The sequence below is a fragment of the Lathyrus oleraceus genome, chromosome 4, assembly GCF_024323335.1.
Source record: "Lathyrus oleraceus cultivar Zhongwan6 chromosome 4, CAAS_Psat_ZW6_1.0, whole genome shotgun sequence".
Taxonomy (NCBI): domain Eukaryota; kingdom Viridiplantae; phylum Streptophyta; class Magnoliopsida; order Fabales; family Fabaceae; genus Lathyrus; species Lathyrus oleraceus.
In genome coordinates this window covers 51,000,880-51,145,058 of record NC_066582.1, presented here as the reverse complement: position 1 = coordinate 51,145,058, position 144,179 = coordinate 51,000,880, and the positions used below count along the sequence as shown (strand labels likewise).

The window sequence follows — 144,179 nt, the reverse complement described above, 5'->3', positions numbered from 1 at the left end:
AAGAACAAAAATAGTTCTACAATAGATTCCATGATTTTGATGATAACAAAGGATGAAACCAAAAGTGGTACCCTAACGAAAAGTTTCTAAGTGTGCAGGGTTCTAAAGAAAGAAGAAATAAATCTGATGATGTCATCAGATGCAAAACAAGATCAGATGCAAAATCTCAAGTATCAGAAGCATCTAAAGTGGAATCTCGTTTCAAGAAGCTCTGACTCTGGACAATACTACAAAGTATCAGAAGCATCTGAACATGAAGTAAAGTCTAGAAGCTCTGACTCTGAACAAATGTCTTCTGTAAACTCTGGAAGTTATCAGCGACATCAGAAGCAAGAATTCTCCAGATACACAAAGACTCTAATCAGAATTGTTAATCATGATGAAGTAACGTTTAAGCCAAGTTAAAGTTCTGCAAATGGATTTCCTCAATTAGAAAGAGACGTTAATCTCCACTTCCAAGAGAAAAGATACTAATTGTGGTAAGTAGTCACTTCCAAGTGAAAAAGTCTACTGCAGAAGCTATTAATGGAATGGCGTAATTACATCTCAATATCCAACAGACTCAATGCTACTTCAACTCTACTTCAACTCCTATAAATAGAGAAGAAATCTCATTCAGTATATACGAAGAAATCACTAGCCAAAACTATACTGAAATCATATCACGCTCAAGAAAAACATCTTTGTTCTTCAAAGATTTTCACTAAGCTTTTGCTTATCAAGTGAAAAATTTGTTCTTAAGTTTGTAATATTTGCTTTCTTAGAAGCACTCTAGATTACACATCTTGTATCTATTTTTATTTGATTTCCTCAAGTGACTCTTTGTAGTCTGTAGACTTGAGAGGACTAAGAGATTTTCTTTTCTCTTAGGGGTTGTTTGTAATCTTTCAAGATTAGTGGATTAAGTCCTTGTTGAAGGCGAAATCACCTTGGCTGGGTGGACTGGAGTAGCTTTGTGTTATAAGCGAACCAGTATAAAATCATTGTGTGATTTTCATTTTGCAAAAGCGCTTAATTTTTCAAACAATTCAAACCCCCCTTTCTTGTTTTTCTCACCTTCAATTGGTATCAGAGCCCCGGCTCTGTTATTGATTTTCAAATCAAACACTTAACCGTGTAGAGAGATCCAGTGCGAGAAAAACAAATGGCCCACTCAAATGAGAAAGATTCTTACAATGCCAAGCCTCCTGTTTTTGATGGAGAAAAGTTTGATTACTGGAAAGATAGAATCGAAAGTTTCTTTCTGGGTTATGATGCTGACCTCTGGGACATTGTCACAGATGGATACAAACCTCCAACCTTAAATGGAGCTGAAGTTCCCAGAAGCAAAATGTCAGAAGATCAGAAACGTGAGTTCAAAAATCATCACAAGGCCAGAACAATACTTCTAAATGCTATATCATACAACGAATACGAAAAGATCACCAACAGAGAGACGGCTAAAGATATACTTGACTCTCTGAAGATGACCCATGAAGGAAACTCCCAAGTCAAGGAGACGAAGGCTCTGGCGTTGATCCAGAAATATGAAGCCTTCAAGATGGAAGATGACGAAGCTATAGAAGCTATGTTTTCCAGATTCCAAACCCTTATTGCAGGTCTTAAAGTACTAGACAAGGGATATACGACTGCAGATCATGTTAAGAAGATTGTCAGAAGTCTGCCAAAGAAATGGAGACCAATGGTTACTGCTCTGAAGCTATCAAAGGATCTGAACAACATCAGCCTTGAAGAACTTGTTAGCTCTCTCAGAAGTCATGAGATAGAACTAGAGGAGGATGAGCCTCAGAAAAGGAACAAGTCAGTGGCGCTGAAGTCCAGACCTGAAAGACGGAAGTCAGACAGAACCAAGGCTCTTCAAGCAGAAACTGCAGACACTGACGACTCTGAACCTGAAGACTCTGATGATGAAGAAGAACTGTCCTTACTAACCAGAAGAGTTAAGCAACTCTGGAAAAGAAGGAACAACAACAACTTCAGAAGATCAAGACCCAGAGGGGATAGATCAGAGTCAACTTCAAAAGGTAAACCTAATAAAGATATTACCTGTTTTGAATGTAAAGAAACAGGTCATTATAGAAATGAATGCCCCAAGCTGAAGAAAGATAACTCTAAGAAAGAAAGCTTCAAGAAAAATGCCTTCAGAACAAAGAAGGGATTAATGGCGACCTGGGACGATAGTGAATCAGGATCATCAGAATCTGACTCTGATGAACAAGCCAACGTAGCATTTATGGCCACCACATCCAGCAGCTCAGATGAAGAATCTGAAGAGGTATTTTCTGAACTTTCTAGATCTGACTTAGAATCATGTTTATCAGAAACTCTTACCTCTCTTCAGAAATTAAAACAAAAAGTTAAAAGCATTAAAGGCCTTCTTAAAGCAAAATCTGAAGAATGTAGTGAACTTGAGACAACAATTCTAGCACATGAAGATACAATCAAATCTTTAACGTTAGAAAGAGATGGAGCTAAAACAAAAAGCTTAAAATTAGAAGAAGTGTTGTCTCAAGCACCACAAACTTCAAATGAAATTATTTATAAATATGAAGAAGCCTTTCAACAATTTCTGAAGAATGGGATAAATAGGAGTATTATGGCATCCATGATTTATGGAGTAGGTCAGAATAATAAAAGGGGAATTGGGTATGATTCTGATTCTGATAAAACTTCTACCAGTAACCAAATTAAATCACCTTTTTCATACCACTATACACACACACAAGAACACAAATTTAAAAATGCTAGAAGACCCAAAGTTGTAAGAAACTCTGGGAAAACTAATCTGAAAGGACCCAAGAGATTCTGGGTACCGAAAGATAAGATTATCTATGTTGCAGATATCCTATGCAGCAAAGTTCAGACACCAGTCATGGTACCTGGACTCTGGATGCTCGCGACATATGACGGGAAGAAAGTCTATGTTCCAAAGCCTGGAACTTAAAGACGCTGGCTTTGTAGGCTTCGGAGGAGATCAGAAAGGAAGGATCAGAGGCTCCGGAACTATTGGTAATGGTACTCTTCCCTCTATATCTGATGTTCTTTATGTAGAAGGATTAATGCATAACTTGTTATCCATAAGTCAATTAAGTGATAACGGTTATGATGTAATCTTTAATCAAAAAACGTGTAAAGCCATTAATCAGAACGATGGCTCTGTCCTTTTCACAGGCAAGAGGAAAAACAACATTTATAAAATAAATCTTTCTGATTTAAAAGATCAAAATGTTAAATGTTTAATGTCAGTTCACGAAGAGCAATGGGTATGGCATAGACGCTTAGGCCACATTAGCATGAGGAAACTTTCTCAGCTAACTAAACTTGAGTTAGTCAGAGGCTTACCTAAACTGAAGTTTTCTTCAGATGCTCTGTGTGAAGCTTGTCAGAAAGGAAAGTTTTCAAAAACATCTTTTAAAAAGAAAAATGTTGTTTCTACCTCCAAGCCTCTGGAGCTTCTTCACATTGACTTATTTGGTCCTGTGAAAACAGCATCAGTCAATGGAAAGAAGTATGGACTAGTAATCGTTGATGATTACAGCCGCTGGACATGGGTAAAATTCCTAAAGCACAAGAGTGAGTCCCACTCTGTATTCACCAGTTTCTGTTCTAAAGTGCAAAAAGAATTTGACTCCAAAATTATTAGAGTCAGAAGTGATCATGGTGGAGAATTTGAAAATAAAGATTTTGAAGAACTATTTGATTCAAATGGAATATCCCATGATTTCTCCTGCCCTAGAACTCCACAACAAAATGGAGTTGTAGAGAGGAAGAATAGGACACTCCAAGAAATGGCCAGAACCATGATCAATGAAACAAATGTAGCAAAGCACTTTTGGGCAGAAGCTGTAAATACAGCGTGTTACATTCAAAATAGAATCTCTATTAGACCTATTCTGGATAAGACTCCCTATGAACTGTGTAAGGGAAGAAAACCCAACATTTCATATTTTCATCCTTTTGGATGCTTTTGCTTTATATTAAATACTAAAGAACATCTGAACAAGTTTGATTCCAAAGCACAGAAAGGTATTATGTTAGGATACTCAGAACGCTCTAAAGGCTACAGAGTATACAACACAGAAACCAAAATTGTGGAGGAATCAATTCATGTTAGATTTGATGATAAGCTTGACCCTGATAAGTCAAAGCTAGTTGAAAAGTTTGCAGATTTAGAGATCACTCTGGTAGAATCTGAGAAAACTCCAGAAGCACCTGTCACTCCAGACTCTGAAGAAATTAAATCTCCAGAAATTCCAAGGAAAGTCAAGAGTCGTAGCAACGTATCTGAAGATTTGATTCTGGGAAACAAAGATGAACCTGTTAGAACCAGATCTACCTTCAGAACTTCTGAAGATATTCCTCTGGGACTAGTGTCTCTGATTGAGCCTACGTCCTGTGATGAAGCTCTTCAAGATAACGATTGGGTGGCAGCTATGCAAGAAGAGTTAGATCAATTCTCCAAGAATGATGTCTGGGATCTTGTTCCTAAACCCAGAGGCACTCATGTCATTGGAACCAGATGGGTTTTCAGAAACAAACTGAACGAGAAAGGAGAAGTTGTCAGAAACAAAGCACGACTGGTAGCTCAAGGTTATAGTCAACAAGAAGGTATTGATTATAATGAAACTTTTGCTCCAGTCGCAAGGTTAGAGTCTATTCGACTTCTTGTATCATTCGCTATTAATCACTCTATAAAATTATACCAAATGGATGTCAAGAGTGCATTTCTAAATGGTTATATTTCAGAAGAAGTGTATGTAAATCAACCTCCTGGTTTTGAAAACTCAAATTTTCCAGAACATGTTTTCAAACTTAAGAAATCCTTATATGGACTTAAACAAGCTCCCAGAGCTTGGTATGAACGTTTAAGTAATTTTCTTCTGGAACAAAATTTTATCAGAGGGAAAGTTGATTCTACACTCTTCTGTAAAAATCATAAAAATGATCTCATGATATGCCAAATTTATGTTGATGACATTATTTTTGGTTCTGCTAATATCTCTGTTTGCCAAGAATTTTCTAAGTTAATGCAGGCAAAATTTGAAATGAGTCTAATGCAAGAACTAAAGTTCTTTCTGGGAATTCAAATCAATCAAACTCCAGAAGTCACGTACATTCATCAAAGCAAGTACATTAAAGACGTTCTAAAGAAGTTTGATATGTCTGAATGCAATTCTGCAAAGACTCCCATGCATCCAACTTGCATTCTGGAGAAGGAAGAGGTAAGCAACAAGGTTTGTCAGAAGCTCTATCGAGGTATGATAGGCTCTCTTCTCTATCTGACTGCTACTCGTCCTGATATTCTCTTCAGCGTCTGTCTTTGTGCCAGATTCCAATCAGATCCTAGAGAATCTCATTTAACAGCTGTTAAGAGAATTCTTAAGTATCTGAAAGGAACTCCTAACCTGGGCCTGATGTATGAGAAAACATCAGAGTATAGGCTTTCTGGTTATTGTGATGCAGATTATGCAGGAGATAGAATAGAACGAAAAAGTACATCTGGAAATTGCCAGCTTCTGGGAAACAATCTAATCTCCTGGGCTAGCAAAAGACAGTCAACTATCGCTCTATCAACTGCAGAAGCAGAATATATCTCAGCATCACTGTGCACAACTCAGATGCTCTGGATGAAACATCAGCTAGAAGATCTACAAATCTTTGAGAGTAACATTCCTATCCTTTGTGATAATACTGCTGCTATTTGTTTGAGTAAGAATCCCATTTTGCATTCCAGAGCCAAACACATAGAAATAAAACATCATTTTATTAGAGACTATGTTCAGAAAGGGATAGTAACGCTGAAGTTCATTGATACAGAACATCAATGGGCAGATATCTTTACTAAGCCTCTAGCTGAAGATAGATTTCGTTTCATCTTAGAAAATCTGAACATTAAAAATTGTCCTGAGTAAAATTTGGCTCTGAACATGTAAAATGAGACTCTGATAAAAACAAATATACTTCTGCCTCTGACTCTGATACTTCTACCAAGTTAAGAAGATATCTGAGTTAGAAATCTTCAGAAATCCTTTGGTATTCCTGAAGATCAGAAACATCAACACGTGGGGAACATGCGTCTAACCCTAGAACTTCTAGACAGCTGTCAAAAGAAATCAAAGGTCAGAACGCTTGAAAATCTCCTTGAGCAGTGTGCTTACTGTTGGGATTAGACATTCATTAATGAGCTGTAATCATTTTTTCCCCCAAACGTGCTATTTTGGTTTTTGTGCTAACGCTGGTATGTGTGTCGTTTTGCATGTGTTTTTACCCTTAGTATATAAACACTTTTCTCACATTTCACACACTTATCACTCTCACTCACTCTTAAACCCTAAACCCTCTCTCGAAGTTTTCTCTGCAACCTTCTCAGTTCTTCATTTACTTCTTCAATCTTCGTCATGAATCCTCAAGAACAAGCTGTTTTTAACTTCTCCCAACAAATGGAAGCTGCTTCTAACCCCCAAACTTCAAACACTCAAACACCCATGGTTGTAGATGTTACCACAACCCCAGTTTACAAAGAACCTCACATTTTGGAACGTGAACAACACATTCATCTTTCAACTCCCTTTGAAGGTTTGGATGTTCTATGTGAATCGCTGGTAGATTTTGAAAATTTGAGAAGAAATGGCGTTGATTTAACTGAAGATCTTCGCAAGCAAGGTTGGGAAACCTACTTCAACAGATTGTATGGTCCAATCTATCCTCTTCTGGTGAAAGAATTCTGGAGATGTGCAGATGCTGATGATGAGTTCATCGTTTCTTTTGTTCTGGGTGTGAAGATCATTATCACAGAAGCGTCTATTGCTTCTTTGCTGAATATGGAGAAAGCTGGAGGTAAAAGGATTTACAACATTCCTCCAAGGTCCAAGCGCATCACAGAAGTCATTAACCCTACTATCTTCAAAGCAAACGTTGAAGGAAACCCATCTAAGAACAAGGAGCTTCATCAGAACCTCCGAGTTTGGTTGAAGATTATTCTGGGAACAATCCATCATCGTCCAGCCTCCAACTCTTCAGATTATATAAATGCTGATCAGAAGTGCATTCTCTACTGTATTCAGAAGGGTATTCCAATCAACCTCCCTGTTCTTCTCTTCAGATATCTGAGGGATTCAGTCAGAGAAACAAGGAACAATATGAAGCCCAGATCCTACATTCCTCTGGGAAGATTGCTCTCTGACATCTTCATTGAGCATGGGCTGGTAGATGCTCTGGAGAAGACCAGATGCATGGATGATCTGGCAATTGACGTTGGAAAGCCTCTGAATGCCAGAAATCTGAGGAGTATGGGAATCATCAAGGACATCAGAGTCAAGCCCACTATGAATGTGACCTGGGAAGCTCTGAAGGATCAGAGGAAGATGCCTCATGGCCTTGAAAGGTTCTTCAAGAACGAACCCAGAGATACCATTGCTATCTATCTTCAGGATCGTCTGGATGAAGGCATTGATATCTCTGATTTTCGCCTAGAAGACTGTCTGGACTCTGTAGAAGATCTGGTCAGATACAAAAGAGGCCTTTCTGAAAAGAAGATAGCTGAGGAAGCAAGGAAGGCAAAGAAAGCCAGAATTGGAGAAACCTCTGGCACCAAAGCTTCAGCACCTCTGAATGTCTCCTCTGGTAAGTCCATTCCTCCTGTCTCTTCTGAATCTGTAATGGCTTCCTCTAACCCTCTCTCCTCTCAACCAATATATACCACCTCTGAAATACCACCCTCAATCACCAGAACCTCTCAACCTCCACCTGTTCTAAAAATTGCCCGTAACTTCACAACAACCTCTGACCCTAATCAACTATATCACCACAGCTCTTCATCATCCTCTGAGTATGAATCACCCCCTTACCTTTCCCCTTCTTCTAACCAAGAGTCCTCTGATCATGAGTCCTCTGATCAAGAACACTCTGACCCAAACTCCCCAACAATAGCTGAAATTTATGCTAAAAATTTCGCCCCACAAACTCAAACACAAACTGAAGTAACCTCTCCCCTCCGAACTCCTATTCCACAACAAACAACCACCATTACCTCTGAAAATCAAACTTCCCTTCCACCACAAACAACCACCACACCCTCTGAAACTCAACCATCTGTAATTCGCCCATCTGAACCTTATATCACTCCACCATTAATTCCCGCTGTACCTAGCCCAGACTCTGACCCATTAGATGTAAACCCACTCTATGCTTCATCCCCCAGTCTTCAACCAGACCCAGATTCTGAACTTCAACCAGAAGCAGAATCTGAACCCCAGCCAGAACCAGAAACTGAACCTCAACCTCTAAATCTCAGCCCTCAAAACTCTCCACCTCATTCACCTGAACCTGAACCTAAAATTATCACACCTACCCTTGAGGAGGCCATTATACAGGTTGCAGAAGCTTCAGTCCAGAAGATCAAGTCTCTGGCTAAAAATTCTGAAGTCAGTGATGATCCTAAATCTGTTAGGACACACTGGAACAGAGTTATTAGTTGGATGACCTCTGAGTCTTATAGGCTGAAGAGTATCTCTGAACAAGTCAGAAATGGCTACATCAGAGACTCTGAGGAAAGACTCCAAGAGAGACTGGCTAGAGAAGCTGAGGCCAGAAGGTTAGAGGAAGAGAGACTGGCTAGAGAAGCTGAGGCCAAGAGATTAGAGGAAGAAAGATTGGCTAAGGAAGCTGAAGAAGAAGCTAAGAGATTGGAAGAAGAACGCCTGGCAAAGGAAGCAGAACTTCTGAGAATTCAGGAAGCTGAAGCCAAGGCTAAGGCAGATGCAGAAGCCCAAGCTGCTGCTGAAGCTGAAACTCAGCAGGCTCTGATTCAGGGGGAGTCTTCCTCTGCGATCCCTCTGATTCTTAACACTCTGAAGGAGATCAAGCAAGATCAGAAGGAGATCAAGCAAGATCAGAGTGAGCTCCGGGCAAGGATGGACAAGCAAGACGCTCTGAATGAAAACCTCCAGAATATGTTTGCCATGCTACTACAGAGACTTCCTCCTCCTCCAAACCCTTAGGCACTTAGGATTTCTTTTGTTTGCCTAGTGTTTTTGCTTCTGTCTTTTCTTTTTAGCTCTGATATTTTTTTGAATCTGTTGATTTTGACTGCTGTTTGCCTTTGTGTTTTTTTAATGAAGTGTTTTTCTCTCTATTATTCTTTTTATTTTTATGCCTTTTTGATTATGCCAAAAAGGGGGAGAAATTATTAAATAGCTCTGATGAAAATTATGTCTAAAACCTTAAGCATTCTGCAACAATTATAGAAATAGTTCTGATATAAATAGCTCTGATTAAATAATAGCTCTGATTAAATAACTCTAACTTTAAAGTTAAGCATTTGCAGAAAGTTTTCAGAAACCTAATTACTTGGAAAGCTCTGGTAAGAACTTCTGAACTCCCTAGTACTAACTCAGGGGGAGCTTTTGTCTATCTGATCTAATATTTTTCATGTTTCATCTGATATTTTTTATTTGTTTTGTCATCATCAAAAAGGGGGAGATTGTAAGAACAAAAATAGTTCTACAATAGATTCCATGATTTTGATGATAACAAAGGATGAAACCAAAAGTGGTACCCTAACGAAAAGTTTCTAAGTGTGCAGGGTTCTAAAGAAAGAAGAAATAAATCTGATGATGTCATCAGATGCAAAACAAGATCAGATGCAAAATCTCAAGTATCAGAAGCATCTAAAGTGGAATCTCGTTTCAAGAAGCTCTGACTCTGGACAATACTACAAAGTATCAGAAGCATCTGAACATGAAGTAAAGTCTAGAAGCTCTGACTCTGAACAAATGTCTTCTGTAAACTCTGGAAGTTATCAGCGACATCAGAAGCAAGAATTCTCCAGATACACAAAGACTCTAATCAGAATTGTTAATCATGATGAAGTAACGTTTAAGCCAAGTTAAAGTTCTGCAAATGGATTTCCTCAATTAGAAAGAGACGTTAATCTCCACTTCCAAGAGAAAAGATACTAATTGTGGTAAGTAGTCACTTCCAAGTGAAAAAGTCTACTGCAGAAGCTATTAATGGAATGGCGTAATTACATCTCAATATCCAACAGACTCAATGCTACTTCAACTCTACTTCAACTCCTATAAATAGAGAAGAAATCTCATTCAGTATATACGAAGAAATCACTAGCCAAAACTATACTGAAATCATATCACGCTCAAGAAAAACATCTTTGTTCTTCAAAGATTTTCACTAAGCTTTTGCTTATCAAGTGAAAAATTTGTTCTTAAGTTTGTAATATTTGCTTTCTTAGAAGCACTCTAGATTACACATCTTGTATCTATTTTTATTTGATTTCCTCAAGTGACTCTTTGTAGTCTGTAGACTTGAGAGGACTAAGAGATTTTCTTTTCTCTTAGGGGTTGTTTGTAATCTTTCAAGATTAGTGGATTAAGTCCTTGTTGAAGGCGAAATCACCTTGGCCGGGTGGACTGGAGTAGCTTTGTGTTATAAGCGAACCAGTATAAAATCATTGTGTGATTTTCATTTTGCAAAAGCGCTTAATTTTTCAAACAATTCAAACCCCCCTTTCTTGTTTTTCTCACCTTCAATTGTGTATGAAGAATGCAAGTTCAATTATGCCAAATGGTCATCCATGTTCAATCCATGCTCAAGTCACTTATACTTTGTCCAAATGGGATGAAATTATACTTTTTAGAAAGGCTAGATCAAGAGGAACAACTTTCATGTTTAACACTTGTTCATTTGAAGCTTGTATCATGATGAATTTTAAGGTGAAAGTTGGGAAAATCAAACATGTCAAAAAGTTTTCTAAGTGTCAAGCCATATGTTCACTCATTCCACCTTGGCTAACTTTTTATGTGAGCTTCAAATGAGAAAAGTTCCTTCATCAAAGTTGTAATTATCTCAAAGTGATTCAAAATGGTCACCAATTTGAACTTATTTGGATTTGATATGAAGTCGTTATGCATTTTTGAAGTTGAGGAAAATCACTTGTTCAATGGCATTGGTCCAAAATGACCTATAATGTATCCTCATATCACATGCACATAAAAGTTGAACTTGCTCATCCTACAAACATAAGACATATTGAATTTGATTGCACAACTTGGAAATATTTCATCTCATAAAAATTGAGCAAGTTATGGCCTTGGGAAGTTGACCTCCAAATTAGGGTTTAGACAAAATGACCTATAATCTTTCACCATAAAAAAATCTTTCCAAGCAAAACTAGCTCTAGACCCCAACATGAAAGTTGTTTGGAATATCATTTAGAGTAATTTTTCTATTGAAATCATTTTAATATGACAAATATTGTAGGAGATAGGGTCTAGGGAACCCCAGTTTTGATCAGATGAATTCCTCTGGTCAACCACCATGAACCAACTTGCTAGCTTTTCATTCTCTTAACTTTTACGACTCATGGAGGATCATATATCCATAATATGATGAAATTTGAAGCATCCCTTTAAATATTTGACCAATTGTTGAAGAAACTTGTTGAAGAAGTTACACAAGATACCCAAATGAATTAGGGTTTCCAAGGCAAACCAACTCCAAACTCTTGATGATTTCTTGATCAAAATAACATGTGAAGATCATGGGGATTCATATATGATACTTAGAGCCATATTAAACCAATTCTTGATTGAGCCCCTTGCATTGAGGGTTTTAAACCCTAGATGTGAGCTTGATAAATCAAAGGTGAGCACATGCCCTACCTACAAAAGAGTTAGTTTATACAAAGTTATATTTTTGGTATTTTAGTTAGTAAAAATGATAAAATACAAAGTATGATACAATCATATGGTGCTTGGTGATCTCTCCCAATGCAAACCTAATGAATGAGGGGTAAGGAGGATGCCAACATGTGATCCCAATGCTAATGCATATGATGAGAATAACATGAGGGATATTAGGATCAAAATTGGGGTCTTACACATTGTTTCCATTATTTTTGTTACGGCCCATCAGTCATCATTGATTTTGCTTTCGGTATTTCTCACCATTTGGAAAACAATGAGTTTGTTAAGGGTTTTTGAAGGTGTGGCCTTGGAAAACTATACTGAACCTCACAGTGGACGTCGAATATATTGATAAAATACATCTCTATAACCCAACTGATTGTATAACTAGTCTAACCTCATTGTATATGTTCCATGTCTGACTGTTTCCCCAATTATCTATTATCCTTCATCTTATTATAACCACACTTCTTCTCCTTCTTCTTCTGTTTTCATTATTGCATTAACGTTCATCAATACAATGGCCTTTCATCTGACTATAACATCCAAATAATAGTTGACGATTATTAACTGATATACTTCCATCGCACTTAATGGTTTGTAAATCTAATTTAACTGACCAACTTTCTGTATGCCACTTTTAAAATAACTTCTATTTATGGATGCAGATAAGCCATTCATGTCAGGAATCTATCCCATATATCCGTATATGTAAATCAAGCTTGCCCTATTAGGTTTTTCCCCCATGTTTTATTGACTATCTCGCTTATGTCATTATAACTTTATTCTAACATATATGTATATAATGCTGCACATTTATTATTTTTAATTCTCATAATTTTCCAATCACAACAATTTTTTAATTTCAAACATATCTCTTAGATAAGTTGTTTCTATAAAATTGTGGCAAGGTTCTTGCTAATAGTTTGAAGAAGGTTATTGGTAAAGTCACACTACGCCAAAAACTGGAATAGACAGCGCACCTTAGAGGGCGCTTTCTTAAAGAAGCGCACTCTAAAGTGAAGAGAAAAATAAGGAGGAATAGACAGCGCACTTTAGAGGGCGCTTTTGTAACAAAGCGCCCTCTAAAGTGAAGCGAAAAAATAATGAGGAAATGGAGGGACACCAATAGAGGGCGCGTTTATGAAAGCGCCCTCTAAGGGTACCCTTAGAGGGCGCTTTTAAAAAAGCGCTCTCTAAGTCCATGTACAATTCCAGTTTATAAAGCGCTTTTGGAAAGCCTTAGAGAGCGCTTTTAGAAGCGTCCTCTTAGGCCCCCTTTAGAGGGCGCTTTTTTTACACAAGCGCCCTCTAAGGTCCCCTTTATTAAACATTAAAATTATAACATATATACTACATGTCTCTTTATTTTCCCTCTCTATATGCTATTTCGTTTACGTAACTGGGTTTTCTCTCTACTGCGATTACTCTCTACTGCGATTACTCTCGTCCTCCGTTCGTTCTCCCTCCCTCACCGTCGTCGTCGCCGTCGCCTTTTTCTGCTGCTGCGTTCACGTTCACTGAGTTATCTGCGTCCACTGTCGCTGTTCACTTTCTTCTCCATCGTTACCGTCACCTTGAAGGTATTTCTCTTCTCCATCGTTACCGTTCACTTTCTTCAGGTGTTTGATTAGGGCATTTTCTAAACTGAGTTTTACATTTTGTGCATTATGTTGATTAATGTTGTTTAGGGCAAACGAGCACTATATGGTTTTCATGAGCACCTTGTTGTAAGGTTTTTTATTTCTGATTGAAAACTGATGTCATTTGGAGTGTGTTTGAGCTTGTGCTTGGAAGTTTGATGATTATGGATGCAAGTTTGTTCATGTTCCAAACACCATAAGTTTGCATTGGTCTTTTGTATGCAGTAGGTGTGTGTGAGTTTGTATTCAATAATGATGAAAAAAAGAGAGAGTTTAGATTGTTGTAACATGAGAGAAATGGAAGGTATATGAATGTGTTTTTTGTGTAGCTTCACGAATATGGTCATTGTCTTACTTGGGTCTTATTGAATCATTTCTATATTACAGATAAAATGGCTAACCAAGACGATACCCATGACGCGAGTGGATCACGTAACAATGTTGAAAAAGAAATCAAACGAGGATTGACTGTTATGAAGTCAATCATTCGTGCAAGAGACAAGGGTGAAAAATTCGAAGTACATTGGAGTGCTGAAGACCAACTAATTGAGCCTAACGGTTCAATGTTGGCAAGTTACATTGGTTCCCTTGTTCGACAACATATTCCGATTACATGTGATAATTGGAGAAGTCCGGAATTGAAGGTTGGCAAAGAAAAAATATGGTCCGAGATACAGGTACTTACCATATATTATTATATGTTTTTTTTGTTGACTATTTGTTGACCATATATTGTTATAATATTACTTATAATAACACACTCCATTTGTATGTTTTTTAGAGATCCTTTCACATCGATGAAAGCCGGCAAAAATATTGTATTCAATTGGCCGGAAAAAGACTCCGAGGATTTCGATCCTTTTTGTCCAACAAATTTCTCAAGGATGAGGAAGGAAACTTTGTTGAAGCAGAACGAGATATGCACGGTTACAACAAAGAATTGTGAGTATATTCAAATGCTATGAGCTTATACATTGTCACAATATGTTATAATTGATGATCTTATAATCTGATTCAATTTGTAGCTAGCCGAGGAGAAAAGTGACGCAACATCTCTTCCGGAGCACGTATTGTGGAAGGCTGCTCGGGTTGGGAAGGATGGGGCTGTCGTTGAAGCGGTTCAAAATGTTTATGACGAATGTGTAAGTATATGTAACATTATTTCTTTAATTATATCGAAAATTTTGTTAGACATATAATTCATTTTTAATCTCCTCTAATAATATTTCAGAAGACTTTATCCCAAACCTTACCTTCAACCGAGGTCCAGGATTGCAGGAGCGTACTTAGTCGAGTACTAAATGTTCCTGAGTATTCCGGTCGTGTGAGGGGTAAGGGTTTTGGTGTGACTCCGTCGTCATTTTATAAAAAACCAAAAACAAAAAATCCTACCAACAAAGAGGTGATGGAGACCTTGGCGGAGTTAAGGGCACAAGTACTCGAACTGCGAAAGGAGAATGCAAGGTATAGAGAGAAAAGGTGTGGTTCCGAGGAAAGGTATATATGTTATTATGAAATTAAAATAGCACTTTTTTACTTGACACATATACACGTTAACAATAACATTTATTATTGGTTTAGGGCATTACACCTTGTCAGCTGTATCTATCGTCACCAACTTATCGCATAGTTGGCAAGGGAAAAGTGCACAACACTTCGGGTGAATTACTTCACCATAATCCCCTCCCGGTGGGATATATTAAAGTTTCGGTTGACCTTGTATTAGATACCGATGCGCTTCTACCATTACCTGACGTTGTTTCAGAGACAACGTTGATGCGAGATGCAGTCAGATCCTTTGTTGGATGGCCGTCAGATCTAATTTTCCCAGATGCCGAGGTATATATGTTCTAAATGATTATGAATATTTAGTATTCACATTTCAATTCAGCTACAATTATGATATTTAATCAATCCTTATTACATGGTAATGTTAGACTCCTACAAGACCCACACATAAAGCTGGTAAAGGGATTTCAAGACGCATCGAGTCGGTTGCATCTCAAAAAGAGGTACAAATATATATACCCATTGAATTATATACGCAACGATTCTGTTGCATCACAAAAAGTCATGATTTAATTTATATGAATTTTTAGGTTCCCGATCGAAAGTTGAAAAAAGCTGGTAACGATATTCCAACGACGTCCGGGACAAAATCTCAAATTATGATGCGTCTTGAGAAAATGGTGGAAGAGTCCGATATTATGCACGGCGCCATCCGTAGTGTAGATTTTGATGAAGGTGTTTTCGGAATTGCTCATTCCGAAATAATTGCAAAGGAGGACATGCAACAACTTTTTGAACACGAAGAATTGGGCATCGTTGTCATTCATACATACATATGGTACTCCGATCAATATATTATTTACTCAGTTGAATAATTTATTTACACATTTCAATGAGTAGTCTAATGTTTATTATGTTTCTATTTAAGGTATATGTATGTAACATTGATGCGGGGAACTGAATTGTGTAACCGATTCAATTTTATTGCTGCTTCCCGTATCAACACAACGTTTATAACGAAAAATCCAACATCCGTAAAGAATGAACTAGTCGATAGATTCATGGCGGCCGGCGATAATACTACACCCAGTTTGTATTTTTTACCGTTTAATTCTGGCAACGGGTTAGATTTTCTTTCTAATAATTTCATTCTAATCTATGTATATCTTTTACGTAGAAAATTTTCATGCATCTAAATTTTTGTTTTATTTTACAGTGGTCACTGGGTGTTGGTTGCTATGGATCTTTCGAGACTAATGGTGTATTATCTCGATTCGTTATCGGGTGATTGGAGTAAATATCCGAGTATGAAGAAGACGGTTGACGCGTAAGTGAAATTCCCCTAAATATTCGTGTGTATTTGTATATTTAATTATGTCTGTCAGATTGATCTCAATATACGTTTTTATTTTGTTAGGGCAATACTAAAATTTAGATCGAAAAAGAATTACCGTAATAGGAAGGACATTACCTGGGTCAGAGTTCAGGTATATATTAAGTATCTTATTTTTGCTTATAATAGTGTTTGTTTTTTTTGCTTATAATAGTGTTTGTAAGAAATTAACTATATATATATTGTTTGTTTTTCTGTGCAGTGTCCTCAGCAAAACAATTCGGTCGATTGCGGATTTTTTGTATTGAGATTTATGAGAGATATCATTGCGTTGAATCGTATAGACATACCAAAAATGGTATGGAATAATAACTTAGGGTTTATTTTAATATTATCGGATATTTCATCTAATTTGTTACTAAATCATGAATATGTTTTATTCTCTTAATTGTAGTACTTTGAGGAATACAAATCTTACTCAAGAGCTCATTTGGATGAAATGAAGGATGAATTGTGTCAATTCATTGTTGATCAAAGAATCATATAGCTAGGTTGTATATTGTTGTACATATATGTATGGAATGTTGTTGTTGTATGCTGTTGTTGTATATATGTTGTATATTGTTGTTGTACTTTTACTAAATCATGAATATGTTGTTGTATATTGTTGATCAAAGAATCATATATTAATGTTGTATATATGGAGGATTAATGTTGTATATAAATGGATTCATGTTGTATATATCAATGGATTAATGGTGTATAACATTGGATTAAAGGATGAAATCAATATGAATTTTACACTTTTGCAGCATGCGAACAGGTTACCAATTAAATATCCACTGTTTTTCAAACAATTTTTTTTAAAATAACTAACACTTTAGAGGGCGCTTTCTGTAGGAAGCGCCCTCTAAACACTTTACATTGACAACTTTAGAGGGCGCTTTGTCCAGAAAGCGCCCTCTAAACACTTTACATTGACAACTTTAGAGGGCGCTTTTTCCAGAAAGCGCCCTCTAAGGTGTCCCTTTATGGACCACTCCAGAGGGCGCTTTTTTCTGAAATCGCACTATAATGTGGCCCTTAAAGGACCACTTTAGACAGCGCTTTCTCCAGGAAAACAAAGCGCTGTCTTTACCTATGCCAGCGCCACTTTAGAGGGCGCTTAAAAGCGCGGTTATAGGCCAAAATAAGCGCCCTCTTTTCCCTTATTTGGCGTAGTGTCATCTTAGAGACTTAGTTTGCTTTTATGAAAAGTCGTCAAATTTTAAATGGTATCATTAAAAGATAAAAAAATTAAAGAAAGATCTAATCTTATTTAAATTAGACTTTGAAAAAAGTTATGGTTCAGTCGAATGGGAGTACTTGGATACGATGATGATCAAAATGATGTTTTCATCAAAGTGAATAAAATGTATTTTGCAATTCACTAGTTTGTCTTTTGTATCAATCCTTCTTAATGGGAGTCCAACTGATATGGTTGAAGAAGCTATTAGAAATTGATATTTTTCTAACATATTAATTACTTTACTTGTTGTGTTACTTTACATGTTGTTGTTACTATAATTATTAGATTCTTGCTTGTTAAGATAGTAAAGTAGGCCAAAGCTAACGATGCCTACTTTCTAGAGTATATTTGCTTTGGATTTTATTTCCACTCTAATAGGAAAGCTTATTGCTTGGCTCTATATATTTGTAATGTATTTTTCAGCTTTATGCAACTCAACAACAAAACATTTTCCTCCAAAACTTTATTATTTTGCGGTTTCTATTCATCCCTTCTCCACCACTTTACTATAATTTTTGTTTTTCTTACATGGTATCAAGAGCTTAATTGATCTTACTGGGTTCACGAGGAAAGAAAAACAACAAGAAAACGTTCATAAAAAGCCTTTAAACACCATAAGTGGCTTCCAATAGTAGTTCTTTACCTCCACCTCCTGTGTTTGTAGGAGAAAATTATCATTTGTGGACTGCAAAATTGAAAGCTTATTTGAGAGCTACAAGTTTATGAGATTATATGTAAAATGGAAGCAACCCACCATGTATTCTAAATAACCCAACAATAGCTCAAATAAAAAATCACAATGAGGAAGTGGAAAAAGAAGGAACATCACTTGCCATAATACATGCAACACTATATGATGATATATTTATCAAGATCTTGAATCTTGAGACTGCAAAAGAAGCTTGGGACAAGATAAAGAAGGAGTTTCAAGGGAGTAAAAGAATGAAGAAGATGCAAGTGTTGAACTTGAGAAGAGAGTTTAAAGCATTAAAAAATGAAAGAAACTGAAACTGTTAGAGAATTTTCTGACATAATTTTGAAGGTTGTTTCACAAATCAGATTGCTGGGAGAAGAACTCGGTAATCAAAGAGTTTTGTAAAAAATTATGGTATGTCTTCCAAAGAGGTTTGAAGAAAAAATGTCATCTTTCGAATAAACTAAGGACTTTTCTCAAATCACACTTGCAAAGCTTATTAGTGTTTTGCTAGCTACTGAGTAGAAAAGATCTTAAGGATGGAAGATAATGTTGAAGGTGCTTTTGGGGCCAGCATCAAAAGCAAAAACTAAAGCTATAACAGTTTTAGGAAAAAATATTTTGGTGAGGAGAAATGAAAAGGAAAAGGGGAGGAAGTCAACAACAGAGGAGAGAGTTGGAAAAAGAAGTTTCCACTTTGTCAATATTGCAAAAAGGATACTCATTTAAAGAAGTATTGTTGGCATATGCCACGAGTTAAATGTAAAGCCTACAATCAACTTGTTCACGTGGAAAAGGTTTGCAAAAAACAAAGCTTTCATTTTTGCAGTCCAAGTTGTTGAACACCACCAACAAAAGGAGCAATTATTCATGGCTTCTAATTATTCACTCAATGGTAGCAAAGAAACACGACTAATAGATAATGGGTGTGCTAGTCACATGACTCATAATGTTGACATTTTAAAGGAACTTGATAATCCATTCTAATATAAAGTTACTATACACAATGGAGAACATGCTGATGTCAAAGGAAAAGGTGTTGTAGTTCTTGAAACTCCCTCATGTATCAAATATATTTTAGATGTTTTATTTGTGCGTAAAATAAATCACAGTTTTTAAGTGTCGGGAAAATGATGGAAAAGAACTATTTATTACATTTCAAATACATGAGATGCATTATTCTAGATCCTTCTAGATCTAAGTTAATGATTGTCATACCCCACAATTCACCCTACCCCGAAATAACTTTCATCGGATCTATGATCCTATTACACATACATTTATTCATTGCTCCGTCACCATAATTATATTAACATTCATAACGAAATGCATATTGCATGGACTCAAGGCATGAATTAAAAAAAATATAAAAAAAATAGGGAAATCGATTTACCCAATTAGGTAAATCGATTACCCCTACGTAGACACCAAAACTAAGCCTTTTTTTTGCACAAAGGGTATTTGGTTCTCCCCACTTTCCCAATTGATTTCCCTATAAATAGATGCACCACTCTCCCTCATTTTTCATGCTTTCTAGCCCCCAAAAATTCTGAAAAAATATCATCCAACCCCTCTTCTCCAAACCTAAATCAAAACAAAAAAAAACCTTTCTCTCCCAAAAGTCACCACCACCAACTTTTTTCCATTTTCATATTTTTTTCCTCAAAATTTCTCACTCTCTAACACTCATAACTCAACCCCTTTACTAAGCTTTCACCACAAATATTTTCATCCCAAACCCATTGCTTGACATTCAAGTTCAACACAATTTCTACCTAGCTTTTTTCATATTTTGTGGGTAATGATTTTAACTTAAACTTTTTAACGTTTTGGTTCTTTTTTTGATTAAAAATGGTTGCTTGTTCTTGGTTGGTCTTTTGAGATGATTTAGATTCAAACTTGCAAAAATGATTGACTTTGGTTTACTCACTTTTTTTTTGAGATTTTTTACTCTTACTATCTTTTTGTTCACCTTTTCGTGGTTGCTTTGTGTGTGTTATTATTTTCTTTTATTGTGGACTTGTTGTTGTATTTGTTTGGTTGATGAGGTCTATTAGATCACGACCATGGTTATTTATAGTTGATTAAATCTTCGTTTCAAACTTATTAATGGTTGATCAATAGATCATTCATGATACTTTGAGACATTGATAGATTGTCTCTATTTTAACCATATTTGGGTCATTTGATGCATAGATGAAACCATGTCTTTACATTAATTTGCTAATCCATTTACTTATTGTTACTAACTACTAATTACTAACTCCTAATATTTATATTATTTCACTTTAATTCCTTGCAATTTATTTTATTGTTCATTTTATTTCATTTACTTTATGTTTATGTTCACTAACTACTAACTTCTAACATTTATATTATTGCACTTTATTTTTTTGCAATTTATTTTATTGTTCACTTTATTTCAAGTATTTTATGTTTATGTTTATTTTTATCTAACTATATCATTTACATTATGCTAATTCATTTACTACCTTATTATCTTGTTAAATAAAAGAGGAATAAAAACAAAAGAAAGAGAACAAATCATTTTTTTAAAAATATTAATAGATGGACTTAAGGTTGCATAACTTTCTTTGTTACAAATCTATTGTTAGTTGATTTTTTTAATCATCTTCAATACTTTGCATCAATGATAAGCTATCCCTTAATATGTCATATTTTAAATCTTTTTGGCCTAAGAAAATAGTCTTAAAAAATATTCATTTTTGTACATGTTACTAACCACTAATTATACTTCATTAATTTTGTCTATCATTAACCTTTGTTATTGTGATTTTGGTATTATTGATTTATATTTGTTTTATATCATTTATATTCACTAACCATTATTATTGTGATATTGTTTCTTTATCTTGTAATTTACTTTTATGCCATTACCTTGTAATTTACATTAAAGTACTCATCATCATCATCATTGTACAAATTCATCATGCATGTTTATTTACTTGTTATTTATTTTATTGTCATCAAACATTAAAAACAACAAAAACATAATAAAATGATAAGACAAAAATATTCATTCCACTCTTAATCAACTTGGACTCAGAGGATTTCATTTTAGAACCCTTGCTTGGAGGTCTTTCCCTTATCTTTGTGATACTTTGTAAATGTTGGATTTTATTTGTAACTTACATTCATGTTATAAGAATGACATCATGGCACCACCTTAGGGGGACATGTTTGTAAGACCATTATCCTTTGTTTAGCTTAGGTCACTTTTGCACACAAAAGACTTTCTCTTTGACTGCCTTACAATGAGACCCTTTAATTTCTTGTTGGTTACTTTACATTCATGTTGCATAAGTCAAATTTCATAATCAAAATAAAATAAACCCTTGATTCAATGTCAAGTGACATTTTCTTAGTCAAATTCAAAAATACTTAATAATTACAATTATTATTGTGAGCCACGAGCCTTAAGTGGCGGAGAATGAGTGAGAATGGAGCATTCCTACCCCTACTCTGATTATTTTAGACGCAAGACGCTTGGCTTGTTGTCTAGAATAATCACCTCCGCCCATAGACTTTAGAACAATATAATCACAAACACTCATTTCATAAAACCCATATTCAAGGTAAAAATAATACAACTCATCAAACTCATTTTTATGCCTTAGGGCATAATCCCGAAAACCCTTTTTTCAAAGGTAAAATCAACCAACACACAAATATTTTCTACTCCGAACTACGGAGCTCTGATTCCTCATCCCCGAATGAGTGATACGTAGGCACAAGGGCCACAATCCTTGGCGAGCACTATAATAAAAACCCCCTCCCCCCCTTTTCAAAAGGGGATCAAATTTATAATTTAGAGACCAAAAAAATTATGGTTAGCAGGGATGTGAAGTTTGATGAGTTCTCTAAATGGAATTGGGAGAAAAGTCAAGTAGAAGGTTCAAGTAATATATTTCCTATGGAAGATGGTTTGGAAGATCGAAATTCACAAGATGAAGGAGAAAATTATGATAGTGATGCTGATTTTCCAACTCGAGGTACTAGAACCTTGGATGATATTTATGTCAGGTGCAATATAGCTACATTAGAGCCTACACGGTATGATGAAGCTACTAATGTTGAGGGATGGAAAGCTACCATGCAGGAGGAGAAAAAGATGATAGAGAAAAATCAAACACGACAACTTATAGACAAACAAAAAATCAAAAGATTATTGGTGTTAAGTGGGTTTATAAAATCAAACTCAATCCTGATGGTTCTATAAATAAACTTAAGGCCAAATTCATTGTAAAAAGGTTATTTTTAATAACACGGTGTTGATTTCTCAGGCACTTTTGAACCTATTGCAAGACATGATACAATTAGGTTGCCTTAACAGCAAAATTGGGATGGAAAATTTATCATTTTGATGTTAAATCTAGTTTTTTGAATGTGCTGCTTGATGAAGACATTTATATTGACCAACCTAAAGGTTTCAAGGTTGCAGGAAGTAAAACTAAAGTTTACAAGCTTCACAAAGCCCTCTATGAGTTAAAATAAGCACCAAGAGCATGGTATAGTAGAATTTATGGTCATCTTCTACAAAGAGGTTTTAATGCTGGAGTCTTGATTTCACAAAAGAAATATGCTTTGGAGGTGTTAGTGAAGTTTATTATGGATAAATACAAGTCTATTTCCACACCTCTAGCTGTGAATGAAAATTATCATAGGATGATAATGATAATAATGCAGATACTTCTATTTATAGAAGTATAATTGGAAGTTTATTGTATCTTTCAACGACCAGACATAAGATAATGTTTGTTGCTAACTTACTTTCCAGGTTCATGCATTCTCCAAGTCAAGTTCATCTTGGTGCAACTAAGTGAGTTTTGAGGTACATAAAGGTACAACTGACTAAGGTTTATGTTTTCTTAAAAATGAAAGTGGAGACCTCCAAGGATATCTCTACAAGAAAAAAACGATTTTGCACACAAGGATTGCGACAGTACAATCTAAACCTCCCTCTTAAGTATATTACAATGGTTTTCACGATGGTTCTTGAGAACCACCCTTTTGTGTTTAAAATTTATGATATGATTTTTTTTACGATAGTTGTGACCTCAACCGCCGTAAAATAGGGTCTGTGACAGTTGACAACCCGCCTCCCCACAAAATGTAAAGAGGCAAATGCATTAGGGCTCGGCGGCTGTACACTCAACCACCATAAATAAGGGTTTGCGACGGTTGATAAACCGTCTGACCCAAAAATCCAAAGAACTGCGCTTGGTCAAACGAGAAACTGACAATTGCCCAGGGGCTACGATGGTTGATAAACCGCATCCCCCAAAAGTTAAAAGAACCGCGCTGGCCAATAGGGAAATAGACGAAAGGAAAATTCTTCTTTTCAGAACTACGTCTTTTCAGCTTCTTTTTATAATTGTAAAGCTCGAAACAACCACCACCACACCACTACAAAAACCCTAACGTTGCCGGTGACATCACATTAGTATCAATTTAGTATTTTTAAACTCTAAATCAATTTCTCTTTATTTCTCATTTGTGATATGTTTCAGTTCAAAAACCCTCAATCAATGCAAATAAGAGACATAAATGGGGTGTTATTTTTTCACAAGATAACTATTGGTCTTTAAATGTCTTTCATGAAACTTGTATGAAAACTCAGTGTTAAACATTTAGTTCATGGAGTAGTCAAGTTGACATAAACAGGTTCTCCATTTAGGATGCATAGATTATGCAAACAACCTCTTGTTTTGCTTTCTATTTTTACAAGAAACTAACCTCTTGCTAGACATATTTTTATTTTTATTGTCAATAGGTATTGAAATTCTGGCGTAGTCAGAGTTCAGATGTTCTACTCCAAGTCATGACATCTGATCTAACATTGTTACTAATACAGCAAGACAACTATACAAATTAAAACCCAGTACTAATCTGCACCCATTCACCGATGTCACGACATCTGCTACTATATCACCATAGAATGGAAGAACACCCAGTTCTGTCCATCTGGTACAAAGACACAGCAGAGATCAAACATAGCACTTACTTCTGTTGAGCCTGCACAGTTCTCAGCATGATGTCTCAACATTGATTTGAACATCACCTGTTACAACATTACAGTTAGTTGTACTGTAAAAAATCAACCAGGCTATACTTCAGTATCAGCTGACAGAGATAATTGTCATAACATCCAATTAGACATTTAGACAGTGGGCCATATGCCAGGTCTGTTATCCTCCTGAAAAAACAGACTGAAATAAATACTGAACTTTTACATTGCAGCACTTGGGCCTTGTACTTGTATTTCCTAAAATTAAGGTTAAGCAAGTTAACCTAATTTCCACATATTAGGGTGATAACAAATAGGCTATTTGTTAGGTTCATTAATTGTAGCTCAGTTGTTAGTTTCCTGGATTTTAGCTCAGCTGTTGGATTCCTGAAGAATAGCCTGAGAGAAATGTTGAAATAGAAAAACTAACCATCCTACAATTTAGCATATGCTGTCACAACATTCAGTTTGACGTCCAGATCATAGACCATATGCTAGGTCTGTTATTCTCCTGAAAACAGACTGCACTAAATGCTGTACTGTACAAGACCAACCATTCTATTATTCAGTATATGCTGTCAATGATGAATGTCATAACATTCTGTTTGACATTCAGACAGTAGGCTACGTACCAGGTCTGTTATTATCTTAATAAACAGACTGAAATACATACTGAGTTATAATAGACAAGATTATAACGCACAGAAGGTAAAAACACAAGTAATTGTTAACCCAGTTCGGTACAACATCACCTACTCTGGGGGCATACCAAGCAAGGAAGAAGATCCACTATCATCAGTCTTAATTCAGAGTTAAACTCCCCCGTTTACAACTTTTCACTTAATCCCTACCCAATGCAATCTATACCTAGGAACTCCTAGATAGAAACCACCAGTTTCCATTCCTATCACTACAATTTCAATGTAATGCTAAACAACTTGAACTTGCTTCACAGCTTCGTTCAAGACCATAACAACTCTTACCTACAGGCTTTGAGTTACAAATAATCTCATGCTTTGAGCACTGAGAAAACACATGGTAACCTTCCCACAGGTTAGGAGGTTTACCGCACATACACCCCTAATTTTACATCGTTTGAGGCTTGTGAAACCTAGGTTACAATCTGCTATTTATAACCTAAACACCCAATTGAATTTGGGCCTTTAGAAATCGCAGCAAACTTCTCCTTTGCTGTTACAAAGCCAGCAGAAAACTTCTGCTACAATCAAGGTCTTCAACCTTTTAGTTCCTAAAATATCTCCATATTTAAAAACTGTATATTCACCAAATATTCTGATTGAGTCTTCAAGACCTCCACAAATAACGCCACATAGGATTCTAACTAATCCTAGAATATTGAATCAGTTAACACATAACAGAATTAACTAATTCAGTTTTATACACAGGCGTGATGTCACAGTCACGATGTTATGACATCCTACATGACATGTTGGTCCAAATGTTGAACTTTTTCAACCCAACATATTAAAACAACAGAGGTGATTACATTATTTGTTTTACAAAATTAATGCCAATCCTAAGGTACTAACAATCTTCCCCTTTGGCAAATTTTAGCTAAAACAAATAAACATTACACTAGACACCACATCCCAATATGGGTCTGCACTTCCTCTTTGTCATTGTCAGCACCATCATGAACACCAACTTTTGTGTACATGAAGAAGAAGCTGTACAAGAATCAACTGCATCACAACCCTTCCCCTCAACCCTAGAGCTTCCTGAAGAATATGTAATGCTGAGTACATAGATAATGTAACTCAAATCACAAGACGCAACTGTCCTCTTAACTCAGATCACAAGACACAAGTGATATACCCAGTTAGTGACTTTTGTGCCTGAAGCCAACTTCTATTCGCTACCATATTTTTCTTGCTTCTGGTACATTCTCGGGACAATGTTTCTCTCCCCCTTTTTAGCTAAACATTTATAACTGAAACCTTCACAAAACCAGATCCAGGCGCAGTATGCCCAAATCTTAACAAACCCCATGGTTTAAAGGGAATGGAATGTCGCTCTTGTGAGAAGAGGAGTGCTGATACATCCTTTAAATAGGCCAGACCGTGCTTAGGAATTACCGGTAGGAGTAAATGCTTGGTCAAGATCCATAAATATTTGCTGAGAATCAGTCAGAGAATCACCAACAATATCTCAGACTATCTTTGAATACCTTTTATAGCTCTTGACTGTTTCTTTTCAGAAACAACAGTTCCAATGCATGTAGACTATTCCATATATGATGTCAGACACGTTGCAAGCGATGTCTTAACATTCAACACGGCTTTTGCCTGCATTCTTCATGTATTCTCCCTATCATCATTTCCTAAAACCACTTTCGTACCTCCAGTGGTGTCGCAACCTGAAAAATACAGTGTGCGAAAAAACAACCGGCGAAAGAAAATGACAGAAGAGTCCCCAACGTGCGTTATTTATCCCAAAGGAGGGAAAGGAAACGCTCGAAGTAAACCTCAAAAGAGGAAAGGAAAAGACAAGGTCTCGCAACCAAATCTTGGGTTCGGGAGTCGGTTATGCGAAGGGAAGGTATTAGCACCCCTACGCATCAGTAGTACTCTACGGGATCCACTTTTGTAGTTCTTGTCTAAAGGGTGTGAGTTTATCTTATGTTGTTTACTAAAAAAAGGGTTAAATGAAAATGACTCACGCGGATGTCGCATCCACTGCATACGTATCTCATTTGAATATGAGAATCAGAGTCTTCGTAGCTCGGCTGACCTATGGGTTGGGGGATGTGTGCTCGCTAAGACATCACGTCTTATGCCTATGTATCTCATCTGGAATGAGAATTAGAGCAAACCGTAGTTCGGCTAACTACGGGGTTATGGATTGGGTTTTGGAAGAACGACGTTACTACGCAATCTATCGGATGCTCGACCTTTGGAGACTTACTCACCTGTAGTAGAAGGAGTAAACGTGTGTTTAGGAGAAGAAAAATCAATGAAGGGTTAGGGTTTGGGATGCTCATGCAAAAGGAGTCCTGGACGAAGGAACCTGTAAAAAAAAACACGCACAAAAACATTGCATCCTATCGAGGTCTTCCAGCTAGGAAAGCAGTAAAATGCGGGAAAAATGTAAAAGTACCACGCGGATAAAGATCCGAAGTAACAACAATTAGAGGAATGGGAAACCCAGGGATCCTTCCCAGCTAAACACCATAAAAGAAAGTGAGTCAGTACAGGTAATCGGAATGAAACCTCCAGGCGGTATCCCACAAATAAAGTGGAAAACCATGCAAGTTATCCCTGCAAAAGTCATGCGAGCCCTCACAAAAACTCAACAAACAGGTTAGAGACAAAAAAATAGGGTAATCAAGAGTTGCCCCCAAATCAAAATGTAACCACATGAATCATGCCATTAAGATTCACAAAAAGCAACCAAGGGTAGGAGGCCTAAACCTCTTGTCAAACACATGCATCAAAAGGGTATCAAATTCACCCATAATACCTCATACATTTAGAGCATTCAAATTAAAGGCATAAAGATGATGGATATAGGGCAAACCTGATTGGAGAGCTTGATTGAAATTGAGTTGCACCCGTGAGGTTTACAAAACAATCTTTAGGGTTTATGTGAGGCAGAGGTGATTCTGTGCAGTTGAGTTCCCTTCAGGGTTTGGAGGCTGCTCTGAACTCCGTTAGCTCTTCTCTCACTATCTTTTTCCAGCCAGGGTAATAGGAATAGCATTGCCTTTTGTTTCACTGAAACTCTGAATTTATAACCTGATTTTTATGGACTTGTGGGCTCAAATGGGAGAGGTCCAAGTCCAAGATTTTTTCTTTTATTTATTTATTTATTTATTTTGTTTTTTGTTTTTTGTTTTTTTTTTCAAAACACGTGGGCTTCGCCTAGCGAGCATGACAGCTCATGAACGAACCTTTGCTCCTTTAAGATTAACGTTTTGACTGACGAATAGACCCCTGTTGGAAGTAACTCAAGTTTTTCCCTTGTGTTGACTGATCATCTAAATAGAGCCCACAAAGTGTCCTGGATGATGTTCAAGCTTCTTGGATCCGATTCCGATTGCCATGATGAAATGCAAATGCTAAATGACCTAAAAATGAATGCATGCATGAGGTGTAAAGCGTATGCTTCCAGGAAAAATGAAGGGTAAATTTTGAGGTATTACAGCTGCCCCTATTCAATCAACTGGAGACCTGGAAAGAAGATAGCAGCGGCTTTCGTGCTTTCGAGGTATCAAGGGATTGAATACAATAAAAGCCCGAAAATTTTCAATGAAGTGAAGTGAAGTAACAATGCCTGTCAGAATCGACAAAGAGGTGGTCTTGAAAGAAGAATCTGTCTGGTACGATGAGAGTCAGTCTGAATACCGAAAAAGAATGTTAACCTGGATACCAAAATAAATGGTAACACAGAAATAACCATGGCCTGAATGCCGCTCATCAGTCTGAATACTGGAAATGACTTCGATCTGAACATCGGGAGATATGAGATTATTAATATCGGTCTGAACACCGAGAGGTTGGCCTGAATGCCACAAGTTGCGTCGACCTGAACGTCGGAAACTTCTTCGATCTGAACATCGGAAAATTGGCCTGAATGTCACAAGTTGCATCGACCTGAATGTCGGAAACTTCTTCGATCTGAACATCGGAAAACTGGCCTGAATGCCACAAGTTGCATCGACCTGAATGTCGGAAACTTCTTCGATCTGAACATCGGAAAATTGGCCTGAACGCCACAAGTTGCATCGACCTGAACGTCGGAAACTTCTTCGATCTGAACATCGGAAAATTGGCCTGAACGCCACAAGTTTCATCGACCTAAATGTCGGAAACTTCTTCGATCTGAACATCGGAAAACTGCCCTGAACGCCACTTCGGTTTGAATACCGGAAACTTCATGCCTGTCAGCATCAACAGAAATAGGGAACGATAATAGAGGCGGCGCATGGGCCAATGACACTTGCTGGGGATAACAAAGGTAAGTCATGAACAATCTTCAGTCTGAGTACTAGAAACAACTTCTGGCTTATCACTTGGGATACCGAGAATGTTTTATGCTTACATGCGTATCTTTGAATTTTTCAATGGCGTAATTCTCCATGAAAATGGAAATGCTACGCGATTTGCAATGCAATATGATTCTACATGCAGGGATGCGAAATGCTGGGTAGAATACCAAGCTGAGGCAAGGGGATCTTCTGGGGAAATGATCACCATCTTCTGGACCCTGGCAAGGCTGTTGGAGATGCACAACACAAAGAATTCTGTGGGGAAATGACCCGCCACACGGTGTTCTAGCAATGACGAAATACCGAGATTTTGACTGGGGAGAGAATGACACTGAAAACCTGCTGTTGGGGAAAGCGATAGTGGTTCTGGCAACCACGATCTGCGAGAGATGACTCAGTAGGGGAAGCAAACACCGATACGGTACCGAGGTTCTGCTTCAAGGAAAGAAACCATGGATCTGGCATTGGGATTATCGATCTGGCCTCGAACTCTGAGGAGCAGCCGCTTCTGCTGGGAAGATACAATCTGGCACTGTCAACTCCGCTGGGGGTATATAGTCTGACACTGTCAACTCTACTGGGGAGTGTATAATCTGAAACCACCGCTTGGGGGGAGGTACAGTGGTAAGAACCTGCTGGGGATTGAAGAATCCAACGCTCTGATAAGCTCTGCAGGGATAAGATACCGAATTCGTCTGTTGGTGGAAAACATTCACGATCATCTGCAGGGGATTTTAAGGAAATGCCCCGGGGGTACCTGTTCTGAATAGACGATCCAAAGCACTTAAAATTTACAATAATTTTAAATGTTTATTAAGCATGTACCTGTAAAGCTCTTATGTGTCATGATGCAATGTTTATAAAAAATTCGGACGTCATTTTTGCAAACAAAACAGAAAAATGAAAATGAAAACAGAGATATACTGAATAACATGATTTTATTGATTGAACGGCCTCTGAATAGGCATTTACATCAGGAAGCAATCCCTGGAAAGAGGTAATCGCACAACAGATAAAAACATACATTAATCTAATGGCAATGTGAAATGGATTTCTATTGGGTTCCAATTCTGCTACGACTTGCTCGTCTTCAAGATCCTCCAGATGATCAGCTTTCTGAAAGAGTGATTGGATTGTTTCCTATCCTTCAAAAGTTTCCAGTCATTGACACGAGATGAGATTCAGAACTACTCAGAACGCAGTCATTCGCTTAATCCCTAACTTTTGCTTGGATCGCCCTTTTCGGGTTTTCAATCCACCGGGATACCCATTTTTGCCTAAGTTGCCTTTTCAGGTTTTCAACTTACCTGGTCTACAATCTTTTCACTTTTAATCCCTAATTTTTGCCCGAACCTTTTTCATTTTCTTGGTTCGCCGGGATGCCCATTTTTGCCTGGACTACTCTTTTTATGGTCCAGTGGGTCTATTTCATGCGAAGTATTTTTTAACTGCGTCTGAGTTCACCGGGGAAGTGAAGTTTTCACCATCCATAGTTGCAAGCATTAAGGCCCCACCATCAAAAACCTTGGTGACAGTATACGGTCCATCATAGTTAGGAGTCCACTTGCCCCTGTGATATGTCTAAGGAGGAAGGATCCTTTTCAACACCAAATCTCCGACCTGGAAGCATCGAGGACGCACTTTCTGATCAAAGGCTCTCTTCCTCCGACTCTGATACAACTGCCCATGACAAATGGCTGCCATTCGCTTCTCTTCGATAAGACTCAACTCATTGAACCTTGTCCGAATCCATTCAACTTCGTCTAACTTGACATCCAACAGGACTCTTAAAGAAGGAATCTCCACTTCAACAGGTAGGACTGCTTCCATACCATACACAAGGGAGTAAGGGGTTGCCCCGGTCGATTTACGTACTGAAGTACGGTACCCATGCAAGGCGAAGGGTAGCATCTCATCCCAATCTCTATACGTAACGACCATCTTCTGCACAATCTTCTTTATGTTCTTATTTGCCGCTTCAACAGCACCGTTCATCTTAGGGCGGTAAGGGGAAGAATTGTGATGCTGAATGTTGAAGTCCTGGCACAACTCCTTCATCATTTTGTTGTTGAGATTAGAACCATTATCAATAATGATTCTTTCGGGAATCCCATAGCGACAAATGATTTCTTTCTTGATGAATCGGGCAATCACATGTCTGGTGACATTCGCGAACGATGCTGTTTCAACCCACTTGGTGAAATAGTCGATGGCAACAAGGATGAAGCGGTGCCCATTGGAAGCGGTCGGCTCAATCTTTCCAATCATATCGATGCCCCACATAGTGAAAGGCCACGGCGAAGACATCACATTCAAAGGATTCGGCGGCACATGCACCTTATCAACATAAATCTGGCATTTATGGCACTTCCGAGCATATTTAAAATAATCAGATTCCATGGCCATCTAGTAATAACCTGCTCTCAACAATTTCTTAGCCATTGCATGTTCGCCGGCATGAGTACCGAAGGAGCCTTCATGAACTTCCTGAATTAACATGTATGCTTCGTGTCTATCCACGCATCTGAGCAAAACCATGTCGAAGTTCCTCTTATACAGAACATCGTCTTTGTTCAAGAAGAAACTGCCTGCCAATCTTCTCAAAGTCTTTCTATCATTGTTGGATGCCCCTGCAGGGTACTCTTGATTCTTCAGAAAGCACTTGATGTCGTGATACCAGGGCTTGTCATCAACTACCAGTTCAGCAGCAAACACATACGCGGCCCTATCAAGGCGCATCACGTCGATCTTGGGAGCATGGTTCCAATGGATCACCGTGATCATGGAGGATAGAGTAGCAAGAGCATCTGCCATCTGGTTCTCATCATGAGGTATATGGTATAGCTTTACTGTTGTGAATAAAGTCAACAGTCTTCTCGTGTAATCTCTGGAGGGGACCAGAGTAGGCTGAAGAGTGTCCCAATCACCATTCACTTGATTGATTACCAGAGCTGAATCTCTGAAGATGTCCAAAGTCTTGATTCTCAAATCAATGGCTTGCTCAATACCCAAGATACAGGCTTCATACTCAGCTTCATTATTGGTGCACTCGAAAGTCAGACGAGCGGTGAAAGGCATGTGGGCACCTTTCGGAGTTGTAATGACAGCACCAATTCCACTTCATCTGGCGTTGACGGCCCCATCAAACATTAAAGTCCACTTTTCGTCTGGATCAGGTCCTCTTCAACAACTGGCTCTTCATAGTCTTTCATCTTGAGGAACATGATCTTCATCGGCTCATAATCTTCAACCGGCTGTTGAGCAAGATAGTCTGACAGAATACTCCCCTTGATGGCTTTCTGGGAAGTATACTGGATGTCGTACTCTGTCAGTACCATTTGCCAACGAGCAACTCTTCTGGTGAGAGCTGGCTTCTCAAATATATACTTGACTGGATCCATTTTGGAGATCAGTAAGGTTGTGTGAGACAACATGTATTGTCTCAATCGCTTAGCAGCCCATGCTAGTGCACAACATGTTTTTTCAAGCATTGAGTATCTCGACTCGCAATCTGTGAATTTCTTACTCAGGTAGTAGATGGCATGCTCTTTCCTACCTGTCTCGTCGTGTTGACCGAGAACACAACCCATGGAATTGTCTAGTACTGTCAAATACATAATCAGCGGTCTCCCTGGGACCGGAGGCACGAGGATATGAGGATTCTGCAAATACTCTTTTATCTTCTTGAACGCCCTTTGACAATCATCATTCCACCTGATAGCCTGATCTTTTCTCAACAATTTGAATATTGGCTCACACGTGGCTGTTAGGTGAGAGATGAACCTTGCAATGTAGTTCAACCTCCCTAAGAAACCACGGACTTGTTTCTCTGTTCTTGGCTCAGGCATTTCCTGTATCGCTTTCACTTTGGCCAGATCCACCTCAATCCCTTTTCCGCTAACAACAAAACCCAGTAGTTTTCCAGATCTCATCCCAAAAGTACACTTGTTCGGATTAAGCCTCAACTTGAATTTCCTCAAACGCTCAAACAGTTTCTGCAAATTCACCAAATGTTCTTCTTCTGTCTGAGATTTGGCAATCATATCATCAACATAAACGTCGATTCTATGATGAATCATATCATGGAACAGAGTCACCATCGCTCGCTGATATGTTGCTCTGACATTTTTCAGACCAAACGACATCACCTTGTAGCATAAGGTGCCCCATGGGGTTATGAATGTTGTCTTCTCCATGTCTTCTAGTGCCATCTTAATTTGATTATATCCAGAAAAGCCATCCATGAAGGAGATTACCGAGAACTGAGTCGTGTTATCCACCAAAACGTCAATGTGAGGTAAGGGGAAATCATCTTGAGGACTAGCCCTATTCAGATCCCGGTAGTCAACACACATCCGTACCTTTCCATCCTTCTTAGGTACCGGAACGATATTTGCAACCCATGGCAGATAATTTGTGACTGCTAGAAACCCTGCATCCAACTGTTTTTGCATTTCTTCCTTTATCTTGACAGCCATCTTTGGTCTTGTTCTTCTGAGCTTCTGCTTGACCGGAGGACAACCTTCTTTGAGCGGTAAGCGATGTACCACGATGCCTGTGTCAAGCCCTGGCATGTCCTGATAAGACCAAGCGAAGATGTCAACATACTCTTGCAGCAATTCAATCAACCCCTTCTTCACATTGTCTTCCAAAGCAACCCCTATCTTGATTTCTCTCTTGGCGTCCTCGGTGCCAAGATTAATCACTTCAACAGACTCTTGATGCGGTTGAATGACCCTTTCCTCTTGTTTTAATAACCTGGTAAGTTCTTCAGGGAGTTCACAGTCTTCATCACCCTCTTCTTCAGCTTGAAAGATTGGATTTTCAAAGTCGAAGCGAGCCATAGCAGAACCGTTATCAATAGGATCCGGTGATGTGCATCTGCATGAGTGATGGTATATGCTTATGAGTGTGAAAAAAAAGAAAAAAAGTGGAAACTAAACAAAACATTGTCATTTTTTTTGAAAAACTGCAAAAATAGAAAGACAGGGAACGAAATATTTGAATGCAAAAAGACGTCCTTTATTTATGATAAAAAATGCAAGTGTCACATAGATGAGCCCTACAATGAGTCATTACGCCCTGGCGGAACGTAAGACTTGGATATGCATGAATGAACAAAGAAAATTACTCCTCCAGACAAGTGGCTTGGACAATCTCCTCAGAAGACCAATTGTTGAGAACTTCACCCGGGATCCTCGGACGCACCCAGTTATCGATGTCGCAATCACTATCCCCATCTTCATTGTTGACCGTAGAGACTAATTTGACTTCTCCTTCAACCATGTTAACGTCGGCTCCACCATGCTGGGGCATGGGATTGGTGACGACATTAGGAGCTGGTGCAAAGTTAACGGCCTTCGAATCAATGAGGTCCTAAACTACGTGCTTAAAAGCTTTGCAGTTCTCAATATTGTGGCCAGGTGCCCCAGAGTGGAAGCTACACCTAGCGTTGGCGTCATAACCCACCGGAAGCCTACCAACGGGAGGATCCAGAGTGCGCAACTGCATAAGTTGTAGTTGTTGAAGACTAGAAAGTAGCTGAGCGTACGACATTGGAAGAGTGTCAAAACGCCGGTCCATCGTCCTTGGCATCGGTTGATAGGCGGGTCTGTTACCCGGTTGTTGTGGTTGGTACTGAGCTGGTTGACGCTGGGGTTGTTGTTGTAGTAGTGGTGCTGCAGCTGGAATGGTCACAGCCGCAACATACGGTTGCTGATGATAGTTCTGAAAGTTATTCCTCCGGTTATCCCTGTTCTGATAAGAAGATATGACACTTGCATCCCCTTCTCTCCTCTTTTATCCCTGAATGAACGGCTTCTTCACCCCTGATGAGGATCCACCTCCACTCTGGGTCTCGTATGTCTTCAGGTAATTCTCCACCCTCTCTCCGGTAGAGACTACATCAGCAAAATTGGAGGCATTACAACCCACCAGGCGCTCCAAATAAGGTCCTGGCAGAGTGTTCATGAACATGTTAGCCATTTCCTTCTCCAACATAGGAGGTTGAACACGGGAAGCTGTTTCTCTCCAGCGTTGAGCGTATTCTCTGAAGCACTCATTGCTTTTAAGAGACAGATTTTGAAGTTGAGTTCTGTTCGGAGCCATGTCTGCATTATACTGATACTGCTTCACGAAAGCCTCAGCCAAATCCCTCCAGCAACGGATGTGGGCTCTGTCCAGCCTCATATACCATTCCAGGGATGCCCCAGCTAGGCTGTCCTGGAAAAAGTACATAAGCAACTTTTCATCATCGGAGTTGTAGCGGTGTATTCGTCGCTATATGATTTATTGATTAAACCATAAGCAAAGCATACAATGAATTCGAGTCGCCACCGCACTTTTATTTATCCAAAGGACTGGCTAAAAAGCGAACAAAAGCCTAAGAAGTTTTACGCGTAGAAAACTAATAAAAAGATCAGAGAGTCTGGGTAAGGGGTAAATTACGCAATGGGAAGGTGTTAGGCACCCACTACGTCCTAGGTACTCCTAGGGAGCCCTTTTCACACTTGTTGTATAAAATTGTTATTTGTTATGAAATATTTATTATGCAAACATGAATGGGATGATGAGAAAAGAATATACAATTTAATTATTTTTGTGTTCGAACGGATGAACCCGTTGCCTACGTACCTTCCATCAAAGGTAAGGATCAAAACGCCGTAGTTCGGCTAAAAGATTTCCAAAAAAGTTAGTGGATTCAATTTTAAACACAAGCCCTAAGGTCTTACGTTATCCACGGGAGAAAACTCAACCTTATACAAACAACGAGTCCACCATGTGAGAAAAGCTTCAACTTGCTAGTGAGGGGTTAACCCTATAATAAGCAAGGAAGACTTACAATTCAATCAACTAAGGACAAATAGGTGAGATTAATATCAACCAACTAGGATAAATCAAACCTATGGCTAATGCATGAAAACTTAACAAGAATGGACAAAGCCACAAAACAGTTGAATGGGTGAAGTTAATTGATTATGATTATTCACAAAAGGAGGGTCAAAGTATGATTAAGATTGATTCAAAAGAAGTATTATGAAATGGAGTTTGAAAAATCAAGGACTTAGGGTCCAGGTTTCTAATTTGAAAGCATGAAGATGTTTGCACAATATTTATCTCAAGTTTTGAAAGCAATGTGTGAAAAGGTTTAGAACAAAATGGATGAATGGATGAAGATGGGGTGTAAAACTTCCTAGGAGGTTCACCTCTTGGGATCATATAGAAGATGATTCAAGTGTGTCCTTTGGAATAGGCAATGAGCAATAACAAACAAGCAAAGCAAAAGAAGAAAGTCAACAAAAGCGGATACCGGATGCCAATCACTGGACTTATACCAATCTCCTAAAACAGAACTGGATATCAGAGGCCACTCTATGGACTTATACCAATCTCCTCAACAAAGAAATAAAAAGTGGATACCGGATGCCAATCTATCTGGACTTATACCAATCTCCAACAAAAACAAAGCAAACACTTGGATGTCGGATGCCAATCTATCTGGGCTTACTCTAACCTCCAACATATGATCATAGGAAAACAAATGCCAAATTACACGGACTTACAATTGCATCCTCACATACAACAAACAAATGCATCAAGCAAAGAGATGATGAGTGGCCAATGAAATGGTCTTATACTCACTTCCATATCATAGGAACAATGGCCAATGAATGGTCTTACAATTGTCCTCAATGGGTAAACAACAAAGATATGTCACAAAGACAAATGAAATGATCATGCACTAATGAGCAATTAATGATGATAAATGCACAAAGCATGCAAGCAGACATGTACAAATGAACTAAGTAATCAATCAACCAAAGTAATTCAGCACACTCTATAACCAAACAATGAGGCTCATACAAAGGGTTAGGCATTAAAGCCAACTAGAATAGGGTTAATGGTGCTCTTAAACTTGACATTGAGAGCCAAGGTGAAGCAGATGAAAGGATATGAGGGGTGTGCCTCATGCTCTTATCCCTGGTCAGGGAGAGCTTTGAATATCAGAAGGTGTGAGAGTTCAGAAAGATGGAACTCTCTCCACAAGTTAGACTCTATAGATCTTGGGTTTTTACTCACTATGCATCAACACAAGTAGTGTGAGCAAGGTGAGTGACTCACAGAATAGTAGGAGATAGGTTACATATCTCTTGGATTCTACCAATTGCCTTATTTAAAGGACTTTTCCTGCTTGGGACAAAAGTAAACAAGCACAAACATCGCCTCTTAAGGAGGACTTCAGACAGTTGCCTGGCCAAGTAACAGGCCAGGTCTTCCAGACTACATGAAGAATAAGAGATTCTACCTCAATGCAAATGCTATCAAGCAAAGCAAAGCAAGTTCTTAAAAGAACTGAGCAACTAATGGTACCTGAAACCAGTCAAACAGAATCAGTATACAACTCAAAGTCAAACCAATATAAGGTAAAGATCAACAGTCAACACAATTAGTCAAATGTGCAATGCACAAAGCTCAAAGCATGTGAGCTAAGCATCCTACAAAACAAACAAGTTAGTTCATGATGATCAAACAAAACTTAATCAACTTGCATAAGTCTCCTTGAAGCATTTGTTTCTTAACCTGAAAAACCAAACTCAAACATGAGCAACAAGACCACTAGGACAAGCCTAGGGTCAAAAGGAGATAAAAAATCCAAAACAGCAAGTGAAAGTTATCCACAATCAAGTTCAAGCAATTAAGGAACAAACCCAAGTGGTTTCACATTCATATCATTCATCATTATCATTTCATAAGCAAATTAGGTCAAAACATGTCATATAGAACCTCAAAGAAGTCAACAGCATGATTCAAGTCAAATCCAATCACAAACATTTCAATAAATCCTCAAATAAATCATGCTCAAACATCATCCATAACATGATAAGCATACCAAATTTCAGCTCATTTGGATCAAAGGAAGTAAGTCAATGAAAATCAGAAAGTCAAAGCAAGTTCAAGCAAACTCAAACAAAGCATCAAAACATGCACCAACTTCAATAAATCATAAAACAGTGACAACACATGATAAATGAATGGGATTAAAACCATGACAAACCTTAAGATGTCTACAAATCACATGTCAAATTTCAAGTCCATCCAATTAAGCATTAGAATTTCACAAACCAAATACAAACATGTATCACAAGGGGTCAATAATTTGGTCAAACAGGGGAGAAACATCCAATCAAATAGGAAATGCCATCAATAATCCCAGAAAAATTCACATGTATTCTCAACATCCACAAGTATATTCATGCAAAAATCTAGACCATTTTGAGTTCAATAAGCATGGTAACAAAAATCAAGAAGTTGGACATGAATGGTGTGACACAAATTGTCACACCCCTATTCAAAAAATCATATCTCATCAACCAGCAATGATAAATTCACAAACTCTACACCAAAATCACCATGAACATGTCTAGTTTAAGCACAAAAAATTTGAGAAGCATTGAATCATGTATCATCATTTCACAAGTAATTTGGCATGGCATACATAAAATGGACAACATGAACAAACCCTAGCACATTTTAAAATCCACACATGCAAAAAATCTGGAAAAATCATCATAAAAAACTAGAGGTCATGAGGAGCATTTCACAAAAAATCCCATCAAATTTGGATTAAAAATGGGTGACTTATGAATTTTTCTAGGTTGCCAAGCCAAATGAAATAAAATAGAAAAAAGAAATGATTTAATTGAAATAATAAAACCGGGAATGGCAAAACGGTAAATAAGGGAGTCACTAAGTGAAACGCCGCGTTTCACTTAGTGAGGTGGCGTCCAGGGATTCGCTTCATGGCAATGGAACAGTGAGCATCATGCAAAGTAAAGACAAAACGCGCGCCTGGGCTCATAATTTAGGGTTTCTGGGCAGCAACTTCATAGTGTTCATCAATGGAACCCAGCAAGAACATTTTGCAATTAAAATCCACAAATGACATACCAACATGTTCATCTAATCATGTACATCATCAAATCAACAATCATTAACCCTAATTCGAACTAGCATGGAAGAACTAAGCACAAATACATTTAACCAACAAACTTTAAATCGAGTGTTTCTCTCTCAATAATCAATGGTTTTTCATGATTCGAAGCTCATTGTAATCAGCATGGTAAGATCTTTCTAAAGCATAGCATGGTTTTGAAAATAAAGAGGTTCGAATCTTTACCAAATTTGAAGAGCAGTGATGATTTGTGGTTCTTTGGTCGTGCAAAGTATAAACAGAAGTTTCTTGATGCTCCAGATGATGAATGGATGAGTATTGAAAGTTCAGTTGCCTTGCTTCTAGCTCCAAATTCGAGCTGCCATGGAAGAGAGCTCAATGCAACAGTGCGGATTCTTGCTCTACAGTTGGGAGATGGTGCTTGCAAAGACCTCCAAAATGATGGTAAATGATGGAACAATGCTCAAGAACACGGGTCCTTTTGAGATTTTCAGAAAAAAATTCAAGTGAGGAAAATGAGAGTTTGAGAGAAAATGAAGTTTTGATCTCTTTTGGCAAAGTGTGGCTAGGGTTTCTCTACCAGAAAATGAGCAATATATACTCTGTTTAACATCCTTAAGTTTGGTTAATGAAGTGGTAATTGGAATTAACTTAAATGAAGTATTATGGTTAATTGGTGAATTTCACTCAAATGGCAAGGTGCATGTGCTACAGTGCGAAAATTGGGCCTAAACCATCTCCAAAACATGATTTCTGAACATTGGCAAATGGTAAAATGCATTGGAAATGGTCAATTTGAAAAGTCACTTTTTCACCTCCTCCTTTTAAATTCAAACCACTTGAAAAAGGCCATTTTGATTGGAAGATTTTTGGTGAATTGTGATGAAGGATTTGGATAGAGCACATCAAATATGACTTGTAGCAAAAAACCTCACTCAATTTGGCCAAATGGTTTGGAAGATATGCCACTTTGAAGTTCAAAATTGTTTGAGAATGATTTGATCATAACTTGCCAACCATAAATGAGAAATGAGTGTTCTTGGACTTTTTGGAAATGGGAGAACAAGATCTTCAACTTTCATGTTGGGAAAAAATTCATTTGAAGCTTGTATGATGAAGTAATTTTGAGGAGAAAAACTTTCCATTTTTAGCAAATTCCAATTACAGGTCAACTTTCTATTTTTGGAAATTTCTTGTCTGACTTCAAATTCTTCACTGTGGATGTTTGACATGTTATATGAGGCTTATATGGACATGAATGAGACCTCTCAGACCAATTCCCACCATCAAATCACTGATTAAATGCACAGTTGACCACAGTTGACTTTGCTAGGGTTTTGGTTGACTGAACCATGTTCTGATGAATTCCAAGACCCTACCACTTGATATCTTGACTCAAAATGATGTCACAACTCATATGAACTCTTGATGAATGATCATGGTGCCCAAATTCTTCAAGAATGGCCACCATCTATGGCTCAATGACTGTTTTGACTGATTTGACCTAGTTGGCTTCATCTGCAAGTAACATGGTTAGATGACAATATTTTTGTACTTTTGATTAATAGACAGATGAAAAGCAATGATATACAAATGCAAAACATGCTTGGTGATCAAGAACCACGCTCACAAGATAACCCACCCACTAGGAGGGAGGCAAAGGTGCACAAAGATCCTTGAGGCAATGATATGGTATGATATGATGCCATGAGGGATCTTAGGGACAAAATTGGGGTCTTACAGATGCCCCTATTTAAGGTCATTCTAGCCGGAGAAGTGAAGTTTAGAAATCTTCATCTCGACGCGGTAGAATGGGCTTAAATAACAGTTATGAGACAAATTTTGGTCCCTAAGAGACCTTATGATGCAAATGTATGTATGCAAAAGACACAAACTCTGTGGGGAATATGATTCACACAGAAGAAAAGACGATCCATCGGAGTAATACACTCACCAGGAACAGAGACTCTGACAAGACTCTCATTGGGGATAGTAAAAAAAAAAGAATGCGTGAGCAGGACACGACTTCAAGTTGGGGAAAAACAAAACTGACACAGCGTGAACAAGACACGACTCTGATTAGGGTAACAGAAATCAGACTGGAGACCTCACTGGGGAGTGAAGGACTCACACTGGGGAAAAGAAAATCCCAAAGGAAAAACATCCATCGGAGAGACACAAGCTGACTCCTGGGGAGAAGCAAAAGGAAACTCCACTGAGGAAGGTACCAAAGAATGAGGTGTTACCGGTATAAGGGTAACAAACTCAGGAAGAATGAATATCTAAGACCGGTATAAGGGTGAGAGATATCAATCAACCAAGCATCTGAGAAAGACCTGAAAAAGGTACATAAACTCAGGAAAATCTGACTCCACAAGGGACCGAGGTCATAATAGGGAGTAGAAAGGAAGGAACACCAGGGATACCGAGGTATATAATAGGTGACCGACCAAAGCGTGAATTGGTATATATGCCAAAACACTCATCATCCGAAAGAAGGGCTTGAAAAAGCAAATCAACTTACAGGATGGACATTCGAATCCACAACGGGAAAACGAACCTTACTCGACTGGGGACACAAACCCAAAGAGTGCATGAGATATAATATCCATTACCGGCAGACCGTGGATAAGAAAACTCGCATGAGACATATTATCTATTACCGTCAGAACGTAGATAATAAACTCGCATGGTAAGAAACACCAGAGATACCGAGGTATATAATAGGTGATCTACCGAAAACGTGAATTGGTATATATGCCAAAGCACTCATCATCCGAAACACAAACTGGTTAAAGGATGGATATTCGATTCTACAAAGAATATGAATCTTGCTCAGCTGGGGAAAATCAACAAAGGATTCCAACTAAAGAGCGCATGAGACATATTATTCATTACCGGCAGACCGTGAATAATACACTCGAAAGGAAAAGACACCAGAGATACCGAAGTATATAATAGGTGACTAACCAAAAAAAGAGACAATCGATACCAAGCATCCGGGTAAACGAAAGACAACTCAAAGGGATAAATTGCAAGCATCCGGCAATTATCTAACAACAAATATTCGATTCCGTAAAGGGAAATAACGAATCTTACTCGATCAGGGAAACACAAAAGGATTCGACTGAAGAGTGCATGAGATATATTATTCATTACCGGCAGACCGTGAATAATATACTCGAAAGGAAAAGACACCAGAGATACCGAAGTATATAATAGGTGACTAACCAAAAAGAGAGACAATCGATACCGAGCATCCGGGTAAACGAAAGATAACTCAAAGGGATAAATTGCAAGCATCCGACAATTATCCAACAACAAAGAACATTCGACTCCGCAAAGGGAAGTAACGAATCTTACTCGACCAGGGAAACACAAAAGGCTTCGACTGAAGAGTGCATGAGATATATCATTCATTACCGGCAGACCGTGAATAACATACTCGCATGGAGGATTATCCACAACCGGTTACTGGGTTAATAAAGGATAAATCAACCGAAAAGAAAGGTATCGGGATACCAAACTAGGTATATAATGATAACCAATCAAAGGGAACAACAACATTACCAACACAAGGGTAAATGAAAGAAGACCCGCTGGGGATAAATTGCAAGCATCCGACAATTATCCAACTGTACCACAAGGCACAAACTCCACTAGGGAGAAAAAAATCAACACCTGGGATTTACAACTACCGAATACGGGGTAGAAGACCACAGACTCAACTGGGGATGGGGCCAGAACAGCACACAATCCACCGACAACCAGCACGAACCACAAAGGTTACCTCTGTTAGGGAAAAAGAGATAGGACTTACAACTACCGAATACGGGGTAATAGCCATACTCTGGTGGAGATAAACATGAATTAGGGTTTACATCTACCGAATACCGGGTAGAAAACCAAAAAACTCTGCGTGGGGATAGAACAAATCACAAATCCGCACGGGAAACCAAAAATAAGGTTTATAACAAACCACAAACTCTGTTGGAGAGTAAGAAACAGGATTTACAACTACCTCCTACTAGGTAGAAAACCAACAATTCTTGCCGAGGAATAAAAGGTATATAACCACCAATTCCGCTGAAAGGGCAAAGAAAATAGGACTTACAACTACCGAATACGGGGTAGAGGCCCGAAAAACTCCGCTGGGGAACAACCCACTGGGAAGCACAAGATAGTTGACAAATAGCCAATTCGGGAACAATCCGGAAAGACAGACTGAATCAAGACACTTCCTAATGAGGATATAACTCAAATAGGAAAGTCCATCCCAATATATATGTTGGGAGGAAACGGAAGAAACCGTCATCCACGAGGATATATCTCAATGGGGAACTGCAGAAGGACAGACAAAAGACACTTTCTGCTTATGGGGCTGACTCTATATGGAGAGATTTAACACCCAACATTTGCTAGGGGAGATCTATAAAGGAGATCTGTATCACCCAAAAGCAGGGAACAAACAAACAAAAGATATATGGCTAGAAATGCAACATGAATATCTGAATGTTTATGAATATGCATGAATATGCATGATTTATGTTTGATGAATGCAGACAAAACAGACATATCTAACACAAAACAGGTCCAGGAATCAAACGCCCGGTACTATACTTCCAGGGAAAAACCAACTGGAAATCCAATCTGCGGAGATCTACATGCCATAAAGCATAGATCTGCGGGTATTGCTGGGAAAGCAGAGGATCAAAGATATCAGGAAACACCAAATCTCTGAATGCTGGATCAGCAAACAACCCAACCAGGGTACAGAAAGTCACAACGGGCAAAACAGCCACCAAGACGAATCTGTTGGGGAACAAGAGAAAATCTCAAAGATCCGCAGGGGATCTCAGCATCAACTGAGAAACAAAGAGCTCTGTAACTCCAAACAACTCCGGGGAACAACCCACTGGGATAATAACATCCAAGTAGAATCTAACTGCATAAGCAACTCTACTGGGGAAAACTACTGCTGGAGAAAACCGAGTCTTCAACAACACTCTGCTTGCAACTATGCTGGGGAATAACCCCATCATAAGATCTGGAGAAAGAAGATACAACCAAATCAGGAATATGAACCAAATGTCTTACCTGTTGGAGATCATGCCACCCTTGGGAGAGCACTGAGATATTCTTGAGTATCCTTTCAACCTTGTGAATATTCACTTTGTTTAAAACAACAATTTTTGAAAAATTTATTTTGTTTAAAACAATGATATTTTATCAATTAAAACATGCAAAACATTTGTTGAATTGAAACAAATAAGAGTGCAAATAATTGGATAAAAGCTCAAATTCATTTGATGGAATGGTAGCCTGCAAATGACAAGACTCCATAGATCTGTACAAATTTGAAATCAGTGATATATATTGGAAGAGGGCTACATTGAACATAATGATCCTTTCTCTACCAATTTGAATCTCGATGTATTTGAAGCTTCAGTTTGACGACGAATCGAGAATCCTCTGACGAAATGACAGCTGGTGAACAGAAAGTCTTGTCAGGATGCAGTTACTTGCCAAATCCCTAATTTTTGCCTAGATTGCCCCAGGATGAGGTACTCAATCTAGCGGGATGCAAATATTCTATTTTTTTCAAGTCTCTAATTTTTGCCTGGATTACCCTTGCAGGTTCTCCACCGAGACGCTCATTTTTGCCTAAGTCGCCCTTTCGGGTTTTCAACTTAGCGAGCCATTCTGTTTTTTTTTTTCATTTGCATATACTTTTTTTTCTAGGCAAAGTATCTCTTGACTGCATCTGAATTCACAGGACGAGTGAAATCCTCCCCATCCATTGTTGTAAGCATCAAAGCTCCGCCTGAAAAGGCTCTCTTAACAACATATGGACCCTCGTAGTTTGGAGTCCACTTGCCCCTGGAATCGGGCGCGAAAGACAAGACTTTCTTGAGCACGAGGTCACCTTCTCGGAACACACGAGGCTTGACCTTCTTATCGAATGCTTTCTTCATTCTCTGCTGATATAACTGACCATGACACATGGCAGTTAACCGCTTCTCTTCAATCAAATTCAATTGGTCATAACGACTCTGAATCCATTCAGCATCAGTCAACTAGGGACTTGAGGGTATACTTTTTCTTTTTTCTTTTGAAAAGATTTGAAATTTTTTTTCCTGATTTTTGATTTTTTCATCTTTTTCACCCTTTTTTTTTTAATTTTTTTTAATTGCATTTGCAATGCCCCAGTTTGACTGCTTTGCTGATTCTCATGATACAGCTGAATGAGCTTCCATTCGTGCTCAAGAAGGCGGGTAATCTTATCAGGAGTCCCCTTCAACATCCTTTTCCTCTGCCTCGAATACAAAGAATTCAAGATTGGGAGATGGCGTTGGATCATTATGTTCAATGGGTTTAGAAATCCCTGCATAATGATTCTGGATAATGAAAAAGCTTTTGAATTTAAACAAGCAAATCATTTAAGTTGTTTTTGTTTTTCATGGTTTTTTGTGATCACTGATTTCATGCAAAAGCAAAAAGTGAAAACAAAAGGAAAAACAAATGTTTAACAATGCATTAATTGAATGAAAACATCATTGTATTAAATGCTGCCAACAATGTCATCACTTCTCCTTTTGGCATGGGAAAAGGGTTTTAAACAAAGTGAACAAATCACGCTGACTTATGGATGACCGTAGGAACATCTACAGCGACCCAATTGTGGCAGACACCACCAGGAATGATGAAATTGTTCAAGTCCTCTGCATCCTCTTCCAAGATAGCAGCTTCTTCCTCAGGTTGATCGGCATGGATGAATCCTCCACTCGTGAACAAACCTTGCTCATTATATGCCCCAGAACAGTAGCCAATGCCAACCCGGGATTGGTTAACCAGGAATAAATCCATCAACAGTACTTAGTCTGGCGAATATCCTCCTAGTTCACAGCTCTCTTGCTCAAAATGATCCATAAATCTTGGCAGAGATAACCCAGTGTAGTACCGGCGAGGTGCGTCTTCAAAATAAATGAAGATCGCAGGGTCGGACCACAGGACGGGAGACCGGAACAAAACACCCGCTTATGCAAATGATGCATGAAGTGTTTATGCATATGCTTGTTTTTTATTTCAAAGGAACTCGAGGGTTTTATTTGCAAACTTTGAAATATTTAAGCATTTTGATCGTATATGAGAATATCTCATCAGATATATCAGGTGAAAATTTTTTCCCGGTTTTTCCATGTTTGAAAATTTTTGCAAATAAACTCCTTTGAGTTCCTTGAAAATTTTCTTTTTATCTGATGATATGGATGCAGATGAATGTATGAATGCATGAATGCAACAATCACACTCAAGGATTAAGCAAGGCACACCAAACAAAGGTCGTGGGAAAGCTCATTGTATCCCTAATATCAATCATCCATTTTGGTGGATTTAGGTTTTCACCTTATCGACACCCAAGTTACATTGATATTAACGGTACATGAACCGGCTCGAACATCCTTAATATCAATCATCCATTTTGGTAGATTTAGGTTTTACACCTTATCAATACCCAAGTTCCATTGATATTAACGATGTTTGAACGACTCAACCACGAATCACGGGTTTGCTGAGAGTTACGAGCATGGAGTCTTGGTTAAGAACCACCCAAAGGGAGTGTACTAGGGTTTAAACCTGCCAGACATGTTCTATCAGAGGTTCCCATAATCATCGTTCCATCTTTCGAATATTATCGGAGGAACGAATACTCGTATTCCAAAAATATTCTCAAGAGAAACTCTTATGAGTGTAGTATCGCGTAACAATCGCATCAGAACTTACATCTGAACGACCTCCGCACTACGTCCTAAAAAGTAGGCCAAGATGGGTTTGGTAAACTACGGTCCTTGGCTTCTGCGGCACATGATTGAAAGAATAATGCCTAACCACAAATAACTTGTGTGACATTATTAATCCAACATGACCTCCACCAAGTGAACGGACTCGCAAGTCAACTGGCTAAGGAATACTCCACACCAGTCAACAAGACTATGCCATTCTCCTATCCTAGAGTGCACTCGAGTTTGGGTATAGAACTCATCTCACAGATCACCAAAGCAAACAACAATTGTATATCAAGCAATTCAAACATTACAATCAATACAGTTATCCCAAATTGTACAAAAATATGTCAAATAACAAATAACAATATAGCACAACAAGGGTGAAAAGTAGGCAATACCACCAAGGATTCTTCAATCCCCAGCAGAGTCGCCACTTTTCTGTAGCGGTGTATTCGTCGCTATATGATTTATTGATTAAACCATAAGCAAAGCATACAATGAATTCGAGTCGCCACCGCACTTTTATTTATCCAAAGGACTGGCTAAAAAGCGAACAAAAGCCTAAGAAGTTTTACGCGTAGAAAACTAATAAAAAGATCAGAGAGTCTGGGTAAGGGGTAAATTACGCAATGGGAAGGTGTTAGGCACCCACTACGTCCTAGGTACTCCTAGGGAGCCCTTTTCACACTTGTTGTATAAAATTGTTATTTGTTATGAAATATTTATTGTGCAAACATGAATGGGATGATGAGAAAAGAATATACAATTTAATTATTTTTGTGTTCGAACGGATGAACCCGTTGCCTACATACCTTCCATCAAAGGTAAGGATCAAAACGCCGTAGTTCGGCTAAAAGATTTCCAAAAAAGTTAGTGGATTCAATTTTAAACACAAGCCCTAAGGTCTTACGTTATCCACGGGAGAAAACTCAACCTTATACAAACAACGAGTCCACCATGTGAGAAAAGCTTCAACTTGCTAGTGAGGGGTTAACCCTATAATAAGCAAGGAAGACTTACAATTCAATCAACTAAGGACAAATAGGTGAGATTAATATCAACCAACTAGGATAAATCAAACCTATGGCTAATGCATGAAAACTTAACAAGAATGGACAAAGCCACAAAACAGTTGAATGGGTGAAGTTAATTGATTATGATTATTCACAAAAGGAGGGTCAAAGTATGATTCAGATTGATTCAAAAGAAGTATTATGAAATGGAGTTTGAAAAATCAAGGACTTAGGGTCCAGGTTTCTAATTTGAAAGCATGAAGATGTTTGCACAATATTTATCTCAAGTTTTGAAAGCAATGTGTGAAAAGGTTTAGGACAAAATGGATGAATGGATGAAGATGGGGTGTAAAACTTCCTAGGAGGTTCACCTCTTGGGATCATATAGAAGATGATTCAAGTGTGTCCTTTGGAATAGGCAATGAGCAATAACAAACAAGCAAAGCAAAAGAAGAAAGTCAACAAAAGCGGATACCGGATGCCAATCACTGGACTTATACCAATCTCCTAAAACAGAACTGGATATCAGAGGCCACTCTATGGACTTATACCAATCTCCTCAACAAAGAAATAAAAAGTGGATACCGGATGCCAATCTATCTGGACTTATACCAATCTCCAACAAAAACAAAGCAAACACTTGGATGTCGGATGCCAATCTATCTGGGCTTACTCTAACCTCCAACATATGATCATAGGAAAACAAATGCCAAATTACACGGACTTACAATTGCATCCTCACATACAACAAACAAATGCATCAAGCAAAGAGATGATGAGTGGCCAATGAAATGGTCTTATACTCACTTCCATATCATAGGAACAATGGCCAATGAATGGTCTTACAATTGTCCTCAATGGGTAAACAACAAAGATATGTCACAAAGACAAATGAAATGATCATGCACTAATGAGCAATTAATGATGATAAATGCACAAAGCATGCAAGCAGACATGTACAAATGAACTAAGTAATCAATCAACCAAAGTAATTCAGCACACTCTATAACCAAACAATGAGGCTCATACAAAGGGTTAGGCATTAAAGCCAACTAGAATAGGGTTAATGGTGCTCTTAACCTTGACATTGAGAGCCAAGGTGAAGCAGATGAAAGGATATGAGGGGTGTGCCTCATGCTCTTATCCCTGGTCAGGGAGAGCTTTGAATATCAGAAGGTGTGGGAGTTCAGAAAGATGGAACTCTCTCCACAAGTTAGACTCTATAGATCTTGGGTTTTTACTCACTATGCATCAACACAAGTAGTGTGAGCAAGGTGAGTGACTCACAGAATAGTAGGAGATAGGTTACATATCTCTTGGATTCTACCAATTGCCTTATTTAAAGGACTTTTCCTGCTTGGGACAAAAGTAAACAAGCACAAACATCGCCTCTTAAGGAGGACTTCAGACAGTTGCCTGGCCAAGTAACAGGCCAGGTCTTCCAGACTACATGAAGAATAAGAGATTCTACCTCAATGCAAATGCTATCAAGCAAAGCAAAGCAAGTTCTTAAAAGAACTGAGCAACTAATGGTACCTGAAACCAGTCAAACAGAATCAGTATACAACTCAAAGTCAAACCAATATAAGGTAAAGATCAACAGTCAACACAATTAGTCAAATGTGCAATGCACAAAGCTCAAAGCATGTGAGCTAAGCATCCTACAAAACAAACAAGTTAGTTCATGATGATCAAACAAAACTTAATCAACTTGCATAAGTCTCCTTGAAGCATTTGTTTCTTAACCTGAAAAACCAAACTCAAACATGAGCAACAAGACCACTAGGACAAGCCTAGGGTCAAAAGGAGATAAAAAATCCAAAACAGCAAGTGAAAGTTATCCACAATCAAGTTCAAGCAATTAAGGAACAAACCCAAGTGGTTTCACATTCATATCATTCATCATTATCATTTCATAAGCAAATTAGGTCAAAACATGTCATATAGAACCTCAAAGAAGTCAACAGCATGATTCAAGTCAAATCCAATCACAAACATTTCAATAAATCCTCAAATAAATCATGCTCAAACATCATCCATAACATGATAAGCATACCAAATTTCAGCTCATTTGGATCAAAGGAAGTAAGTCAATGAAAATCAGAAAGTCAAAGCAAGTTCAAGCAAACTCAAACAAAGCATCAAAACATGCACCAACTTCAATAAATCATAAAACAGTGACAACACATGATAAATGAATGGGATTAAAACCATGACAAACCTTAAGATGTCTACAAATCACATGTCAAATTTCAAGTCCATCCAATTAAGCATTAGAATTTCACAAACCAAATACAAACATGTATCACAAGGGGTCAATAATTTGGTCAAACAGGGGAGAAACATCCAATCAAATAGGAAATGCCATCAATAATCCCAGAAAAATTCACATGTATTCTCAACATCCACAAGTATATTCATGCAAAAATCTAGACCATTTTGAGTTCAATAAGCATGGTAACAAAAATCAAGAAGTTGGACATGAATGGTGTGACACAAATTGTCACACCCCTATTCAAAAAATCATATCTCATCAACCAGCAATGATAAATTCACAAACTCTACACCAAAATCACCATGAACATGTCTAGTTTAAGCACAAAAAATTTGAGAAGCATTGAATCATGTATCATCATTTCACAAGTAATTTGGCATGGCATACATAAAATGGACAACATGAACAAACCCTAGCACATTTTAAAATCCACACATGCAAAAAATCTGGAAAAATCATCATAAAAAACTAGAGGTCATGAGGAGCATTTCACAAAAAATCCCATCAAATTTGGATTAAAAATGGGTGACTTATGAATTTTTCTAGGTTGCCAAGCCAAATGAAATAAAATAGAAAAAAGAAATGATTTAATTGAAATAATAAAACCGGGAATGGCAAAACGGTAAATAAGGGAGTCACTAAGTGAAACGCCGCGTTTCACTTAGTGAGGTGGCGTCCAGGGATTCGCTTCATGGCAATGGAACAGTGAGCATCATGCAAAGTAAAGACAAAACGCGCGCCTGGGCTCATAATTTAGGGTTTCTGGGCAGCAACTTCATAGTGTTCATCAATGGAACCCAGCAAGAACATTTTGCAATTAAAATCCACAAATGACATACCAACATGTTCATCTAATCATGTACATCATCAAATCAACAATCATTAACCCTAATTCGAACTAGCATGGAAGAACTAAGCACAAATACATTTAACCAACAAACTTTAAATCGAGTGTTTCTCTCTCAATAATCAATGGTTTTTCATGATTCGAAGCTCATTGTAATCAGCATGGTAAGATCTTTCTAAAACATAGCATGATTTTGAAAATAAAGAGGTTCGAATCTTTACCAAATTTGAAGAGCAGTGATGATTTGTGGTTCTTTGGTCGTGCAAAGTATAAACAGAAGTTTCTTGATGCTCCAGATGATGAATGGATGAGTATTGAAAGTTCAGTTGCCTTGCTTCTAGCTCCAAATTCGAGCTGCCATGGAAGAGAGCTCAATGCAACAGTGCGGATTCTTGCTCTACAGTTGGGAGATGGTGCTTGCAAAGACCTCCAAAATGATGGTAAATGATGGAACAATGCTCAAGAACACGGGTCCTTTTGAGATTTTCAGAAAAAAATTCAAGTGAGGAAAATGAGAGTTTGAGAGAAAATGAAGTTTTGATCTCTTTTGGCAAAGTGTGGCTAGGGTTTCTCTACCAGAAAATGAGCAATATATACTCTGTTTAACATCCTTAAGTTTGGTTAATGAAGTGGTAATTGGAATTAACTTAAATGAAGTATTATGGTTAATTGGTGAATTTCACTCAAATGGCAAGGTGCATGTGCTACAGTGCGAAAATTGGGCCTAAACCATCTCCAAAACATGATTTCTGAACATTGGCAAATGGTAAAATGCATTGGAAATGGTCAATTTGAAAAGTCACTTTTTCACCTCCTCCTTTTAAATTCAAACCACTTGAAAAAGGCCATTTTGATTGGAAGATTTTTGGTGAATTGTGATGAAGGATTTGGATAGAGCACATCAAATATGACTTGTAGCAAAAAACCTCACTCAATTTGGCCAAATGGTTTGGAAGATATGCCACTTTGAAGTTCAAAATTGTTTGAGAATGATTTGATCATAACTTGCCAACCATAAATGAGAAATGAGTGTTCTTGGACTTTTTGGAAATGGGAGAACAAGATCTTCAACTTTCATGTTGGGAAAAAATTCATTTGAAGCTTGTATGATGAAGTAATTTTGAGGAGAAAAACTTTCCATTTTTAGCAAATTCCAATTACAGGTCAACTTTCTATTTTTGGAAATTTCTTGTCTGACTTCAAATTCTTCACTGTGGATGTTTGACATGTTATATGAGGCTTATATGGACATGAATGAGACCTCTCAGACCAATTCCCACCATCAAATCACTGATTAAATGCACAGTTGACCACAGTTGACTTTGCTAGGGTTTTGGTTGACTGAACCATGTTCTGATGAATTCCAAGACCCTACCACTTGATATCTTGACTCAAAATGATGTCACAACTCATATGAACTCTTGATGAATGATCATGGTGCCCAAATTCTTCAAGAATGGCCACCATCTATGGCTCAATGACTGTTTTGACTGATTTGACCTAGTTGGCTTCATCTGCAAGTAACATGGTTAGATGACAATATTTTTGTACTTTTGATTAATAGACAGATGAAAAGCAATGATATACAAATGCAAAACATGCTTGGTGATCAAGAACCACACTCACAAGATAACCCACCCACTAGGAGGGAGGCAAAGGTGCACAAAGATCCTTGAGGCAATGATATGGTATGATATGATGCCATGAGGGATCTTAGGGACAAAATTGGGGTCTTACAGATGCCCCTATTTAAGGTCATTCTAGCCGGAGAAGTGAAGTTTAGAAATCTTCATCTCGACGCGGTAGAATGGGCTTAAATAACAGTTATGAGACAAATTTTGGTCCCTAAGAGACCTCATGATGCAAATGTATGTATGCAAAAGACACAAACTTTGTGGGGAATATGATTCACACAGAAGAAAAGACGATCCATCGGAGTAATACACTCACCAGGAACAGAGACTCTGACAAGACTCTCATTGGGGATAGTAAAAAAAAAAGAATGCGTGAGCAGGACACGACTTCAAGTTGGGGAAAAACAAAACTGACACAGCGTGAACAAGACACGACTCTGATTAGGGTAACAGAAATCAGACTGGAGACCTCACTGGGGAGTGAAGGACTCACGCTGGGGAAAAGAAAATCCCAAAGGAAAAACATCCATCGAAGAGACACAAGCTGACTCCTGGGGAGAAGCCAAAGGAAACTCCATTGAGGAAGGCACCAAAGAATGAGGTGTTACCGGTATAAGGGTAACAAACTCAGGAAGAATGAATATCTAAGACCGGTATAAGGGTGAGAGATATCAATCAACCAAGCATCTGAGAAAGACCTGAAAAAGGTTCCTAAACTCAGGAAAATCTGACTCCACAAGGGACCGAGGTCATAATAGGGAGTAGAAAGGAAGGAACACCAGGGATACCGAGGTATATAATAGGTGACCTACCAAAGCGTGAATTGGTATATATGCCAAAACACTCATCATCCGAAAGAAGGGCTTGAAAAAGCAAATCAACTTACAGGATGGACATTCGAATCCACAACGGGAAAACGAACCTTACTCGACTGGGGACACAAACCCAAAGAGTGCATGAGATATAATATCCATTACCGGAAGACCGTGGATAAGAAAACTCGCATGAGACATATTATCTATTACCGTCAGAACGTAGATAATAAACTCGCATGGTAAGAAACACCAGAGATACCGAGGTATATAATAGGTGATCTACCGAAAACGTGAATTGGTATATATGCCAAAGCACTCATCATCCGAAACACAAACTGGTTAAAGGATGGATATTCGATTCTACAAAGAATACGAATCTTGCTCAGCTGGGGAAAATCAACAAAGGATTCCAACTAAAGAGCGCATGAGACATATTATTCATTACCGGCAGACCGTGAATAATACACTCGAAAGGAAAAGACACCAGAGATACCGAAGTATATAATAGGTGACTAACCAAAAAAAGAGACAATCGATACCAAGCATCCGGGTAAACGAAAGACAACTCAAAGGGATAAACATGTGTGAATGATTATGAATGCAAAATGATGTGAATGCAGTGCAGTGGCATGGGAATCAGGATCGCTGTATCTGCTTGAACATCTGTCAGGTTGCACTGTCTGGAGAGAAATTAAGAGCACACCCAACAAAGGTCATGGGATGGATCATGTTATCCTTAATATCAACCACCCATTTTGGTGGATTATGGTTTACACCTTATCAACACCCAAGTTTCATTGATAATAAGGATACCTGATCGGATCAACCATGAATCAAGGGTTTGTTGCAAGTCACGAGCATGGAGTTTAGGTTAAGAACCACCCAAAAGGAGTGTACTAAGGTTTAAACCTGCCAAACATGTTCTACAAAAGGTTCCCATAGTCATAATCCCATCTTTCGGATATTATCGGAGGAACGACTACTCGTATTCCAAAAATATTCTCAAGAGAGACTCTTATGAGTGTAGTATCGCGTAACAATCGTATCAAATCTTACACTTGAACGACTTTCGCACTACGTCCTACGAATAGACCAAGATGGGTTTGGTAAACTAAGGTCCTCGACTTCTAAGGTCTATATTGGAAAAAGTAATGTCTAACCACAACTTACTTGTGTGACATTATTGATCTCCACCAAGTGAATGGGCTTGCAAGTCAACTTGCTAAGGAATAACTCCACACAAGTCGACAAGACTATGCCATTCTCCTATCTTAAGTGCACTCGAGTTCGGGTATAGAACTCATCTCACAAAGATCACCAAGCAGCCATAGCCAACCAACAGATACAACAATGATATGTACACAATGCAATAAGGTAAAGCAGGTAAATAACTGTACAAAAGCATGAACACCCAATAAACAAACAAACTACAAAAGCTAGGAGGGACTCGCTTAGGGAAACCGGGTCCCCAGCAGAGTCGCCAGCTGTCGCAACCTGAAAAATACAGTGTGCAAAAAAACAACCGGTGAAAGAAAATGACAGAAGAGTCGCCACCGTGCGTTATTTATCCCAAAGGAGGGAAAGGAAACGCTCGAAGTAAACCTGAAAAGAGGAAAGGAAAAGACAAGGTCTCGCAACCAAATCTTGGGTTCGGGAGTCGGTTATGCGAAGGGAAGGTATTAGCACCCCTACGCATCCGTAGTACTCTACGGGATCCACTTTTGTAGTTCTTGTCTAAAGGGTGTGAGTTTATCTTGTGTTGTTTACTAAATAAGGGGTTAAATGAAAATGACTCGCGCGGATGTCGCATCCACTGCATACGTATCTCATCTGAATATGAGAATCAGAGTCTTCGTAGCTCGGCTGACCTATAGGTTGGGGGATGTGTGCTCGCTAAGACATCGCGTCTTATGCCTACGTATCTCATCTGGAATGAGAATCAGAGCAAGCCGTAGTTCGGCTAACTACGGGGTTATGGATTGGGTTTTGGACGAACGACGTTACTACGCAATCTACCGGATGCTCGACCTTTGGAGACTTACTCACCTGTAGTAGAAGGAGTAAACGTGTGTTTAGGAGAAGAAAATCAATGAAGGGTTAGGGTTTGGGATGCTCATGCAAAAGGAGTCCTTGACGAAGGAACCTGTAAAAAAAACGCACAAAAACATTGCCTCCTATCGAGGTCTTCCAGCTAGGAAAGCAATAAAATGTGGGAAAAATGTAAAAGTACCACGCGGATAAAGATCCAAAGTAACAGCAATTAGAGGAATGGGAAACCCAGGGATCCTTCCCAGCTAAACACCATCAAAGAAAGTGAGTCAATACAGGTAATCGGAATGAAACCTCCAGGCGGTATCCCACAAATAAAGTGGAAAACCATGCAAGTTATCCCTGCAAAAGTCATGTGAGCCCTCACAAAAACTCAACAAACAGGTTAGAGACAAAAAAATAGGGTAATCAAGAGTTGCCCCCAAATCAAAATGTAACCACATGAATCATGCCATTAAGATTCACAAAAAGCTCACAAAAAGCAACCAAGGGTAGGAGGCCTAAACCTCTTGTCAAACACATGCATCAAAAGGGTATCAAATTCACCCATAATACCTCATACATTTAGAGCATTCAAATTAAAGGCATAAAGATGATGGATATAGGGCAAACCTGATTGGAGAGCTTGATTGAAATTGAGTTGCACCCGTGAGGTTTACAAAACAATCTTTAGGGTTTATGTGAGGCAGAGGTGATTCTGTGCAGTTGAGTTCCCTTCAGGGTTTAGAGGCTGCTCTGAACTCCGTTAGCTCTTCTCTCACTATCTTTTTCCAGCTAGGGTAATAGGAATAACATTGCCTTTTGTTTCACTGAAACTCTGAATTTATAACCTGATTTTTGTGGACTTGTGGGCTCAAATGAGAGAGGTCCAAGTCCAAGATTTTTTCTTTTATTTATTTATTTATTTTTTCGTTTTTCGTGTTTTTTTTTCAAAACACGTGGGCTTCGCCTAGCGAGCATGACAGCTCATGAATGAACCTTTGCTCCTTTAAGATTAACGTTTTGACTGACGAATAGACCACTGTTGGAAGTAACTCAAGTCTTTCCCTTGTGTTGACTGATCATCTAAATAGAGCCCACAAAGTGTCCTGGATGATGTTCAAGCTTCTTGGATCCGATTCTGATTGCCATGATGAAATGCAAATGCTAAATGACCTAAAAATGAATGCATGCATGAGGTGTAAAGCGTATGCTTCCAGGAAAAATGAAGGGTAAATTTTGGGGTATTACAAGTGGTAGCTTGACATCTGGCACCACTACAACTATAGATGGTTACTCCCCCTGTACCACACAACTGTAACACTCAGGCTTATTATAATGAGACACACCACATCCATATTTCCTCATGACTATAAGTTTCAGAAGGAAATAACAGTATTGTCCAAGGCAATGTCATGACATCCGGTCAGACATTCTTCTGCTCACTCAGCCTTGACACACACCACATCATCCCAATAACTAACAAGGTGCCATACCTTGTTATTTGAGAACAAATAGACCACAAGATTGATGATTACTTGCAACGCAAAGACAGAACTCCCCCTGTCATGAACAACCAACTCTCCTCTTGAAACTTGGAGATCACACATGAACATATCCAACACCCCAAAGTTGGACCTTCACATACTTCCTGATTCAAAGAGAACCCAGACCACTTGATGAATGGAAAACATAAGACGCATCTTCATGTCTTCAAGAGCACTCCCTCTGTTCAACCTTCTTGGTTGAACACATCCACACTCTGTGTCAATCTCTCTTCTAACCAGAACAAAAAGCCACTTCACAAAATGTTCTAACATAAGTTAGGACATCCTTCACAACATAACAAAGAACCCCATCTGATAATCTTCAGATATCACTGAGTCACCAGCTTGATCCAAAAGAACCCAGACACAAATTGGGACATATACATTCTCATCTCATTACAAGAGATAATCTTCCATAGATAGCTCAGAACTCCTACCACAAGCTCCAAGAGATGAATCGAAAACACCTCATTTTGTCTTCAACTTACTACTTTTCTGCTCAAAAGTAATTTATCTCAGACTTTCCTCAAGAATAATCAGCTGCCATAAGTTGATCATCTTGATTCTTCGAACTCACTTCTGGGATAGGCCAAATGCCACTGGTTGATTACTTCCTTCATGAATCCTCATATGAAAAGGTCAAAATGCCACTTTGTGACCTCTCCACGTTTATCAGACTTCTCCCAAAGATATTCTGACGTACCAAGTGAGACTTGAACTTCAAGCCACATGTTACACAGAACTTAGATTCTCTAAGACATGAACATGTAACATCCTCTCCATCCAGCAACTCCAAAGAACTGCAATGAGAACGATCTTTTTGAAGTACCCAATCTACAACTCTGTAGACCCTTCTATCTTAAGTTGATGTGCCACTTTACCAACTAAGATTCTGATGTTGAACCAAATGTCACAACATTGTGTTTTAACATCTAGCGGTTGAATTCAGCTCCTTCTTCTACCACTTGAAAGAACCTCCTCCCTTCACAGAACAAGAGTTCAACGTTCTCATAGACTTGATTTGTGGACCCAAGTTTGAGTAAGCAACCTCCGTCCTGCAGGTTTGCAGTTAAGTCATCCAAGCTCACACCTTGATGAATCCCTGCTTCTACTCCAAAGACATCAGACATTCTGATGCATGAGTCTTCAGAAGGACCAGTTAGAAACTAACCCTTCAGCTATACCAAGGATTCCACTTCCTAAATCAAGGCTGTTTCCATGATGTCAAGAATGCTGCCACTTGTTCTTAACTCCACAGTCTGCATTAGCCAATGCACTTCCTTACCTAGATCAGAAATAAATTGATCCAAGTACCACCATCAAGACTATGATGTCTTCTTCTTGTACACACCAAGGCTGAACATGTTTCTTGCCAGGAAACCTTTTCAGAGATCATATGCTTTTGCTTCCACCAAAGAGATAGATGATAAACCAATGTACTATCCTTCATGTGATTCTGCACAGGGTCTTGAAGAAGAGATGTTCCAACATCTTTAAGACCATCAGTTATCTAGAGCTCCAAGGATAATCAATTAAATACTTGTACTTGGCACAAGTAGACATTGATCTTAAATCCTTTCCCAATTATCCTTTCAGATACTTCCACCATAAGAATACTTTGAAAATACTCTTCTTGTGTCAACATCTTCTGCTTGCAAACACCTCAATAGTTTTGAGAATCTTTCCAAATTAGATTCACCCTTAGGAATGAGAGAGATGAATCCTTCCTTGCAAATGTGTCACACAACAACCAGAACCCATGTGACACAGGTCAACAGCCAACCAGACCCTAGGCTGACCAAACGTGAGGAGGTTAACCAAAACTCCCCCTCAAATTAACAATCATGGAAACTCCACACCAATATCCATGCATTGTACACAAATGTCTCAACATGACATACACCATCTCTACCATTGGCAACTAACTCTATGAGTTATACCTACACATACTCCAATCACACCAATCAGACTCCAGCTGACCATAAGTACTAGGGAAAAAAAACAGCACCAGTCAATAGTAGATATGCATTGCCAGAGCATACTACCTCATCCAACCTCTGAATCTTCATATTCTCACTCCTTGAAAGAACTGCCACTTCTGAGCGTGGTGTTTGAATAACAAGATTCATGGTCCCAATCCTCTTAAATGAAATAGCAATCAAGTTACCCCATTATTGACTTCTAACATCCAGGGGACTTGTCTTCCAACACAACATAGTACTTCAGGGAACAACTATCCAACCCTGATCAATCTACAGGAATAAGACAAACAACAGGAAATTGCACAATGTCACATCTCAACCAGCTCCACTTCTAGAGATCAGACTTTTAAAAGTGACCTTCTTGAGCACACACACAGTTGACCCTACCCTTGTCAACTTAGCACACACAGATGTCTCCTCTTCCAGGTCAGGAGTAGGTTCCAAACAAAAGTATCCCTTTGTTTGACACCTAAAAACATCTTCTCTTCAACCAGTAGCTGCATACTTGTTGAACAACATGTTCTAACATCACATAGAACATTAGTTCCACCTCCTTGGAACAAACCCTCCTTGAAAGTCTTCAAGGTCTTCATATACACTACCCAAGAGAGTAAAAGAATCAGTGATCAGGTGATTCTTACCATGATGAGTGGACTTGAGGAGACTCAAGTATCTTTGACATCTTCAGTAGATTATGATGAAATCTTGAATACAACAGCCTTTCATCCACATGAGGGGAAACTACATCAGAGTTTGAGTTTTGCCAGGTATTATGCAGCAAAAATCATAATACAACTCAACCTATGAACACACACTTCACCAGATCAGCCTCCAAGAACATACCAAGTTTGAATATGATTCAATACTAGCACAACTGTCCCACACAAAGGCCAATTGCCAACCTCCAGAGACAGGTACACACAGTTCCTGTCATGAATAGTCCATCCACCTACTTCAAGGGACCATTCAGGGAAATTACAGAACCTTCCACAGGTTCCAACATCAGTACTAACATAACTCCTTGCAAGATACCAGAAAGTATCACCCATGGATCTTATCCAAAAACAGAACAGGATGCCTGCTCTGATACCAATTGAAATTCTGGCGTAGTCAGAGTTCAGATGTTCTACTCCAAGTCATGACATCTGATCTAACATTGTTACTAATACAGCAAGACAGTTATACAAATTAAAACCCAATACTAATCTACACCCATTCACCGATGTCACGACATCTGCTACTATATCACCATAGAATGGAAGAACACCCAGTTCTGTCCATCTGGTACAAAGACACAGCAGAGATCAAACATAGCACTTACTTCTGTTGAGCCTGCACAGTTCTCAGCATGATGTCTCAACATTGATTTGAACATCACCTGTTACAACATTACAGTTAGTTGTACTGTAAAAGATCAACCAGGCTATACTTCAGTATCAGCTGACAGAGATAACTGTCATAACATCTAATTAGACATTTAGACAGTGGGCCAATGCCAGGTCTGTTATCCTCCTGAAAAAACAGACTAAAATAAATACTGAACTTTTACATTGCAGCACTTGGGCCTTGTACTTGTATTTCCTAAAATTAAGGTTAAGCAAGTTAACCTAATTTCCATATATTAGGGTGCTAACAAATAGGCTATTTGTTAGGTTCATTAATTATAGCTCAGTTGTTAGTTTCCTGGATTTTAGCTCAGCTGTTGGATTCCTGAAGAATAGCCTGAGAAAAATGCTGAAACAGAAAAACTAACCATCCTACAATTTAGCATATGCTGTCACAACATTCAGTTTGACGTCCAGATCATAGACCATATGCTAGGTCTGTTATTCTCCCGAAAACAAACTGTACTAAATAATGTACTGTACAAGACCAATCAGTCTATTATTCAGTATATGTTGTCAATGATGAATGTCATAACATTCTGTTTGACATTCAGACAGTATGCTATGTACTGGGTCTGTTATTCTCTTAATAAACAGACTAAAATACATATTGAGTTATAACAGACAGGATTATAACGTGCAGAAGGTAAAAACACAAGTAATTGTTAACCTAGTTCGGTACAACATCACCTACTCTGGGGGCATACCAAGCCAGGAAGAAGATCCACTATCAGCAGTATTAATTCAGAGTTAAACTCCCCCGTTTACAACTTTTCACTTAATCCCTACCCAATGCAATCTATACCTAGGAACTCCTAGATAGAAACCACCAGTTTCCATTCCTATCACTACAATTACAATGTAATGCTAAACAACTTGAACTTGCTTCACAGCTTCGTTCAAGACCATAATAACTCTTACCTACAGGCTTTTAGTTAGAAATAATCTCATGCTTTGAGCACTGAGAAAACACATGGTAACCTTCCCACAGGTTAGGAGGTTTACCGCACATACACCCCTAATTTTACATCGTTTGAGGCTTGTGAAACCTAGGTTACAATCTGCTATTTATAACCTAAACACCCAACTGGATTTGGACCTTCAGAAATCGCAACAAACTTCTCCTTTGCTGTTACAAAGCCAGCAGAAAACTTCTGCTACAATCAAGGTCTTCAACCTTTTAGTTCCTAAAATATCTCCATATTTAGAAACTGTATATTCACCAAATATTCTGATTGAGTCTTCAAGACCTCCACAAATAACGCCACATAGGATTCTAACTAATCCCAGAATATTGAATTAGTTAACACATAACAGAATTAACTAATTCAGTTTTATACACAGGCGCGATGTCACAGTCACGATGTTATGACATCCTACATGACATGTTGGTTCAGATGTTGAACTTTTTCAACCCAACATATTAGAACAACAGAGGTGATTACGTTATTTGTTTTACAAAATTAATGCCAATCCTAAGGTACTAACAGGTATGTTTTTGAATTGACTTATTTGAGTTAATCTATTATCATAAACACTTATGATATTTAAGAGAGTTTATGAAAACAACTTATAAAAACATCTCATATAGCTTATATGAAAGTTGTTCGACTTTATTTTTATTTTTGTTATAGAAATAGTTTATACATAAATAGGGGTGTTCAAAACCAAACCGGGCCAATGAAAACCCGTAAACCGAACCTAACCAAACCGAAAACCGCAAAAACCGCATTTGATTCGAATGTGTTTGGGCCACTTTATGACAGAACCACGCGGTTCGGTTCGATTTGCGGTTTATATTTTGAAACCAAACCAAACCAAACCAAACCAAACCGCGTTATTTATAACCTATTTATTTTACACCAAGCCTAGGCCCATTACTAAAGAAAGAAACATGAAAACATAGGGTTAGCAACAGAAGCATGAAAACTTAGGAACACATGAGAAAGTAAAGAAAAAATCGTACACAGAAGAAGGCAAAGACAAATTAGTTTATACAATTGAACAAATATGGTACTAAATCTAATGGACAACACTAAGGAAAGTTGAATACACACATAAATATTAAGAAACTGTAAAAACAATCAAAACTTTAAGGTGAATTAGAGAGTTAGGCGAGACTGTGGTACCAGTAAGTCAAAGCCATTGGCTCATACTTCTCATCCATGCTATGTGTTGATATCATGTTGTTGTTGGGTTCAAACCCGGGACCTCCTTGGTATGTTATAAGTCTTACCACTAGGCCAAAGATGTTGTTGTTGAATACTTATGCAATGAATAAATGTTAATCTAAATCTTGATTAAGATAGATTAATGAATTAATTGAGGGTTATAACTCTGTTTTGGACACGGACAGATGCATTAGAAAGATAACATAAAGGGCTATTATTATTGTCCCATGTTATAAAATATTATGTGATTTATAAATGCTATGAATTATATTATGATGAAAGTTAAATATTGTTGTTATGTTGAAGGTGAAATAACATGATTAAAAACCTTACAAAGATGAGTGAGGAAACCTAGGAGAATAACTTGATTAGTAACTTAGAAAGATAATCTAGGTTATGGAAATGAGTATACCGTGATGCTTGGACGCAACGGTACCTAAGTGTGTATCGTGGACAAGTATTCACTTGGTAAGTGAATCAATATGCTTTGTATGGAACATGTGTGATTCATGTATGAGAATGGATCATGTTATGATGCCATGAGAATTGATATGATATCATGAGGATTGTTTGATATTTTTGGTGAGGAACATTTGTTCCAAAAGACCTATTTTGGTGAGGAGCATTTCTCTAAAAGTCCTATTTGTTATTGAGACCTAATCACGTATTCGGAATTAGTTGTGATTGTGCACATACCACTTCAAGGATATGTAAAGCGGTAAGTGGGGATGTGGCACCAATGATTCGCGCCTAAATTGGGTTTGAGTCCCAACCATGACAGACATCGGGGAAAGGTGGACACCTAAGTGGGTTAGAGTCTCATATGGTGACAGATACTCAACATGGGTTCGAGTCCCATACGAGTGATGGCTCTTAAAAGTGGGTTCGAGTCCCATATGGTGAAAGATACTCAACATGGGTTCGAGTCCCATACGAGTGATGGTTCTTAAGAGTGGGTTCGAGTCCCATAGGGGAACCTGATATCCACCGTGAAAGTCGAATCATACGGGCATGCGTGAACCAAGCCTTGGCCTAGACATAGGTCCGGTTGGGGATCGATGTTGCGTGAATCTGAATAGTGATTTTTTGAATGGATGCACTCAAGTGACATGTTTCCATACATTGCGTTTATCCCTCTGTTACTCAAGTCCTAGTTAAAAGGTGCTAGTGATGCACAAATAACGGAAGGTGAATACTTGAGTTAGAATAGAGTAGGAACCCTGTAGAGCCGAGTGGACCCATAGGATAGGAGAACTCACTGAGACTATTATCTCATCCCATTATTGTTGTTATTTTTCAGGTAATCCTTGCAGGTTGAATCTAAGAGAAGTTGTTTATGGATGTTTCAAGGGATGTTGTTTATCATGATCTTCCGCCGTGGAGTTGTGTGCAATGAAGATATTGCATATAGTTCTTAGATTTTTATTGTTTAGACACTATTGTATACCATGTTCCATTGATGTTTTTAGTTTGAACATGTGTATATATTGGTGCCATTAGGCACTTATGTTATGACAGTACCAAAATTTAACACTTGTATGATATTATTCTAGATATATATTATACGGGTTGTTACAAACAATGTGTTGCTACAATATATCACCAATTAGTAGTTTAAATATTATACAGTAACAGTTATTTAAACTAAATTAACTAATAAACTTTGGTATAAAAATTAAGTGCAGTTTAAATATTATGCAGTAAATTAACAAACAGTATATGTATATATATATTTGCAGTCTGAAAATAGTCCATCGATGCCTACAACAAACCCATCTCAAACTATTGATTTGGACAAACATGAAGATGATAATGTTCAAAAGAAAAAGAAAAGGAAAGTTGGAGAAGTTGGTGATTCTAATGCTAATGATTCTAATGATGGAGATTCAGGTAAACAAAAACCTTGTAGGCCTAAATCTTGGGTTTAGGATCATTTTACAAGAGACACTTCGGGTACTCGTCCTAAGTGTAATTGGTGTACGAAGTCGTATGCTGCTGATTCACACAAAAATGGAACCACCAATTTAAATAACCATTTGTTGCATCAATGTAAAAAAAATCCCAAGAGTGTTCTTGATCCTAATCAAACCACTCTTAGCCTTCAAGAAGGCGGTAAAGAAACTAGTAATACACTTGTTGGTATCCATTTTGATGTTGAATCATGTAGACCAGCTTTAGCTAGAATGATAATTTTGGATGAGTTTCCTTTTTCGTTTGTTGAAAATGAGGGTTTCGCTATTTTATAGTGTTACACAACCTAGGCTCCCACTTCCGAGAAGGATTTCAATTGCTAGGGATTGTTTGAGTCTTTACATGAGTGAAAAACATAAGTTAAGAGACGTGTTTACTAAAACAAATCAAAGTGCCTGTCTAACAACTGATACTTGGACTTCTGTGCAAAATATTAGTTATATGATTCTTACTGCGCATTTCATTGATCAAGACTAGAAGTTGCATAAGAGAATTCTTAATTTTTGTCCAATAATATCTCATAAGGGAGAGATAATTGGGAAAAAGATTGAAAAGTGTATGGAGGGTTGGATGATAGATAAGGTTTTCACCATCACAATTGATAATGCTGCTTCAAATGATGTTGCTATCTCTTACCTAAAAAATAGAATGGAGGATTGGAATTCACATCCATTAAAAGTAGAGCATTTACACGTCAGATGTTGTGCCCACATTCTTAACCTTGTTGTCAATGATGGGTTAAAGTTGAAGAACATGCATTCTTAAATTTCCAAAATTAGGAGTGCGGTTCGATATGTTCGTCAGTCACCTGGCCGTTTAGATAGGTTTAGGACATGTATTAAAGAAGTTAGGATACAAGACAAGTCTACAGTGCAATATGATTGTCCCACTAGGTGGAACTCCATATACCTTATGCTTGAAAGCGCATTGAAGTTCCAAAAGGCCTTTAAAAGATTAGGTGAGAAATGTGTTGAGTATGCGATGTTGGAAGGTGGTACCCCAAATAATGAGGATTGGGATAATGCCAAGTGTTTTGTGAAATTTTTGAAGTTGTTTTCTGAAATCACTACGAAGGTGTCAGGTTCAACTTATGTAACATTTTCTACATATTTCATGGAACATTGTACGATATTGGGGGCATTGAAGACTTGGAAGGAATATCATAAAGATGACCCATTACTTACAAATATGGTTAATGCTATGAACGATAAATATAGTAGGTATTGAGGGGATGTCATAAATATGAAAAAGATAGTCTTTATTGCTGTCATTTTGATCCTCGGCGTAAGTTCCAGTTTATTCGGTGGGGATTAGATAAGTTTTATGATAAGAAAGTTGTTGATTCTCTGTGTGATAAGGTGAGGCAAATATTAAACAAAATGTTTGAAAGCTATAGTCTTTTCTTAAGTAAAGGCCAAGTCGAAAGTGATGCACAAGAAATAGAGCTATCGGAATTTGTTACATCTTCTGATCATATGGATGATCAATTTGAGAAGGACATGGACCAAGATTCAAATTTAAATAAAAATGAAGTGGATTTGTATCTCATGGAGACGAGGGAGAAGAAAAGTCAATATTTTGACATCTTGAATTGGTGGAAGGTAAATTCCACCAAATACCCTACTCTTGGTATAATGGCTAGAGATATCTTGGCTATGCCAATATCTACTATTGCTTCGGAGTCTGCTTTTAGCACTGGGGGTAAAGTTCTTAGTTGTTATAGGAGCTCTCTTACACCACACACTGTTGAAGCTTTGATATGTGCACAAAATTGGTTAAGATCTTCCCCTTTGAAAGTGGATATTGAAGAGCACTTAGAAGACTTGGAGAAGCTCGAACAAGGTGTATATATATATATATATATATATATATATATATATATATATATATATAAATTTGTAAACTTTATTTGTCTATGATTCTATTTTATTCAATTGTTTGTTTTGTCTAACATTTGTTAATATATTTGATATATTTTTAGAAATGGCTCCGATCCCACAACTAAATGAAGGACTTTTTGATATTAAATCTGATTAGTATACGTGCTTGAAAAAAAGGTATGTTTTTAATATTTGTTTCCTTTTAAATTCCAGTTCAACATTTTCTATCATATACTGCAACTTATAGTAGATAAACATCTAAGTTACAAGTATATCTAAGTTAACTAACAATATATCATGTGACAAGCCAGTTTTATTTCAAACTTTTACAAATAGTCATCTTTAATGTTACTTTATTGGCAGGGTCCATCTATGTGATAATGTGACACTAAGCTAACATTTGTTACTAATTATTGACCAAATTAATGATGTATTAAGTTTTCTCCTTTTACTAAAGACTAGAATATCATTAGGACTTTCAATTTGACTGAATTTTGCATTTGTGAACAAACAGGATGGATGCTAGAAGACACATGAACCAATATTATTATGAGAAAACAAACGTCATTGTGAACAAACATGAAGTATTATCAACTATGTAGTTTTTTTATGAACAAACAGAAAGTTTTAATTTATGTATTGGTTTGATTGAATACTATTTTTATAAGTTTGGTAATGTATGAATTACTTGTTATTCGGTAATGTTTATGTATGAATGATTTGGTATTTGTTTATTATTGACTATACATAATAAAAGTATTGTAAAAAACCGAATCAACCGAAACAACTCAAACCGCATTGGTTTGGTTTGGTTTTATTTTTAAAAGTCAATCAAACCAAACTGAACCGCATGTTTTTTTCTCTTGCAGTTCGGATGATTTTTAACATTAAAACCGTCCAAACCGCACCGCGAACACCCCTATACATAAACACTTATATGATAATCACTTAAAGTTCATGAGTATTATTGTAATACTTTTTTTTAGGGATTGGAGTCACCAGTTGACGGTAGACGTTCTTCTAAGTCTAGCTACCGAGTTGGAGATAATGACTCATCTAGAATGACAAATTAGACTTTGCTATGAATTAATTAGATTATGAACATTCCTATGTATTTTTGACATTATGATGCTTATTATCATAAGATTATGATTTTATATGTTTTCAATTTATTTTACTACATGACATGTTTATGAAACTCACCTTTTTTGACATTATGATTTATTTGATATTAGATGTTAGTGATTGAAATTTTGTTATGTTAAAAAGTGATAGAAAATTAAATAAAAAATTATAGAAATATTACCAAATAATAATAATAATAATTTCAATAAAAATAAAAATATTATAATAAAAAAATTGTGATGATAATAATATAAATAAAAAAGAATTATAAAAATTAATATTTTCTCCGTTCTTTTTTAAGTGTCATTTATTTTTTATTTTTTACACACACCTAGAAAGTTAATCATTATTATTACTTTTCAAATAATAATTCTTCTTTTACCTATAATATCCTTAATTATTTATTTTTTTCATTTTATTTTTTTCTCTCTCTGTATAATAATTACCTAGGAGTAATTTTGACAAAAATGCAATTAATAGTATCTTGAACTTTGCATGTGATAATTAAAAAAAAACTTTTAAAAAGAAAATGACATTTAAAAAGAAACAGAAGGAGTAATGATTTAAATTGTTGTTAAAAGTAAAATTTAAATAACTAATAATAATCATATCAAATAAATTATATTTAGAATTAATAATTAAAATTACAGTCTTCACAGTCACGACGGTTGAAACCGTCGCAACCAACATTAAAAATAGAAATTCACAACAGTTGTAACTATTGTTACTTGCAGTGTTAGAAATTGATATTTTTTTAACATATTAACTAATTGTTGTTTTACTTACTTATTGTTTATAATTATTATATTCTTATTTGTTAAGATAGTAAAGTAGGCTAATGATACATATTATTTAAAGTAAATTTACTTTGGATTTTATTTTTACTCTAACAAGTAAGTTTATTATTTGACTCAATATATTTATATTCATCTCTTCTCCACCACTTTATCATAACTTCTGTTTTTCTTACCCAAGCATCTCGTGTGTTCAATTGTAAATATTTTGTATTGGTAGAATATATATATGAAATGAAACTTTAACTAACACATTTAAAATTTAACCAACATTTTATTGTAGTATAATGGCTATGATGGTGTAAGACACACATTATAATAGGATGAGGCAACATAAGATAATATTTATTTAGTTAGTAATTATATTGAGCTGCCTCCACCAGATATACATTATTGCTTCATGGATTCATTCATTCATGCTTGTCTCTGAGCATTTGCAGAGGCTATCAAGGAACCAAGGTTGATAACTCCATTAGCATTACCCTTAACATAGCCAGTTAGGTTGGAAAGACCTTTGATGTTTTGTTTTCCAGTATTAGAATAGGCAAACTCTTCGTATGACTGCTGCGCAGGTGCAGGCGAAGGCGTAGGAGCAGGAGGAGCAGGAGTGTTATCGCTGGAACAGCCCTGCTGTGCCTGTGTTGGTCGGCGCCGTGCATCGCCGCCGACAGCAAGGCTACAGATTCCAGATGCAATACCTGCCATTGATTGAAAAACTTGAAAAACTTGTTATGAATGTTTTTTTTTGATAGGTTTGCTATTTGTTTGAGGAATTGGTGTTCCTTTAATAGTGTTTGAGTGGAGAAGAGAATATTTAACTAATGAATGTGAATGCAAATAAAGATAGTATTGTGAGAGGAATGTGATTCTAGATGCATATGGGTGAATAAAATAAAGTAGAATTTTATACCGTTCATATCTAAAGCTTGTGTTGATAAGGGAATTAATGCCATCAAGTAATATTCCTCTGCATAATTGGTTAGCATAGATTCATTTGTTATTACTCTCCATTTTGTATTATACAAAAGTCAATAAAATCTCAAATTAGGGTTTATGTCAAAACAAGTGTATGTGAATTTTGCCAAAAGGGACCAACTTCAAGCCCTTTAGTTTGAATGATAAAAGCCTCAAATGACAAAACCTTCAACATAAAAGTTGTAGATCTTTTCAAGATAATGAATTTGGACTAAAGTTTTGCATCATTTTCAATTTTTATGAGAAAGGTATGGGCACCTGAACTTGGACTCTTTGACATTTTAACTGTTATCTGACCTATAATGTTTTGTATTATTTCATGTGTTTGTGTTAGAGTTATGAATTTTTGTCCAACATAACAAGTGAAGTAGACATCTTAAATTTTCCAATTCACTTGGTCCCACCTCAAAATAATTAAAAATGAGTGAGGTAGGTCCTTGCGAACTTGACCCAAAATTAGGGTTTCTGTCAAAACATGTGTATGTGAATTTTTCCAAAAGGGACCAAATTCAAGCCCTTCAACATAACAATAACAAGCCCTTGAATTAGGGTTTCTGACCTATAATGTTTTGTATTATGATATGTGTTTATTTTAGAATTATGAAAGAAACCTAATGTTTGGAGTTTACACAAAGATAAATTTGACATAATACGAATTGATATTAATAAAATTTGGATTTTACACAAAGAATCCTAATGGTGATGACCGGGATCACCTAACCGACCTCCGGTCCCACATCCCCTAGCTACCCTAACCCTTGGCCCTAACCCATGTTGACGATTCTGCACCGGTGTTTGTTCATCTGATGGTCCAGGAGCGTCATTACCTCCTAGAGGAGAAGATTCGTTGAGGTATTCAGCCAACTCAGCATAGTCTTCAGTATTCAATGATGGTGTACCGGCGTAGCTGAGCTCATGACCCATACCGGCGTAGCTGATGCAAAACTTTAGTCCAAATTCATTATCTTGAAAAGATCTACAACTTTTATGTTGAAGGTTTTGTCATTTGAGGCTTTTATCATTCAAACTAAAGGGCTTGAAGTTGGTCCCTTTTGGCAAAATTCACATACACTTGTTTTGACATAAACCCTAATTTTGGGTCAAGTTCGCAGGGACCTAACTCACTCATTTTTAATTATTTTGAGGTGGGACCAAGTGCATTGCAAAATTTAAGATGTCTACTTCAAATGTTATGTTGGACAAAATTACATATTTCTAAAAGAAACACATGCAATAATGCAAAACATTATAGGTCAGATAACAGTTGAAAAACTCAGAAGTCCAACTTCAACTGCCCATAACTTTCTCAAAAAAAATCCAAATGTTGCAAACTTTATATCCAAATTCATTGTCTTGAAAAGATATACAACTTTCATGTTGGAGGTTTTTTCATTTGAGGCTTTTTTAAGGGAGGCGCCAATTGGATTGGCGCCCCCTCTTAAAAATTACACATAGGCGCCAATTGGATTGGCTAGGGCACCTGCCCTAGCCAATCCAATTGGCGCCTCCTTGCAATTTTTAAGAGGGAGCGCCAATCCAATTGGTGCCTCCTTCTAAAAGTGGGGTATATTGGGAAATTTTTTGAAAACTGGGTTATTTTGGGAATTTCTTCGAAAAAGTGGGTTATCTCGGTAAAAAATCCTAAATTTATATGCTACGGTCTTTTTAATGTTTTTATCCATTTTATGATTAATTTGTTTTAATAGACGTTTTATTATTGATATTCACGTGTGTATAATTATAATAAGAGAAATTCATCAACCCAATTGATATGATGGAGGAGACAAAGGGGAGAGATATTTTTAAAAATTATATTTTTTAAATAAAAAAATATTATAAAGTAATTTTATTTAAGATAAATTGATTTTAAAAAAACATTTTTTGTGAAATTTAAAAAATAAAATAAAATATTTAAAAATATTTAAATTCTTTTTGGATGGATGGATCATCCACTAAAAAGTTGTTAATGGATGAATTGAATGAATTATATCTTTTAATGAATGGATTGGATTGGATTGGATTTTTTAAGAAACTTTTAGTTGATGGTTAATAGATTAATGGATTGTTTTGATCCATCAATTAATAATCCAATCTATATTCATCCAATTCATTCATTTTGCCACCATACTTTTGTCAATAAATAAAATAAGGATCATATATGGACAACCAGACTTGTTATTAATATTTAAATAACTTCAAGAGTAGTTCAACTTGTTGAAGTAAGTATGGTATTTTTGTCTTAAAAAATTACTGGATGATAAAATATAGGTAAAATGTATCTTGAATATATTTTCCTTTAATTTTAAAATAAATTTGTTCTTGACCGGCCGGTTAGAAACCCAATAAAGGAAGCCCAAACACCATTATGAAGTTATAAGATAATGAAGGTACAATGTGCTTATAACCTTGAGACCCTGTACTCGATCTATGCCACATGTGGTTATCACTATTGGATATTACCTAACAGTTCCTCGCGTTCCACATCGGGAAATACGATGCATCTTTAAACGTCTCTTATATATAAGGTATCACAGGCGAGACCTAAGATATGTTCTAATCATAACTTACTCTACTCTTTTGTTGCTCATTCACTGACTTGGACGTCGAAGTACTAACCTTGCTCAGGTTCACCCCCTCTCCTTCGTAGTAGAAACTTGCTTCACCATATCAAGATTATATTCCATACTTTGCCATACATTTATGGTTCCCTAGCAGAACATTGGTGACGTCTGTTGGAATCAACTTTTAATTCCTACAAATTTCATGACCACGTCTCTCTGATTCAAAAATCATGAATTGCTATACATCGAGCTTACTTGAAGAAGAAGATGACTAACGATCTAGTTTCCAAAGACACAACATATTTCCCATTCTCAAGCACTTTCTCTTTCCTCTAGTCGACTGAGGATTGTCTATTGATAAAGAACTCCTACCACAAAGCTCCCACAACTCGTTGATGGGGAACGAGAGGCACGAAGATGAAAAAACTATGTTGGGGTTTTTAGACAACGAGAAAATGGATGAGACTCCTAAAACGACACTTCCACTAGTCGTAACTAACACCACAACGAACCATTAAGTATTAGGATTCCTCATTGATGATGAGAGCTTCTAGAATCTGATGTACATTCGAATCTTTATGAGATTAGGGTTACACGATCGAGATTTGAAGTCGTATGAAGGTGGGAATTTATTAGCATTCAATGATTCCTCCACAATTCCATGTGGAACAATCGAGTTATCAGTCTCTTTTAGGGAAGGAAGGACGGAAGAATCGTGAATGTGGACTTCCTGGTGATCCCTTGTGAAAGCATCTACAATGGAATCCTTTGGAGGTTGTTCCTTGTAGAATTAGATGTAATGGCCTCTTCGGTGCATTTGAAGATGAAATACCATAATGACGCATGAAATCGAGTTCTTATTTCAGTCGATCTGCATAGAGCTCTCATTATACATGAAGTTGTACTAAAAGACCCCATCGCGGCCTTCGTTTCCTCTAAGAAAATAAATAAGAATATCCATAAAGTCATCAGTAAGGTCGACCACAATGTGCAATAAGACGAATTATCACAAAACAATGAACTTGGTCTATAGACAAAAGTCAAAGTGAGGACATTAAGGATGGTTCTAGAAGGCAACTTTGAGATTGTCCAACTCGATGATAATCTAGCACGGTCGATTCGTATAAGGGATGAGTTACCTTTCGTGGTGAAAAAAGGGCTCATTCTATGCCTTAAAGCTAAGGTCGACCTCTTTATAGTGTCTCCTAATGAGATGTCTGGCATAGACCCTAACGTGACTTGCCACCGATTGAACAATGTCCCATTTATCTGCTATATATCTCAAAAAAGGAAGCAGAAATCTCCTGAGAAGGCTGAGGAAACCGGTAAGATAGTCCAGAGAGCCTGCTGAAGGCCAACTTTATCTCCAAAGTAAGATATATTGAATGGCTATCCAATGTTATGTTAGTCAAGAAAGATTTGGGAAAGAGGAGAATATGTGTCGATTACACCGATCTCAACTATGACTTCCCAAAATATTCCTCCTCATTCTCGAACATAGATAAACTAGTAGATAGTTCATCCAATTACAAGTTGTTATCATTCATGGATGCAAGCTTCAGATACAACCAAATACTTATGTATGAGGCGGATAGAAATAAGACAATCTTCCTGATTGAGGGATCCAACTATCAATACAACATCATGCTTTTTGGCTTGAAAAATTTGGGTGCAGCGTACTAGAGAATGATGGATAAAATTTCCATGGAAGAAATGGGAAAAAAAATAGAATATGGATGTCATGATCATTGAATTCGCCAATGAAGAGTTGCAGAACAAACATCTAGCTAGTGTGTTTAAGAGGATTTGACAATACAATATGACTATCAACCCGGAGAAGTGTACTTTTAGGGTGATAGCTGGAAAATTTGTAGTCTTTTTACTTATTGGAGAGGGGCATAGAGGTGAACCCGAAGAAGTGTGAGGCAATCATAAAATGGAAGAACCATCAACAAAGAAAGAGTTAATGCAATTAAATGGGATGCTCATCACCCTGAACATATTCATATCCAATTCTCCCAAACATGTATTCTCGTTTTACAAGTTACTAAATAAATAAACACACTTCAAGTGGACCACAAAGTGAAAATAAGCGTTCATGTCTCTAAAAACGACCTTGTTTGCAACTTTCAATACAAATGTTAAACATCTTTATTGGCACACGGATCGAGAGCAACCATTATCATTGTTTATCTTGATTAGAAGTATGTGTCATGTTAAAGATACCAAAGAATAATTTCAAAGTTGACACTCATCCTCGTTACTCACCAGTATTTCAATACCTATATGAAGGCCTAATCTATTCGGTGTAATTGGGGTAGAGTAATTATCAAATGATTTTATGCTTCTACCTCAAAACCGTTAAAGGGTAACTTAAACCTCATTCGGGAGAACACACATTCATAGATAGGCATTTAACATGCACCAATGGAACTATATAACCTATTAATGGGGTCGACGTGAGAAATCGACCAATCAGAAGATGATCCCACATTCAAACAAATATCCTCCAAAACTTGAGCTCTACTGAAGATGAACACCATCCCCATAACTTTGGTCTCTAACCAAAAGTTTTGAGCAGTGTTGTCATGCAAAACAAGACTTGGTCGGTCCTTTTGAACCATGTCCACCCCGCTATTAACAAAAGGATAATGTTTGTCATGAATTCGAGAATGGCCTCAGAAATTGAGATGAGCCCTAACCTTCTTACCACTGGGTTCTCGGCCATTCAAATATCTAAAATCTTAAATGAAAATAAGAGTTTACATGTCATCAAGATAAACCTCAACAGACTAAAGATCCTTTGTGGTCAACACGAAATAAAAGGGACCAACACTAGCCTCCCCTCCAATGGGACGATTCAGGTTCATCCCTGTGACTCTTTCTGCAGAAGCATTTACATTTTTGTCTAAGTCAGGATATGCAACTACAATTGAGAACAATAAGGTTTGAAAGGATATGCAACTACCAAAGGAACGACATGAAACATTTTTTGATCTACTGCTCCAATGTGAAATGAAGCATCACTTATATCATCGGCACTAGATATTTCCATGACATTCACAGGTTATTCTCCTACATTTTTCATGGATAAAACAAAGCAAATAAATGACAATTGTAAGCGAGAAGGATATAATTGATAACTTGTTTTTTTTTTGGAAATTTAAAGGAAATGATACGAAAATGGGTCGTTGTGAAGGTGTGATGAGCCCAAGGATTACAAAATCAAAATAAGGAAAGGATAGGAAAAATAAGAATCATCGGAGCTCAAGATGGAATAATCAGAGTTTGTGAATAGAAGAGAAAAAATTACAAGATTGGAAATGTACCCTGAAGGGTGAAATAATCTTGATATAGTGAAGTGAGACAGACAAATCAATAACCCAATATGAAGAGAAATAGGCAGATAAAAAACAACTGTAAGATTTTCCTCGAGATTACACCATCACTCGAGTATACTTGAGCACCTTAAAAGGGAGAGACACACTCTACCCTAAGGACCTAAGTCCACATGTAAAAACAATTATGAAAAGCGTCTCAATGATGAGATTGGCGTTTAATGCGCCTATTCGCAAGGTCACTCTATCCGAATTTTAACGACCTTGAGACCCATACTTGATCCACTCCAATGGTGTTTATTTGTTGTTGGATATTATATAAGGTTTCCCGCATTCCATGCTCTGAAGCATGAGGAATATTTAATCGTCGCTCATATATGGTATCTCATGTGATACATAAGGTATGTTCTAACCATAACTTACTCTACTCTTTTGTTGTTCATTCACTGACTTGGGCGTTGGAGTGATAACCTTACAGGTCCATCATTTCTCCTCCATACCGAAAACTAGCTTCGCCGTACCAAAAATGTATTACATCACTTCACCATACTTTTATGCTTCCATAATGGAACACATTTTAATTTTTAAATCTATTTTTGTTTATATATTGTCACATAAGGAATGTCATACAAGCATAAATAGAGAGGCGTCTTAAGAAGAAAATATCATCTGTTTTCTTTCAAAAAAGTATATAAAGTTAAATTTAAATAGTTTGTATTTTAATATTTTTGAATTGATTGTTCCTTTTAAGAAAGGGAATGAACTTTGAAAATATTTGAAATGAATCTAATAAAGCATGTTTTGATCAAAATAATGGTGGTTTGCAAGTGAGTTGAATTTTGGATTTCAGTCTTTCTTGGATAGGAAAATGGTATTTTAGTCTTAGGTAAAATGTAGAAGATTATGGTTTAGGCTGTTGATTCATAAGTATGGGAACAAGAAAGGTTAGGTACGAGATGGTAGGATAAAGACATTGGAGTGTGGAAAAAATATGACTTTTATTAGGGAAAAAGTAAGTTTATATGTAGAAAAATGGTTTGGAGAGTTTCTTTTTCAAGAGGTGTGGAATGACAAAAGTACATCATTCTAGCATGATCCTTGACTGGAAGAAGAATTATTCAGAGATAAATTTAACAATTCGTACAATCCTTCTCGAGTTAACGAGACCTAAGTTACTGATATGTGTATATGAAAGTAAGAGGTGAATAATGGATGTTAGAGGTTGATAAGTTGTTTGTTTGTGTGGGAGGAGAACTTACTTCTAAATTATTATACTTTGTTGGATAATATTTATTTATATTAAAACAAAGCATGTACATGATTATGGAGGATTAACATGTATAATGAGTATCATGTTAAATTCATGAATCAATTTTTTATCTGTGTTATGGAGGTTGACTCAAGAGTTCTTATCGATTGTGTTTTCAAAGATTTCGCTTTGTTGAAAGTGTCTTTGCTCACATGGATGTTCTTTTGAAACATAATTGATAAGTGGTAAATGCATTGTATTTCTTTCTTGTTTTCTTTCCGTTTTCATGTTTGTTTTTGTCACTTTAGTTCGATTTTATGCGCTTTTGTCTTCTATTTATGATTTTGGGTAATAAGATGCTAATGATCGCGCAAAAGGGAGTTATCTCCATACAAAAATCTCATGGCCGACACGTACTGGACGTGTCCCATCACACGGATCGTGTTGACCCTTGTGGCCCTCCCATACAAGCAAGTTGGGAGGAACATGGTCTACCCGGCTCCCATGCAGTTACAAACATTTGGTTTCTTTGAATATTTTTGTGGCTTTTGGATGTTTTTGTGGCTTTTAGACCTTTATAACCCCCCAAAACTTTATGTTAGTGTGTAATGATGGTTAAGCTCAAATTTATGATTCTTTGTGAGTGAATTATGGCTTAATTTATTATAAATAAAGGCTTAGAGCTTGGCATTAGGAGAGATACCTAAGGGTGACACTTAGGGATCCACCACTTGCTGATTTTCTCTTATTGCTTGCTTTCACTTTGTAGCTTTTGTTCTTACTTGCGCATGTATTTGTTCAGCAAGTTTGGTATAATAATTCTTGCCTTATTTATTTTAAATTTATTTCCATTTAGTTGTGTTGCATTACTTTATTTTATTTCAATTGCTTGTTATGCCTTATTATTGTTTGATTATTGTTTACCTTACCATTAGTGAGTAGTCCGATGAGGATAAGGGGTTGTGAGAGTCTATCTCAGGACAATCCTCAATTGATGCATCCAATACGAATTATGAGAATCTTAAGCCCTTCTTTTTATTTTAGAATCCAAGTTCCAAAAACATGTCTATGTCGGTTGTGAAAGCAAAGGCAACATATACATGATCATAACCCGAAAGGATATGCATCTATGTCCGACCACGAGTTGCTAAACAGTAGAGTAAGTGAGGCGTCCTCCATGACAAGGTGACTCACTCTCGATTGAGAAACAACCAAGTTACAATGTCGTGTGACAAGGAGTTTTTGCTCTTGGTTTAATCGGTTAGTTGTGCCATAAACATGTCTAGTTGTACGCACCACAGAAGTGGGTGACACACATTTTTATCTACTTTTCTATAAAAAAAATGGTTAGGTATTCTCGTAATCGAACATGGATAATCATTGGGGTGAGTCTAGATAGACGATCATAAACCCCATGTTCTATTTTTATTATTTGTCAAATTTCATTTCACTTTGCACTAATCAAACCACTATTGTGATCGCTTTAGCTAAACAAAATTAGGATGGAAATTTGGTGCTCATAGTGGGTTTGATCTTTTTTGTACTACTTGACATTACAGTGTATTTGTAGTTTCACACGTCAATATTCCCAATAAAAGACAACTTGAAGCAACACATGATCATTAATAAGTATTATTTAAGAAGCTTAGGAGTTTGAGGAAAAGATAAAAACTTAAGTCATATATTTTTCGAGTATCCTTTTGCCGGAGGATATGGTACAATATTCTAATGGTTGGAAGCTTGTAGGGCTTATAATGACTTCAAAGGTAGTTTTTATTTGTTATATGGTCTTATTTCTGATAGAAGAGAGACTTATAAAGGCCTCCATGTCATTTGGTTGACTGATGTTTGAATTTTATGGAAAGACTGATATAAAAAGATATTTAGTCAGAGAGAATTATCAATTTCGCTGATTTTAGATCAAGTCAAGATTACGACTTAGTTGTGGCTTAACTTTTTTTTTTTAAATCCAATTGGCCTAAATTAATGATGGTTAAATTATTTAAGTTGCTTAAGGACGTCAATTGATGTTAATTTTTAATTTTTAATTTTATTTTGTTTGACGTAAGTTAAATTTTGATGAGCATTTTATTTTTGCACTAGAGAATCTTTTTATTTATAATATTTTCCTTTAGTTTCTTCAAAAAAATTATATAAGTAAATTTTATTGTTTGGATAAAAATTTCAAAGACTTTTAAAATGATAAGAGTTTAAGAAATATTTTTTTAATTTAAATTTTTAAAATAATATATGAAATTAAGAAATTTGAAATTTCTCATTATACAATCTAAATATCAAATTAATTCTTATAAACCTTTTAAATTTTCTGCAAATTGGACTCCATTTTTCTAAAACTTTTCAAATTGACTCGTAAACCTTTAAAAAATTATAAATTAATCTATATTTTTTAATTTCAAATTTAATTAAAAATTGTAAAACTTATAAAAAAATTTAACAAAGAAGATTTTTAATACTCTATTGAAACAATCAAAAATAAAAACAAATAAATAATTTAATTGAATCAAGTGAATTGTCTAAAATTAATTCTTTTTTAAAACTTTCAATTATTTCATCTAAACTAAGTCTAAAGATACCACAATAACAAAGCGTTGCACCCTATAAGGAGAGATGTTCTCCATTCTCTCTAGAAACATTTTCCCCAACTTTCTAGAGTTTTGTGGTTGCCTCTTACCTTCATGGTGACTCTATTCTTTCATCTTCATGGTGGTAACCTCCTCCTCTATTGAGAGTACTATTTCCTCCATCCAATTATGTCTTAATGCTCTTACCATAACTAAATCTCTCACCGAACATTCTCTCCACCAAGCCACCATCAAGTCTCCCATTATGTTGTTGCAGCCGTCACCGAAGCCACCACCACTAAGAAATGGAAAGTCTATTAAAGGTGTTATGCACATTTCAAACTTAACAATGGTTGATGTACCTCTCCCTTGTAGTTATTCCTACAATTTTTATGTTGACAATCTTTCGTCCATCGCGAAGCCTGCATGGATGTTCTATAATATTCAATTACTTCTAATAATATATCTGTCTAATTTTGTTTATGTATTTTCTGGTATGTATTTTTGTCTTTTAGGGGTTAAATTTGCACTCTTGGTGTTTGAAAAAATGTCTCAAAAGAGTTTTGTGTCATGTAGCATGTTTATGTATGTCTGTTGGCATTCCATACTGATTGAGGAAGATTATTAGTTTAAGAGTTTTTGAGTAATTCAACTGCTATAACCGGTTAACACAGGGGTGTAACCAGTTACAAGTGTCAAAATAAGTCAAATAAACAACATAAAGTGCTTATGGAGTTGTTGTAACTAGTTACGGATTCACAGTAACCGGTTACAATTGTTAGTTATTTTTCAGTTTGTTTCAGTTGTAACTGGTTACAGGTTTTTTGTAATCGGTTACAAGTTCGAGTTTTTATTTTTTCTGTTATTTGTTATGTTAATTGTGTCTCAATCATTGTGTAATACTTGTATAAATTCCTTGGAGTCATCCTCATCAATAACTAGTGAAATATTCTCACCCTCAATTATTTCTCTCTCAATTTGCTCTCTCTCTCTCTCTCTCTCTCTCTCTCTCTCTCTCTCTCTCTTAATATTCTAATTTCTCCATTATTCACTAATCTTGTAGTTCCAAGTTCTAACATTTGACATCAAGAGTCTGGTTCTAATCCATAAACACCTAGTGTGCAACATGAATTTTGTCTCCAATAAAAGAATCCCTGCAAACCTACCCATCCTTGATGTGAAGAATTACGAAAAATAGTGCAAACAGATGAAAGTATTATTTGGTTACCAAGATGTTCTTGAAGTGATCAAGAACAGGATAAATCCACTTGTCCAAGGTGCAACAGATGCACAACAAGAAACACATAAGGAAGAGAAGAAGAAATATTTCAAGGTGTTATTTTTGGTCCATCAATGTGTGGATGGTGACAACTTCAAGAAGGAACCTCAAGGAAATGAAGCCAATGTTGCAAGATAAGAGTTTGAAGATGATAATACACCTTAGTCATGATCACAGAAGGAAAATGTAGCAACAACAGGCTGTGGGACATCGGCAACAACAATTCTGGGAATGTTGTAAAAACAGGTTATAACTGCTTACATGAAAGCATTAACTGGTTACATGCAGAAGAAAATGTCATGGTGACTGTGAGAGAAGGAGTCCAGTGCATCCAAGAATGGTATTTGGACTCGGGTTGCTCAACTAACATAACAAGGAGGAAGGATTGGTTTGTTAAAATCAATTGTGTCATGAAGAACAAAGTGAAGTTCGCAGATGACACCACTCTAGTTGTCGATGGGATCAATGATGTTTTGATCATGAGAAGGGATGGTAGGAATTACTTGATCAAAGATGTATTGTACATTCCAGGAATCAAATGTAACCTTCTAAGTATTGGCCAAATACTTGAGAAGGGTTACAAAGATTCACATGGAAAATAAAGGGTTACACATCATGAATGAAAGCGAGGTTTTGGTCCTTAAAACTCATATGGCTGCCAATAGAACCTTCAAGGTTGAGCTGAAGGCTATGGGACATAGATTCTTGATACAGTGGCAAGTCGAGAAGAGTGAATATGACATTATTGTCTTGGGAATCTCAATTTCCATGACCTCAAAGACTTGCAAAATAATGGAATGGTAACGGGGTTGTCATTCATCAACATACCAACTAAAACTTGTGAAAAATGTTTGCAAGAAAAGCAACATAAGGATAAATTCAGCAAGGATGTAGGTTGGGGAACCAAGAATCACCTTGAGGTGGTATATTCAGATGTGTATGGAATGATACAAGTAGATTCCATTGGTGGAAATATATACTTTGGCACACTAATCAAGAGAAAGGATGAGGTAGTTGAAGTGTTTAAGAAGTTCAACTCCATCGTTGAGAGGCAAAGCGATCACAAGCTCAAAGTGCTCAAAATTGACGGTGGAGGCGAAAATGTCTCAAAAGAATTTGAGAGGTTTTGTGATCAAGATGGAACATATATAAGGTTGTACCACCTTATACACCGCATCAAAATGGTGTTACCGAAAGGAGAATCGATTGATCATGAACATGATGAGAAACATCTTAAAGGGAAGAACTTGCTAAAAGAGTTAGTGGGATAAGCGGTATCCATAACTTCCTATTTGTTGAATAGGTATCCAACAAAGAAGCTTGAGAAGATAACACTGGAGGAAACATGGTCGGGATTCAAACTGAATCTGAACCATTTGATAATTTATTGAATAACATATCCACAACTTCCTATTTGTTGAGTTGGAGGGATAAGTGGTATCCATAACTTCCTATTTGTTGAATAGCGTATCAACATGTTTCGGGGAAGCTTAGAAAGAAGCTAGATGATAAGGGAGAGTTGATAATACTTGTAAGGTATTACTATATAGGTGGTTACAAGTTGTTTGATGCATCAAATAGGAGGGTTGTGATCAGTCGAGACGTCATTGTCGATAAAATCAAGGAGCTGTTGCAACCTATAATTGATTACATAAAAGTTGTAACCGGTTACAGCTTTGAAAATTCAGATTATGTAGATACGGGAAGTGCATAAACACCCGTTTCCGAAGTCCAAAAAGATTTTTTCCTCAAAGACTCCAAGATTACGAGCTGTTTGGAGATAACGAAGTCAGTGATGATGGTGATTTTGTTCATTTTACACTAACGGCCAAATCTAAACTTTTAAAATGTAAGAGACTTTAAGTGATCCAAAAATGATTTATGCTATGAAGGAGGAACTAGAATCTATTGAAAATAACAATACTTGGGAGTTGGTTGATCTACCATACGGGAAGAAACCAATTGGTGTGAGATGGGTGTTCAAAGTGAAGGCAAATCCCAAGAGTGAAACAATCAAGCATAAGGCTCAATTAGTTGCAAAAGGATTCTAGCAAAGAGAATGCATAAACTTTGAAGGGGTATTCACACTGGTTGCTAGTATTTAAACCATTAGGTTAGGTGTTGGTATTGTGAATAGCAATAATTGGTCCAACTACCAAAGGTGTATGTAGAATAACCCCCTAGTTTTGTTGTGAGAAATCAAGAGCTAAAATTCTACAAGTTGAAGAAAGCGTTGTACAGTTTTAAGCAAGCTCAAAGAGTTTAGAACAAGAGAATTGATGGTTTCCTAAAGGAGGTTTGGCTTCAAGAAATATGTATCTGAGCATGGCGTGTATGTGAAGACGGATACAAGTGAATCAATGACTACCCTTTGTCTATGTGTAGACGATTTGTTGATAACGGGCAACAACGAAAAGTGAATTTCAAAGTTCAAGAGTGAACTTATGGAAAAAATTGAGATGATTGGCCTTAGCCTCATGAGATGCTTCCTTGGCCTTGAGTTCCACAAGTCCAAAATGGGATTGCTCATGCACTAAAGAAGGTATGCTCTTGAGATATTGAAGAAGTTTGAAATAGAGCATTATAATGTTGTCATTACTATGCTTGAAACAAAGCTACATTTGTCAAAGAATGAGGATGAGCAAGATGTTTATCAAACTCAGTATAAGAGGTTATTTGGATCCTTGTGTTATTTGTGCAATACATGAATGGAGTTGGCGTTTAATATCGGTATTGTGAGTAGATTCATGGGGAGGCCAAAGGTGTCTCACTTGGCAGTAGTCAAGAGGATCCTAAGATATGTCAAAGAGTCTATCGACTGCGGAATTCTCTTTCCCACAACGGGTATGGGCAGAAAATGCAATTTGCTCGATTTTACCGATTCTAATTGGTGTAAACATAAATATGATTGAAAGTCTAAAACTGGGTACATCTTTATGTTCGGTGAAACATCAATCTCATGATGCTCAAAGAAGGAACCAATAGTTGCACTCTCGTCTTGTGAGACCGAGTACACTGACGATTCGTTATATGTGTGTCAAGCCGTGTGACTTATGAATCTATTGAAGGAGCTAGACAACAATGAGGGTGAGGCTGTTACACTCCTGGTTGATGATGTTTACGCGATTAATCTTGCTAATAATCCAATTGCACATGGGAGGAACAAGCATATTGAGATGAAGTTTAATTACTTGTGGGAGCTTGTTAGTGAAGAAAAGTTAAGATTGAGATATTCTAGAAGTGAGACCAAGTGGCTGATTTGTTGACTATGTGAGTCACAAATGATGTGTTCAAAAGGTTGAAGATAGACATGGGCATGAAAGATTTTGAGCACTTTAATTAAGGTGGCGTGTGAAGAGTTTTTGAGTAATTCAAGTGTTGTAACCGGTTAACACGGGGGGTGTAATCGATTACATGTGTCAAAATAAGTCATATAAACAATAGAAAAGTGTTTCTGGAGTTGGTGTAACCGGTTACGTATTCACTAATCTTGTGGTTCCAAGTTCTAACAATTAGTCCATTATAGGCACCTGAATTATCTCTCTCAGTTTTCTCTCTCCCTATCAACACTCTAATATCTCCATTACTTACTAATCTTGTGGCTTCAGGTTCTAACAATTAATCCAACATCCATTAGAATATTATTTTTAATCATTTATTAATTTGTGAACATTTGAGAAAATTGAACAATCTTAAAACCAAAGATGGTTGAAATGCACAAATACAAATCAAAGAAATCAATCTTAATTGAATTTGTAAAAAGATTGTGGATTCTCACACTCATGTTACCATTTATGGTGTTTGAAAGAGAGTGGATTGTTGAATTATATATTATTACTTTTGATTTGATCGTGCCTTAGCTTTTGAATAATCCATGTATAATTTTTTTATGACTATGTAGTGTTTTTTTCTTAAAATTGCTTTTAAATTATGTTTGGAGTTATCTTATTTCAATTCTATCATGATATTTGTATGATGATACTTGCTTTTGTGTTTTACCATATAAAAAAAACTCTAAAAAACAATCTATTATTCTCTCTTGTCCTTAAAGTAACAGATATTTTGTTTCTTTATTTAATTTATTGAATAAATATATTGCACAACTACTATTATATGCATGTATAGATTTAGAAAGCTAATATATTATTGCTTCTGTTAATTAAAGTAGACATATAATAAAACTTGATAGATATTGGAGGCGTGCATAAAAGCACTTATTCTAGTAACTTATTCATACATAGGCATTGGAGGCGTGCGTAAAAGCACTTATTCTAGTAACTTATTCATACATAGGCATTAGTGAATTTTACACACGTAAATCACCAAGGTTGATAGTTCCATTAGCATCGCCTTCAGTGAAACCAGTTTGATTACTTAAGCCTTTTATATTCTGTATCCCAGAGTTGCTATATTTTCCAGATGAGCGAGGATGGTTCGCTCCATGCTGAGGTGTTGAAGGTGAAGCGTTTTGAGGTTCAGTTTCACCTTTATCCTCCATGTTGTTTAGCAAACCAACAAGATTCTTCAGTGCTTCCAGTTTTTGTTGAAAATCAGCCATGGAATGGAATTCACTCTGCTAATAATTTGTATGTGTTTATTTTGTATGACTATTATAATATATTACTACTAGAAATCTTCTTTTATAGATGGACCATTTGTTGTTAATGGAATAATAATTATTCACTAAAATAAAGTTATTCTTGGTGGAGTATAAAGTTGAAAATTTAAAGCATCTTAATCTTGATATAATTGATTCGGATTATAAACTTTTGATTATTGATGGAAAGTTGAAGGAACTTTTCTAAGGAATTAAAATTTTAGAAACATTAAAAAACTATTTTTGAGGTTAAAAAATGTTTTTTTTTGGCTGCTGGGATTAGAGCCCAGGTCTCCACGGCCATAACGTGGAATTCTCACCAAACTACAGCCACTTTTTGTTAGATGCGTTTAAAATACATGATATAAACAAATGTTATGTTGACTGTTGAGCTTACACATTATATAGTATTCACCTATTCCACTTCAGGTAGTCTATGTGATCCATTATCGCTTTTCTTTTAATTGATAGCAATTGTAGGGTTGAATGAAATAATGTGAGCTTCAAATATTGTAGGCTTATTTACTAGTTATCATATTGCTAATGAAGTTTGCATATGACATTTTATGGGTGAGAAGGGTTGTCAAATATCCGGCCACTTAGAGAAATTTTCCTTTTGTATGAGATGGCGTTTGATTTGAAAGTTAACTCTTATATAAGTCTCTTGATAGATATAAATATAAATGATTATTAATTGTTTGCGGAACGCGGTTGATATATTTTTAGAAATGGCTCCGATCCCACAACTAAATGAAGGACTTTCTGATATTAAATCTGATTAGTATCATATGAAGTATTTATAATGGTGTGGATTAGGGTTTAACCTTGCTAAATATTTGGATCCCTTCCTATACTTTAGGGTTTAACCTTGCTAAATATTTGGATCCCTTCCTATACTTTAGGAGAGTTAGAGTTTAACCTTGCTAAATATTTGGATCCCTTCCTATACTTTAGGAGAGTTAGCGTTTAACCTTGCTAAATATTTGGATCCCTTCCTATACTTTAGGAGAGTTAGGGTTTAACCTTGCTAAATATTTATTAAATACAAATATTATTATAAATAATAAATAATTTAAATAAAAATTAATTTAAATTTTAGTTACATAATTGAATTAAAATTTAAACCTATTTCTATTTTTACTTTCATCATTTAAAAAAAAATCAAAATTATTCTTACTTATATCAACCAAATTATTTTATAATTTATGGGCTTTTAAAAAAATGTTACTCTTATAAATAAATTTTATTAAGTAAAAAACGTGAATTACTAAATAAATACTATTTATAAATAATGAATAAATGAAACATGAGTCACTAAATTAAAAAAAATAGTTATTATAATTTAATGAGCTTTAACAAATAAAATTAATTTAAAATTTTAATTATACAATTAAAATTCAAATCTATTTTTATTTATATATATATATATATATATATATATATATATATATATATATATATATATATATATATATATATATATATATATATATATATCATACAGATATCCAAATTATTATTATTTTTTATATCTGTATCACATAATAAACAAATTAAAATTTATAATTTATATGAGAATGTATGCTAATGAATGAATGCAAATGTGAAATGAATGTCATGCATGAATCAATTTATCATAAAAATTAACAGGCAAATTTTGGGGTATGACAGATACTTATGGTGCATACATCACATTGCATGCATAGGCAAATTTCTGGTTACTCCCATTAGTATTTAATTCTCTCTTACCTTAAACACAATGGAAGTCGTCGCTATCCATATATTCAGGTCCGAGAAAATTAAATAGGGGCAGCTGTCATACCTCAAAATTCACCCTATCCCGAAACAACTTTCATCAGATCTATGATCTTATTACACATACATTTATTCATTGCTTCGTCACCATAATTATATTAACATTCATAACCAAAGACATATTGCATGGGCTCAAGGCATGAATTAAAAAAAAATAGGGAAATCGATTTACCCAATTAGGTAAATCGATATCCCCTGCGCAGACACCAAAAATAAGGGTTTTTTTTTGCACAAAGGGTATTTGGTTTCCCCCACTTTCCCACTTGCTTTTCCTATAAATAGATGCATTATTCCCCCTCATTTTTCATGCTTTCTAACCCCTAAAAATTCTGAAAAAATATCATCTAACCCCTCTTCTCCAAACCTAAATCAAAACAAAAAAAAATCCTTCTCTCCCAAAAGTCACAACCACCAACTTTTTTCCATTTTCATATTTTTTCCTCAAAATTTCTCACTCTCTAACACTCATAACTCAACCCATTTACTAAGCTTTCACCACAAATATTTTCATCCCAAACCCATTGCTTCACATTAAAGCTCAACACCATTTCTACCTAATTTTTTTCACATTTTGTGGGTAATGATTTTAACTTAAACTTTTTCACTTTTTGGTTCTTTTTTGATTAAAAATGGTTGTTTGTTCTTGGTTGGTCTTTTGAGATGATTTAGATTCAAGCTTGCAAAATTGATTGACTTTGGTTTACTCACTTTTTTTTGAGATTTTTTACTCTTATTATCTTTTTGTTCACCTTTTTGTACATGTTACTAACCACTAATTATACTTCATTAATTTTGTCTATCATTAACCTTTGTTATTGTGATTTTGGTATTATTGATTTATATTTGTTTTATATCATTTATATTCACTAACCATTATTATTGTGATATTGTTTCTTTATCTTGTAATTTACTTTTATGTCATTACCTTGTAATTTACATTAAAGTACTCATCATCATCATCATCATTGTACAAATTCATCATGCATGTTTATTTACTTGTTATTTATTTTATTATCATCAAACATTAAAAACAAAAAAACATGATAAAATGATAAGATAAAAATATTCATTCCACTCTTAATCAACTTGGACTTAGAGAATTTCATTTTAGGACACTTGCTTGGAGGTCTTTCCCTTATCTTTGTGATACTTTGTAAATGTTGGAGTTTATTTGTAACTTACATTCATGTTATAAGAATGACATCATGGCACCACCTTAGGGGGACATGTTTGTAAGACCATTATCCTTTGTTTAGCTTAGGTCACTTTTGCACACAAAAGGCTTTCTCTTGGGCTGCCTTACAATGAGACCCTTTAATTTTTTGTTGGTTACTTTACATTCATGTTACATAAGTCAAATTTCATAATCAAAATAAAATAAACCCTTGATTCAATGTCAAGTGACATTTTCTTAGTCAAATTCAAAAATACTTAATAATTACGATTATTATTGTGCGCCATGAGCCTTAAGTGGTGGAGAATGAGTGAGAATGGAGCATTCCTACCCCTACTCTGATTATTTTAGACGCAAGACGCTTGACTTGTTGTCTAGAATAATCACCTCTGCCCATAGACTTTAATATAATATAATCACAAACACTCATTTCATAAAACCCATATTCAAGGTAAAAATAATACAACTCATTAAACTCATTTTTATGCCTTAGGGCATAATCCAGAAAACCCTTTTTTCAAAAGTAAAATCAACCAACACAGAAACATTTTCTACTCCGAACTACGGAGCTCTGATTCCTCATCCCCGAATGAGTGATACGTAGGCACAAGGGCCACAATCCTTGGCGAGCACTATAATAACAACCCCCTCCCCCCTTTTCAAAAGGGGATCAAATTTATAATTTAGAGACCAAAAAAATTATGGTTAGCAGGGATGTGAAGTTTGATGAGTTCTCTAAATGGAATTGAGAGAAAAGTCAAGTAGAATGTTCAAGTAATATATTGCCTATGGAAGATGGTTTGGAAGATCGAAATTCACAAGATGAAGGAGAAAATTATGATAGTGATGCTGATTTTCCAACTCGAGGTACTAGAACCTTGGATGATATTTATGTCAGGTGCAATATAGCTACATTAGAGCCTACACGGTATGATGAAGCTACTAATGTTGAGGGATGGAAAGTTGCCATGCAGGAGGAGAAAAAGATGATAGAGAAAAATCAAACACGACAACTTATAGACAAACAAAAAATCAAAAGATTATTGGTGGTAAGTGGGTTTATAAAATCAAACTCAATCCTAATGGTTCTATAAATAAACTTAAGGCCAAATTCGTTGTAAAAAGGTTATTTTTAATAACATGGTGTTGATTTCTCAGGCACTTTTGAACCTATTGCAAGACATGATACAATTAGGTTGCCTTAACAGCAAAATTGGGATGGAAAATTTATCATTTTGATGTTAAATCTAGTTTTTTGAATGTGTTGCTTGATGAAGACATTTATATTGACCAACCTAAAGGTTTTAAGGTTGCAGGAAGTAAAACTAAAGTTTACAAGCTTCACAAAGCCCTCTATGAGTTAAAATAAGCACCAAGAGCATGGTATAGTAGAATTTATGGTCATCTTCTACAAAGAGGTTTTAATGCTGGAGTCTTGATTTCACAAAAGAAATATGCTTTGGAGGTGTTAGTGAAGTTTATTATGGATAAATACAAGTCTATTTCCACACCTCTAGTTGTGAATGAAAATTATCCTAGGATGATAGTGATAATAATGCAGATACTTCTATTTATAGAAGTATATTTGGAAGTTTATTGTATCTTTCAATGACCAGACATAAGATAATGTTTGTTGCTAACTTACTTTCCAAGTTCATGCATTCTCCAAGTCAAGTTCATCTTGGTGCAACTAAGACAGTTTTGAGGTACATAAAGGTACAACTGACTAAGGTTTATGTTTTCTTAAAAATGAAAGTGGAGACCTCCAAGGATATCTCTACAAGAAAAAAAACGATTTTGCAACACAAGGATTGCGACAGTACAATCTAAACCTCCCTCTTAAATATATTACAATGGTTTTCACGATGGTTATTGAGAACCACCATTTTGTGTTTAAAATTTATGATATGATTTTTTTACAATAGTTGTGACCTCAACCGCCGTAAAATAGGGTCTGTGACAATTGACAACCCGCCTCCCCACAAAATGTAAAGAGGCAAATGCACTAGGGCTCGGCGGCTATACACTCAACCACCATAAATAAGGGTTTGCGACGGTTGATAAACCGTCTGACCCAAAAATCCAAAGAATTGTGCTTGGTCAAATGAGAAATTGACAATTGCCCAGGGGCTACGATGGTTGATAAACCGCATCCCCCAAAAGTTAAAAGAACCGTGCTGGCCAAAAGGGAAATAGGCGAAAGGAAAATTCTTCTTTTCAGAACTACGTCTTTTCAGCTTCTTTTTATAATTGGAAAGCTCGAAACAACCACCACCACACCACTACAAAAACCCTAACGTTGTCGGTGACATCACATTAGTATCAATTTAGTATTTTTAAACTCTAAATCAATTTCTCTTTATTTCTCATTTGTGATATGTTTCAGTTCAAAAACCCTCAATCAATGCAAATAAGAGACATAAATGGGGTGTTATTTTTTCACAATATAACTATTGGTCTTTAAATGTCTTTCATGAAACTTGTATGAAAACTCAGTGTTAAACATTTAGTTCATGGAGTAGTCAAGTTGACATAAACATGTTCTCCATTTAGGATGCATAGATTATGCAAACCACCTCTTGTTTTGTTTTCTATTTTTACAAGAAACTAACCTCTTTCTAGACATATTTTTATTTTTCTTGTCAATAGGTATGTTTGAATTGACTTATTTGAATTAATCTATTATCATAAACACTTATGATATTTAAGAGAGTTTATGAAAACAACTTATAAAAACATCTCATATAGCTTATATGAAAGTTGTTCGACTTTATCTTTATTTTTGTTATAGAAATAGTTTATACATAAATAGGGGTGTTCAAAACCAAACCGGCCCAATAAAAACCCGTAAACCGAACCTAACCAAACCGAAAACCGCAAAAACCGCATTTGATTCGAATGTGTTTGGGCCACTTTATGACAGAACCACGCGGTTCGGTTCGGTTTGCGGTTTATATTTTGAAACCAAACCAAACCAAACCAAACCGCGTTATTTATAACCCATTTATTTTACACCAAGCCTAGGCCCATTACTAAAGAAAGAAACATGAAAACATAGGGTTAGCAACAGAAGCATGAAAACTTAGGAACACATGAGAAAGTAAAGAAAAAATCGTACACAGAAGAAGGCAAAGACAAATTAGTTTATACAATTGAACAAATATGGTACTAAATCTAATGGACAACACTAAGGAAAGTTGAATACACACATAAATATTAAGAAACTGTAAAAACAATCAAAACTTTAAGGTGAATTAGAGAGTTAGGCGAGACTGTGGTACCAGTAAGTCAAAGCCATTGGCTCATACTTCTCATCCATGCTATGTGTTGATATCATGTTGTTGTTGGGTTCAAACCCGGGACCTCCTTAGTATGGTATAAGCCTTACCACTAGGCCAAGGATGTTGTTGTTGAATACTTATGCATTGAATAACTGTTAATTTAAATCTTGATTAAGATAGATTAATGAATTAATTGAGGGTTATAACTCTGTTTTGGACACAGACGGATGCATTAGAAAGATAACATAAAGGGCTATTATTATTGTCCCATGTTATAAAATATTATGTGATTTATAAATTCTATGTATTATATTATGATGAAAGTTAAATATTGTTGTTATGTTGAAGGTGAAATAACATGATTAAAAACCTTACAAAGATGAGTGAGGAAACCTAGGAGAATAACTTGATTAGTAACTTAGAAAGATAATCTAGGTTATGGAAATGAGTATACGGTGATGCTTGGACGCAACGGTACCTAAGTGTGTATCGTGGACACGTATTCACTTGGTAAGTGAATCAATATGCTTTGTATGGAACATGTGTGATTCATGTATGAGAATGGATCATGTTATGATGCCATGAGAATTGATATGATATCATGAGGATTGTTTGATATTTTTGGTGAGGAACATTTGTTCCAAAAGACCTATTTTGGTGAGGAGCATTGCTCCGAAAGTCCTATTTGTTATTAAGACCTAATCACGTATTCGGAATTAGTTGTGATTGTGCACATACCACTTCAAGGCTATGTAAAGCGGTAAGTGGGGATGTGGCACCAATGATTTGCGCCTAAACTGGGTTTGAGTCCCAACCATGACAGACATCGGGGAAAGGTGGACACCTAAGTGGGTTAGAGTCTCATATGGTGAAAGATACTCAACATGGGTTCGAGTCCCATACGAGTGATGGCTCTTAAAAGTGGGTTCGAGTCCCATATGGTGAAAGATACTCAACATGGGTTCGAGTCCCATACGAGTGATGGTTCTTAAGAGTGAGTTCGAGTCCCATAGGGGAACCTGATATCCACCGTGAAAGTCGAATCATACGGGCATGCGTGAACCAAGCCTTGGCCTAGACATAGGTCCGGTTGGGGATCGATGTTGCGTGAATCTGAATAGTGATTTTTTGAGTGGATGCACTCAAGTGACATGTTTCCATACATTGCGTTTATCCCCCTGTTACTCAAGTCCTAGTTAAGGTGCTAGTGATGCACAAATAACGGAAGGTGAATACTTGAGTTAGAATCGAGTAGGAACCCTGTAGAGCCGAGTGGACCCATAGGATAGGAGAACTCACTGAGACTATTATCTCATCCCATTATTGTTGTTATTTTTCAGGTAATCCTTGCAGGTTGAATCTAAGAGAAGCTGTTTATGGATGTTTCAAGGGATGTTGTTTATCATGATCTTCCGCTGTGGAGTTGTGTGCAATGAAGATATTGCACATAATTCTTAGATTTTTATTGTTTAGGCACTATTGTATACCATTTTCCATTGATGTTTTTAGTTTGGACATGTGTATATATTGATGCCATTAGGCACTTATGTTATGACAATACCAAAATTTAACACTTGTATGATATTATTCTAGATATATATTATACGGGTTGTTACAAACAATGTGTTGCTACAATATATCACCAATTAGTAGTTTAAATATTATACAGTAACAATTATTTAAACTAAATTAACTAATAAACTTTAGTATAAAAATTAAGTGCAGTTTAAATATTATGCAGTAAATTAACAAACGGTATATGTATATATATTTTCAGTCTGAAAATAGTCCATCGATGCCTACAACAAACCCATCTCAAACTATTGATTTGGACAAACATGAAGATGATAATGTTCAAAAGAAAAAGAAAAGGAAAGTTGGAGAAGTTGGTGATTTTAATGCTAATGATTCTAATGATGGAGATTCAGGTAAACAAAAACCTTGTAGGCCTAAATCTTGGGTTTGGGATCATTTTACAAGAGACACTTCGGGTACTCGTGCTAAGTGTAATTGGTGTACGAAGTCATATGCTGCTGATTCACATAAAAATGGAACCACCAATTTAAATAACCATTTGTTGCATCAATGTAAAAAAATTCCCAAGAGTGTTCTTGATCCTACTCAAACCACTCTTAGCCTTCAAGAAGGCGGTAAAGAAACTAGTAATACACTTGTTGGTATCCATTTTGATGTTGAATCATGTAGACCAGCTTTAGCTAGAATGATAATTTTGGATGAGTTTCCTTTTTCGTTTGTTGAAAATGAGGAATTTCGCTATTTTATGAGTGTTACATAACCTAGGCTCCCACTTCCGAGAAGGATTTCAATTGCTAAGGATTGTTTGAGTCTTTACATGAGTGAAAAACACAAGTTAAGAGACTTGTTTACTAAAACAAATCAAAGTGCCTCTCTAACAACTGATACTTGGACTTCTGTGCAAAATATTAGTTATATGATTCTTACTGCGCATTTCATTGATCAAGACTAGAAGTTGCATAAGAGAATTCTTAATTTTTGTCCAATAACATCTCATAAGGGAGAGATGATTGGGAAAAGATTGAAAAGTGTATGGAGGGTTGGATGATAGATAAGGTTTTCACCATCACAATTGATAATGCGGCTTCAAATGATGTTGATATCTCTTACCTAAAAAATAGAATGGAGGATTGGAATTCACATCCATTAAAAGTAGAGCATTTACACGTCAGATGTTGTGCCCACATTCTTAACCTTGTTGTCAATGATGGGTTAAAGTTGAAGAACATGCATTCTTCAATTTCCAAAATTAGGAGTGCGGTTCGATATGTTCGTCAGTCACCTGGCCGTTTAGATAGGTTTAGGACATGTATTAAAGAAGTTAGGATACAAGACAAGTCTACAGTGCAATATGATTGTCCCACTAGGTGGAACTCCACATACCTTATGCTTGAAAGCGCATTGAAGTTCCAAAAGGCCTTTAAAATATTAGGTGAGAAATGTGTTGAGTATGCGATGTTGGAAGGTGGTACCCCAAATAATGAGGATTGGGATAATGCCAAGTGTTTTGTGAAATTTTTGAAGTTGTTTTCTGAAATCACTACGAAGGTGTCAGGTTCAACTTATGTAACATTTTCTACATATTTCATGGAACAATGTACGATATTGGGGGCATTGAAGACTTGGAAGGAATATCATAAAGATAACCCATTACTTACAAATATGGTTAATGCTATGAACGATAAATATAGTAGGTATTTGGGGGATGTCATAAATATGAAAAAGCTAGTCTTTATTGCTGTCATTTTGATCCTCAGCGTAAGTTCCAGTTTATTCGGTGGGGATTAGATAAGTTTTATGATAAGAAAGTTGATGATTATCTGTGTGATAAGGTGAGGCAAATATTAAACAAAATGTTTGAAAGCTATAGTCTTTTCTTAAGTAAAGGCCAAGTCGAAAGTGATGCACAAGAAATAGAGCTATCAGAATTTGTTACATCTTCTGATCATATGGATGATCAATTTGAGAAGGACATGGACCAAGATTCAAATTTAAATAAAAATGAAGTGAATTTGTATCTCATGGAGACAAGGGAGAAGAAAAGTCAAGATTTTGATATCTTGAATTGGTGGAAGGTAAATTCCACCAAATACCCTACTCTTGGTATAATGGCTAGAGATATCTTGGCTATGCCAATATCTACTGTTGCTTCGGAGTCTGCTTTTAGCACCGGGGGTAGAGTTCTTAGTTGTTATAGGAGCTCTCTTACACCACACACTGTTGAAGCTTTGATATGTGCACAAAATTGGTTAAGATCTTCCCCTTTGAAAGTGGATATTGAATAGCACTTCGAAGATTTGGAGAAGCTCGAACAAGGTATATATATATATATATATATATATATATATATATATATATATATATATATATATATATATATCTTTATTTGTTCATGATTCTATTTTATTCATTTGTTTGTTTTGTCTAACATTTGTTAATATATTTGATATATTTTTAGAAATGGCTCCGATCCCACAACTAAATGAAGGACTTTCTGATATTACATCTGATTAGTATACGTGCTTGAAAAAAAGGTATGTTTTTAATATTTGTTTCCTTTTAAATTCCAGTTCAACCTTTTCTATCATATAGTGCAACTTATAGTAGATAAACATCTAAGTTACAAGTATATCTAAGTTAACTAACAATATATCATGTGACAAGCCAGTTTTATTTCAAAGTTTTACAAATAGCCATCTTTAATATTACTTTACTAGCAAGGTCCATCTATGTGATAATGTGACACTAAGCTAATATTTGTTACTAATTATTGACCAAATTAATGATGTATTAAGTTTTCTCCTTTTACTAAAGACTAGAACATTATTAGGACTTTCAATTTGACTGAATTTTGCATTTGTGAACAAACAGGATGGATGCTAGAAGACACATGAACCAATATTATTATGAGAAAACAAACGCCATTGTGAACAAACATGAAGAATTATCAACTATATTTTTTTTTTATGAACAAACAGAAAGTTTTAATTTATGTATTGGTTTGATTGAATACTATTTTTATAAGTTTGGTAATGTATGAATTACTTGTTATTCGGTAATGTTTATGTATGAATGATTTGGTATTTGTTTATTATTGACTATACATAATAAAAGTATTGTAAAAAAACCGAATCAACCGAAACAACTCAAACCGCATTGGTTTGGTTTGGTTTTATTTTTAAAAGTCAACCGAACCAAACCGAACCAAACCGCATTTTTTTTCTCTTGCGGTTCGGATGATTTTTAACATTAAAACCGCTCAAACCGCACCGCGAACACCCCTATACATAAACACTTATATGATAATCACTTAAAGTTCATGAGTATTATTTTAATACTTTTTTTAGGGATTGGAGTCACCAGTTGATGGTAGACGTTCTTCTGAGTCTAGCTACCGAATTGGAGATGATGACTCATCTAGAATGACAAATTATACTTTGCTATGAATTAATTAGATTATAAATTTCTCTCTATATTTTTTGCATTATGATGCTTATTATCAAAAGATTAGAATTTGATATGTTTTCGGTTTATTGTAGAACATGACATGATTATCAAATTGCAAATAATGAATCATCTAGAATGACAAATTAGACTTTACTATGAATTAATTAGATTATGAACATTCCTATGTATTTTTGACATTATGATGCTTATTATCATAAGATTATGATTTTATATGTTTTCAATTTATTTTACTACATGACATGTTTATGAAACTCACCTTTTTTGACATTATGATTTATTTGATATTAGATGTTAGTGATTGAAATTTTGTTATGTTAAAAAGTGATAGAAAATTAAATAAAAAATTATAGAAATATTACCAAATAATAATAATAATAATTTCAATAAAAATAAAAATATTATAATAAAAAAATTGTGATGATAATAATATAAATAAAAAAGAATTATAAAAATTAATATTTTCTCCGTTCTTTTTTAAGTGTCATTTATTTTTTATTTTTTACACACACCTAGAAAGTTAATCATTATTATTACTTTTCAAATAATAATTCTTCTTTTACCTATAATATCCTTAATTATTTATTTTTTTCATTTTATTTTTTTCTCTCTCTGTATAATAATTACCTAGGAGTAATTTTGACAAAAATGCAATTAATAGTATCTTGAACTTTGCATGTGATAATTAAAAAAAAACTTTTAAAAAGAAAATGACATTTAAAAAGAAACAGAAGGAGTAATGATTTAAATTGTTGTTAAAAGTAAAATTTAAATAACTAATAATAATCATATCAAATAAATTATATTTAGAATTAATAATTAAAATTACAGTCTTCACAGTCACGACGGTTGAAACCGTCGCAACCAACATTAAAAATAGAAATTCACAACAGTTGTAACTATTGTTACTTGCAGTGTTAGAAATTGATATTTTTTTAACATATTAACTAATTGTTGTTTTACTTACTTATTGTTTATAATTATTATATTCTTATTTGTTAAGATAGTAAAGTAGGCTAATGATACATATTATTTAAAGTAAATTTACTTTGGATTTTATTTTTACTCTAACAAGTAAGTTTATTATTTGACTCAATATATTTATATTCATCTCTTCTCCACCACTTTATCATAACTTCTGTTTTTCTTACCCAAGCATCTCGTGTGTTCAATTGTAAATATTTTGTATTGGTAGAATATATATATGAAATGAAACTTTAACTAACACATTTAAAATTTAACCAACATTTTATTGTAGTATAATGGCTATGATGGTGTAAGACACACATTATAATAGGATGAGGCAACATAAGATAATATTTATTTAGTTAGTAATTATATTGAGCTGCCTCCACCAGATATACATTATTGCTTCATGGATTCATTCATTCATGCTTGTCTCTGAGCATTTGCAGAGGCTATCAAGGAACCAAGGTTGATAACTCCATTAGCATTACCCTTAACATAGCCAGTTAGGTTGGAAAGACCTTTGATGTTTTGTTTTCCAGTATTAGAATAGGCAAACTCTTCGTATGACTGCTGCGCAGGTGCAGGCGAAGGCGTAGGAGCAGGAGGAGCAGGAGTGTTATCGCTGGAACAGCCCTGCTGTGCCTGTGTTGGTCGGCGCCGTGCATCGCCGCCGACAGCAAGGCTACAGATTCCAGATGCAATACCTGCCATTGATTGAAAAACTTGAAAAACTTGTTATGAATGTTTTTTTTTGATAGGTTTGCTATTTGTTTGAGGAATTGGTGTTCCTTTAATAGTGTTTGAGTGGAGAAGAGAATATTTAACTAATGAATGTGAATGCAAATAAAGATAGTATTGTGAGAGGAATGTGATTCTAGATGCATATGGGTGAATAAAATAAAGTAGAATTTTATACCGTTCATATCTAAAGCTTGTGTTGATAAGGGAATTAATGCCATCAAGTAATATTCCTCTGCATAATTGGTTAGCATAGATTCATTTGTTATTACTCTCAATTTTGTATTATACAAAGTCAATAAAAATACTGCATATTATACAATGTGAGTAAAATTAATAAAAGTTTCTATTAAAATTTATATTAATTTGTATGTTGAATTTTGAAAAATATATGTTGAATTTATAATAATTAAAAAATTAATATATTTTATAATTAATAAGAATAAATTTACTATTGAATATTTTATTAGTAGTTATAAAAACATGATTATTTTATTCTTGTATTGTATGGTATGAAATGCTTCGCCCTAACACAATTTTTTAATAAATGTAAATTTATATGCTACGGTCTTTTTAATGTTTTTATCCATTTTATGATTAATTTGTTTTAATAGACGTTTTATTATTGATATTCACGTGTGTATAATTATAATAAGAGAAATTCATCAACCCAATTGATATGATGGAGGAGACAAAGGGGAGAGATATTTTTAAAAATTATATTTTTTAAATTAAAAAATTGTTATAAAGTAATCTTATTTAAGACAAATAGATTTAAAAAAAAACATTTTTTGTGAAATTTAAAAAATAAAATATTTTTTTTAAAAAATTTTAAATTCTTTTTGGATGGATGGATCATCCACTAAAAAATTGTTAATGGATGAATTGAATGAATTATATCTTTTAATGGATGGATTGGATTGGATTGGATTTTTTAAGAAACTTTTTAGTGGATGGTTAATAGATTAATGGATTGTTTTGATCCATCAATTAATAATCCAATCTATATTCATCTCATTCATCCATTTTGCAACCCTACTTTTGCCCATAAATAAAATAAGGATCATATATGGTCAATCAGACTTGTTATTAATATTTAAATAACTTCAAGAGTAGTTCAATTTGTTGATGTAAGTATGGTATTTTTGTCTTAAAAAATTACTGGATGATAAAATATAGGTAAAATGTATCTTGAATATATTTTCCTTTAATTTTAAAATAAATACATTTTGTTCTTGACCGACCGGTTAGAAACCCAATAAAGGAAGCCCAAACACCATTATGAAGTTATAAGGTAATGAAGGTACAATGTGCTTATAGCCTTGAGACCCCGTACTCAGATCTATGCCACAAGTGGTTATCACTATTGGATATTACCTAACAGTTCCTCGCGTTCCACATCGGGAAATACGATGCATCTTTAAACGTCTCTTATATATAAGGTATCACAGGCGAGACCTAAGATATGTTTTAACCATAACTTACTCTACTCTTTTGTTGCTCATTCACTGACTTGGACGTCGAAGTACTAACCTTGCTCAGGTTCACCCTGTAACAACTCAATTTTAGTATTTATTTATTATACTATTATTATTATATTTTATTTTAATTATGTGGAGTGTTAATTAATTAATTGGTTGTTAGGTAGTATAATAATTGATTATATTAATTAATTTTGGTGTGTTAATTAATTATTTAGTTGATATGAGATATAATTAAATAATTGTATTAATTAACTTAGTGTGTATGTGGGGTTAGTTTAATTTAATTGAACTAATTAGAGATATTTAAATATTAGGTCTTATTGGGCCTATTAATTAAATTAGAAGTATCATGTTTTAAACCCAAATAGAATACTAGTATATAAGAGGGGAGGAGAGTGAGAATTAGGATTCATTTGATCATTTGAAGGCAATAGAGAAAGAGGAGAGGAAAAGTAAAGAGAAGAGCTAGGGTTTCCAGAAAATTGAAGAGGTAAGAGGGGAATCCTTATTATTATGGGTTAGTATGATTGGGTCAATGGGTAGATTTTGATGAGTATGCTTGATTGTGGTGATTGATTGTGTTAAAACTGCAAATTAACGTTATATATTTAGAGTATTGTGTGAGTTATAATTTTCTGAACGTGTGGCTTTCTACGGAATCAAAATCGGAGGTCCGGAAGTCCTCCAACGATGAAAACCGCAGAAAATTCTGCATTGCTGTCCGTCACAATCGCGGCCCTTTTTATGTTTTATTGTCGAAATCGTTTTGGTCATAACTTTTGATCCGTAAGTCCAAATTGAATGTCGTTTGAAGCATTGGATATCTGAAACAGAAGGCTATAACTTTGTTTCAGTAATAAAATAATTTTGTAGATTATTTCATGGACGTCTTTGGGGTTGAAGAAGATGAAAATTATGTTGGAAAATTTAGAAAACAACATCTTTTAGTAACGCCTTCGTGCACGGTTTTATTCATAACTTTCAACTCGTGAATCATTTTGGATTGGGGTTTAAAGCATTAGAAAGGTGACTCTAATAGATATTATGTGAATGGTGTATTTGTTATGAATGTGTATATGTATCATTGGTGGATTGTGAATGATATATTGTTATGAATGTGTATATGTATCATCGGTGGATTGTGAATGATATATTATTATGAATGTGTGTATGTACCATTGGTGGATTATGAATGATACATTGTTATGAATGTGTATATGTACCATTGGTGGATTGTGAATGATATATTGTTATGAATGTGTGTATGTACCATTGGTGGATTGTGAATGATACATTGTTATGAATGTGTATATGTACCATTGGTGGATTGTGAATGATATATTGTTATGAATGTGTATATGTACCATTGGTGGATTGTGAATGATATATTGTTATGAATGTGTATATGTACCATTGGTGGATTGTGAATGATATATTGTTATGAATGTGTATATGTATCATTGGTGGATAATTCATAGAGTTGAATTATGGTGATATGTGGAATGTTAAGATGGTAGAGACGATCTTAATTGCATATGTATTGGTATTTGTACATTCATTCATGGCATGCATGGTCGGCTTCATAGTGGAAGCGGTGAAACTGTGGGTTCACATGGTAGCACACGTTGATCCTTAATTGGAAATAGGCGTGGTAGATAGACGTTGATCCTTAATTGGAAATAGAAGTGGTGGCTTGGATTCTAGATGTTGAATCGGAAAGCGGTGGAACGTTGGGTCCATATAGACGTTGATCCTTAATTGGAAATAGGCGTAGCAAACGTTGATCCTTAATTGGAAATAGACGTGGTGGCTTGGATTCTAGATATTGAATAGGAAAGCGGTGAAACTGTGGGTTCACATAGACGGTGATCCTTAATTGGAAATAGACGTAGCACACGTTGATCCTTAATTGGAAATAGGCGTGGTAGATGTAGCACACGTTGATCCTTAATTGGAAATAGGCGTGGTAGATGTAGCACACGTTGATCCTTAATTGGAAATAGGCGTGGTAGTGGCTTTGATCTTGTTCGGATCGGAAGCGTGGCTTGGATTCTAGATATTGAATAGGGAAGCGGTGAAACGTTGGGTTCATATTGAGGTACCGCATGCATAGAGTCACATGTCTTGCATTGAGTCACATTAGAGTCATGTGATAATTGAGTGTATGCATTGATGTGATTGTGATGTGTGTATGAGATATGGTAATTGAATTTGGTGATGTTTGGATACATAACTTGACAAAATATGTGATTATGTGATAATTGTAGTTATGTGTATATTTGGGAATATAGTATTGGATTTTAATATTATACTTCTTGCGTGTTGATGGATGTTCGAAACATGTGAAATAAATGTTGATGAATATTATTTACATGGTTATATGAAGTGTGATGAATTCCTTTAATTGTTGATTTAATCATTGTGATTTATTATACTTCTTCATAATGATTTGAATTCTCACCCTTTCTGTTTGAATGTTACCTTTACATGGGTATCGTGCAGATACTCAGGAGTAGTATCGCTGAAGTAAGTGGACGGTAGCTTGCTCGAGATTAGACGGAGAGTTTCCGTATTTTAGTTTGAAGACTAGGTAATGAGTCAATGCTCTGGTCATGTAACACGGTGTAGAGTAGTAGTATTAAACTCGTATCCTATTTGGATAAGTATTATGTTATTACTTGTGAACATGCTTATTTGCAATTGCGGTTGAGAGGCCATAGTGCCAAATATTCTGATTATGGTTTTAGTTTATTTTGAAGAGATTATTGAGAGATGATCATGGTATGGGACATGGATCATTTGATGAAATGCATGAGTATTCATTATTTTCTGCTGCGAACGCATATTCGTGAATATTCGTGATAATTGGAATGTGTTATTTTAAATGACCAGGTGTATTGTATATTGATGATGAATGATGTTGGTTTTTGAAAGCTTTTAGTTTTTGAAAACGTCGATGTGATGCCCTTTTTGGTTATATGCGTGTTTATTCACTCTGATTATATGTTAAGTATTTTGGGGTAGAAAAAGGGGTGTTACACACCCCCTCAGCTTCGTAGTAGAAACTTGCTTCACCACATCAAGATTATATTCCATACTTCGCCATACATTTATGGTTCCCTAGCAGAACAGTCGTGACGTCTGTTGGAATCAACTTTTAATTCCTACAAATTTCATGACCACGTCTCTCTGATTCAAAAATCATGAACTGCTATACATCAAGCTTACTTGAAGAAGAAGATGACTAGCGATCTAGTTGCCAAAGACACAACATATTTCCCATTCTCAAGAAATTTCTCTTTCCTCTAGTCGACTGAGGATTGTCTATTGATAAAGAACTCCCACCACAAAGCTCCCCTAACTCGTTGATGGGGAACGAGAGGCACGAAGATGAAAAAACTATGTTAGGGTTTTTAGACAATGAGAAAATGGATGAGACTCCTAAAATGACACTTCCACTAGTCGTAACTAACACCACAACGAACCATTAAGTATTAGGAATCCTCATTGGTGATGAGAGCTTCTAGAATCTGATGTACATTCAAATCTTCATGAGATTAGGGTTACACAATCGAGATTTGAAGTCGTATGAAGGTGGGAATTTGTTAGCATTCAATGATTCCTCCACAATTCCATGTGGAACAATCGAGTTATCAGTCTCTTTTAGGGAAGGAAGGACAGAAGAATCGTGAATGTGAACTTCCTGGTGATCCCTTGTGAAAGCATCTACAATGGAATCCTTTGGAGGTTGTTCCTTGCAGAATTAGATGTAATGGCCTTTTCGGTGCATTTGAAGATGAAATACCATAATGACGCATGAAATCGAGTTCTTATTTCAGCCGATCTGCATAGAGCTCTCATTATACATGAAGTTGTACTAAAAGACCCCATCACGGCCTTCGTTTCCTCTAAGAAAATAAATAAGAATATCCATAAATTCATCAGTAAGGTTGACCACAATGTGCAATAAGACGAATTGTCGCAAAATAATGAACTTGGTCTAGAGACAAAAGTCAAAGTGAGGATATTAAGGCTGGTTCTAGAAGGCAACTTTGAGATTGTCCAACTCGGTGATAATCTAGCACGGTCGGTTCGTATAAGGGAGGAGTTACCTTTCGTGGTGAAAAAAGGGCTCATTGTGTGCCTTAAAGCTAAGGTCGCCTCTTTATAGTTTCTCCTAATGAGATGTCTGGCATAGACCCTAACGTGACTTGCCACTGATTGAACACTGTCCCATTTATCTGCTATATATCTCAAAAAAGGAAGCAAAAATCTCCTAAGAAGGCTGAGGAAACCGGTAAGATAGTCCAGAGCCTGCTGAAGGCCAACTTTATCTCCAAACTAAGATATATTGAATGGCTATCCAATGTTATGTTAGTCAAGAAAGATTTGGGAAAGAGGAGAATATATGTCGATTACACTGATCTCAACTATGACTTCCCAAAATATTCCTCCTCATTCTCGAACATAGATAAACTAGTAGACAGTTCATCCAGTTACAAGTTGTTATCATTCATGGATGCAAGCTTCAGATACAACCAAATACTTATGTATGAGGCGGATAGAAACAAGACAATATGACTATCAACCCGGAGAATGATCATTAAATTCGCCAATGAAGAGTTGTAGAACAAACATCTAGCTAGTGTGTTTAAGAGGATTTGACAATACAATATGACTATCAATCCGGAGAAGTGTACTTTTAGTGTGATAGCTGGCAAATTCGTAGTCTTTTTGCTTATTGGAGAGGGGCATAGAGGTGAACCCGAAGAAGTGTGAGGCAATCATAAAATGGAAGAACCATCAATAAAGAAAGAGTTAATGCAATTAAATGGGATGCTCATCACCCTGAACATATTCATATCCAATTCTCCCAAACATGTATTCTCGTTTTACAAGTTACTAAATAAATAAACACACTTCGAGTGGACCACAAAGTGCAAATAAGCGTTCATGTCTCTAAAAACGGCCTTGTTTGCAACTTTCAAGACAAATGTTAAACATCTTTATTGGCACACGGATCGAGAGCAACCATTATCATTGTTTATCTTGATTAGAAGTATGTGTCATGTTAAAGATACCAAAGAATAATTTCAAATTTGACACTCATCCTCGTTACTCACCAGTATTTGAATACCTATATGAAGGCCTAATCTATTCGGTGTAATTGGGGCAGAGTAATTATCAAATGATTTTATGCTTCTACCTCAAAACCGTTGAAGGGTAACTTAAACCTCATTCGGGAGAACACGCATTCATAGATAGGCACTTAACATGCATCAATGGAACTATATAACCTATTAATGGGGTCGACGTGAGAAATCGACCAATCAGAAGATGATCCCACGTTCAAACAAATATCCTCCAAAACTTGAGCTCTACTGAAGATGAACACCATCCCCATAACTTTGGTCTCTAACCAAATTTTTTGAGAAGTGTTGTCATGCAATACAAGACCTGGTCGATACTTTTGAACCATGTCCACCCCACTATTAACAAAAGGATAATGTTTGTCATGAATTTGAGAATGGCCTCAGAAATTGAGATGAGCTTTAACCTTCTTACCACTGGGTTCTCGACCATTCAAATATCTAAAATCTTAAATGAAAATAAGAGTTTACATGTCATCAAGATAAACGTCAACAGACTAAAGATCCTTTATGGTCAACACGAAAGAAGAGGGACCAACACTAGCCTCCCCTCCAATGGGACAATTCAGGTTCATCCCTATGACTCTTTCTGCAAAAGCATTTACATTTTTGTCTAAGTAAGGATATGCAACTACCATTGAGAACAATAAGGTTTGAAAGGGATATGCAACTACCAAAGGAACGACAGAAACATTTTTGGATCTACTTATCCACTGTGAAATGAAGCGTCACTTATATCATCGACACTAGATAAATTGTTGTTGTTTTTTGGAAATTTAAAGGAAATGATACGAAAATGGGTCGTTGTGAAGGTGTGATGAGCCCAAGAATTACAAAATCCAAATAAGGAAAGGAATAGGAAAAATAAGAATCGTCGGAGCTCAAGATGGAATAATCAGAGTTTGTGAATAGAAGAGAAAAAATTACAAGATTGGAAATGTACCCTGAAGGGTGAAATAATCTTGATATAGTGAAGTGAGACAAACAAATCAATAACCCAATATGAAGAGAAATAGACAGATAAAAAACAACTGTAAGATTTTCCTCGAGATTACACCATCACTCGAGTATACTTGAGCACCTTAAAAGGGAGAGACACACTCTATGCTAAGGACCTAAGGCCAAATGTAAAAATAATTATGAAAAAGCGTCTCAATGATGAGATTGGCATTTAATGCGCCTATTCGCAAGGTCACTCTATCCAAATTTTAACGACCTTGAGACCCATACTTGATCCCCTCCAATGGTGTTTATTTGCTGTTGGATATTATATAAGGTTTCCCGCATTCTATGTTATGAAGCATGAGGAATATTTAATCGTCGCTCATATATGGTATCTCATGTGATACATAAGGTATGTTCTAACCATAACTTACTCTACTCTTCTGTTGTTCATTCACTGACTTGGGCGTTGGAGTGATAATCTTACAGGTCCATCATTTCTCCTCCATACCGAAAACTAGCTCCGCCGTACCAAAACTGTATTACATCACTTCACCATACTTTTATGCTTCCATAATGGAACACATTTTAATTTTTAAATCTATTTGTTTATATATTATCACATAAGGAATGTCATACAAGCATAAATAGAGAGGCGTCTTAAGAAGAAAATATCATTTGTTTTCTTTCAAAAAAGTATATAAAGTTAAATTTAAATAGTTTGTATTTTAATATTTTTGAATTGATTGTTCCTTTTAAGAAAGGGAATGAACTTTGAAAATATTTGAAATGAATCTAATAAAGCATGTTTTGATAAAAAATAATGGTAGTTTGCAAGTGAGTCGAATTTTGGATTTCCGTCTTTCTTGGATAGGAAAATGGTATTTTAGTCTTAGGTAAAATCTAGAAGGTATGGTTTAGGCTGTTGATTCATAAGTATGGGAACGAGAAAGGTTAGGTACAAGATGGTAGGATAAAGACATTGGAGTGTGGAAAAAGTATGACTTTTATTAGGGAAAAAGTAAGTTTATATGTAGAAAAATGGTTTGGAGAGTTTCTTTTTCAAGAGGTGGGGAATGACAAAAGTACATCATTCTAGCATGATCCTTGACTAGAAGAAGAATTGTTCAGAGATAAATTTAATAGTTTGTATAATCCTTCTCGAGTTAACGAGACCTAAGTTATTGATATGTGTATATGAAAGTAAGAGGTGAATAATGGATGTTAGAGGTAGATAAGTTGTTTGTTTGTGTGGGAGGAGAACTTACTTCTAAATTATTATACTTTGTTGGATAATATTTGTTTATATGAAAACAAAGCATGTATATGATTATGGAGGATTAACATGTATAATGAGTATCATGTTAAATTCATGAATCAATTGTTTATCTGTGTTATGGAGGTTGACTCAAGAGTTCTTATCGATTGTGTTTCCAAAGATTTCGCTTTGTTGAAAGTGTCTTTGTTCACATGGAAGTTCTTTTGAAACATAATTGATAAGTGGTAAATGCATCGTATTTCTTGCTTGTTTTCTTTCCGTTTTCATGTTTGTTTTCGTCACTTTAGTTCGATTTTATGCGCTTTTGTCTTCTATTTATGATTTCGGGTAATAAGATGCTAATGATCACACAAAAGGGAGTTATCTCCATACAAAAATCTTGTGGCCGACACGTACTGAACGTGTCCCATCACACGGACCGTGTTGGCCCTTGTCGCCCTCCCATACAAGCAAGTTGGGAGCAACATGGTCTACCCGGCTCCCATGCAGTTACAAACATTTGGTTTCTTTGAACATTTTTGTGGCTTTTGGATGTTTTTATGGCTTTTAGACCTTTATCACCCCCCCCCCCCCCCCCACAACTTTATGTTAGTGCGTAATGATGATTAAGCTCAAATTTATGATTCTTTGTGAGTAAATTATGGCTTAATTTATTATAAATAAAGGCTTAGAGCTTGGTATTAGGAGAGATACCTAAGGGTGACACTTAGGGATCCACCACTTGCTAATTTTCTCTTATTGCTTGCTTCACTTTGTAGCTTTTGTTCTTACTTGCACATGTATTTGTTCAACAAGTTTGGTATAATAATTCTTGCCTTATTTATTTTAAGTTTATTTCCATTTAGTTGTGTTGCATTACTTTATTTTATTTCAGTTGCCTGTTATGCCTTATTATTGTTTGATTATTGTTTACCTCACCATTAGTGAGTAGTCCTATGAGGACAAGGGGTTATGAGAGTCTATCTCATGACAACCCCTAATTGATGCATCCAATACGAATTACGAGAATCTTAAGCCCTTTTTTTAATTTTAGAATCCAAGTTCCAAAAACATGTTTGTCGATTGTGAAAGCAAAGGCAACATATACATGATCATAACCCGAAAGGATATGCATCTATGTCCGACCACGAGTTGCTAAACAGTAGAGTAAGTGAGGCGTCCTCCATGACAAGGTGACTCACTCTCGATTGAGAAACAACCAAGTTACAATGTCGTGTGACAAGGAGTTTTTGCTCTTGGTTTAATCGGTTAGTTGTGCCATAAACATGTCTAGTTGTACGCACAACGGAAGTGGGTGGCACACATTTTTATCTACTTTTCTATAAAAAAATGCTTAGGTATTCTCGTAATTGAACATGGATAATCATTGGGGTGAGTCTAGATAGACGATCATAAACCCCATGTTCTATTTTTATTATTTGTCAAATTTCATTTCACTTTGCACCAATCAAACCACTATTGTGATCGCTTTAGCTAAACAAAATTAGGATGGAAATTTGGTGCTCATATACATCTTTCAGTGGGTTTGATCTTTTTTGTACTACTTGATATTACAGTGCATTTGCAGTTTCACACGTCAATATTCCCAATAAAAGACAACTTGAAGCAACGCATGATCATTAATAAGTATTATTTAAGAAGCTTAGGAGTTTGAGGAAAGGATAAAAACTTAAGTCATATATTTTTCGAGTATCCTTTTGCCGGAGGATGTGGTACAATATTCTAATGTTTGGAAGCTTGTAGGGCTTATAATGACTTCAAAGGTAGTTTTTATTCGTTATATGGTCTTATTTCTGATAGAAGAGAGACTTATAAAGGCCTCCATGTCATTTGGTTGACTGATGTTTGAATTTTATGGAAAGAATGATATAAAAAGATATTTAGTCAGAGAGAATTATCAATTTTACTGATTTTAGATCAAGTCAAGATTACGACTTAGTTCTGGCTTAACTTTTTTTTTTAAATCCAATGGCCTAAATTAATGATGGTTAAATGATTTAAGTTGCTTAAGGATGTCAATTGATGTTAATTTTTAATTTTTAATTTTATATTGGTTGAATTTTGATGAGCATTTTATTTTTGCACTAGAGAATCTTTTTATTTATAATATTTTCCTTTAGTTTCTTTAAAAAAAATATCTAAATAAATTTTATTGTTTGGATAAAAATTTCAAAAGAGTTTTAAAATGATAAGAGTTTAAGAAATATTTTTTTAATTTAAAATTTTAAAATAATATATAAAATTAAGAAATTTGAAATTTCTCATTATACAGTCTAAGTATCAAATTAATTCTTATAAACCTTTTAAATTTTCTGCAAATTGGACTCCATTTTTCTAAAACTTTTCAAATTGACTCGTAAACCTTTAAAAAATTATAAATTAATCTATATTTTTTAATTTCAAATTTAATTAAAAATTGTAAAACTTATAAAAAAATTCAAAAAATTTAACAAAGAAGATTTTTAATACTCTATTGAAACAATAAAAAATAAAAACAAATAAATAATTTAATTTAATCAAGTGAATTGTCTAAAATTAATTCTTTTTTAAAACTTTCAATTATTTCATCTAAACTAAGTCTAAAGATACCACAATAACAAAGCGTTGCACCCTATAAGGAGAGATGTTCTCCATTCTCTCTAGAAACATTTTCCCCAACTTTCTAGAGTTTTGTGGTTGCCTCTTACCTTCATGGTGACTCTATTCTTTCATCTTCATGGTGGTAACCTCCTCCTCTATTGAGAGTACTATTTCCTCCATCCAATTATGTCTTAATGCTCTTACCATAACTAAATCTCTCACCGAACATTCTCTCCACCAAGCCACCATCAAGTCTCCCATTATGTTGTTGCAGCCGTCACCGAAGCCACCACCACTAAGAAATGGAAAGTCTATCGAAGGTGTTATGCACATTTCAAACTTAACAATGGTTGATGTACCTCTCCCTTGTAGTTATTCCTACAATTTTTATGTTGACAATCTTTCGTCCATCGCGAAGCCTGCATGGATATTCTATAATATTCAATTACTTCTAATAATATATCTGTCTAATTTTGTTTATGTATTTTCTGGTATGTATTTTTGTCTTTTAGGGGTTAAATTTGCACTCTTGGTGTTTGAAAAAATGTCTCAAAAGAGTTTTGTGTCATGTAGCATGTTTATGTATGTCTGTTGGCATTCCATACTGATTGAGGAAGATTATTAGTTTAAGAGTTTTTGAGTAATTTAACTGCTATAACCGGTTAACACAGGGGTGTAACCAGTTACAAGTGTCAAAATAAGTCAAATAAACAGCATAAAGTGCTTATGGAGTTGTTGTAACTAGTTACGGATTCGCAGTAACCGGTTACAATTGTTAGTTATTTTTCAGTTTGTTTCAGTTGTAACTGGTTACAGATTTTATGTAATCGGTTACAAGCTCGAGTTTTTATTTTTTCTGTTATTTGTTATGTTAATTGTATCTCAATCATTGTGTAATACTTGTATAAATTCCTTGGAGTCATCCTCATCAATAACTAGTGAAATATTCTCACCCTCAATTATTTCTCTCTCAATTTGCTCTCTCTCTCTCTCTCTCTCTCTCTCTCTCTCTCTCTCTCTCTCTTAACATTCTAATTTCTCCATTATTCACTAATCTTGTAGTTCCAAGTTCTAACATTTGACATCAAGAGTATGGTTCTAATCCATAAACACCTAGTGTGCAACATGAATTTTGTCTCCAATAAAAGAATCCCTGCAAACCTACCCATCCTTGATGTGAAGAATTACGAAAAATAGTGCAAACAGATGAAAGTGTTGTTTGGTTACCAAGATGTTCTTGAAGTGATCAAGAATAGGATAAATCCACTTGTCCAAGGTGCAACAGATGCACAACAAGAAACACATAAGGAAGAGAAGAAGAAATATTTCAAGGTGTTATTTTTGGTCCATCAATGTGTGGATGGTGACAACTTCAAGAAGGAACCTCAAGGAAATGAAGCCAATGTTGCAAGATAAGAGTTTGAAGATGATAATACACCTTAGTCATGATCACAGAAGGAAAATGTAGCAACAACAGGCTGTGGGACATCGGCAACAACAATTCTGGGAATGTTGTAAAAACAGGTTATAACTGGTTACATGAAAGCGTTAACTGGTTACATGCAGAAGAAAATGTCATGGTGACTGTGAGAGAAGGAGTCCAGTGCATCCAAGAATGGTATTTGGACTCGGGTTGCTCAACTAATATAACAAGGAGGAATGATTGGTTTGTTAAAATCAATTGTGTCATGAAGAACAAAGTGAAGTTCGCAGATGACACCACTCTAGTTGTCGATGGGATCAGTGATGTTTTGATCATGAGAAGGGATGGTAGGAATTACTTGATCAAAGATGTATTGTACATTCCAAGAATCAAATGTAACCTTCTAAGTATTGGCCAATTACTTGAGAAGGGTTACAAAGATTCACATGGAAAATAAAGGGTTACACATCATGAATGAAAGCGAGGTTTTGGTCCTTAAAACTCATATGGCTGCCAATAGAACCTTCAAGGTTGAGCTGAAGGTTATGGGACATAGATTCTTGATACAGTGGCAAGTCGAGAAGAGTGAATATGACATTATTGTCTTGGGAATCTCAATTTCCATGATCTCAAAGACTTGCAAAATAATGGAATGGTAACGGGGTTGTCATTCATCAACATACCAACTAAAATTTGTGAAAAATGTTTGCAAGAAAAGCAACATAAGGGTAAATTCAGCAAGGATGTAGGTTGGGGAACCAAGAATCACCTTGAGGTGGTATATTCAGATGTGTATGGAATGATACAAGTAGATTCCATTGGTGGAAATATATACTTTGGCACACTAATCAAGAGAAAGGATGAGGTAGTTGAAGTGTTTAAGAAGTTCAACTCCATCGTTGAGAGGCAAAGCGATCACAAGCTCAAAGTGCTCAAAATTGACGGTGGAGGCGAAAATGTCTCAAAAGAATTTGAGAGGTTTTGTGATCAAGATGGAACATATATGAGGTTGTACCACCTTATACACCGCATCAAAATGGTGTTACCGAAAGGAGAATCGATTGATCATGAACATGATGAGAAACATCTTAAAGGGAAGAACTTGCTAAAAGAGTTAGAGGGATAAGCGGTATCCATAACTTCCTATTTGTTGAATAGGTATCCAACAAAGAAGCTTGAGAAGATAACACTGGAGGAAACATGGTCGGGATTCAAACTGAATCTGAACCATTTGATAATTTATTGAATAACATATCCACAACTTCCTATTTGTTAAGTTAGAGGGATAAGTGGTATCCATAACTTCCTATTTGTTGAATAGCGTATCAACATGTTTCGGGGAAGCTTAGAAAGAAGCTAGATGATAAGGGAGAGTTGATAATACTTGTAAGGTATCACTATATAGGTGGTTACAAGTTGTTTGATGCAGCAAATAGGAGGGTTATAATCAGTCGAGACGTCATTGTCGACAAAATCAAGGAGATGCAGCAACCTATAATTGATTACATAAAAGTTGTAACCGGTTACAACTTTGAAAATTCAGATTATGCAGATACGGGAAGTGCATAAACACCCGTTTCCGAAGTCCGAAAAGATTTTTTCCTCAAAGACTCCAAGATTGCGAGCTGTTTGGAGATAACGAAGTCAGTGATGATGGTGATTTTGTTCATTTTACACTAACGGCCAAATCTAAACTTTTAAAATGGAAGAGACTTTAAGTGATCCAAAAATGATTTGTGCTATGAAGGAGGAACTAGAATCTATTGAAAAGAACAATACTTGGGAGTTGGTTGATCTACCATACGGGAAGAAACCAATTGGTGTGAGATGGGTGTTCAAAGTGAAGGCAAATCCCAAGAGTGAAACAATCAAGCATAAGGCTCAATTAGTTGCAAAAGGATTCTTGCAAAGAGAATGCATAAACTTTGAAGGGGTATTCACATTGGTTGCTAGTATTTAAACCATTAGGTTAGGTGTTGGTATTGTGAATAGCAATAATTGGCCCATTTACCAAAGGTGTATGTAGAATAACCCCTTAGTTTTGTTGTGAGAAACCAAGAGCTAAAATTCTACAAGTTGAAGAAAGCGTTGTACAGTTTTAAGCAAGCTCAAAGAGTTTAGAACAATAGAATTGATGGTTTCCTAAAGGAGGTTTGGCTTCAAGAAATATGTATCTGAGCATGGCGTGTATGTGAAGATGGATACAAGTGAATCAATGACTACCCTTTGTCTATGTGTAGACGATTTGTTGATAACGGGCAACAACGAAAAGTGAATTTCAAAGTTCAAGAGTGAACTTATGGAAAAAATTGAGATGATTGGCCTTAGCCTCATGAGATGCTTCCTTGGCCTTGAGTTCCACAAGTCCAAAATGGGATTGCTCATGCACTAAAGAAGGTATGCTCTTGAGATATTGAAGAAGTTTGAAATAAAGCATTATAATATTGTCATTACTATGCTTGAAACAAAGCTACATTTGTCAAAGAATGAGGATGAGCAAGATGTTTATCAAACTCAGTATAAGAGGCTATTTGGATCCTTGTGTTATTTGTGCAATACATGAATGGAGTTGGCGTTTAACGTCGGTATTGTGAGTAGATTCATGGGGAGGCCAAAGGTGTCTCACTTGGCAGTAGTCAAGAGGATCCTAAGATATGTCAAAGAGTCTATCGACTGCGGAATTCTCTTTCCCACAACGGGTATGGGCAGAAAATGCAATTTGCTCGATTTTACCGATTCTAATTGGTGTAAACATAAATATGATTGAAAGTCTAAAACTGGGTACATCTTTATGTTCGGTGAAACATCAATCTCATGATGCTCAAAGAAGGAACCAATAGTTGCACTCTCGTCTTGTGAGACCGAGTACACTGACGATTCGTTATATGTGTGTCAAACCGTGTGACTTATGAATCTATTGAAGGAGCTGGACAACAATAGGCTGTTACACTCCTGGTTGATAATGTTTACGCGATTAATCTTGCTAATAATCCAATTGCACATGGGAGGAACAAGCATATTGAGATGAAGTTTAATTACTTGTGGGAGCTTGTTAGTGAAGAAAAGTTAAGATTGAGATATTGTAGAAGTGAGACCAAGTGGCTGATTTGTTGACTATGGGAGTCACAAATGATGTGTTCAAAAGGTTGAAGATAGACATGGGCATGAAAGATTTTGAGCACTTTAATTAAGGTGGCGTGTGAAGAGTTTTTTAGTAATTCAAGTGTTGTAACCGGTTAACACAGGGGTATAATCGATTACAGGTGTCAAAATAAGTCAAATAAGCAGCAGAAAAGTGTTTCTGGAGTTGGTGTAACCGGTTACGTATTCACTAATCTTTTGATTCCAAATTCTAACAATTAGTCCATTAGACACTTGAATTATCTCTCTCAGTTTTCTCTCTCCCTATCAACACTCTAATATCTCCATTATTTACTAATCTTGTGGCTTCAGGTTCTAACAATTAATCCAACATCCATTAAAATATTATTTTTAATCATTTATTAATTTGTGAACATTTGAGAAAATTGGACAATCTTAAAACCAAAGATGGTTGAAATGCACAAATACAAATCAAAGAAATCAATCTTAATTGAATTTGTAAAAAGATTGTGGATTCTCACTCTCATGTTACCATTTATGGTGTTTGAAAGAGAGTGGATTGTTGAATTATATATTATTACTTTCGATTTGATCGTGCCTTTGCTTTTGAATAATCCATGTATAATTTTTTTTATGACTATGTAGTGTTTTTTCTTAAAATTGCTTTTAAATTATGTTTGGAGTTATCTTATTTCAATTCTATCATGATATTTGTATGATGATACTTGCTTTTGTGTTTTACCATATAAAAAAATCTCTAAAAAACAATCTATTACTCTCTCTTGTCCTTAAAGTAACAGATATTTTGTTTTTTTATTTAATTTATTGAATAAATATATTGCACAACTACTATTATATGCATGTATAGATTTAGAAAGCTAATATATTATTGCTTCTGTTAATTAAAGTAGACATATAATAAAACTTGATAGATATTGGAGGCGTGCATAAAAGCACTTATTCTAGTAACTTATTCATACATAGGCATTAGTGAATTTTACACACGTAAATCACCAAGGTTGATAGTTCCATTAGCATCGCCTTCAGTGAAACCAGTTTGATTACTTAAGCCTTTTATATTCTGTATCCCAGAGTTGCTATATTTTCCAGATGAGCGAGGATGGTTCGCTCCATGCTGAGGTGTTGAAGGTGAAGCGTTTTGAGGTTCAGTTTCACCTTTATCCTCCATGCTGTTTAGCAAACCAACAAGATTCTTCAGTGCTTCCAGTTTTTGTTGAAAATCAGCCATGGAATGGAATTCACTCTGCTAATAATTTGTATGTGTTTATTTTGTATGACTATTATAATATATTACTACTATAAATCTTCTTTTATAGATGGAGAGAAGGAATATAGTTTGTACAAAGGACCATTTGTTGTTAATGGAATAATTATTATTCACTAAAATAAAGTTATTCTTGGTGGAGTATAAAGTTGAAAATTTAAAGCATCTTAATCTTGATATAATTGATTCGGATCATAAACTTTTTATTATTCGGATTTTGATTATTGATGGAAAGTTGAAGGAACTTTTCTAAGGAATTAAAATTTTCAGAAACATTAAAAAAATATTTTTGAGGTTAAAAAATATTTGTGTTGTGGCTGCTGGGATTCGAGCCCAGGTCTCCACGGCCACAACGTGGAATTCTCACCACTAAACTACAGCCACTTTGTTGTTAGAAGTGTTTAGTTTTAGATATAGATTAATTAAAAAAACATGAGATAGGCTACCATTTAAATTTAACAAATGTTATGTTGACCGTTGAGCTTACACATTATAGTATTCACCTATTCCACTTCAGGTAGTCTATGTGATCCATTATCGCTTTTCTTTTAATTGATAGCAATTGTAGGGTTGAATGAAATAATGTGAGCTTTAGGACTATTTACTAGTTATCATATTGCTAATATAATGAAGTTTGCATACGACATTTTATGGGTGAGAAGGGTTGTCAAATATCCGGCCATCTAGAGAAGTTTTTCTTTTGTATGAGATGGCGTTTGATTTAAAGTTAACTCTCATACAAGTTTGGTGGTAGATATAAATATACATGATTATTGTTTGCGGAACGTGGTTGATGTGTTGAATTCTAAAATGGAGAATTAATTGCTTAAATATTTTTGTTTGTATATTGGTGATAATCTGTGAAGTTTAGGTGTAAATATGTGTGCATTTATTTTCATTATTCCTATTGTAATTGTAATATTGTTGAATTATATACTTGATTTGATCAATTGGACTAATAAAATGTTAGGTCTATTTGTTAGTCTTAATTGTATAATTTAAAGAAAATTCTAATGAAATGTAGAATTAGATTAGTGGAGTCATAAGAATAAATGCAAATGCAAGTAATAAAAAGAAGTGTGTAGAATTCTCTCTCTCTTGAAGTGTCTAGATAGTTCTATGGTGTACGTAGATATTTCCCTTTTAGTCTATAAATACGGAAAAACTTAACACATGTAAACCAAGCAATTAGAAGCAAGTAAACTAATTTGTAAAGTATTCTCTCAAACAATAAAATTAGCATTCTCTCAAATAGTATTTCATTCAATTTTTTCATAAAATCTCAATATAGCATTTTCCTTTTTTAATAAAGTGACATCAGAGCTTAGATTTTGATAAGAGTTCTATTTATGGTCATGGCGAAGAATGGAGCAACATCATTCCAAGTTTTAATTCTCAAAGGAAGTACCTATGATAAACGGTGTATAAAAATGAAAGCTCTAATTGAAGCACACTATATTTGGGAGGTTGTTTAAAAAGGTTATAAAGAATCACAAGATGAGGATTCCTTAATTCAAACGCAAAAGAATGTTTCGAAGGATTCAAGAAAGAGATACAAGAAAACACTTATCAGGCATTGAATGAAGATGAGTTTGAGAAAATCTCAAATGCAACATCTGCTCAAGAGAAGATGGGAGAAGCTCCAAACATCTTGTAAAGGTCGAGACAAAATAAAGAGGGTGTGTCTCTAAACTTTAAGAGGTGAGTTTGAATCCTTACATATGAAAGAGTTAGAGTCTATTTCTGAGTATTTTTCAATAGTTATTACTATTTCAAATCTATTAAAAAGACATGGTGAAAAATTAAAAGATGTGAGAATTATGGAGAAGATATTTCACTCATTAGGCCGCAAATTTGAGTATATTGTTGTGACAATTGATGAAACAAGAAGATTTAGATATTATGACAATAGACCAACTTTAAGGATCGTTACTAGCTTATAAGGAGAAACGCAAAAAAGAAGAAATAGATCACGGGAAAAATATTTAAGATGCAACTGAAGGAGAATGAAAAAACTCAAAGAAATGAGAGATACCAACAGAGTCGAGGTAGAGGTCGGGGACGAGGTCGCGGTCGACGACATTTTGGATGTGGTAACTATATATGTGCTTCGAATTTCAGTAGCGACAGATATGAGAGAGGAGAAACCTCAACAAGAGGACATGTAAGAGGATACATAAACACAAGGAGTCATAAATCTCAAAGTCAGTGCTTCAACTATCATAAATTTGACCATTTTACGCTTTAGAATGTAGAGTTTTCAAGAATAGAGTCAAGGAAATGATCAACTATGTGAAAGGAAAGAATGAGAAGTTTGAAGTAGTGTTGCTAGCACATGGAAATAATGAAGGAAGCAAGGATAATTCATGGTACCTTGACACTCGTGCAAGCAACCATAAGTGTGAAAAAAGGAGCATGTTTGTAGAACTTGATGAATCGGTCAATGGAAATGTCTCATTTGACGATGATTCTAAGGTTTCAGTGAAAGGCAAATGTAATATATTAAGTCGTTTAAAATATGGAAGACATAAATTTATTTCAAATGTTTACTACGTTCCAAACATGAAGAACAATATTTTGAGTTTAGGATAACTTTTAGAAAAAGGTTATGATATTCACATGAACAATTTAAGTCTCTCCATCAAAGATGGAAAGAATAACTTGATCATAAAGGTACATCGAATGGGATGTTCTTGTTGAATATCTAAAATGACGTAATAAAATGTCTCAAAGCGTGTTACAATGATGCGTCGTCGATTTGGACACTTAGATTTTGGAGGCTTAAGTTTGATGTTAAAACAAAATATGGTGAGAGGTCTACCACCAATCAAGCATCAATATCATTTGTGCGAAAGATGCTTACTCGGAAAACAATTCAGGGCAAATTTTTCTAAAGAGTCGAGCTCAAGAGCCAAGAAGCCTCTCGAGCTTATACATGTTGATATGTGTGGGCCAATCAAATCAAACGCACTAGGAAAAAACAATTATTTCCACTTTTTCTTCAATGACTTTTCAAGAAAAACTTGAGTTTATTTCATGAAGCAAAAATTATAAGTATTCACTACCATCAAAAAGTTCAAAGTCGTTATAGAAAAAGAAAGTGGTTGAGAGATAGAAGTGATCGAACAGACCGAGGAGATAAATTAACTTCAAATGAATTTCAAGAATTCTGTGAGGTGAATGGAATTAGACATCCATTAACAATTCCAAGATCCCCCTAATAAAACGGTGTTACAGAAATAAAAAATAAAACAATTTTTGATATAGCTCGAAGCATGTTCAAAAGTAAGAAATTGTCAAAAGAACTTTAGGCAAAGGCAATGGCGTATGCAGTATATCTATCAAATTGATCTCCAACTAAAAGTGTATGATGGAATGAAAGAAAGCCTAGTATCTCACACTTGAACGTCTTCGAAGATGTAGTTCATGCTCACACTACAGATGAGAAATGAGCCAAATTTGATGTCAAGAGGGAGAAATTGATCTTTGTAGGTTATGATCAAAGCTCAAATGACTACAAGTTGTACAATCCAAACAACAACAAGTTTGTAATCAACCGAGATAGGATCTTTGATGAAGAAGGAGAATGTACTTTGTCACCAGAAAAAGGAATTTGAAGAAGAAACATCTAGAGAAGTAAAAAAAAAATCTAACTCAACAACGTCATCCACTTATCCACTTATGAAAACACATCCACCTACATGAAGTATGCAAAATATATATGAAAACATAAAGACATTAACACAAGAATGACTTGAAGATAAAAAATGAAATACATATAATCCCACATTATTATGTCTTTATGTAAATTATGAAAGAATAAATATTGAAACTCTTCCAGATGAGAGAGATCAAATTTTAACAAGTGATTTGATTTATAAATCATAAATATAAAAAAAAAAAAAATTGGTTGGATTGGTTTACATTAATTGCCTACCCATACACACTCCCGTATTAACAATAAATATTCAATAGTATATTTATCCAAGTTTTATATTAAATAGTACCGTTAAAGAACCCAAGTTTTACATTAAATAGTACCGTTAAAGAATAGAGAGGTTTTATTATTTTTTTAAACAATTCACAATTCTTCCTTAGGGTTTATAATTTTTCCATTATATTCGGAGAATTTGTAATTTTTAAATTGTAGTTTTATTTTGTAAAAATTTAAAGTTCTTGAATAATTAATTTTTGAGTTTTGTTGTTTTTTTTAATTTTTATTTTCCAAACTATACTAAACTCCCTACAATACTACAAAGGTTCACATTTAACAACCTGAACAAGCTTTCATTGTTTTACACATACCGACATACATCAAAGATTTCTTTCATTTAAAGAACATCAAACATTACTTTCTAACACACATGTTCCAGAATTCAACTTCATGTTCAATAATACTCAAAAACACAACTTCAGCCTTCTTCAGTTCATCATCAGAAGCCTTCAGCAACCGCCGATCAACCATCTTCTGCAGAGACCGACAGTACTGACCAAACCCCTCACTTCCCCATCTTTCACAACTCTCCTTCCATTCTAGAGGACTTTTTGACCCTTCTTCAAAACAATATGCAAAACTCTCTTGATACACCACTCCAATTGCCCATAATGCAGTAACTGCCTCACTATACTCCACATCTGAACTCATCAAACTTTCCAACAACCTGTCACATCAAAACAACGTCAACAAAATCAAATTACCTTAAAGAAAACAATTTTAGTTAACTATAACAGATGATTAATAAACCTACCGACAATAATCTTTGTTTGCTTTTTGAGGAACAACCTCTGAAAGTCGAATATCCCATTTCTTAGCTTCTCTCTTAAACCATGATATGTCATCATTCATAGAAGCTATACCTCCCAATATAACTTCAACATCATCATCACTATCATCTGATTCCTTGCAAGCTTTTATCAACACACTTGCAACAAATGGAACAAACTCTCTAACAAACAAGTAATCCTGCGCCTGAAAATAACATAGGAAGGAATCATAATTAAAAAGATTCACCAGAGATCTAAATTCTAATAGGTGAGTTTATGACTTACGAGCCATGTTTTGAAGGAATGAGATTGAACAGTGCCATCGCGGATGCTGAGGATAAAAGGGTGTTTGGTGGCCGAGTTATAGACAGGACGGTGTTTCCTTAACCATGTTTCTGTCTTGCCGATTTCCTGCATCTTCGAGCTTCTTGTCATTGATCGATGTGACAGACCAACTGAGGCTTATAAAATGAGTTGAGTTTTGAGGTAGCCGCTACCAACAGTATCGTTTCGATGAAGTTCTAGTAAAGTATTGATTATTACACGTGGCTTTGTTTTGGATGAAACAGAGTGACATCCCTTCGCATGCACCGCTACATTTGGCAATTCTGTTTTGGGCTCTAACCACTTTTGCACTTCAAATTGTTTGGTGAGGCTGTGAGTCGAAATTAAGGTTTTATCAAAGACCTGTTGAGTTAATGTATTTTTTGCTACACCTAAAAAATATCTTTAAGAACTTTGTTCTTGAACGTCAAACTTTTATTTTTGTCTTAGCAGTTTTAATAGAAAGGAGGTCGTCTCTACTAAAGCACAACATGTTTTTGTTAGTGTCATTTTTAGTAAAAGTGTTCATGAGATGGATGTAAAGTTTGACATGATCATAAGACAGAAAATAATTTTTGGTTGTTTGCAAGCGGCATATGCTCAAGAGTTTCTTCTTGGTATCCCTATTGATGGTCTAGGTTAACATATGTCCTCAATAGAGTATCGTACCATCCTTAAATATCAACTTATGATTCCCTTGTTGAGGTTTTCTCTACTTTTCACAAGGTATGATTGGATGAATTTGGGGAACACACTATTCATTGTAAGGAGCTTTCAGGATTCAAATACTAACATGATTTTGTTATGGATGTCTTATTTGATATATTTAGGCGTTCCGAGATATCTGTGAAGAAAGAGGAACCTGTGAATTTCTTGACTGATCCACAGGAGGGGAGACCAACGTTTAAGCCAGCAGATGTTTTAGTGTATGATGGGTATGAGGAAAACATGCTTATGTAGACTTGACTCGGTTTCTCCACTGATGAAAGTGAAGAATGAAGATTTTACTGTGGGACAGACATTTCTCAAAGTTGCTTCAAGTAAATTGGTCAAGCATGAGAAAGCGTGTACCAACAATCAATATGCTTTCATACCATTTATCTTTGACATTTTTTATTTTCTAACACCGAATCTTTTGCATGAGTGCAAAAGCTCGTGCATAACAATGTTGCGTATCTTAGGACAATGAATATAACTTTAAAAAAAAAAATATTTTACCATCTAAAAAAAGATAGTGGTGCAACTTGTTGCATATTTACCTACTATTTCTGTATATTTTGATTATATATTTATAAAATTGACAAATTTCAATTAACAACATTTTATACTTCTTTCCACCTCCCTTATGTCTAATTCATCTCAAAATTTTAATATTAACTTTTTAAAAAATATATATCTTTCCAATACCTTTCTCAAAATTTCTCACTCTTTCCTCAAAATTTATAATTTTGCACATAATAGAACTTTCTATCTACATTATTTAATAGATGAAGAAAACAAAAACAGTTAAAGTTTACAGTTAGTTACATTTTCCATTCAGTTGGTTATGTTTTCTGTTATGCAGTTAGTTACAATCTCTTCCAATTATATAATTGTTGGTTATGTTTTCTGTTATGCAGATAGTTACAATCTCTTCCAACTATATAATTGTTGTAATCCTCATTCAATGCATAACAGAATACAGTTCTGCTCTTTATCTTCTTCCTCTTCACTTTAAACTTTTCTTACTGTTCTGTCAATGGCTTCCATGACAGAAGCATTCCTTACTGTTCTGTCAATGACTTCCATGACAGAAGCATAATATGGTATCAGTAAAATATAAGTAATGCAATTATATATCTCTTTTCATGGTTGATTTTTGTATTCTTTAAATAATAATGATGTGAAATTTTTTTAAGAATATTCATTATGGAATCATGAAAATCATTTTAGAAATGGTTCGTTCAATTATAGTAAATTTTGTTTCTTAATATTTCTAATGTGTATAACGGATAAATATATGGTGTAACTGAATATTATCAACCTAGTCGTTGAATAATCTCGTGTTGTTGGATTGGACGCTTAAGTATTTGATATTGTCGAATCGGAAGTTGGTAAGTTAGGTGTTGATAAGTAAGTTGTTGATGAAGTGCCTGATGGTAAATATTTTATCACTAAATACAAGTTTACCTTACAATATGATATGCTTAAATGGATATGTGGTGAGTAAGTTAAGTTAGTTTTTTCATAGTTATTGAGATGTTTGATTCATGTTTGAGTAGTTTTTTTATTATGTTGGACTCTGAACTAGGTTGACGGTGTAAACAAACAAATGGAACGTTAAAGCATGATGGCGTTGAAACATGAAAAAATTAGGGCCTGTTTGAAACACTTTTCAATTTTAGTTCTTAAAATTTATTTTTCAAATCTATTTTAAAAAACTATTTTTAAGAAGAAAATTAACAAAAAATTTGTTTGATAAACTAATTCTTAAAAACTGTTTTGAAAATATGAAAATAAAAAAACTTGTTTGATAATCTAATCTTTTAATAGTATTTTAAGAAGAGAATAAAAATGCATATTTTGTCATTTACTTTTAAAATCTATTTTATTGTATAAAATATTACAAATTTAAGAAAATTAATTGATATTTGGTCGAATACAAATAATTGGGTTAAATCAATTTTTAATTTTACAAATCACATAACACTTGTTTGTAATAATAATAAGAAAAAAACAAGTAAAAAATGGGATTCCACGTTTAATAGAAAAAAAATTATATAGTGAAAATAATTAAGAAACACAAAAAAAATTAAGTAAAATAAATAAACATATTTGAAAAGGTTACTTATACATAAAAAGAGCATAAATAAAAGAAATAACATACTCTTTCAAATACGTTTTTCTATTTTATTTTTAAAATATAAAAATTATTAAAATTACATTAATGCTATTAATGAAAATTATAAATTTTTATGTTTTTTCTTCAAATTTTATAATACTAAAAACTAAAAAGTAAGAAGCAAAACACAACTAAACTGTTTCACTTTTTTGCTTTTAAAAACTGAAAAATAGAAAAGAGTTTTTAAAAACACTTTTGCAAAATATTATATTCAAACAAGTTTTTAAATTTTAAATTTTCAAAAACTAAAAAAGAGTTTTTAAGATGCATTTCAAACATACCCTTAATATCTATTATGATTACGTGAGTACTATATGCCTTCAAATATTTGGAAATTTTGTATATTATGGTATGCACAATCATGACTTGGATGGCAAGTTTGAAGGCAAGTTTATAATGTTTGACCCATAAACAACAAATCTACGAGGGATTCAAAAACTGAAATGTAACATTTATTAAAATTGTTGAATTAACACAAATATGCCTCTAGATGTAGAATTTGGTTATTCAAAAGTTATGTGAAACATATTGTGGACGCATCAAGTTGCCTAACACATTTCTCACTCTATTATTCATGAATTCACCATATAAGCCCAATAAATACAAATAATCTTTTATTGAAATCTCTAATATTACTTCTTTAGAGATAATATATTCAATTGAATTTGTTTTTATAGATTATGAAAAGTAATACTGATTATGATACGACACTAATGAATGTTGATGTAGAAAAATATCTGTCAAGCTAGGTGTTTTGAATGCATCTGGATACATGATTCTTCAAGATGGTCTAGTGCAGATATCTTTCAGCCATGGATGACACACTTCAATGTGTCATAAAACTGCAAAAACAATTTTTTTCTTACTATGCAATCAATACATATATAAGTATAGTTATATAACTGATACATCAAATTTAAATTAAATATTTACCTTTGCATTCCATATACGAACAAAAACCTGGAAAACATAAAGAGACATAAATAGCATGTATGATGGACCCCACACAATGCTATAATTGTATTAGCTTGGGAATGAGGATGATAACAAAGATGATATCTAACATGCGACTAAGGATGAAGTCAAATTTGAGGTTGTGTTGAAGGGGACTATATATCAACATGTTCTAGAGACAATTGCCTAAAATATTGTTGACAAATGTGTATTGAGAAACCTTGTCGACATTTTTATTTATTACCTATTTTACTATAATTTTCAATAAACTATCTAAAAAAATTAATCATATAAAAAATTATCGAAACAAAGTTGTTCCTTAGCAGTCTTTTCAGATGACACCTATTCATGGTTCCGAAATGGTCATTTTGGTGGGATTTAAAAATTATGTCTAGAAAGATCCTTCCAAAATCATTGAAAATTGAAAAACCATTCATTGAGCATCATGGACGACATCGGGTTCCAAGACGTTTTCCTCCATTATATTATAAGGGAGCTTTATTCCCTTTAGATTTGTCATCCTCATAGACCAGTTGTCCATCCCAGACAACCTTGAATAGGTCATGCTCGATCAGGTCTGTCTTATGATAAAAACAAATCACTTACACTTTATCCCTCTCAAATTTATGATCACTGGAACCAACTATGTATGCCTTAGCATCATCTAAATTAGCATGCAGTTTGGCTTTGGCAGTGGCATCTTCTTCGGTGATCTGTTTCAAAGTTAAGACATTCATCCTTGCATAAATAAGCTAATGGCCCAACTTCTTATAGGCCTCATCCTTTTTTTTATCATTTCCACTAAGTGTTATGCGTCATGATATTTCATGTTGGCTGAAGTCAATAAAGTTTGGGTCTGAAGAAGACTTTCTTTCATCATGGTTAGTTTTGTCTTAAGTTTCACCACATACATGTCAACTTGGATGTAAGCATTAAACATCACTCATTCTAGAAGAACACCCCTTAAATGATGTGTCTCCTCCAAGTTAGATAGTTGTTTTGTGCCTCTCTGACTGGCCATCTTAATGTTATTGGGAAATTAAAGTGCTCACGCACAAAGCCTTTAGTCTCAAAATCCCCTTTCTATAAGAGGTCGATGATGGTGTTCTCTAGGATAACAAGTCTTTCAAGTCTATGGAGGCATTTGTATTCGGGTCAATGGGTGTTTGATTTTGAGAAGTTTTTTATTTTTTGGCCCATGGAGGAGAAATAGTCTCGTAAGCAACGACCGACATCACATTCCTAATAAAAAAGGCATAAATTATTCGAGTTTATTTTGTTGGTTTCCTCTTCTTTGTACCTCAAATTATAAAACCAGAGGAATTACTCTTTGTTTAGGTGGATCACGCCTCACCTCGTTCGGCCCTCCTTTTCTCTAAACGAAGCTTTATTCTCATGAAATGATATGGGAGCTGAAGTTGCATTGCCTCTGCCTCCTTAGGGTTTATGTTTTAACTGCCTGTCTTTTGACTTTTTGTTTTTCTTATATCGTTATTGAATTTAATCCCATAATTGATCACTTTAGAGTTGAGTTTATAATTCGTTTTTACGTATGCATAAACCAAACCATTTGATTAAGCTTTGCATTGTGGAGTCTTGGCATATGCATTTCCGTCTTTCTTATGGGCGGACATCCATTCCTTAATATTCCTCTTCATTATCCTCTAGGACAGGATGTCCACCCGGGGAGCTCCCCCAATAATGGTAGAAATATGTTAACGCTTCCCCTTACTTGTTCCTTTATCTTCACTTTTAGTCCCAACATTGTTATCCATGACATCTACAGTCTTGGATGGGGACTTCTTCTTCGAATACTCTTCTTTATCCCTCTTACCGCCTTTGGTATACTCGGATAAGTGGCCTTGTTTTATCAAACCCTTTATGGTTTCCTCCAGCTAGATGCAATCATTGGTGGTATGGTCATGGCTCTTGTGAAAGGGGAAATATTTCATTTTGTCAATTCTGCAATATTCTCTAATAAGGAATGGGGTTTTGATCCCGTCCTTCCAAAATTCTATGTTGGCACACTCTTTGTATATCTTCTCTCAAGAAGTGCTCATAGGGACGTACTTGTCATACCAGACGTTGGTCTCGTGGTCTGATTCCTCCCTTTTCCTATTGGAATCTTTCCTATATGATCAACCAAAACCTACATCTATTGATGCTTGGTTGTCAACCCGAGTGATAAGTTTCTCCCTAAGGTTAATAAAGGGTTGCACTCTATTCAGTAGCTCTTTCAAACTATGGGCCTCTCTATGCCCTAATTTCTCCCTGAAGGAGTTATCTTGCCTTAGGCCGTTCTCAAATATCTAACAATTGAGGCCCTCTTTAGATCCTATTATTTCCATAACTACTTGCATGAAATGGTCGATGTACGAGCGCAAGTTCTCTTTCTTCCCCCGAATTATCCCGTTAAGGAAATATATCGTCACCAGTTTCCTTATTTGAGTTGTGAAATTAATGGTGAAGCTATTGCACAAATAGATCCATGAATCAATGCTTCTAATGATGGAGCTTAAAATCCGAGTCTGGAAGATCCTGTCATTGTTAGTGCAAATATTTTACACTTTGATGCCTCGTTAGTATGGAAGTTGTTCAATCGGTCATCAACATGTTTTATATGCTCAGAGGGATTTCCCTTCCCGTTGTGATCCTTCACCTCTAAGGGGTTTTTCCAATGATTTTGGTATTTGGTTGTCCATGATACGAGCACAAAGAGGATGCTTTTGTGGATTCTTCACTAGCGATTTCTCTACTTGCTCCTCAAGAGGAACATGACTACCTTGGCCTCCTCTGGGATTGCGATGAGGATTTAGATGTCTCTTGATCTTTTGGTGATTCAGATATTTCGCATTTGAACATCTTTGTGATGTGGCCAACTCGAGTACGATAGTTCGGTTTCTCTTGGAAGCAGTTTTTCGCATTATGTTCCTTTTTGGATTTGCATTGTGCAAGATTTATTCCAAATGAAGTAATCTTTATTCTATATCTTACAAGTTTTCCTTCAAAATTATTTTATACATATTTTTCAACAACTCACTCACACCTTGTATTCTGACGCTAGCTGGTAATAGTTGGAAACCATGCAGAGCCTTTAGTCTTGAGGTTGATGGTAATGTTGGAGGTATGAGTGAAGGCTCACCTTGTTGTAATTGTGGAATATATCCTACAATTTAATAATGTTAGAGGATATCTAGATGTAATAGGGTGTTCACAATGATCTGATTCATCGCCTTGAGGAGGAGGCAGTAGATATCTTTCGACTTGAGAAGCAGTGGCGACGACAACCATTTCGCATAAAGAAGAGGTGCGATGGGATTTAAATCTTGCCATTGTTGGAATATATGGATATTATAGATTTGAAAATTATGAAAACAGAGTTGATCTGCTACAAAAGTTAATAAAAAATAATGGATTTATGGTTCGATCTCAGGAACTCTGATTCGTTAAGTTGAGAAAGCTTTGAATCGGTGAATTGAAATAAAAGTATTAAATCGTGGAAAACATGGGAATCAGAAGTCGTTTCCCACAGGTAGGGCCACTGTTCCGTTAAGGAACTAGAGTTAATCAGAGACTGAAGGTTGTGAGGTGAAATGATAGACTTAAGCTTACAATGCAGTGAGGAAAAGGAGTTAACCTGTAAGGTTAGCACTCCTACGCTTAAGATAGTATCTGAATAAGATGAGTGAGTGAAGTTTAAATTCGAATTGTGTACCTGAAGAACGGTGTGCTTTCCCTTTATATAGTGGGGACGGTTGTAATAATCCATTATTCTTCAGACGTGGGATATAGAGAGTCGTTGGATGTATCTCGGACCTAGATATCCTACAATCTTCCCCAAGATAAAACTTCTACCCTACTATCGAATTGGAAAATTATTTCCTTCTCTGGGTCATGGTCATTGGTTCTTCTAGTCGGACCAGAATAACTATAACATTAAGTTTCAACAATGGTTTATGATTCCAAACCAATTCATGTGACTAGCAAATATAATCCATATATATATATATATATATATATATATATATATATATATATATATATATATATATATGAAATTATTCCAAATTCTTTAAGTAAGAAGTCTTTGTCGAGTACTTTCTAAATCAAATTTTCAATTTTAGAGTTTAATATCGGTAAAATAATTAAGTACGGAACTAATCCATCGTTATAATGAAACAAATATTATATATAACTATTATGATCAAAAGGATGCATCAAAGTCATATTTAAATACACCTAATCCCAACACTAAAAGAAACTATTTAAACACACTCATAATAGTATATACAATGAGATGCGTAAAAGATGTCATGAAACTGCATCAAAGACTTAAAGATCAAACTTTGAGTAGTTCCCCTTGATTTCAATGTTCAAATGATCTCTTTTTGTGTTTCCTTTTATTTTAAACAGTTAAAATCCTTTCAACATGAGTTGGCTTTTATATGTAACACAAAATGAATTAGAGTGTTCAGGAATTACTTAGCAAGTTTTCTCTTAATAAACATCTTTCTCTTTATAACATCTTCAACTCTTATTTTTCTTCATATCTTTGACTTGATTCAGTCTTAACTTGACTTGATTTACATATATTTTTATACCTATGAACTCTTTCGCATATTGTCACCAAGATACCTAACATATATGTTGATCATAATGCAGTTAACCATGGTCATACTACTGCTAACCAACCTACAATAATAATTAGCTTATAGCCATATAAACTAAAATTGAAACCACATTAACAACTATAAATATTTATCTTTATATTATTCTAATGATGACCGGTATAAAATATTAAAGATAAACAAAAGCAAAAAAATGAACATAATCGATGTTTGTTAAAACAGTTAGTCCAATGGTGTCTATCTCTGCGACTATAGAGAAACTTTAGTTTCCTTTATTTGTTCTATGGATATATAAAGAATATTATGATTAGAAAATTTGCATTGACTATGATTAGAGCAAATAAAACTACAGGTAACATCTATGATATTTAACAACACTGTTGTAGGTTATATTACATTAGTTGAGTATGATAAATGATCCAATCAAACTCTGGCACATCCTTCTGAGTCATCTTAGTGAGTGTGGGATGATGAAAATTCATAAGATAAATCTATTTAAGGGTGTTCGTAGTTGCAATATGGACTTGTGCTAATAGCGTGTACTAGGAAAACAGTGTTGTGTTCGGTTCAAGACCGGAAAACATAAAATAAAGAGAATTTTAGACTACATGCATCCAAATGTGTGTGGGGGCATACCAAAGAGGTTTCCATGGGTGGTTCTAAGTTTTTTTATCTTTCACATGTGATTTTTCTTGCAAGGTTCAGGGGTATTTCTTGAAGAATAAATATGATGTCATTACCAAATTCCAATTGTGGAAAGTAGAGGTAAAGAATCAAACAAGAAGAAAAACAAGTATTTGTGATCAGATAATGAGACCTAGTACACTGATTCAAATTTCAAGAGGTTATGTGAAGAACATGATAATATAAGATTTTTTCAGCTCGTAAGATACCACAACAAAATGGTTGGAAGCGAGAATGAATAAATCTCTAATTGAAAGGGAAATGTGTCTTTTGTTGAATGTTGGGTTATTAAAAGGTTTTTGGGAAGAATCAGTTGACATGGTATGATATCTTATCATTAGGTCACCATGGACTGCATTGGAGAGGAAAGTTGCATAAGAGGTATGGACATGTGATCCTATTGTTCTTGACAAGTTAAGGATCTTTGGGTGTTCGTGTAAGCTTTGGCGGCCAAGACATGCATTTAGAGAAGATGGATATGAAGACAACATTTCCTCGCGATAATTTAGATGAAAAAATTTACATGATCGGACAGAGGAGTTTAGTGACACTCAATATGACATGCTAGTTTGTAAATTGGAGAGGTATTTGTATGGTTTAAAGAAATCTCCAAGGAAATTGTACAGGCACTTTAAATTGCCCATGCTTTAGATTGGCTACAAAATATATGAGTGTGACTATTGTGTTTACGTTATAAGCCTCAATGATGGCTCTTATGTTAATGTATGTTTATGACATGTTGGTTGTTGCTAATCATTTATATGATGTAAATGAACTGAAAATAATGTTGGAAAAGGAGTTTGACATGAAAGACTTAGGTGTTGCAAAGAAGATTATTAATATAGAAATTCACAGGGATATGAGTGCTAGAAAATTATGGCTCTCTCAAAAAAGTTATGTTGAAAAGGTACTAGACAAGTTTGACATGACAAATTGGAAGATTGTGAGACCTTCATTGGGGAATCACTTTAAGCTCTCATTGAATCAATGTTCAAAGATAGATGCAGAAGCTAAGTATAAGTCAAAGGTTCTTTATGCCAGTGTTGCTGGTTGTTTAATATATGTTATGGCCTGCACTAGATCAGATTTGGCACAAACTATAAGTTAAGTTTATAAGTTTATGTCCAACCCGAACAAGCATCATTGGAAAACAGTCAAGTGGATTTTCATATACATGAAAGGTACAACGGATCATGGTATCATATTTTTTTTGTGATTCAAGAGGGTTTGGGCCCAAAAACAAAACTACACAACCATCCTTTTAACTGTTATTCCTCTAAGATCGTCTAAAAACAAAGTATTCATATAATTTGGGAACTTCTCATAGTAAAGAGTCCATCCACTAAACTTAAGGACAACCTTGCAAACTTCTCATAATAAAGAGTCCATACACTAAACTTAAGGACAATCTTGCAAGAGTGGTTGTACACCTATTTTCTTCTCGAAACACATTCACAAACCAAATTTTTGGAACTTACACTATTATACTTGCAAGAGTGATTTTTCTATTAATGTTCTGACTTGTCCCTACCCAGTAATTAGGATTCATTATCGCATCAACCACATTCTTGTTGTCCACTTAAATCTCCAACCTATTATAACCTGTAATTTGCACTTAAATCTCCAACCTATTATAACCTGTAATTTGCACGAGCTTTAGACCTTTTAGCACACCTCATAATTTTGCGATGAAAGTTATGCACTTGCCTACATTCTTTGAGAAGCCTCCTAGCCAAGCTCCATTTCCATCTCTAACAAATCCACCACACCAAATTCCTCCTTCGAATTGTACAACTTCATTTGAGTTTAGGCAAATTCAGTTCTCATCAGGTGGTCTCTAAAAAATTTCAATCATCTGTATTTGATGATATGTTACAGTCTTCTGCAATTTCATGCTCCTAATAAAGTTTTCTACCTTCACTCAGACCTCATGGGGCATATTGTAAGGTAAAATGAAGTTTGCGACGTGAATACTTTGATTTCACTATTTCCATATATAGTGGAATTTTGTAGACCAAATGACCTTCCAGTCTTCCTCTTCCTTGCCTAGGTTCCTTTTCATATTATGCTCTAACCAATTTGTCAGATTCATCTTAAAAAAATTGTTTATGTTCCAACATATTCTACCAAATGTGCTTTGCAATTTTACAGTCTCTCACACTATGAAGAATAAGGATTTTGAAGGTTCAATTTGGTAAGATATTGATTGGTTTTAATACCATTGTGGTGCATCACCTAGATAAAACTCATTGAAACTCTTAGCTTCCAATTTTTTTGTCATTGATCCCTTCTTTCTTCACATCCCAAACTAGTTATATTGTCAAATGCATTAGATATTATAAAGACACCATTATTAGATAATCCCTAAATACACATATCTTCCTCACTATTTTCCAAAATTTAACGATTGATAGCTCGAATCATTTCCAAAACCTTAGCAAGTTTCTTATTTTGTTCTGATTCTGTTCTGATTCTGATCTCTACTACCTATGCTACTGTTTGCTAGTATAGCATATCTATACATTCAGAAGTGTTCTTTCCTTCTTAACTACTAAGAAAACAAGGTGCATTCCATTTCCATATTTCTAGTTTACTCTATTAAACTAGACATTTCATTCTACACAATAGCATAAGCTACAAAGGTTCACAATCAACAACATGAACAAGCTTTCATTATGTTACATTAATTCCCACTACTCATGTTCCAAAACTCAACTTCATGTTCAACAATACTCAAAAACACAACTTCAGCCTTCTTCACTTCCTCGTCAGAAGCCTTCAGCAACCGCCCATCAACCATCTTCTTCAGAGATTCACAGTACTCACCAAACCCCTCATTTCCCCATCTCTCACAAGTCTCCTTCAATTCTACCGGAGTTTTCGAACCTTCTTCAACACAAGACGCAAAACTCGCTTGATACACAACTTCAATCGCCCAAAACGCAGTAAGAGCCACAGTATACCCCACATCTGAACTCATCAAACCTTCCAACAACCTGTCACGACAACACCATAAACAAAATCAAATCACCTTAAAGAAAACAACTTCGGTTAGAACTAAAACAGATCATTAATAAAAACCTACCGACAATAATCTTTGTTTGCTTTTTGAGGAACAACCTCGGAGAGTCGAATATCCCATTTCTTAGCTTCTTTCTTAAACCAAGATAACTCATCATTGAGAGAAGCTATACCTCCCAATATAACTTCAACATCATCATCACTATCATCTGATTCCTTGCAAGCTTTTATCAACACACTTGCAACAAATGGAACAAACTCTCTAACAAACAAGTAATCCTGCGCCTGAAAACAACATAGGAAGGAATCGTAGTTAAAAAGATTCACCATAGATCTAAATTCTAATAGGTAAGTTTATGACTTACGAGCCATGTTTTGAAGGAATGAGATTGAACAGTGCCATCGCGGATGCTGAGGATAAAAGGGTGTTTGGTGGCTGAGTTATAGACAGAACGATGTTTCCTTAACCATGTTTCAGTCTTGCCGATTTCCTGCATCTTCGAGCTTGTTGTTATCGATCGATGTGATAGAGCAACTGAGGCTTATATAATGAGTTGAATTTTGAGGTAGCCGCTATCAACAGTGTAGTTTCGATGAAGTTCTAGTACAGTATTGTTCATTACACGTGGCTTTGTTTTGCATGCACCGCTACATTTGGCAATTCTGTTTTGGGCTTTAACCAACGGGCCCGTGATTTAGAGAAGTTTTCTTTCCACCTCCCATATATCTTATTCATCTCAAGTTGTCGACTCGGATGTTGGTGAGTATGGTGTTGATAGGTTTGTGAAGAAAATATTTTATCATTGAACATAAGTATCTTACGATATGATATGATTAAATGGGCATGTGATGAGTGTGTTAAGTTAGTTTTTTCATGGTTATCGAAATGTTTGATTTATACTTTAGTAGAAAATAATCCTTTAATATGTTGGATAGTAAAAGAGGTGGACAATATAAAGAAACAAATGAAAAGTTAAAGCAAGATGATATTGGAATAAGAAAATATGAATGTTAATTATGATTATATATGTACTAGCCTTCAAATGTTTGGAAACTTTATATGATTTATAGTGTACACAACCATGACTTGGTTGCAACTTAGAAAGTCATCATTTTGTTGGTCATAGTTATTTCTAAAATAAATTTCTATGAGTTTGAAAAAAAAGGTGTGAGAATAGGTGAAATTCTAGTTATCAGACTTTAGATGTCACACGGGTTGTTATGACATCCAATTCTGCACAGACAGGAATTCTACAGAACTTAAACGTAAGTGCAGTAAATAACACAAGTGATTGTTTACCCAATTCAGTCCAACATGACCTACATCTGGGGGCTACCAAGCCAGGGAGGAAATCCACTATTAGTAGTATCAATTCAAAGCTAAACTCACCCGTTTACAACTTATCACTTAATCCCTACCCAATGCAATTTCAATCTTACACTAAGATCAGAGTTCCTACTCACTCCCCCTCAATCACCTCAATGATTACTACCTTTAATCAATATTAAAGACAATTTGAAGTCATACTTCAAACAACTCTTGATTATGCTTCACAGCTTTAATCAAGATACACAGCACTCACGCTTAAAAGCTTTGAGTGTCACAACACTTACAACTCAATGAACACCCTATACCAAAACAATCATCAACGTGACAATGGCTTGGCTTACAAGATATGTCTAATACAAGACTCACAAAAAATACAGCAGTGAAGTATGATGGACACACTTAATCTTCACGCCTCAAAATCCCCGAAACTGAATGAAGGAACGCCTTCCTTTTTATATTGCAGTACCTGGGCTTTTGCACCTGTATTCTCCTGAATTTAAGGTCACACGAGTTCCCATAAATTCAACATTTAGGTTACTAACAAATAGGCTATTTGTTAGGTTCATTAAATGTAACTTGGTTGTTGGTTTCCTGGTTTTTCTCTAAGTTGTTGACTTCCTGAAGAATAGCCCAAGAAAAGCTGAAACAGAAAACTGAACAACCTACAATATAGCATATGCTGTCAGGAATGAATGTCACGACATTCAGCTTGACATCAAGGTCCATATGCTGAGTCTGTTTTTCCAGAAAACAGACTGTACAATTTTGCTGACCTGTACATGATCAAAATGACCATACCACAGTAACAGCTTACATTAATAAATGTTAAAGTGTCCAACTTAACATTTACACATTTGGCCTTAAGTTAGTTCTGTTATTCTCTTGAAGAACAAACTAAGTTACATGCTGAAGTATAGCAGAACACCACTCTGTCTAATGTTCAGTAGCTGCTGTCAATGATGAATGTCATAACATCCAATTTGACATTCAGTCAGTAGGCCTTATGCCAGGTCTGGTCTTTCCTTGATAACCAGACTGGAAATAAATACTAAGTTCTAACAGAACACCAGCTGTTCTATTCCTTAGTATCTGTTGACAGGTATGAATGTCACAGCATCCAATTTGACATTCAATAAATCCTGTGTTAGCTAATCCTGCAGTAACTACTCAAGTGTGTCATGACATCAGTCAAGACATCAGAGTACAGTTAGATATTCTAACCTACAATGTAGTCACCCATACATACCATGTCATGACATCAGTCAAGACATTTGTAACCAGCTAGTGTTTTACCATATAATGCAGCCAATTAAACACCTACAAACTCCCCCTTTGGCAAATTTTTGGCTAAAACACTTTGATCCCCATAACAGAGTTCATAGCAGCGGAATCACACACCTAGCAGGAAATAATACTAGCTAATACACTCAGAGTGGCAGCACACTCACACACATGGAAGTTAAAGAAAAACTTCACACAGCAGCACACACATACAGAAGTTAAATCTAAACTTCAACACACAGCAGCTGCAGGGGAGGGAATCTGTCACGAGAGTCTGTTGTAGAGACCCACTCTGTTTGTCAGGGGTGGTGGTTATTACTCCCCCTTTTTGTCAAAAATGTTGCCAAAGCCAACAACAAAACCAGAGAATAATGACAGAGTTACAGACTTGATTTTACTCCACAGTTTCAACCAAGTTAGCATCCACTTGATCTTGCTTCACAGCTTTGATCAAGTAATCACCCACTTTTGCTTTACAGTAGGTACCACCATATCAGATGCCATGATTTTGTTTCTGACATCCAGAACCACTCCTGCATGAACAGCATCCTTGAACTCCTGCAGGTACATTGGCCTTCTCACGGTAGGGTGTCTCCTTACCCTCTTGTAGCCACACTTGTTGCAAGTAGCATAGCTGTGATCTGTTGAACAATCAGAGCATAGTACCAATTGTTTAATAGGCAGAGATATTAAACAATACATCCCAAACATCAGTGGTTGCTATAAGGTCTCAGAGAGACATATTCCCAGTTTGCTCCTTAAGTTTTCAAACTGAGTAGCATCCAGAGCCTTTGTAAATATGTCAGCCAGTTGAAGGTCCGTGGCTACATGTACCAAAGTGATCACCTTGTCTTCCACCAGATCTCTGATGAAGTGGTGCCTAATGTCAATATGTTTGGTCCTGCTGTGTTGGATGGGATTCTTGGAGATATTGATGGCACTGAGATTATCACAGAACAATGTCATGACATTTTGAGTGACATTGTACTCAATGAGCATCTGTTTCATCCAAACCAGTTGGGAACAACTGCTTCCAGCAGCTATGTATTCAGCCTCTGCAGTGGACAGAGAAACACAATTCTGCTTCTTGCTGAACCAAGATATGAGATTGTCTCCTAAGAAGAAACATCCACCTGATGTGCTTTTTCTGTCATCAGCACTCCCAGCCCAATCAGCATCACAGTACCCAGATAGGACAGGTTCAGACCCATGTGAATACAGCATCCCATAGTCACAAGTCCCATTGATGTACTTGAGAATCCTTTTGACTTGATTTAAGTGGCTCACTTTAGGCTCTGCTTGGTATCTAGCACATACTCCAACTGCATAAGAAATGTCAGGTCTACTTGCAGTTAGGTAAAGTAGGCTTCCTATCATGCTTCTATACAAGCATTGATCAACACCAGGCCCTCCATCATCTTTGGTTAACTTCAGATGAGTAGGCGCAGGAGTCCTCTTGTGCCTAGCATTATCCATACCAAACTTCTTAACTATGTTCTTGGCATACTTGCTTTGGGAGAGAAACATAGAGTCCTCCATTTGGTTTACTTGCATTCCAAGGAAATAGGTCAGTTCTCCAACTAGACTCATTTCAAACTCAGATTGCATCTGGTGAACAAATTGTTGAACCATTTGTTCTGACATTCCACCAAAGACTATATCATCCACATAGATTTGAGCAATCATGATTTTGCCGTCTTCATCCTTCACAAACAAGGTTTTATCTATTCCACCTTTTCTGTATCCATTTGAGGTCAGAAATTCGGTCAACCTTTCATACCATGCTCTAGGTGCTTGTTTCAACCCATACAAGGCTTTCCTCAACTTGTATACATGCTTAGGTTGGTTAGGATCACATAACCCTTTAGGTTGTTCCACAAAGACTTCTTCATTCAAGTAGCCATTCAAGAATGCACTCTTCACATCCATTTGGAATAGTTTAAACTTCAGGATGCATGTTACCCCTAACAGCAATCTGATGGACTCAAGCCTAGCCACAGGAGCAAATGTCTCATCAAAATCTACCCCTTCAACTTGAGTGTATCCTTGAGCCACTAGTCTTGCCTTATTCCTAGTAATTACTCCTTTCTCATCAGATTTGTTTTTGTAGATCCACTTGGTACCAATGATGTTGGTCCCTTCAGGTCTTGGAACTAGCTCCCATACTTCATTCCTTTTGAACTGCTCAAGTTCCTCTTGCATGGCAATGATCCAGTATTCGTCAGTCAGGGCTTCTTTCACATTTTTTGGTTCAACCTTGGATACAAAGCAGGAATTTGAGCTTATTCCCCGTGACCTGGTAGTCACACCACTATTGGGATCCCCTATGATAAGATCCTTAGGGTGGTCTTTCTGAATTCTGATAGATGGCACTTTGGTGGTTGCATCTACTTCACATTCAGGAGGAGGTTCCTCTACTTCTTCAGACTTGACTGGAATGTCAGTTGAACTGTCAAGGAATGTTTCAACATCCTCCATGACATCGGTTCCTTCCTCTTTATCGTCCACAATAACATTTATGGATTCCATCAGGACATTGGTCCTGTAGTTGAACACTCTATAGGCTCTGCTGTTAGTGGAGTATCCCAGAAATATACCCTCATCACTTTTCGGATCTAGCTTTCTTCTCTGTTCACGATCTGTGAGAATGTAGCATTTACTTCCAAAGATATGAAAGTACTTCATAGTAGGTTTTCTGCCTTTCCATATTTCATACAGAGTGGAGGAGGTTCCTTTTCTCAAGGTGACTCTGTTGTGAACATAGCACGCGGTATTCATTGCTTCAGCCCAAAAGTGCATGGGGAGCTTCTTTGCATGAATCATTGCTCTGGCATATTCTTGAATAGTTCTATTTTTTCTTTCAACTATCCCATTCTACTGGGGAGTTATAGGGGAGGAGAACTCATGACTTATTCCTTCAGACGAGCAAAACTCATCAAACTTGGAATTATTGAACTCCGTACCATGATCACTCCTAATTCGGACCACACAACTGTCCTTTTCCCTTTGAAGTCTGATGCACAGGTCTTTGAAGACATCAAATGTATCTGACTTCTCTCTGATGAAGCTTATCCACGTGTATCTGGATTGGTCATCAACCACCACGTAGGCATATCTCTTCCCACCAAGACTTTCAACCTGCATAGGGCCCATTAAGTCCATATGCAACAGTTCCAGAACTCTGGAAGTTGTAGGATGTCCCAGCTTCGGATGTGACATCTTGGTTTGCTTGCCCACCTGGCATTCACCACAGACTCTTCCTTCATCAATAAGCATCTTTGGGATCCCTCTGACTACTTCCTTGGATATAATCTTCTTCATTCCCCTTAAGTGGAGATGTCCAAGACGTCTATGCCACATCTTCACCTCCTGTTCTTCCTTGGTTGAGGAGCATATTGTAGAAAAGTTAGAGACTTTAGGTTCCCACAGATAACAGTTATCTTTGGACCTGGTTCCTCTCATAACTTCCTGATTGTCACCATTAGCCACAATGCAAAGCTCCTTAGTAAACTGAACATGAAACCCTTGATCACACAGCTGACTTATGCTGATGAGGTTTGCAGTTAGTCCTCTAACTAACAGCACATTATTCAGTTTTGGAACTCCAGAGCAGTCCAGCTTACCCACACCTTTTATTTTACCTTTGGCACCATCACCAAAGGTCACATAGCTGGTAGTGTGAGGTTGAATATCCACCAGTAGATTTTCCATACCAGTCATATGTCTTGAGCATCCACTGTCAAAGTACCAGTCTTCTCTGGTAGAAGCCCTTAGAGCAGTGTGTGCTATCCTAGCATACCATTGTTGCTTCTTGATGGGAACATAGCGCTTATATGGTTTATGCTTAGGCCTGACATGCGTGGCTTGGTTAGGGAAACCATGAATCCAGTAGCAGAAGGCTTTTATATGACCAAGCCTACCACAGTGGTGACACCTCCACTCCTGGTATTTCCTCTTCTGATGATCATTCATCCTAGTTTCTCGATGTTGAGACATTGGCTTTGACTTCCGCTTGAACTTCTGAACTTTTGCCTTTGGGCGTTTGTGTTCAGCTGAGGATCTTTTCCCAAATCCTAGGCCAGATTTGGTTCCAGACTGCTGTCCCACCTTTAGTATCTCTTCCAAGATGTCAGTTCCCTTATTCATCATTCTGATGGATTTGGTCATCTGATTCAGCTTGGAGGTCAGCAGGGCTATCTCACCATTTAGACCCTCTATGACAGACAGTTGCTTCTGTCTCTCATCTTCCAGATCCTTGATGAGGTTCTTCTGCTTTTCTCCTTGTGCACGCACTTCTGCACTGGTGGTACACAGCTTCTTATAGGCTGCAGCAAGTTCATCAAAGGTCAGTTCATCTGCACTTGAGTCATCATCAGAGGCACAAACACTGGTTAGTGCAGTGACATGTTTGGCAGATTCTCCTTCAGATTCACTTTCAGAATCTCCTTCAGACCATGTGATAGTTAGCCCCTTCTGTTTTATCTTGAGATAAGTAGGACATTCAGCTCTGACGTGTCCATACCCTTCACAACCATGACACTGGATTCCCTTGCCTTGGTTGAACTTTTCTTCAGAAGTTGATCTTTTCCTGATGTCAGACGGGATGTTCTTGACATTAGGTCTTCCTCTTTGATCAATCTTCTTCACGAATTTGTTGAACTGTCTCCCAAGCATGGCTAAGGCTTCTGATATACTTTCATCACCTTCAGTATATCCTGCTTCTGACTCCTCTTCAGCATTAGATACAAACGTTATGCTTTTGTTCTTTTTTTCAGCATTCTCACACAAGCCCATTTCAAAGGTTTGGAGATAACCAATGAGCTCATCCACCTTCATATTGCAGATGTCCTGCGCCTCCTCTATGGCTGTGACCTTCATAGAAAATCTCTTAGGCAAGGACCTGAGAATCTTTCTTACAAGTTTCTCTTCAGCCATTTTCTCACCTAGTCCACCAGAGGTGTTTGCAATTTCAAGAATATTCATGTGAAAGTCATGAATAGTCTCATCCTCTTTCATCCTCAGATTTTCAAACTTGGTGGTCAGCATCTGAAGTTTGGACATCTTCACCTTGAAAGTACCTTCATGAGTTACCTTGAGGGTATCCCAAACTTCCTTAGCTAGTTCACAGTGGTGTACCAGCCTGAAGATGTTCTTACTGATTCCATTGAACAATGCATTCAAGGCCTTGGAATTTCCAAGAGCTAATGCCTCTTGCTCCTTGTCCCACTCTTCTTCAGGAATCTGCACACTGACTCCATCTTCACCTGTCCTCATTGGATGTTCCCATCCTTTGTTGACAGCTCTCCAGACTTTGCTGTCTAGAGACCTTAAGAAGGCTATCATACGAGGCTTCCAGTCATCATAATTAGAGCCATCCAACATGGGTGGTCTGTTTGAGTGTCCTATATCCTTGTCCATGGTACTAGAAAGTAACTTCCCTAGATCTCACCCAGAAATTCACAGGCAGGGTGCCTGCTCTGATGCCAATTGAAATTCTAGTTATCAGACTTTAGATGTCACACGGGTTGTTATGACATCCAATTATGCACAGACAGGAATTCTACAGAACTTAAACGTAAGTGCAGTAAATAACACAAGTGATTGTTTACCCAATTCAGTCCAACATGACCTACATCTGGGGGCTACCAAGCCAGGGAGGAAATCCACTATTAGTAGTACCAATTCAAAGCTAAACTCACCCGTTTACAACTTATCACTTAATCCCTACCCAATGCAATTTCAATCTTACACTAAGATCAGAGTTCCTACTCACTCCCCCTCAATCACCTCAGTGATTACTACCTTTAATCAATATTAAAGACAATTTGAAGTCACACTTCAAACAACTCTTGATTGTGCTTCACAGCTTTAATCAAGATACACAGCACTCACGCTTAAAAGCTTTGAGTGACACAACACTTACAACTCAATGAACACCCTATACCAAAACAATCATCAACGTGACAATGGCTTGGCTTACAAGATATGTCTAATACAAGACTCACAAAAAATACAGCAGTGAAGTATGATGGACACACTTAATCTTCACGCCTCAAAATCCCCGAAACTGAATGAAGGAACGCCTTCCTTTTTATATTGCAGTACCTGGGCTTTTGCACCTGTATTCTCCTGAATTTAAGGTCACACGAGTTCCCATAAATTCAACATTTAGGTTACTAACAAATAGGCTATTTGTTAGGTTCATTAAATGTAACTTGGTTCTTGGTTTCCTGGTTTTTCTCTAAGCTGTTGACTTCCTGAAGAATAGCCCAAGAAAAGCTGAAACAGAAAACTGAACAACCTACAATATAGCATATGCTGTCAGGAATGAATGTCACGACATTCAGCTTGACATCAAGGTCCATATGCTGAGTCTGTTTTTCCAGAAAACAGACTGTACAATTTTGCTGACCTGTACATGATCAAAATGACCATACCACAGTAACAGCTTACATTAATAAATGTTAAAGTGTCCAACTTAACATTTACACATTTGGCCTTAAGTTAGTTCTGTTATTCTCTTGAAGAACAAACTAAGTTACATGCTGAAGTATAGCAGAACACCACTCTGTCTAATGTTCAGTAGCTGCTGTCAATGATGAATGTCATAACATCCAATTTGACATTCAGTCAGTAGGCCTTATGCCAGGTCTGGTCTTTCCTTGATAACCAGACAGGAAATAAATACTAAGTTCTAACAGAACACCAACTGTTCTATTCCTTAGTATCTGTTGACAGGTATGAATGTCACAGCATCCAGTTTGACATTCAATAAATCTTGTGTTAGCTAATCATGCAGTAACTACTCAAGTGTGTCATGACATCAGTCAAGACATCAGAGTACAGTTAGATATTCTAACCTACAATGTAGTCACGCATATATACCATGTCATGACATCAGTCAAGACATTTGTAATCAGCTAGTGTTTTACCATATAATGCAGTCAATTAAACACCTACAATAGGACTAGTATTAAGCAAATTTATAATGTTTAACACATACACAACAAAGATATATGAGATTCGAGAATTGAAATGCATTATTTGTTGAAATTGTTGAATTAACAAAGATATGTTTATAGGTGTGTAATACTTGGTTATTCAAAAATTGTTTGAAATATATTTTTGATGCATCCAAAATTTATCAAGTTGTTTAACACTTCTTTCACTAATTGTTCATGGATTCAATATATAAGACCAACAAATACAAAGTATCTTAGATTTGATTTGTTTTTACGAACTATGAAAAAGAAATATAATATTACTTGAACTTTAGAAATGTGTCTCAATTTTTGTAAGGAACCGGATAATATATTGCACGTTATTGATCATGAAATGACACTAATCAATATATATATATATATATATATATATATATATATATATATATATATATATATATATATATATATATATATATATATCCTCAGCCTTATGAATCAGAGTATGATCCAAAAGTAGGTCACTAATAGGTAGGTGGAGCATGCATAACATGTCATCTAGTGTAGAGGTCATCTTACCAATGGATGGATGGAAAGGCGAATTTTTGGAGTTTCATCTCTTGGTAAACGCAAATAATATTTTGTGGTATATATTAGTATAACACGTCTATGCAATATTTGTCAAAGGAGATGTTGTGAATACATCTGGAAACATGATTCTTCAAGATGCTTTAGTGTGGATATCTTTCCGCCATGGATGACACACTTTAGTATGTCACAAAAATGAAAAAGTTAATTTGTTCATATTATGTAATCAATACATATGATAAGTATAATTATATGAAAATACATGAAAATTAAATCAATAAATATGATAAGTATAATTATATGAAAATACATGAAAATTAAATTAAGTATTTACCTATGCATTTCATATAGAAATAAGAAATGCTACAGGTGCACTAGCTTTGACATGAGACTAATAACAAGGATGAGATTTGGCCTAAGATTAAGTTTGATTATATGATGGAGGGGACGACATGTCAATATAATCCTGATGATAGTGCCTAAATCTTGTCCATGTTTCAATGAATGCTTCACGGGAATAAATGTGTGTTGAGCAACCCTACTGACGTTTTTATTTATCACCCATTTTACTATAATTTTCAATATAAAAAAATAGAAAATAAGGTTTACAATTCATCAGAGTTGTATTTAATTCTCTTGCGGGCATTAGCATTGACTTCAGCCAAATCTTATTTAAAAAGAAAATGACCAATCAACTTAAAAACATTTGAGTCTTCTTTCAATAAATTCAGCTCCTATAGAAACAAAAATTAAAAGAAAAAAAATATTAATCAAAGCAATCAGTAAATCATGGAAAAATAAAAACCTTGATAAATTGATGATTTGCAAAAAGGTAAAAGGAAATATTTTTGCCGCAAAATACATTAAAGGGTACCTTAAGGACAAGTTCATTTTCACCAAGTTGGATAGTGTGTTTCTTTCTGACTTGGTGATTCTTGGCAATATCTATAAAAAATGGTCGATTTTGAAGGAAAAGGGAGAAAAAGTGTAAACAGATCAAATAGATAATAAAGGGAAATAGTATAGTGAAACTTTACCTTTTGAAGTTTGTTGAGATCGTTTACTATGTTCTCCAATTCTTCATTTTGAGTAGTTGAACTAGTTTATTCAACTTCTCTACAACTTTTTTGAAATTCATGAAGACTCCCATATTTTAACTTAAGAGTCGGATTAAACTTCCAATTCTTAACTCTTAGATATTTGTTAGTGATACAATTTCCAACATACTTCCCAATATTCCTAAGCTTTGAAAAACATTTAAGAGTAATATCTTTATCTTCTTCGTCTCGTGTGTTAATCTCCTCTTGTTTGATACTTGGAAGAGCTTCATATATCATTTTAAGAGTATCCCACATTTTCTTGCTGATTTTACAATGATGAACATAATTAAATTTGCTATCATCTAGAGACATAGTTATAAAGCTCTTGGTTTCGAAATCAATTTCACATTTTCTCTTTTCCTCTTCGGTCCAAAGGAAACCGGATTTAGATAATTCTTCATCATTTAGTTGATGAGTAGAGATAAATAAACCATTCACTATTGTTTTTTGTAACACCCTAAACCCCACTAA

General features: G+C 35.7%; 4 protein-coding genes, 1 non-coding gene and 1 pseudogene across 7 annotated transcripts; 2 read left to right on the top strand and 4 right to left on the bottom strand.

Annotated features, from left to right (window-relative positions):
• The first annotated feature begins 16,072 nt into the window (after positions 1-16,072).
• Positions 16,073-16,785, top strand: LOC127135151 (uncharacterized). Its single transcript, XM_051061946.1, has 4 exons — positions 16,073-16,181; positions 16,272-16,341; positions 16,450-16,545; positions 16,642-16,785. The coding sequence occupies exons 1-4, from the start codon at positions 16,093-16,095 to the stop codon at positions 16,732-16,734; spliced, it is 348 nt and encodes a 115-aa protein (XP_050917903.1). The 5' UTR covers positions 16,073-16,092; the 3' UTR covers positions 16,735-16,785.
• Positions 16,786-68,662: 51,877 nt separating this feature from the next.
• LOC127073202 (uncharacterized) lies at positions 68,663-69,189 on the bottom strand. Its single transcript, XM_051014336.1, has one exon. The coding sequence runs from the start codon at positions 69,111-69,113 to the stop codon at positions 68,823-68,825; it is 291 nt and encodes a 96-aa protein (XP_050870293.1). The 5' UTR covers positions 69,114-69,189; the 3' UTR covers positions 68,663-68,822.
• Positions 69,190-88,766: 19,577 nt separating this feature from the next.
• LOC127135969 (zinc finger BED domain-containing protein RICESLEEPER 1-like) lies at positions 88,767-95,080 on the top strand (annotated as a pseudogene).
• A 2,409-nt stretch (positions 95,081-97,489) lies between these two features.
• On the bottom strand, positions 97,490-98,016 carry LOC127073200 (uncharacterized). Its single transcript, XM_051014335.1, has one exon. It carries the CDS (start codon positions 97,938-97,940, stop codon positions 97,650-97,652), a length of 291 nt encoding a protein of 96 aa, XP_050870292.1. The 5' UTR covers positions 97,941-98,016; the 3' UTR covers positions 97,490-97,649.
• Positions 98,017-115,524: 17,508 nt separating this feature from the next.
• Positions 115,525-115,596, bottom strand: TRNAH-GUG (transfer RNA histidin (anticodon GUG)). The gene has a single exon. It is a non-coding gene; the product is annotated as a tRNA-His (tRNA).
• Positions 115,597-119,461: 3,865 nt separating this feature from the next.
• Positions 119,462-133,071, bottom strand: LOC127073199 (probable bifunctional TENA-E protein). Of its 3 annotated transcripts, none has more exons than XM_051014334.1 (3): positions 132,834-133,020; positions 119,961-120,181; positions 119,462-119,873 (listed from the first exon to the last, which is right to left on the bottom strand). In XM_051014334.1, the coding sequence occupies exons 1-3, from the start codon at positions 132,963-132,965 to the stop codon at positions 119,561-119,563; spliced, it is 666 nt and encodes a 221-aa protein (XP_050870291.1). In that variant the 5' UTR covers positions 132,966-133,020; the 3' UTR covers positions 119,462-119,560. The 3 variants fall into 3 exon arrangements, with proteins under 3 accessions (XP_050870291.1, XP_050870289.1, XP_050870290.1); XM_051014332.1 differs by lacking the exon at positions 132,834-133,020 and adding an exon at positions 120,262-120,411; XM_051014333.1 differs by lacking the exons at positions 119,462-119,873; positions 119,961-120,181 and adding exons at positions 131,997-132,443; positions 132,533-132,753 and having other exon boundaries at positions 132,834-133,071.
• Positions 133,072-144,179: the final 11,108 nt, after the last annotated feature.

Coding starts and splice junctions, on each gene's coding strand:
- LOC127135151 (XM_051061946.1), top strand. CDS start 16,093: ATGGATCTTTCGAGACTAATGGTGTATTATCTCGATTCGTTATCGGGT. Junction 16,182..16,271: donor ATGAAGAAGACGGTTGACGC/GTAAGTGAAATT, acceptor TTATTTTGTTAG/GGCAATACTAAAATTTAGAT. Junction 16,342..16,449: donor TTACCTGGGTCAGAGTTCAG/GTATATATTAAG, acceptor TTTTCTGTGCAG/TGTCCTCAGCAAAACAATTC.
- LOC127073202 (XM_051014336.1), bottom strand. CDS start 69,113: ATGGCAGGTATTGCATCTGGAATCTGTAGCCTTGCTGTCGGCGGCGAT.
- LOC127073200 (XM_051014335.1), bottom strand. CDS start 97,940: ATGGCAGGTATTGCATCTGGAATCTGTAGCCTTGCTGTCGGCGGCGAT.
- LOC127073199 (XM_051014332.1), bottom strand. CDS start 120,411: ATGACAAGAAGCTCGAAGATGCAGGAAATCGGCAAGACAGAAACATGG. Junction 120,182..120,261: donor ATTCCTTCAAAACATGGCTC/GTAAGTCATAAA, acceptor TGTTATTTTCAG/GCGCAGGATTACTTGTTTGT. Junction 119,874..119,960: donor GCAAACAAAGATTATTGTCG/GTAGGTTTATTA, acceptor TTGATGTGACAG/GTTGTTGGAAAGTTTGATGA.